We start from the raw sequence: 115,504 nt of genomic DNA, 5'->3' as shown, positions 1-115,504 counted from the left end.
AGATTGGATGACTTAACAAACTTAGACACAGCACTCATAATGTATAAAGCATATCACGATATTCTCCCAGAATGCATGCAGTACCTGTTCAAACAAAGAGAGACCAGATATAATTTAAGGGGCACTGCAATATTTAATAAAATAAAAGCAAGAACAAACACCAAAGGACACTGTACTTCAGTCAAAGGGGTGAATCTGTGGAACAGTCTGGACAAGGAACTAAAAACAGCAAAGTCTCTGAATATATTCAAAAAATCATACAAAACCTGGGTGATTAATAAATATACACAGTGAAGTACTAGACAAACCCAACAAGACATATCATACAAAACTCACAACCAAGCAAAATTTTTTTTTTTTTTTAATGATTTAATTCACTCATTTATCCATTATGTCTGATGGTTTGGCCTCTGTACTTTATCTCGCGTCACCATTTACTGTAAGTACCACTCTTAGCGGCCTCATAAATGGGGAGAAGCACAAGAAGGAAGGAGGAAAATTTGGACGGAAGGGGAGAGGATGGGGAAGGGAGAGGGAAGGGAAGGGGGAAGAGAGAGTAGAACCACGAGGAAGGAAGGGAACAGATGGAAGGGAAGAAGGGAAAAAAATTTTTTTGCAACAAAAACGACAGGAAGAAAATGTTAATTAACAAAAATGTTTCCTTTTGCTGTGCTCTATTTAGATTGTCGGCTTGTTGTCTTAGCTCGACTTAGTTAGGTTCTATTTAATTTTCATACAGCGGTGAGGTAGTGGTGGGCAAAATAAGCTTCGGCTTCAGCCCTAAACCTTTTCGGCCAAATGATATGTGTATACATGTGTATGTGCGTTTAAGTGTATGTATGTATGTGCACATAAATATGTCTGTGTATGTCTATGTATGTAAGTGTATATGTATATGTATGCATACATAACTTATGACATGTATGCTTTATGGCCGAAATAAGATTAAAAAATAAATTAAAAAAAAAAAAAAAAAAAAAGAAAAGAGAACGTAACTGATATGTAATGGTAACTGAATGCAGGAGAAAAGCTCAGTGTAAATCTCCCAGTAGTCTAAAGCTATAGCTTTTATGACCAAAAGAGCAATTTTAGTGACTTTCTGTCCAGTCAAGTTGTTCTGGAACCATAAAGCACATTTAACCATTAAAATGAGGCGAATACAGTTCAGGAAGTTTCATACTTGGTTTTGATGAACCAACAAAAACGATATCTTATGTAGCATTCATTAATTTTTAGCTACAGATCAGAATAGTCAACATTTCATTACGTCAAACCTATTTTCGGACCTGATTTTAACAGTTTTGCTCTTTTGAAGCTTTTCTGTTGACAGTTTTGAAATTTTAGCTGTTTTAGCCATTTTACCTCTTTTTAAACAGTGTTGTATACTTTTTTCAGGCATATTTCTTTTCCTACACCCACATGTCTATATATTTCAGGTTTTTTAAGCTGTTCTATCATTTTTTCCCCCATTTCTTGGGGTTTTGCTATTTTTCCCAATTTTACTTGTACCTTTTTATGAATCTCTTTTGGACAAAGAGTGACAAATCACATAATATTATAAAAACAAGTTAAATATTTATTCATGTATCATGTCGTGCAGGCTTCATGGAACCGGTACAGAGGGAATAAAGAGCCACGTGTGGCTCCAGAGCTCCAGAGTTGAACAGCCCTGCTATAGCAGCTTCTTTGGAAAATGGTCCAGGATGGCCTGAACCACATGAGGTTCCCACACGATCAGGTAAAATGTTTGTTTTGGTTGAAATATGCACACTTTTGTTAAAAAATAAGAAAAAAAAGTTCTGCTACATCACTTATTTTCTCTTTGTCTGTCTCCTTGTGTGTTTATGGTGTTTTCTTCATTTTGAATAAGGCGATTTCACAGTTTCAGCCAGAGTCTATACCGAGATGGCTTTGCCTGCTTGATTTTGTGTATTTGTGCTGGAAACCGTCATTTAGATCTGGCAACCCCGGCAGTGTTGGTTCATAAAAATCCTGCTCCTGTTTCAGAGATGATAATCTCTCTAATCTCTTTCAGGAGAGCCTCTTCTTTTGGATCCTGGGTGGAATGCATGTGGCATAAATTCATTCATGAAACAAAATAATGAAAAATGATCCATTAATTGAGACACTGAATATACTTATTTGGCAGATTGCAGCAATTTCTTGATGAGGGAAGGAAAACTCAGACACAGTTGTAATGGCTGGTCTCCCTCTGAGGGGCCTTGCTGCAGAGACGCCTCTGAGTTTTTTCCTGCCCTCCAACCAGTTGATCCAGGTGGAGGACTGTCGGCTTGGCCCCCATCTTCCATTTCAGCCATTCCGCCTCCTCTTCTGCATCCCAGGACTGTTGGCGCAGCTCATCACTCTGCTCACCGCTCTCTTGCTGATAAGATAGGAAAAGAATTCCAAGACAAGAATTTTTGGACTCCATCTATCTGTAGTTTACAAATATAAAAACAAAACAAAAGAAGAAGACAAACCTGATCTCCTCTTCCAGCTGTTCTTCCAGATGTTGATATTTTTCCGGCCACTCGGCCTCTTTGTGGTACATCTGCATCTTTAATGCCTTCAGCTCCTCTCACACTGCCAGGGACTTCCTGCTGTCTTTCATTGGTCTTCAGCTCCTCCAGAGTTGCCTTCAAGGAGCCGATTTCCAAGGTCACTCTGGTCACCACTGTCTCCTGGCTTCAGCGGAGGGCCTGGTTCTCTGTTCCCTGCTCTCCCCTCTGGAATCGGTCACACCAGCGGCTGTTGCTGTCACCAGCATCTGTCAGCAACGTTCTTCGTCTGGGTGGCTTTCCGTTGACTGTCGGCAGACTGAGCCTCCAGGTCTCTGGACTCGGTCTTCTTGAGGTGGAGGATATAAGCTGTAGCGGAGCCAGAGTGGGGGCAAGGGGGCGGTCGCGCCAGCACCCACAAGGTCATAGGGCCCCGTTTCATGTGATGTGTTCACATTTACTTGTAAATAAATTATTATAATAAAATGTGCAGTGTGTGCCAGAAGGTATACCATGTGATTGTGGGCTCCAATTTGCCAATTCTTATATTATGACTGTCCATGAATGCATCAGAGCTGTAAGCCAGCTGATTGGCTGTGCGGAATTAACAAGTTTTTTTCTTTTCTACTTGATCTGAACTCTTTGGAGGGAAGTCAAACAGTATGCTAAACACTATGCTAGCCGCTAGCGGTACTACCCAAAACGTAACATCGGAGCCACTGGTGAGTCAGTGAAACCTTCAAAAATATTATCTTTATCAGAATGCTGTGGTCTTAAACACCTGCCTGTTTGAATGTGCCTTGTGTTGCTCTCAACTATAAGAGACCGCCGAGTCTATTTTTTTTTTCTAATATACGTGAATTCCAAAAGATATAGATAGCTGTGTCTATATCTATCTGAACAGATTGTGTAATTTTAGACCAGCTGTGTTCATTTTATATTTAAGCTGTATCAAAGATGGTACAGATTTAGCCAGTGAGTTTTTATCTGAGCTTTCAGCACCATGGACAGCGGACGCTCTGAGATTGACACCTGTCAGGCTGCATTTGTGTGTGTGTGTGTGTGTGTGTGTGTGTGTGTGTGTGTATTTGTTCTTCAGAACAAGTTTGTGAACTGGTTTGTGACTTTATTCTGCTTTCTGAGGCATATAGGTTTGCTTGGCTCAATAAAAGTGAGCATTAGTGTGTTGTTTGATGGTAGCATGAGGGATTGTTTGAATGGTAAAATTACTATCATAAGGGCCCATCGAGAATGCTCCGCCCCCTCTGTACTGAGACCCACGTTCCGCCTCTGGATATAAGGATATAAGGGTAAAAAATGTCAGGTTTTCTCCCAAGACAGTGCACAGTTCCACAGTCATTGTTAGTGACCAAGGACAAATAGAACCACGAAACGCCTCGAAGATGTCCAAAACATGAAGTCAGTCGTGGCGAAGCTGAACTGCTGAAGCTCAAACTGAGCTCGAGGATTATAAAGGAAGGTCATCTAAATGATTTTGGCATCAGTGTTGCTCCACAAACTACTGATTTGCATGGATTTTTATGGTATTATCAAACCTAAAATAACAGTGAGATGAAGCTTCTGTTAGGACTCTGAGATGATCAGCCCACTGATCAGAGGCAGGCCGATGGAGGAACATGATCTGACGCTGTGCTGCCACCTAGTGGACTAAATAAAGCACCTCAGTATGAATGTTTCTGTCCTGACAGAAGAATCTGGAGCATCCGAGAACACGCTGCTCAGAAAGCCTGAGCCTGAAGCTCGAGCCACTGCTCCACCCAGTGCTGAGTGCAGCAGCGCCCTCTGCTGGAAACCTGGACACCTACATGTCTGTTTAAAAATAAGTGCAATAAAAACTCAAAATGTTTCAATTCGATTCAGTGAGTTTACCCAAACTTAAGTTTAGAGGTATTAATATAAACATTATTGTGTTATTGTGGTTTTCCTGTTCACATCGGCTGCATGTGACAGACCTGAGAGAGTTTAGTCTAACTGTCATTGTCTGAGTCCTGTTGGTAACTAAATAATCACTGTATCTACCAGCTGATGAGATATGATTAAGTGACAGTGTTATTAATGTGTTATAACTGCTAGGAACATTTCACACTCCATTAATAGATACCTCCTGATCGGACCAATCACAGATTCATTCACCTGATCATCTCCAGAAACAATAGGTTTTAGACAGTTTGCATCACAGTTATGGCAAGTTGACCATCTGTGACTATCAAACTAGAAATTGTGAATATTCACTGCAATAGAATTAAAGTTCAGGAAGAGATTTAAAATGTTAACAGGAGGTGGTATTGCATGGGTTTAGAGCAGAAGTCTGTATTATTTCCAACCAAAAGAGCTTCTTTTGAAACTTTATATAATTCATCCTGTAGCCATGAAACGTGTTTTAGTTTTCAAGGTGAAGAAGACACAGGTTGCATCTATGGAGATTTTATTAATATCACAGCTATTTGAGCTGATTCTCAGTCAGCTGGACGCAGCTTTCATCTGAGTTTTATTAATCCAGAATAGTCTCCCCCCAGGAGCTGGGCGTCTTTAACGCTGACATTAGACGAGGCATCCTGCAGGTGTGTACAGCGAAGTGTCAGAGCAGGAAGTGGTTTCTGAGAGTCTGACAAGCTGCTGGCAGCAGGAAGTGCAGACTGAGCTCTTACAGGAAACTGATCTTAACAGTCAACAGTCCACACACCCACAGGTAGCTGCCGACAAGAGTCTAACGCTGCAATAACAGCTGCGTTGTTCTCGTCCCGTCTCTGCATTAATACATTGGATGTACAGGAAACGTGATGCTTTCATTCAGTCCTCCCTGAACACTTCAAATGAGAAACAGACGAGCAGTTTAACCCGTGAAGCCACGTTTCTCCCCACGAGACTGAGGATCTCACACCCATCTGAAGCACTGTTTGATTTGGATTTATTATTCATTCTTCCATATTAGATGAATGGACTTTCTTTTTAAAATCAATGTAGATATATAATTTATAGTTTTTGTAACCCATAAACAAAGATTAGATTAGCTATAGAAACAGTTTCTGAAACTTCAGCTTTTCCAAAAAATCTTGAAAAATGTAAATAAATACAGATGTTCATTTCCAGGACTATAAACTAAGACTGCATATAACAGTGATAACAATCTGACAAAAAGACATTAGCATTATGAGCTCAAGTAGCATTGGAAGCCATGCGTTGGGACATCGCCAAGCGAAGTGAACGACGTGGGAATGTTTCCAGAGCTGGAGCTTCTACAGACAGTCAGGAAGATGAACCCTGGGAAGCTGAATCCTATTTTAACGATCACATCCACCCTCAGCCGCCACTGGTGCCAACAGCCATACATGAGCTGAACGGGAGCAGTGTGACGGTTTGAGCAGCTCAGGGGACAATAATGTGACCTGCACGGAGAAAATCTGCTCTCACGGATCTAAAGATGAACTAATAAACAATAATACACACATATATAAAGGAGCTGTGTGTGGATGTGACGTTGCACTCACAGATTTGAGCAGAGATTTACTCAGAGCAGAACATTTTTTTGACTGAAACAGCAATATCATGCAGAGAAGGACAGCGTGGCATCCTGTGCTTTAAGGCTACACAATAATTTTCTGAAACAATTTCATAAATTCAGACTAAGTTTTTGTAGTATTGGTTCACATTTGCGCTACAGAGAGTCCCTGTCTAAGATCCTCTCTGATCATGTGCATGACACAAGTTGCCTCAAATCAATCTGACTGGCTCCACCACTGTTAAGAAAGTACAGTCAGTAATAAATGCACAGTTTTATACACGTCATCTGAATGTGCTGCAGGTGAGGCAGTAATTTAAATCAAGTCGAACACAGTATATGCAAAAGCAGAACAGGAAGAGAGACGCAAGGGAAGTGTTGGGTGAAAACATCAAGAGCAGACGAAAGAAGAAGAGATGTGTGTGTGTGTGTGTGTGTGTGTGTGTGTGTGTGTGTGTGTAGGTGAACTCCGTGTTGTTTCGTTGTGAGAGGAGAGGAGAGACGTGCTGCAGAAACCACAGACTGACGAGCTCCTCGTGTTTCTGCAAGACAGGAAGCGAGAGAAGCAACCAGACAGCAGCAGAGAAGACACGAGCGTCCCGCTGCTGCCGATCGGGGACGGAGCAGGACACGCTTTCTGCACCCGCACCTGATGCAACCGCGACAGGACCAGGAACCCAGAGGAACCTGAAATGGGCACCGAGGAGAAAGATTCAGAGGCCGCCGGTCTGGCTCCGGCGAAGGAGCAGGGATCCTCAGAGAGGGACGGCGAGTCTCCTGTGGAGCCTCCTCAGGGTCAAACCCCCGAGAGCGCCGACCCCATCGACACCTACAAGTGGCACACCGGCTCCAAGGGCGCCCTCAACGAGCTGAGAGAGGACGCCGGAGCCGCCGCGTCCTCCACGTCCACCCTGGAGAAGATCCAGAAGGCCTCTGGGAACAAATGGAGCAAGATGCAAACCTGGCGCAAAGCGCTGAGCGAGGAGGGCAATGGGAAAGGAGGAGGAGGAGGAGGAGGAGGAGGAGGAGGAGGAGGAGAAGGAGCCAAGCCTGAGAAGAGCTCTGGAGGAACCAGAAAGAACCCGTTCAGGAGAGCCCTGTCCGAACCCCCGGGGTCGCTCTTCTCAGCCCGGACGACGAGCTCCAGCTCGGCCCTGGCTGCCCCCGCTGCAGAGGCCTCGGGGGCCTCCCCCAGCGAGCCCTCGCCCAGAGGAGGAGGCGGAGGAGCGCTCTTCAAAAAGTACCTGAGGACGGTGTCCCAGAAGCTGAAGAGGCCCCGGCTGCAGAGTCGAGGAAGTGCGTCAGCGTTATTACCAGGTAAAGAGTGTCAGTGAATCTTAGATCCTCTACTGATCCAGAATCCAGAACGGTTCCCAGGGTCCAGGAACTCCTTCTACTCATAGAACCACATCAGAGTCTCTCCGTCCTCATGGCTCACAGCATTTCTCTAGTCCAGGTCTGAAAGGTGGAGCTGAGGGAGTTTGGAGTCAGTTACCTGGATCAGCTCTGCACCTGCCAGGAAATCTCTTACAGGTTTAGTCCAGAAAATGACTTGTGTGGGACGAAACCAGATCCCTGTGAGGCTTTACACCTGACACAGTCAGTGGGGAAACTGGCAGGAGAAACGTCTGCAGAGGGTAAAGAGTAGCCATCACTTTAACAGTGAAAGAATCAAGCTACTAATAATGGTTAAAGAGTAAACTAATGGCCAGTTGTCAAGTAGAGGTTCAAATAGAGTTCACAGGTTCAAATCCCACAGCCGGCATGTCCCTGACCGTGGCCCTTGACCCCCATCAGCTCCCTGGTTTACCGGGGACGACCTCCGTAGATTGGCTTTACCTCTGCATGACATTAATAGAGCACGGTAAATTAGTCAGTCATTTAGGTAAAAAAGCACCAGTAATGGTTAAAGGTGCATTAAGGTTTTTGCACGTTTTATGCGAAACAGCTCCCCCTGCAGGCCTTGGGCGTAATGCAGCTTAGTGAAAAACTCGTCCCTGTGGCTAGTGTGCATTGAAGAGAGGAGCTCCTTCCTCGCTCGTTTAGTAGCACTCAAGTAAAAAGTAAGTGTCTTCTCCCTGGTGGAGTCTGTGTGGAGCTGTGGCAGTGCTGGAAGCCAGTCTGTTCTTACTTTCTGGAAGATCCTGCTCAGTTGTTGCTCACTAAGCATCTGGCGGAGTAATGGCGGACAAAATGAAACCTAACCAGCCGGAGCGTGCATTACGTCATTCCTTTCAAATTCTCCCCAAAAAAATGCTGGTGCGGAACCGGCACTGTGACTTTCAAGTGACAATTTAGCGCTGTTAGAGGTACTTGTAATGAATATGTCAGGGCACATTGTACACATCATTAAAAATGTGTAACATATTTATGGTGGAAAATAAGTATTTTTAAGGTTGTAAAACTCCTTAATGCACCTTTAAACAGTATCAATAAAGCTCTGGTAATAATAAAATAATATCAAAGTACCAGTAAAAAATAAAAGAGCAGAAAAAGTTCTAAGGTATGAATGAAGTAATAGCAAAAATCTTTCAAAAAGATGGAATTAAAAATAACAATGATAAGAAGAAATAAGAGAAGCGGTGTTTGCGCCTTGCCTCTAATGAGTTGGTGTGGGATGTTGGTGGAGCCTGAATCAGATCCGTCGACACTCAGAGTCAGTTTTTACGCTGGAGGCCCAGACCGTGGAGGTTCAGCCTGATCCATGTGTCTCAGTGACGCTGTGGTCCGGCTTTCTCTGCCGAGTTTGCATGTTCTCTCTGTGCATGTGTGAGTTCTTCTCCAGCCTCCTGCCATACATGAATTTGAGTGTGTGTGAGCAGTACTGAGGATGGCCGGTAGTTTGAACAAGACTTTCAGATCGTTGGTCTTTAGTTCTTAAACTGAGCCTTAAAACAATTTCTCATCTGATCTCATCTGTCTTTCTATTCTCAGCTGTATTTACCAGAAGTCAAACTCTTTCACCTAAGTGCAAACATTCATGGAGAAGTAATGATTATATGGAGAGTGAAATGTTCACACACACATTCTGAGAGGCTTCAGAAGCAGGACTGGTGTTTTATAGAAAGACAGAGAGACAAGGATCAGCAGCTGGACCAACATCATCAATGGGAGTGACCCAACACTGACAGATAAACATCATCGGGCCTGAAATTCAAACAAACGCCGGCGAGCGTGTGCCTGCAATTATGTCAGAGTATCCACAGATCATAAACACAGCGGGGGCCGTCAGTGTTTACCTTGTGGAGTGGATTCACAGATTATTCTGTTTGCACTGAGCTTACAGCTCCGTCACTTCTCTAAATGTGTGTGTGTGTGTGTGTGTGTGTGTGTGTTCGTGTGTGTGTGTGTGTGTGTGTGTGTGTGTGTGTGTGTGTGTGTGTGTGTGTGTGTGTGTGTGTGTTTGTGTGTGTAGTTTCAGCAGACGATGTGGAGCCGACGGCGGCCGGTATCACCGAGCTGCCCCGGCTGCAGTGGGCCCCCCCCCAGGAGGTCCCGCTCTGGGACATCAGCCACTGTGTGCTGGAGGACGGACACATCCTCATCTCTCCAGAGGAGGAGGTACACACACACACACACACACACACACACACACACACACACACACACACACACACACACACAGACAGACACACACACACACACACACACACAGAATCAAAACATACTTCTCATCATTTTCAGCATCTGTATGTGTGTGTGTGTGTGCGTGTGCGTGTGGGTGTGTGTGTGTGTTCCTCAGCCAACTATGTGGACCAGAAACCGTGTCAGCAGCTGCTTGTCCAACCTCAGTATGCAAAACCTCGCCGAACTTGAAACAGGTCGGCACACACACACACACACACACACACACACACACACACACACACACACACTCACAATTAAACGGTGCAGTGGTGAGCACCCAGGAGGTTCTGTGTTGGGGTGCAGGGTCTGCATGTTCTCCCTGTGCATGCATTTGTTTTCTGCAGACACTCTGGCTTCCTGCCGTGGTGTAAACACATGAGGATGTGGTTTGTAATCTGTAAAGTGGGATTGTCCTCGAAGCCGGGGGCGGTGACGGTTCACACACAGCCCGGTCTGATCTGATAGATCTGATAGATCCAATACCATGAAACGTCACTGATCGAACACAACCCGAGTAGATCGGCTGTAGAGGGGCCCTTTCACCCGTTAGAGATGAATATAAAGCGCTCTGAACTCCCCTGGATTAGGGTTAGGGTTAGCTGCATTGCTTTTCTAACAAATACCAACACCTCAAACCTTTTCCTTCACACGACATACAGAAAACATCCGTTTCTACAGACACTCTCCTGAAAACCTGAGCCTTCCTTTGATCCGGTATTTCTCGGCAGAAGAAGGATTTTGTCGCATTTCTGAGGCTTTGATGAAGCAGTGATCTAACGACGTCTGTCTCACTGGTCTCTCAGCTGATCACATCGTCTGCTGTACTCGTCTCAGTGTTCCATCCAGGACGCATTAGAAACAGCAGCTACGTCAGTAGAACATTTGTAGTGAAACGTGTGTTGTTTCCACTCTTTGCGAGGGCGCCAGGCGGACCCGACTGAGCCCTTGAGCGGCCTGGATGGGGCTGACGGGCCGTATGTTTGTCGCCCCGCAGTAACAGAGGAAATGGCTGGATGTTTATTTGTGAGAATGACTGTCAAATTGCTTCCTCTCTGTTTCTTGTTTTTTTGGAGGGAAGATAACATCAGACTTGGCCACACAGACACACACACACACACACACACACACACACACACACACACACACACACACACACACACATAGAGAGTGAGAGGGAGAGAGAGAGAGAGAGAGAGAGGACACAGAGTACTCTTACTTCTAATGAAGTCAGACATTTGGAGAAGCAGCTGTGAGGAAGCTTCTGGGTTTGGGTCAGTTTGGTGGTGATCAGAGGAGGAGATGTCAGAGTGAAGCGTGCAGCAGCTCTCTGGATAAATGATGGGATTCAGACGCTGGATTGTTTGTGGCGGGGCCCTGGGTAAGCAAACCGCTTCCGTCTGTCCAGTCGTGATCAACAGCTCTCCATCATGACACGATACAACGATCCAGAACATCGAATGGGGTTTTCAAAGGTTGGAGTCAGTGAAGTTCGATGAGCACTTCCTGTGTGGACTAACCTGAAGATGTTTGGTAATCCGGTTCATGTTTCGAGAGCTCAAACTTCAGAAGAAGTTTAGAAATAACTGGTGTTGAAACAATGACAAGACTTATGTTGGTTTCAGGTTTTGGCAGGTTGAAGCAGGAAATGTGACACGAGACTGATTTTAGAAAGCCGTCCTTAATGAAGCATGTTCAGGAAGTCACAGATGATCAGGGTTACAGTGACTGGTCACAGTATGGAAAAGGAGTGGAATTATTTCACTATTGGGAAAGTCCTGTTTGTACCAGATTCGTGTCCCCCGTTAGGATGTCCTCATAATAATAATCTGAATTCAGATTGTTGTGTTGCTGTGACACGTCAGCGCCTGGCTGCTGTAGATGCATGTTAGTGCTAGATGCTAATGCTACATGTTAAAGGTATAATGGACGATGTTTTAGCCAATGAATGGCGTGATGCGAGCGTCAACTATTGGTCCGCCGACATGTCCATCACGCTGAAGAAATGCTTGCGTCACGCCGTCAAGCTCGCTCGTAGGAGCAGCAGAGCAGGTAGGACGGTCTGGCGCGTGCGCGTTTTCAAAAAGCGAGTAACAAAACGTTTGGCTTCAACTTTTTCGAGAAAATCGTCCATTAGGCTATACCTTTCATGCTAACGTTAGTGCTAATGTGTCAGACAGAAGGAAATGCTGAGAGACGACTGACCGGCCCCGTTTACGCAATATTTTCAAGAGAAAAACCAAAAATTAATGAGTCATTCTTGGCTAATGCTAAAGCTAACAAACAGCTCTACACAGGAAAGGCTGAGTGAACTGTTGTCATGCAAAACAAAACTAATGAGTCACTTAAATGTTAGTGTGTTTCCACTAGAGGTCATTTTTGACATTTTGCGTCAGAAATAGAAAAGATAACAGGACAGACACTGTTAACATGGAAATTCTGAGAGTTTCAAATGGGAAATACAGACATGGTTAGCATGTGTTGACTTGAATCTTGGCCCTCAGAGTGCAGCCCCGACCCGGTGGGCCTGTCCAGCGGTTCCCGGCCCAAGATCCAGGACGGCGGCGTGAGGGTGAGCGCGGCACGCAGCTCAGATAATCTTCATTTCCTGCTGATGTAAACACATAATTACCCTCGTGCATCATTCTTCACCCTCAGGGAATGATCAAGAGACGTCTGGAGAACAAGGCCAAGCGGGGGAGCAACTCCCAGCCCAGCCTGATGGGACTGAGCAAAGGAAGCAGGTCGAGTCCCCGTTCCGTCTTCTGCAGCCGGAAACTGAAACGTTCATGAATCAGAAGCTCCTCCGTCACCACGTTTATCACGCACTCATCTGTCTGCCTCCACTGACCTTCATTCCTCGTCTCTCCAGTGAAAACTGTCCTTCTGTCTCCTGATGATTTTCCTCTTCTGATCGTCAGACTGCACGGTTCCCGGGAGTCGGTGTCGATCCCGGTCAGCGCCGTGGGGAGTCTAGACCTGAACGCAGACACCAGCACCGTCATCCGGCCCGTCCACAGCTCCATCCTCGGGGAGAAGTACTGCTTCGAGGTAGACCTCAGCTGGCGCTGTGAGGGGTGACCCCCACCTCCACTTTTACACTCTTAAATCTGCCTTTAAAACCCACCTGTAGCTCTGTGACAGCGAGCAGAAATTGGCTAAATGGTTGAAAATGCAAAGACAGACTATGATGATAGAGTGAAGAAAACTCTTGGTTGTCTGACACGATGAAGGTTGGGACCCTTTGTCATGTTTTGTAACTTTTATGAGTCAATGTGATGAACGAGGAATCTGAAAGGCCACTTATTGAGTGAAAATGCAAAACCTTCATTGTGCTTTGGGTAAGGACGGAACTTTCTGAAAAAGCCCCAGCAGCGGCAAAGGCTCCTGCAGATGCATCCAGCTGTTTCCTTCCTCTCACTGCTGTTTGTTTCGAAAGGTGATCAACTCGGAGAACTCCCAGTGCTTCGGCTGCACCTCGGCCGCAGAGCGGGACCGATGGATCGAGGACCTACGACGAGCCGCACAGCCCAACAAGGTGAGGCCCCCCCTTAAACTCTCCAAACCAGGAACTGCTCTCAGACTGGGAACCTTCTGATGCGTCTCCGTCCACAGGACAACATCGAGCGCACGGAGAACTCTCTGAGTCTGTGGGTCAACGAAGCCAAGGATCTGCCCCCCAAACGCCGCTACTACTGCGAGGTGCACCTGGACGGGACGCTGTTCGCCCGGACCAGCAGCCGGGCCGTGGGCAAGCCGGCCAGCCGCTCCAGCATGGACGGCTCGGCGGGCTCCTCGGGAGGCCCGGGCGCCGGCGGGGGCCTGGTCGGAGGGTGCCAACTCTTCTGGGGGGAACTTTTCGAGCTTGACAACCTGCCCAGCATCTCCCAGATCAGCCTGCACCTCTTCCGCGAGGAAGACAACAAGAAGAAGAGACACTCTCGAGACGAGTCCATCCTGCACCCGCTGGGCAGCGTGGCCATGCCGCTGTCTGACATCCGGGGCAGGACCTACCAGGAGAAGTGGTATCCCATCACCCCCTACAAGGCGGCGGGCTCGTCCGGGACCAAGGAGCTGCTGGGCTCCCAGGCCTCGCTCCGGATCAAGGCCCGCTTCCAGAACCTGCAGGTGCTGCCCATGGAGAAGTACAAGGAGTTTGCAGAGTACGTGACGGTGGACTACGTGGAGATGTGCCGGAACCTGGAGCCGCTGCTGAGCGTGAAGGAGAAGGAGGAGCTGGCGGGAGCTCTGGTCCACGTCCTGCAGAGCATCGGCAAGGCCAAGGTAGGACGACCAGCCGAGCACAGCCTGAATCCCACTGTCTTCATCAGTGTAATCACACATTTTATTCATTTAGATGTTTTTTAATCTTTTCATGTTTGAGCATTGTTTGATTCAGTTTTTTAAATTTATTCCACAATTTAATTATTTTTGACATTAAAGGTGAGATCCAGATATTCAACATTATGATTAGAGGCACACGAGCTGGCAGATTATCTCAGATTATTTTGCAGACTGAGTTTAGAAGGAGCACTTAAAAATACAACTATTGTCTTCCCGAGTCAGATTAACCATTTTGGTATTTTTGTAATATTTGTTGAAGTCGACATCACTTAAAATGGACGTTAATTAGGAGCAGAGACGCGTTTGATGATGATTTATCATCACAGGCTAATATGGATTTTAGTCACAGTTTAGTTTGAAAAGATGTTTTTTTAATCTCGCAGACAGTTTCAAACAGATGTGATCGATTCTGTTTGAAAACATTAAATTCAACAGACATCATCACAATCAATTTTCAAGATAATTTCCAGTCAAATAAGCCTTTTTGGGGAAAGTACTGGATTTTATAGAAAATAAGTCACATCTGAGTTTAAGCCAATCTGGTAAAAAGTTTCAATTAGAGGAGTAAAAACAGATGAGTTGAATCTTTTCTTCTTTTTTCTTCATGTTCAGATGTCGCTGCATCGTCAGTAAACTCAATCAGTCAAATCCAGCAGTGATTGAGATTTTTCTAAGGCATTGATGCAACTTTATATTGTCATATAGAGACATCTAGTGGTCTAATGGTATGGACTAATATATGAACTGGTTCTTGTCATAAATGGTCCAGAAAAAATACCTTAGACTTTACATGGTCATTCACAGCTTTTCTGTCAAAATGTTACAGAGTAAGTCAGTTTTTTGCACCATGAGGTGATTAGAATGAGACAGCAGCAGACATCCAGTGAGAATTTTCACTTATTCACAGACGTAGAAAGTCTTATTTGTGAAATCTCATGTCATTTTGGTCAGTTTTACTCATACTTCAAGTGATGAAATTCTCACTCTTGGAGTAATTTGAGGACTTCTGTCAAACCTCATTCACTGAGGTTCTGATGTGTTGATCAGACGGGTGTTTTGTGAACATTTCAGGAATTCCTCATCGATCTGGGCGGTGCAGAGGTGGAGCGTCTGGGAGAGAAGGAGGCGCTGATCTTCAGAGAGAACACGCTGGCCACCAAAGCCATCGATGAGTACATGAAGCTGGTGGGACAGAAGTACCTCATCAACACGCTCGGTACGACACTCTGCCGGCGGCGGCGGCTCTGCAGCGGGCGAAGAAGCGGTGTTGGCATTCAGCTTCTCTGTGGCCTGCAGGAGACTTCATCACCCGCCTCTACGCCTCCGGGGAGAACTGCGAGGTCGACCCCCGGAAATGCCACGCCTCCGAGCTGTCGAGCAACCAGAGGCACCTGAGGGAGACCTGCGAGGAGGTGGTGCAGAAGATCGTCCAGGCGGAGGGGTGAGGACCGACAGCGCCCGGTGGTGCCGGCTGGTTCAGGTGTAGTCTCTGAGCTGCCCGCATTCACGGTGTTTCTCGCTTTCAGACCTTTTCCCGAGGAGCTGAACAAGATCTTCTCCAGCTGGGTGGAGCTGTGTGAGGACCAGGGCAGGGCGGAGATCGGCCAGCGGCTCATCTCCGCTTCGCTCTTCCTTCGGTTCCTGTGCCCCGCCGTCCTCAGTCCGTCCCTGTTCGGCCTGACGCAGCCGTACCCCGAACCCGCCACCCTGCGGACCCTCACCCTGACGGCCAAGGTCATCCAGAACCTGGCCAACTTCACCCTGTGAGTGGCTTCTTCACTTTGACTGGTCAGAGCTTTTGGAGGAGCTGCAGTGTTGAGATGTGGCGTTTGTGCCTCAGGTTCGGGGAGAAGGAGGAGTACATGCTGTTCATGAACGACTTCCTGGAGCAGCACTGGGAGGGGATGAGGGGCTTCCTGAAAAGAGTGTCCAGCCAGGACACCGAGGCCACCATGACCTCCTTCGACGGCTACGTGGATCTGCCTCTGCGCCTGGCTGTGCTGCACGGCCTGCTGGTGGATATCATCCACCCCAAGGATCAGGTAGGATGGACACCAACATGCCCCAACCACATACTCGGTCAAAGCTGGCTAAAATCCACTTGGATTAGTCATTCTCACTCCGTGAATCAAACTGAAAATCAATAAGTTTCTCTATAATTTCCAAAATGTGATCAAAACCATGAGCTAAATGTATTACACGTTAACATGAAGTCTGTTTCCTCTCCAGGAGACGATCGACCGGCTGTACCCTCTGCCTTCCATCCTGAACCAGATTACCGAGTCTCTGGGCCCAGACGCCCCCCGGATTACCATCAGCAGGTCGGTGGGAGGCACCAATACGGCTAACTGTGAGCTCAACGTGGCTTCATGTTAGTGAGAATTCTCTCTCCTGCAGCGAAATGGGACAAAACAAGCCTGCGTACGTTCTTCCTAAAGACCTGGGAAAGTACAGCCCACACCAGTCTCCGCTCCAGCAGCTTCCTGTCGACTCCAAAGGCCTTCGAGACGGGTACGACTGGCATGTTGGGCACTTATGAATTTATTTGTTGAGTCCAGTAAAGCAAGACTCAACAACTTTAGCTCCTGGCTTTTCAAAGAACCTTGTAACTTGACACCAGCCTCTCATCTGTTGTTTCTTTTGGATCACACAAGCAGCTTCACTTCAGGAGGAAGTGCAGAGCAGCTGTCACACAGTTGAATTCAGGAGATGTGCAATATTTACAAAGAATTCTTGTCAGCAGTGTTAGAACAGGCTGCTTACAGGAGCAAAAGACAGATTTCAAAAGAGGAAGCCAAACCTTTGTTTCCTTTCAGTGCTCTGCACTGACTAACACTGCAGATGTAGCTACCAATTAGTAACTGTGAGTTTGTACTTACTTTAAAAAGCAGTGGTTACTACGGAAGGTGAAGAGTTACCAGGGGAACAAGATGAAATGCAGAACTGTGGGACTGATTCCGTCATGATCGGTGTGCCGTTAGACCCAGAAGCAGGGAGGCCGGACCAGGGCGAGCGTTTGAACAGGTTTATTGAGTGAGATCAGAGAGGGCTGCTGCCTGGCAGCAGCGTGGCAGGTTTGCTCAGTCTTGAGCCGACCCCAGTCCCCAGGTGAATGCCATCAGTAATCAGCTGGACCCAGGAAGACTGGGACTGCCCACTGCCTGCCTGAACAGAATCCTGACAGATTCACTCGTCACATTACGCTAAAATTACATCAGTAAGAGGGAGGAAGATGCTCTATAATGTGGATGTTAGGAGGAAGATTCTCTATAATCTGGATATGCTGTCTTCTCAAAGAAACATATTTATTAATTAATGATATTGAGAAGCAGCAATAAAACAGCTGAGCTAATCTACCATGCAGACAGATTTTTCAAAGTAATTCTAATCTCTATTTGAGGACTCTGATTTCTGCTAAAGCCAACCACACCCACGGCTTTCATGTTGCTGTTAGAACGATTTAGTGTCACTGTGTGTTTATGAACAGGGAAGTGCGGCATCGGAGGAGCCTGAGGGACAGGAAGCCGGTGAAGAGGACCCAGAGCGCTCCACACAGGCACCCCGGACACCCCAAGCACACCCTGAAGAGGCAGACCAGCTCCGAAGCTCTGCCCACGTCCGAGCAGGAGGCGGACCCCAACCAGCCGCTCATCTCCTCACCCAACACCGTGAGTGCAAACAGGAAGCAGGAAGCACACGGCTTTACCTTTTCATGTTGCTGCTCACTGGTGAAGATGGTTTAAACAGTGCAAGATGCATGTTTATGACTTAATGCAGTCAAGAAAAGAAGATATTTTGTGAAAGCTGCTGCAGTCCAAATGTCACAGTCATGTCATTAAAACCTCATTCCACCGATCACATCTGGCTTTTTCTCTTGTCCAGAGAGCCAGTGTCAAACCGCCGCCTGCACCGGTGCCCTGGATTAAAGTGATCCACAACAGGGACTCCAGCGAGATGAAGCCTGAGAACGAACCGTTCAGCCTGCTGGACCAAGTGAGTCCCGCCCCCTAACCCTCCACGCCAACCTCACGCCGTCCCACTGACTTCCTGCCCCGCCGTCCACCCACAGCACGCCCAGGAGCTGTCGGAGCTCCGCCTGGGCATCGAACAGGTGACCGAGCGCGAGCTGGACATGGCCAAACGCCTGGAGGACTTCATCATCCAGAGCCAGGACCAGAATGCATCACTGCAGGCCGAGGTGCACGAGCTGAGGAGCCTGCTGGCCGTGCGAGAGGAGCAACTCGCCAGCGCCACCTTCAGGTCGGCTCACAGTCTCCGCTGGCGGGTCGCTGTGGTTCTGACCTGTTAGGATCCATTTAAGATGAAGTGTTTCCCCGTGTGGCAGGCTGGGTGTGATCGAGGAGGAGCGGGAGGAGGACGAGAGGAAGCTGGGCGTCGCCATCGCTGCCGCCGAGAGGATGAACGTGCTGGTGAGAAAAAAACAAAACAAAAACTAATTTTGTGCATAAAATTCACACACATGCATTCAAATGAAACAATTAAGACGTGAAGTTAAAACGCCTTAAATGAAATATTAGGAATGAGAACTGGATTGGCTTGATTGGACGTGAGGTCTTTGGTGTGTCTGTTGGTCTGGAGCTGCTGTGCTCCTCTGGCTCCGCCTCCGGCGGCGGCGGCGGCTGACCCGTGCTGTGCTGATCTGACAGGAGGAGCAGTTCGCCGGCCTGCTGAAGGATCTCCACCAGCTGAGCGACGGCGGCGGCGCCGGCCAGAACAACGTGCAGCATCCCGACAAGCTGCAAGTCAACAGCAACTGAGCGCCCATCGCCGCCGCCGCCGCCCGTTCGGCCCCGTTCACTCATTCCCAGGAGGAAACGGAAAACGCCAGTTTCCATGACAACGGTGCCTCTGAAAACACAAGTTTTTGAAAATGGCTTCCAAGGTGGAACTTTGTGAAAACGCTCCGTTACAATTTTTTACTGTTTATTTGCCGTTTCGGTGGAAACGGACGTCGTTTCTAAAACGTTGGTGTAAATGAGACTCCAGTCGCAGCGTTTTGTATAAATGCACATACAGAGCCTTCATGTCACAGTCACAGCCTCCTGTTTCCAAATGGGTGAACGATGTGGCTGAAGGTCACTCCAGGTGTTTTTAAATTTCAGACAAATAAAATCTGCTGTGGTTCACTCGTCTTCATTTCATGCTTTGCTTTGGATGTTCTGTCCATGAATCGCTGTGGGAAAGTTTCAGGCTCTGAGTTCTTCACACATGGAAATCTCAATGATGAACGCTGCATAAAGCCAAGGCCCATGAGCCATTAATAAATAAATAAATATTACTGACTGGCCTGTTTCTTAAAGGGAGCCCCTTCGCTTTGTGATTCTTTGTGTTTATTCATATAGTTATTCATACAGGAAGATTGCTTCTGGTTTCAATGTTCATCCAGTGACGTTCACGGCGTCTGAGGAGAGTCTAGAAACACTTCTGGACCCAGACGCCACGCAAAATATTCAGCTGATTTTTAAGAGCACAAAGGATGAAAATGACTCATCTGCAGCCTGTAGAAGACGTGGGAGGAAGAAAAACTAAAGGAGGGGATTAAGATACACTCAGAAAAAAGGAACACTTATGTTTTGGAACTTTTAAATGTTTGGATCGTTTGTCTTTCTGTCAGAGAACAGGATCCAGTTATTCTGCAGCTATGGAAGCTGTGATTTCATTTTCAAATGGTGTGTGTGTGTGTGTGTGTGTGTGTGTGTGCAGTGTGTGTGTGTGGTGGGAAACTGATTTTCATTCACTTCAGTTTCTGCTCAGTAAGAACATTACCTCTTGATAAAAATCAGTCTCTGTCACTCATTTTAAAGGCTTTTTCTGAGTCTTTCCCAGTTGTCTTATAATCAATCATTTCTCTAAATTTTGAGTTCTGTAAACAAGTCAATGACATGTGTTTTTTTTTTCACTGTGAACGGTCAAATTTTTGAGTTTTCACTGACAGTTGTTTGTTCTGCTTGGGAGACACCATGGAGCAACCGAGGACGAATAACATGAAAACTACAGACTCTGTAGCGGAGCCAGAGTGGGGGCAAGGGGGCGGCCGCCCCAGGGCCCACAGGGTCATAGGGCACAGCTTCATGTGATGTGTTCACCTTAACTCGTAAATAAATTATTATAATAAAACGTGCAGTGTGTGCCAGAAGGTATACCATGTGATTGTGGGCTCCAATTTGCCAATTCTTACATTACGACTGTCCATGAATGCATCAGAGCTGTAAGCCAGCGCTGATTGGCTGTGCGGCATGAACCAGTTTTTTCTTTTGCACTTGATCTGAACTCTTTGGAGGGAAGTTAAACCGTACGCTAAACACTATGCTAGCCGCTAGCGGTTGTTGTATAATGCGTTAACATTCTAATCATTATGCTCTGATCACTCATTAATCCACCATATTAATCACATTCTAAATCATTATGCTGAGATTCACTTGTTTATATACAGTTTTAATCACATTCTAATGAATATGTACTGATTCAACTGTTCACTATATTTTTACCTCATATATACGTATTCTGTGATTGTTTCATGATTTTGAGGCCTTCAGTACAACAGGCTGTGACTGAAAGCTCATTCTGTGAGCATTCTGACGGTCCCAGGCCGGTTTCAAGGTCAGGAGCAGGGAGGAGATCTACTCCCTGTTCTCTCCCCACATGAGAAAAAAAAGCTTCTGAGTCTCATGAAACAATTGCTGTCTGTATTGGTCTCCGGGAAAAACAACCTGTGATGTCAGAGTTTTATCAAAATGTAACCACCAACCAGCTCAGTCATGCAAACAGAAGGTTTAACTTCCCGAGCAGAGGAGAGCTCAACGCCATTTCTGCTTGAGATTCTGATGCTGTTACATCTTCATAGCTGAGGCCCGGGGCGCCCTGTATTTATCTATTGCTAGCATTCAGGTTCTCTCCCTGTCTGATCAACCTCCCACTGAATTAAAAGAACTTGTGCAGAGACTTGGAACTTTTGAGCATTCTTGATTACTCTTTTCTTCAGTTTTTTGCTCCAGTCTCAACACGGTACTACCCAAAACCTAACATCGGAGCCACTGGTGAGTCAGTGAAACCTTCAAAAATACTGTCTTTATCAGAATGCTGTGGTCTATCTCTTCATCCCAATGATAAGTCGTATACATTTTATTCTAAAGTCCATTAAAATCATCTTCTAGAATAGATTATTTTTTTATTTCTGAATATGCCCTTCAGAAGGTGCTTTCTTGCTCCATTGGAAACATTTTTATTAGTGATCACGCCCCAGTGTTTTTGGTCATGTCCAGCGGAGTACAACACCCTAAGATACAGTGGCGATTTCCAAATCATCTTATTAAAAACCCAGATTTCAGACTATACCTAACAGAACAGTTTAAGTACTTTATAGCAGAGAACAACACTCCTGATGTTTCTCCAAATCTTTTGTGGGAAACTGCTAAAGCAGTTATCCGTGGATTTACAATTTCTTTCTCCGCCAGTCTTAAGAGAAAGCAGAGAGCTGAGCAGCAGATTCTCGAGCAGCAATTAAATAGACTACAGAGGGACTTTAATGATCACCCTTCACCAGATTTGAGACAACAAATCGATGCTACCGCAACAGCTTTGGACACTCTTCTGTCAAAGGAGGCTCAGAAGTCCCTTCTTTTTGCCAAACATAAGATGTATGAATTTGGGAATAAACCAAGTAAGTATTTAGCAAATTTAGTGAAGGCTAAACACAATTGTCAGGCTATTCCTGTTATAAAAGACACATCTGGTAAAAGAGTGTCAAATAATAAAGATATTAATAACTCATTTATGGAATTTTACAAAAATGTATACAATTCAGAGTTAGACAATCACTCCAACTCCTTGGCACATGATTTCCTCTTAAGTATCAACCTTCCCCAAGCTTCAGATGCGCAGAGAGAATTCTTGAATTACACGTGAGGAAGTTAAAGAGGCCATCAGTACTTTAAAGAATAACAAGGCCCTTGGGCCTGATGGCCTCACCCCAGAATTTTATAAAGCTTTTGGTGATTTGCTGATTGACCCTCTGCTTAATATGCTGTCATACTCTTTTAATTCAGGAGCCCTTCCCCACACTATGATGGATGCAAATATCTCGTTAATTCTTAAGAAGGGAAAGCCTGCGGATGACTGTGCCTCATATAGGCCTATTTCTTTGCTGGATGTGGACCGAAAACTGCTGGCTAAAATACTGGCTAGGAGACTTGAAGGTATCCTTCCTGATATTATTTCAGTAAACCAGACTGGTTTTATATTAGGTCGTAATAGTAATAATAATATGAGGAGGCTGTTAAATCTTACACAGCATTGTTCAGGGTCAAAGGCCAAATCTCTTTTGGTCTCTTTGGATGCAGAGAAGGCCTTCGACAGGACTGAATGGCCTTACCTATGGGAGGTCCTTCATAAATTTAACTTGGGTGATAGTTTTATTAAGTGGATATCTCTGCTATATGCTGATCCACATGCATCAGTTATCACAAATGGGTTGAAGTCCCCTGCTTTCAAGGTGGAGCGGGGGTGCCGACAGGGATGTCCTGCCTCGCCACTGCTTTTCGCTCTTGCGGTTGAACCTTTATCAGAGGCCATTAGGAGTGACTTGTTCGTGTCAGGCACAGAGGTGGGTTCGATACACCATAAAATTTCCTTGTACTGTGATGATGTTTTATTATTTCTGAGTAATCCCAAAATATCTGTAGCCAGGGCAATGGAAATAATCAGTGACTTCAGTCAGTTCTCAGGTTAGGTTCCAGTTGCTCCGCCCCTTTTCGCTGGTCCCCATCTGGATTTGTTTATTTAGGTATAAAAATTACTCCATCAATTCATGATCTGTATAAAGCAAACTTCGTTCCCCTGATTCGTAGAGTTAAAGAAGACCTTGCTCGATGGACAGCCTTGCCTCTGTCCCTTTTGGGAAGAGTGAATCTTTTCAAGATGAGCATACTCCCACATCTGTTGTACCCGTTCCAAATGATCCCTGTTCTTTTAACTCTCTATTCTTAACAGCTCTCTTTCATCTTTTCTTTGGAAGAATAAGAGAGCAACATTAAAGCTTACAGTCTTGCAGCGCCTCCTGGAGGAGGGAGGTCTTGGAGTACCAGATATTAAGCGTTACCAAATTGCTTGTTTGTGCAGTTATTTTTGGCACTGGTTTAAAGATGACCCGGGCTCCACCTGGCTAGCCTTGGAGGCCCTTCCAGTGGCCCCTCTTCCTCTTCGTAATATTCTGTATATTTCTAAGAAATGGGTTAGTCTTAACATTAAGAAAAATTCTATCTTAAAGAATGCCCTTAAAACTTGGAGGTTGGCAAGGAAATTTGAAAATCAAGAGGGTTTCCTTTCTCTCCTTACTCATCCACTCAAATCCTGATTTCCCTCCTGGCTTTGAGCACCACTTCCTTACCCTTTGGGCCAGTAGTGGTATTAAAACTATAGGTGATCTTATAATGAATAATATCATGATGTCTTTTGACCAACTTAGAGAGAAATATAAAGTTCAACAGAATCAATTTTTTAGATATTTGCAAGTACGCAGTTTTGTTTCCTCTGCTATGAAATTACACACTAATGGTTCTCCCTCTCAACAATGGAGGCTATACTTCAACACTTTAATCCCAAGAAATGTATTACTAGATTTTACAGGGCCCTGTTAATCCTGAGCACCCTGTACACTGCACATGTGAAGTCCCTCTGGGAAGCTGACTTTGGTGTTACAATATGTGAGGATGAGAGGGATGGGGTCTGGCAGAGCTCCTCAGGTTGCCTATCTACTAACAAAGCCAAGGAACTACAATTCAAAGTTGTACATCGGCTTCAAATTACACCAGTGAGATGTAATAGATTTAATCCTTTGTTATCAAAATATTGTCATAAATGTAAAATTAATGAAGGTTCATATTTTCATTGTATTTTTGACTGTCCCCATGTGTCTAATTTCTGGAATAATGTCTCTAAGGAAATGGATGTCATTTTTAAGAAGAAGTTATCGCTTAAACCCATTTCTTGTATTCTGGGTGTTCAACTCACTGTGACAAACCTCAATCCCACCTCATTGAAATTACTTCAGGTGTTGCTGTTCAGTGCCAGGAGGTGTATTCTCCTCCACTGGATATTGGACACTGTCCCACGTGTCTCATTTTGGATCAGGAGCACTATGGAACTAGTACCTCTTGAAGGGATAAGCTTTTGGGTTAAAGACAATCCACTCAAATTCTTCAACATTTGGAATTCGTTTTTGGACTACATTGGTGAAGACGGGTCCCAGGCGCTATGAAAGGGTCTGTACGGACTATCATGGACTGGACTATCTGGACACATTCATTTTTAGTTTGCCACTGCCTGCCTGATATCTTTGTTTTGCTGTGATATTTTTTGATGCATGCCTTCTGCATTTGTGTTTTGATGTTTGTGGGGGAAGTGTTCTGGGTTGTGATATTTGTGCTGTGTGTTTGTGATTTAAAAATGTTAATAAAAATATAAAAAAAAAAAAAATAAAAAAAAAAATGCTGTGGTCTTAAACACCTGGTCCGAAACTGTGGAATGATTTACCTCTGCACATAAAGCAATCAGATTCTCTTCCTGTTTTTAAGTCCCGTCTTAAGACTCACTTATTTTCTTTGGCTTTTAACTAGTGTGACACTGTCTTTTACTGAAAGGTTGTCAGTGTTGTCTTATTAATATTTTCATGTCTATTTCTATTGTTTTTATTTTGTGTCTGTACAGCACTTTGGTCAACACTGTTGTTTTTAGTAGTGCTTTATAAATAAACTAGACTGGACTGGACTGGACTGGACCTGCCTATTTGAATGTGCCTTGTGTTGCTCTCAACTATAAGAGACCACCGAGTCTATTTTTCTTTCTAATATACGTGAATTCCAAAAGATATAGATAGCTGTGTCTATGTCTATCTGAATAGATTGTGTAATTTTAGACCAGCTGTGTTCATTTTATATTTAATCTGTATCAAAGATGGTACAAATTTAGCCAGTGAGTTTTTATCTGAGTTTTCAGCACCATGGACAGCGGATGCTCTGAGATTGACAGCTGTCAGGCTGCATTTGTGTGTGTGTGCATGCGTATGTGTATTTGTTCTTCAGAACAAGTTTGTGAACTGGTTTGTGACTTTGTTCTGCTTTCTGAGGCATATAGGTTTGCTTGGCTCAATAAAAGTGAGCATTAGTGTGTTGTTTGACGGTAGGATGATGAATTGTTTGAATGGTAAAATTACTATCATAAGGGCCCATCGAGAATGCTCCGCCCCCTCTCTACTGAAACCCACGCTCTGCCTCTGATTCAGATCATGTAATAATTGATTATTAGTTAATGAAATGAGCTGGCAGCTCTTAATGAGTTGCGCAGTGTTTGTTTTGGCTTGTGATTCATATGTTCAGAATAATTAAAAAACCTGAGCATGCTCCCCTCAGCATCGGCAGCTGCACAGTGTCAGAGTGGAGAACATCAGGTTCCTCAGAGAGCAGATCGGGGACCTGAGCTGGGATGAGAAGACCTCAGCGATCATCCGACGGTCCCAGCAGAGGCTGACCTTCCCTGGAGGCTGAAACAGCCTCTCTCCCCTGCAGCATCCTCAGGAGGACCATAGATAGAGGAGTGGTCCTGACAGACTGCATCTCCACATGGTGCTCCGGCTGCAGGATGACAGAAAAACCCTGCAGACAAGAGGCGGCGGGGCTGAGAGGCTCCAGAACCGAAATGCGAACCGAACCGAAGTTCTACACACCAGACTGTTCAACAGCTTCATTCCTCAAGCTGTCACAGTGCTCTGGATAGGATCTGCACATGCACAAATCCACATCTTGATCCATTTTTTAGTGCTTTCTTTTAATTTTTAGTCTCTAATTAGTTCATTATTTGGTGCAAATACCAGGTTCCATTCTTTAAGTTGTTTAAACAGTTGGTTTAGTTTCAGGTTTAATGTTTCAGGTGTTTTTATTTCAGTGATCTCACTTATTTGTGGGTTATTTTCAGAAGGTTTCACTAGTTAGGCAGGTCAGTGACTGAACTGAACAGAACTGTTAAACTATTCATTTATCATCACCTGCAGCATAACTTCTTGACAAACTGTAGATCAATCCTACAACCGGAGCAGTGCGTGCGTGGGTGTTTGCGTGCGCGCGGAGGGAGGAGTCAGTGGTAGACTTTGACAGACTGGTGCGGGGCAGGTGGAGCAGCCACGCTGAAGCGTAAAAACCTCCGTCGCCTGCTGAAAACAGCTTTCAAAGGAGAGTTTCTGGAGGATTTGCAGGTACTGTGTCCGTCTGCTGTAGTTTTTATTGAGTGAAAACGTGATTTGTATTAAATATTCACTGTTGGCACCGAGCAATGCTGCGCGTCGGCTGTGCGTCATGACGCGCAACTTTTAATTCCTCTTTATAACCAATTTATTCTCGCTTTCAATGACGGATTTCATCATTCCGAAATAAAATGTGCAGGAATAAAAGCAAACCGTCGATTTAAAGTAGGTTTTGTTCCTGTTTTGAACAGCATGCTCTGTTCCCTTTCGGTTTCGGTTAAGTTTCGTTTCTGCGCTCCAGGTCGGGGTTGATCATGGCCTCCGCGGACGCGCCCGAGATGTCTCTGCTGAGTCTGGAGGACGAGCTGAGCTGCAGCATCTGCCTGAGCCTCTTCGACTGTCCGGTCACCATCCCCTGCGGACACAACTTCTGCCAGGACTGCCTGCTGTCCACCTGGAAGGACTCCTACAGCTGCCCGCAGTGCCGCACCGTGTTCGCCACCAGGCCGGAGCTGAAGAAGAACACGGTCCTCAGCACGGTGGTGGAGACCCTCAGGGCCAGGAGCGGCTGGAGCGAAGCCGAGGCTCAGGCCAAACCCCAGAAGAAGGTGGAGATGATCCGCTGCGACATGTGCATGGAGGCGGAGGCGTCGCAGACCTGCCTCACCTGCATGGCCTCCTACTGCGAGGAGCACCTGCGGCCCCACCGGGACAACCCGGTGTTCCGCCTCCACCAGCTGAGCCGGCCGGTCGGGGACCTGCTGGAGCGCATCTGCCCGGACCACAACAAGCTGATGGAGCTGTTCTGCAGCCAGCATGACCGCTCCATCTGCAGCCTCTGCCTCCAGCAGGACCACAAGGGATGCTCCTTCACCTCCCAGGAGGAGCAGAGGAGCCTGAAGGAGGTCGGTACAGAGGGACGCCCAGGTCACTAAAGCTGGATGTTCTCCACGATCAGGCTGTGAGGGTAGTTTGTTCATGTGATAATGTTCCCATGAAGCCAATCAGAGGTCAACCAGCAGTCTGTGGTTGCTCGGGGCATAAAACTCAGAAATCGTCTCCTTCCTCGTCTACTGACGTCTGATTCCTCTTTTACCACCATGAAGATACATGCTACTGCTGGTTCCAGTGCTTAGCTGGTTCCAATCTGACACCTCCAAAGAACCATTCAATTTTCCATCAAAAGGAACCAAGTGAGAATCAGAGGAAGACATCACTGAATCCATGATATAAAGCCCTAAAAGACCCTAAACAGTCCACATCCCATGTGGCTCGCTGATGAAAGTCTTATGGTTTGAGACCCAACTGTGTCAACAAAACTATATATTTAATATAAAATCTATTTAGTTCATCTTAAAGACACAGTTTATTCATTCTTTTTTCCACCTATGTACACAGCTGTTTACGCACCAATGCTCCTTAGTCTTTCTTTATCATGAGCTGAGGAGCTGGTGGAGGCTCCTGGCGTTCTGCTGCAGCCAGGTTCCTCCACATGCTGGGTCCCAGAGGCAGAAATGTCTTTGTTTGAGTTTCTTGTTGAATATTGTTAAAAGTGTTGCTCTTTTTTTTTTTCAGTCCAATCTGAAAGACAAGCTGAAGTTTCTGGATGGGAAGATTTCAAAGACTGAGGGCGTGCTGCTCCAGATGAAGGACATGCAGAACACACTGAAGGTAGCCCCCAGCAGGAAGGCTGGGTGCAGTTCCCCTCCACCCACCTTCCCACTGACGCTCTCCTGTGAATCTGTCAGGACTCGGCCGCCAGCAGGAAGAAGATCCTGTCCTCCAACTACCAGCAGATGCGGGATCTGCTGGTCCAGGAGGAGCGCGACGCCCTGAGCGCGGTGGACCGGGAGGTGGAGACCGGCCTGAGCAAGATCAAGATTCTGTCAAAGAAGTTCATGGAGAACGTCGACAGCATGCACAAAGCCAGAGACGACATCCAGAGCCTGCTGGCCCAGTCCCAAACCATGAACTTCCTCAAGGTGAGGATCCTGTGCAGTTCAAAGGTCATCTGGTGATCTGCTGCAGCTTTCATCCAACAGTGTCAGCAGTACACAGTCAGAAACCCAAAAACACAGGAAGTGAAGCCCGAGAGCACGCCACTCTCCAAAATAAAAGAGGAGGTGAAACGGGGGATCAGACGCAGGGCCAGGACCAGGACCAATACGATGATTATATGAACACTAAATACTGAATTTCAGATTTTACCGTCTGCTGTGCGTCCCCCAGCTGCTGCATGTGTCTTTTCTCCGTCTCTCTGCAGACTTCCTTTAAGATCCCTCAGGCTGCAGGCTTCGACCCGTACGCCCCTCGAATCAACCTGGACTCCAAGAAAGTGATTTTGTCGCAGAGCTTTGCTCCGGCGCTGAAGGAGCATCTGACGGAGCTCCTCAAGCAGCCGCTGGAGGCCCGACTCCCCATCATCAGCCCGGGTGAGCCCTCACTCTGCGGCCTTCTGGGAAATGAGCAGAGCTGTGGATTCTTAAAACGATGACAGATTAGCAGCTGTGTAAATGAAGGAGGGTCTTCAGCCCTGAGGTCAACACCTCAGGGTCCTTTGGCTTTTTGTCGAAGCCGAGGGACTTTGCATCAGTCTTCCTGTGAAACACTGGATTGTGCCAACCGGGATAAACGTGTGTGAAAAGGCTGCTTGTGTTCTCCTGTCGTGTCTTTCAGAGCCGCAGTATCAGTCGAAGCAGCAGAAAGCCGACTGGAGCAAAAGCCCGGCTTCTCAGACCACGTGTGGTCAGAAGAAGAAGGTTTCCTCAAGTAAGAACTGAGATTTTTGAATTTATTTTTTTAATTAACTACAAAAACACCAGTTTTGTGTTTTGAAGCAGTCCGTTATTGTAACTTTTGTCTACAGTGTTGTAGGTCCAACTAGTGGACCAACATGCTAACTACATCATTTTCAGTGTTTTCTGCCAACATGTGTTTATGGACGTAGTTTTCCAAATGTTGCTGTGAAAATGTTCAGAACCAAAAATGATGAGTTTTCACTTGAAACGTTGTGGAAATAGTCTAAACGCTGCAGCTTCAACCCAGTTTGTGATCCAATAGCAGAGCTTGTGTCACTTGAGATGTTTATTTGCTGAATAGGCTGATAAAGCAGATGACATGGTGTAATGTGGATTAAAGGTCACTGACAGATCAGGTCAACGGGGAAAACTTCCTCTTGCACCATGCATGATAGAGAAGGATGTGACGTTTTTCTTCTTAGAGCCGCTGTTTGGTTGTTTTGTTGTTTGAATAATTTTTCTTGAATCTAAAAGCTTTGAAGCCCCGTTTATGTGGCAACATTTTCAAGTAAAAATGGAAAACTTCCTTAGTGCTTGATGTGACAGTCGAACTAAACCACCAACACTGACTGACTTTCTGTTCGGTCTGAACAGAAAGTCTGGCCGCCTGTGTTTCTGTCTGGTGAAGCTTCTGTTTGTCCTCAGAACAATCCAGCAAGCTGGAGACGGAGGGGGATTCTGGGATGGGAGCGCGGCGCAGCTCCATGGACAACCTGCTGGAGTTCAGTTTGAAGGATAAAACCACCCGTCAGAATGCTGCAGCTGAGGCCAGAGGCAAACCAGGTACTGAGTTCAAGTCTCCCTCCTCAGCTGTGGTGCTGAAGGACTGGCAACTTCCTGCGATCAAAGCACTGAAACTAATGACTTCATGTGAATTTAGCTGTCTGCTCTTCAGTGTATTTTGAAGTATCTTCTCTTCAGTAGTGAGAGGATGCAGGTAGATTCTCTGACTTATCAAACACTGACGACGAAATAACTTGATGGCTTGTCTTTTATCTGTCACTGAGTGTATTGAAACTGTGTCCCAGCTGATTCTTCTGTCCTTCTCCAGCAGATGAGGCCGAGGTTCCCGTCTGCTTCAGTTCTGGTGAGAAGCGAAGCGAGCTTCTGAAATGTGAGTGCCGCGGCCGTCCCTCTCGTTCTCCACCTGTTTGAGTGTCTGGTTGTGAGTTCGATTCCGTGTCCCGCAGACGGCACGGTGCTAACCTTTGACCCCAAGACGGCCCACAGACGCATCGTGCTGAGCGAGGGCTTCACCGTGGCCAGCGTGTCGGACGAGCACACCAACTACCCCGACAGCCCCCGCCGCTTCACCGTCTGCTCGCAGGTGCTCGCCGCCAAGGCCTTCTCCCAGGGCCGCCACTACTGGGAGGTCCGCCTCAGCGGCAACAACTTCGTGGGCATCGGCCTGGCGTACGGCAGCATCGACCGCAAGGGCCCCGCCAGCCGGCTGGGCCGCAACGCCCAGTCCTGGTGCGTGGAGTGGTTCAACGTCAAGCTGTCGGCCTGGCACAACAGCAGCGAGACGGTGCTGTTCAACCCGGGGCCCAAGCGCGTGGGCGTGCTGCTGGACTGCGAGGGCGGCACGGCCACCTTCTACAACGTGACCGACCGGGCCTACCCCTTCCACGTCTTCACCTTCCCCTTCGCCGAGGCCGTGCACCCGGCCTTCTGGATCTTCTCCAGCGGCTCGTCGGTGTCTCTGTGCAAGCTGCAGGCCTGAGCGGCGGTGTCTCCGGCCCGGTAGCGACCTGAGCGGCGGTGTCTCCGGCCCGGAGCGGCGGCGCCACGTCCACCGGACCGTGTCTTAAAAACTGGGCTTTTCGAAAATGTGGGACATGATTCTTCCACACTTTGAAAAGCTCTGTTTGTCAAGGAGTAAAATAATTTTTTGAATAATTTCAACAGGCCCAGCATTAGAAAATCCCTCAGTGCCAGAAGGGATTGATTTCCCTCCAATCCTGCTTGAAGTGACTTTCTTGTGCTCGTTACTTCTGATTTCTCTACAGTTTAAGGGAACGAAACAGGATTTCATCCAGATCCTACCTCTGGTCAACAGTTTATAGACTATTGACCCCAGAGGAAATTCAGGTTGTCTGCTGCGTACAGATAGAATAACAGACACAAAAATGTTCATTGACATCAGCAATCATCATTTGAATTTCATTAAACTGTGTTTAGATTACACACAAGTACAGAAAAACCACATATGAGTGAATATATTGTGGTGAAAGAAGGAGGAAACTGTATGCAAGGCGTGATTTCAGCCTGTGTGAAACGTTTCATTGGTGGAGTTTTGTGAAAAGAGCAAAGCTCAGCCGGTCTTCATGTTATGTCCGTCCTCGATGGCGCTTCCTATAGGTCGTAAAGTGCTTTTCCACGGGGACTCGGGCCTCACGGCTTGGTTCTGGGCGGCGTCCCGAGCTGCTGTTGTCTGTGTTGTGGAGTGCGGCGGCTCCGACTGTTTGAAAACAGACGTGTGTTTTCGGTGTGCGAGCTGCACGGCGAGTGGCGGCGATGCTCATATGCGTCTCGGTCACCGGAGAAACAGACCAGTGTGGTGGTTCGTTCTCCTGATGGGAGATCAGCAGGTTCAATTCATTGTTAATCAGCTGATCAGATGAGAGTGTGTGAAGGAAAAGGGTGGATTTTGATCTTTACTGGATACTTAAGTGGATCAGAACCATCAGAACCAGTTTGAATTATCAACAGTGTGTGTGTGTGTGTGTGTGTGTCTGGGTGTGCTTCCTCACAGTCAGACCAGAAGTGATCATTTGTTCATGTTTTCATGTGGAGGAAGCAGCTGTAAACTGTCTTCATGTTGGACTGAGAGAAACGTCTCAATATCCTGATGAGCCGAAGCTCTTCGGTTTCACCGGGGATCTGTTCCGGTTCTGTTTTTGTCAGTTTCTAACTCAGCGGCGTGTTTGTGAGCTGTGCATTGTGGGACAGCAGCCGGCGCCCTGAGGGAAAACCTTCAGAGGCCCAGGAAGAACATGCAGTCTGCACAATGGGAGAGCTGCAGCGAGGCGACGCCGCGTCTTTTCATGGAAGTGAAATCCTGTTTGAAGGGCTCCGGCGGGGAGCAACAGGAAGTCAGAATCCTCAGCTCTTATTTTGGTAAGACTTGATACGGGAAAGTCTACAAACGAGTGAGGAGAGTCGGAGTCGACTTGCAGCCTTCGATCCTCGGCTGGGTTTTATTTAGGGATCCTGCTCATGTGCACGATGTGTTTGGGTTTCGGACGCCGTCGAGTAACTCGGGGTTAAATTATTTGTGTGACACAAAGTTTACCCCAAACCGAGAGGTGGATTAGTTCAGAGGCTCATTCCCTCTCTGTGGTTCAGCAGCGTTTGTGACTTTAAAGGATTTATTGGGAATATTTTCAGCTTTTCTTTTACCTCCAAACTGCACCACAGCCTCTCCTCTCCTGTGTGTGTCTGGAACTGAAGATGGCCTGACGTGCACGAGAGTTCCAGGTGAAAAGCCTCAATCTGACACGCTTTAAGGACGAACACTGCACTTGTAGTTTTACACCAGCCTCATCGCCGGTCTCCACTGAGCTCTTCAGGCGACTCGGCCCTCATGTTCGGGCTGCTCGGGTGGTGTGGGAAGCGGGCGGGGGGTGTCCTCACTAACCACTTCTCCACCATGCCACCCACTGATCCCACTGAGGGAACACCGTCTGGAAACATTTCCTCTTTAAAGTCACAAACCGACGCCACAGAGTGGGAGAACCTTTGAAGCAGGCTGTTTGGTGGAATAGAGTTTTAGTACAGAAGGGATTCTCTTCAGAAGGTCCAGTGACTCCGGCGCCGTGCAGAAAGTGACGCCCTTCAGCTTCAGCTGTCTCAGTTCTCTCTGGAAGAGAGAGAGTTCCTCCAAACGACTTCCCTGTATTTCCAGTTACATTCCTGTAAATCTGCACCTGAGCTTTAAAGTCTTCATGGTTTGGGGACTTTTCTTTATTTGATTCCAGATCTAAAACTTAATGTGAGTGATTTTCATAATCCAGATTACTGCTTCTGTGTTCTGCTTCAGCTCATTTTACTGAACCGTTAATACTTTGAAAATGTTGTGTATGCCAGACATGTTGTCAGGCCTTCCTTTCTTTGACAGTGTCTATAAAATCAGTAGTTAGCGCCGTTCTTCTGATTTGTTTTTCCTGACTTTTGGACATTCCAGAATGCATTTCCTGATCAGAGTGTGAATCTGTGATGCTGTTAGTGAGGCGGTTGAGCTGTTTGTGAAGCTTCATATGAGCTTATCTTACAATGTTTAGTGTTTGAGTGTATATAACCCCTCTCTGTAACCAATAAAAGCTTTTCTGTCTCTCACAAGTCTCTCTTATTTGTTATAATTGAAAGATGATTTTGGTTTGATTTTGGATGTCGTAGTTGACAGACTTCAGAAATAAATTAACTTAATGTTACATTTGCTGAGTAAGAACTCTGACAGGGGTTTTGAACCTGCAGCTCTGAAGCCTGGCTCTGGCTCTTCAGCTCCTCTCCTCCAACAAACTTCAATTCATTTGCACACCGGCCTGGTGAGAGTGTGTCCTGACAGCTGGAGGTGATGAGTGGCTCGTTCCCCGGCTTCCTGCAGCTCTTCATCATGAACCGTTGATTCCAGGGGCCTTACCTATAAAGCTTGCGGCGCACAAAACGAGCCCCAAACCTTGCGGTGCCGCCCCTCTGCGCCAAAGCAGGTACCTATATACATTTTGCGAAGGGAAAAAATGCGCGTGACTTTGCGGTCCTCACCGCCAACAAAATAGGTGCCGTACGGGACCGCACAATTCAGAAAAACTACGTGGAGACGACTAAGCAGAAGGAAACGGAATTGAAAAGCCTTTATTTGTCTCGCACGGGGAAACTGCAGGGCTGCAGCCCTCCAGGACAGGATGGACCACCTCACTCGAGGGAGGAGAACATCCCTGATGGCTTAGATGACTGAAACTCCACGAAAAGTAACAGTAAAATAGTCAAACTATAATGAAGAAACATTTTCTTAAAAGGAAAAGAAAAAAATGGCAGTATATTTAAAACTGTTGTAACAATAAGAGACAGCGGCTGTGAACTAAATAAATATAAAGAGCAAATTACTAAAACAGTCAAAACAATTCCTAAAGCAGGAAACTCATGTCAAAAAGCCAAGACAAATCTTGCAACAGAATTCATTTTTTTAATTTTTTAATTAACTCTCCAAACCGTAGCCGTGACACCTGATGAGTGAAACCTGTTTATTCTTCATTCCAGAAATTTAACATGCTTTGATGAAAAGAGAAAGAAATGCTTTAATGTTGGTTCTGACTACATTTCACTACTTGAGTGAGTTGAACTTAGTGTTCAATGCCTCTTTCCTGTAAGGCCCCTCCCCCTAAAGAGAGGACCTCTTAGGCCACGCCCATTTCATATGAGGCCCCTCCCCCTCTGACGAGGACTCCTGGGGTCACGCCCCTTCGTGTGAGGCCCCGCCCACAGTGTGCAGACGCTGTACAGTCAGTCTCAAAGTGTTCCTTGTAAAGGTTTGACTTGACCGCTGCTTCTCCAGTCTGTTCCTGGATATTGATTTGTAGCCCTGATCACGGCCTCGGCAGCAGGTTGGTGTGAGTCATGTCAGAGAGTTTGTTTTAGCATTAAAACAGCTGCGAACTGCGTCTGGACAGCAGATCAGATCAGTTTCGTTTCTGCGGAAGAGTCCTGCTGTGTTTGTACAGGCAGAGTGAAAAAGCTGTGTTTAATCAATCAATCAATCAATCAAATTTTATTTCTAAAGCGCCTTCCAACTGCCAAACGGAGCACAAGGCGCTTAACAGAGTAAAACAGAATAAATAAGTAAAAACACTTTAAGACACAAAGTACTAAAAGGGGCTAAACATCAAACGCTAAATGAAAAAGGTGCGTTTTCAGATGACATTTAAAAACATTAAGTGCAGTGATAGACTTTAAATCCAGAGGAAGAGAGTTCCAGAGCTTCGGGCCAAGAACAGCAAAAGAGCGGTCACCAAACTTTCTATATCTCGCCCTGGGGACAACCAAGGAGGTGTGGCTTGACGAGCGTAGAGTCCTGGCAGGTTGATAAATTTGCAACAGCTCTGAGATGTAAGGGGGGGCATACCCATTAGTAGCCATAAACACAAACACCAGAATCTTGTACTGGACTCGGAACCGCACCGGAAGCCAGTGGAGAGCCTGAAGGACCGGAGTAATGTGAGAGTATTTTGAGGAGTTGGAGATGAGACGAGCTGCTGCGTTCTGAACCAACTGAAGTTTATGGAGGAGTGAGAGATTCAGTCCAGCGTAAAGGGCGTTACAATAGTCAAGTCTTGAGCTGATGAGAGCATGAGCGGCCTTCTCTAAATCTGCCCGAGACAAGAATGGCTTAACTCTGCTCAGAAGCCTTAGTTGGAAAAAGCCCGCCCTCACAACAGAACTGATTTGCTTTTCAAAGTTAAGTTCATTGTCAAAAATCACACCCAGATTCCTCACAGCAGAAGCAAATTGTGGGGTGGATGAACCAAAATCTGGGGAACTGTGGGTTGGGTCAGAACTGAAGTGGATATATAAGTGGATATATTTAAACCTAGAGAGCTCTTAACTTTAACACTTTAGCACACAGTTTCTTTTTCATGTTTATTGATATTTGAACTGTATTCTATTTATTCTGTGTTCTTTGTGTGTGGAGCCACTCTACAAACAATTTAATGGAGTATTTCTATTGTGTTCATTGGAGTTTAAAGGTGCATTAAGGAGTTTTAGAACCTTAAAAATACTTATTTTCCACCATAAATATGTTCCACATTTTTAATAATGTGTACAATGTGCCCTGACATATTCATTACAAGTACCTCTAACAGCACTAAATTGTCACTTGAAAGTCACAGTGCCGGTCCGGCACCAGCATTTTTTTTGGGAGAATTTTAAAGGAATGACGCAATGCGCGCTCCCACTGACCTGATTTCCTTAAGTTTCGTTTTGTCCGCCATTACTCCGCCAGATGCTTAGTGAGCAACAACTGAGCAGGATCTTCCAGAAAGTCAGAACAGACTGGCTTCTAGCACTGCCACAGCTCCACACAGACTCCACCAGGTAGAAGAAACTTAAATCTTACTTGAGCGCTACTAAACGAGCGAGGAAGGAGTTCCTCTTTTCTGTGCACGCGAGCCACAGGGACGAGTTTTTCACTAAGCTGCATTACGCCCAAGGCCTGCAGGGGGCGCTGTTTCACATAAAACGTGCAAACTCCTTAATGCACCTTTAAGATAAATGTTAACTACACAGAAAAATAAAAACTTATTTCAACCCAAACAGAGTATATTAAATTCTGTAAAGTCGAGATTGTTATGATCATTATAATAGTCATAATATTGCTTTAAAATCTACAAAACAAAATAAATTTTCTCAAGCCATTTTATAAGAATATTGTATAGCATTATAATCATTTATCTAATTATGTTACATAAATAAATCCATATGATATGTTTTTTTTATATTTGTAGTTTTTAAAAGTTATGCATGATATTTATTCATAAGATTTGCATTTTTTGATATGATTTTGTCATGAAACATTTTTTTTAATTTATTTCTGATGTTGAAGCCTGTCAGATGTTAGTTTTTTGTGTTCTCTGAGTCAGACTCACTCTAGTGCTTAAAAGCAGTACACAGATCGTCTGTTTCTCCAAACTTCTCACCTTCCTCCTGGGAAGTTCCCACTGTGACACATTCTGTGTTTTTGGGAGAATATCAGACTTTGATTATAGCAGATAATTTCATATTGTTCAAACTAGGCCTGTCACAGTCCCATCCATCCATCCATCCATCCATCCATCCATCTTCCACCGCTTATCCGGGACCGGGTTGCGGGGGCAGCAGTCTAAGCTGAGATGCCCAGACTTCCTGTCCCCAGACTCTTCCTCCAGCTCTTCTGGGAGCGTGTCCTGGGTCTTCCCCGGGGTCTCCTCCCGGTGGGACATGCCCGGAACTCCTCCCCAGGGAGGCGTCCAGGAGGTTCCATCCTAAACAGATGCCCGAGCCTCCTCAGCTGGCCCCTCTCGATGTGGAGGAGTAGCGGCTCTACTCCGAGCTCCTCCCTGGTGACTGAGCTTCTCCCCCTGACTCTAAGGGAGCACTCTACCCTACAGAGGAAGCTTATTTCAGCTGCTTGTATCCGGGATCTTGTCCTTTCGGTCATGACCCAGAGTTTATGACCATAGGTGAGGGTGGGAGTGAAGATTTACCGGTAAATCAAGAGCTTCGCCTTTCAGCTCAGCTCCTTCTTCACCACAATGGACCGATACGACTGCATCACTGCAGCCGCTGCACCGATCAACTCCCCCCCTAGGCCAGGGTCTTTCCACTGACCTGGAGAGGGCAGACCACTTTCTTCCGTTCAAAGACCATGGCCTCAGATTTGGAGGTGCTGATCCTCATCCCTGTCGCTTCACACTCGGCTGTGAACCGCCCCAGTGCATGCCGCAGGTCCAGGTTCGATGGAGCCAACAGGACAACATCATCTGCAAAAAGCAGAGACGAAATCCTGTAGCTACCAAACCGGACCCCCTCCGGCCCCTGGCTGCACCTAGAAATTCTGTCTATAAAGATTATAAACAGAACCGGTGACAAAGGACAGCCCTGCCGGAGTCCAACATGCACCGGGAACAGGTCCGACTTACTGCCGGCAATGTGGACCAGACTCCTACTCCGGTCATACAGAGACCGGACGGCCCTGAACAAAGGGCCCCGGACTCCGTACTCCCGAAGGCCCCCCCCCCCCCACCAGATACCACGAGGGACGTGGTCGAACGCCTTCTCCAAATCCACAGAACACGTAAACTTGGGTGAACTCCCATGAACCCTCGAGCACCCTATGGAGGGTGTAGAGCTGGTCCAGTGTTCCACGACCAGGACGACAATCTCATTGTACCCTTGTGTTGCACTGATTGATTTAATTTGCTGAAATCACAACATCCTGGATGGATGAAAGCTTTACATTAAGGGCTTGAAAAGCAACGTGACAGAATTTTAAACATGTAATTCAAAATACAATGAATGATTAAGAAAAATCAACCTTCTGTCAGCTCCAGTATTAACATCATTGATTGATTGAACATCAGTATTGTTGCACTTCCATGCGCTCCAGGTCGGGGTTGATCATGGCCTCCGCGGACGCGCCCGAGATGTCTCTGCTGAGTCTGGAGGACGAGCTGAGCTGCAGCATCTGTTTGGGCGTCTTCGACTGTCCGGTCACCATCCCCTGCGGACACAACTTCTGCCAGGACTGCCTGCTGTCCACCTGGAAGGACTCCTACAGCTGCCCGCAGTGCCGCACCGTGTTCGCCACCAGGCCGGAGCTGAAGAAGAACACGGTCCTCAGCACGGTGGCGGAGACCCTCAGGGCCAGGAGCGAAGCCGTCACGGCCGACGCGCAGATCAAACTCCAGAAGAAGGTGGAGACGATCCGCTGCGACACGTGCATGGAGGCGGAGGCGTCGCACACCTGCCTCACCTGCATGGCCTCCTACTGCGAGGAGCACCTGCGGCCCCACCGGGACAACCCGGTGTTCCGCCTCCACCAGCTGAGCCGGCCGGTCGGGGACCTGGCGGAGCGCATCTGCTCGGACCACCACAAGCTGATGGAGCTGTTCTGCAGCCAGCACGACCGCTCCATCTGCAGCCTCTGCCTCCAGCAGGACCACAAGGGATGCTCCTTCACCTCCCAGGAGCAGCAGAGGAGCCTGAAGGAGGTCGGTACAGAGGGACCCCCAGGTCACTAATGCTGGATGTTCTCCACAGGCTGCGAGGGTAGTTCCCTGCCTATCATTCTGCTTCTCTTATTTGAGGTTTTTCCAATCTGCCATTCCCCTCTCTGGGTTTTCCTTCTACCAGAGACAGCTTTGACCCTGATGTTCCACATTATACTGTTGAGGAAAGATGTTTTCTTGAAAGAAGACCTCGTCTTCTTCAACACTTTGCTGCCTGTTCAACACACTGGTCCATCTGTGTCCGTTCTGCCTCGCCTCTCTGATCCGGATTCGTCTTTACAGTCTGATTTCAGAGGCAAGTTGACTTCACTGAACGAAAAGATTCTGAAGACCAACACCGTGCTGAATCAAATGAGTGGCGCACAGAGCCAACTCAAGGTAACGTCCACACATGTCATTAAAAACATCCAGAGTTCCTTTTAAAGATGTATCTCTACTCGTTTTTAATCTTCAGGAAGCTGCAAATGAGAAAAAGAAAGCCCTGGCTGCCGTCTATCAGCAGATTCAGGACATGTTGTCTCAGGATGAGCGTGAGGCCCAACGCGAGGTGGACCGTGAGCTGGAGACTGGCGAGAAGAAACTTCAGGAGGTCATGACGATGTTATCGAAAAACTGTGAGAAGATGGCAAAAGCCAGAGAGACAATCACCGGTCTGCTGGGTCTGTCCCAAAACATGAGCTTTCTGCAGGTGGGCCAAACTTTGAAGAGGAAACACACATTAGAGCCATATTAAAGCACATCCCATCAGAAAACTCTTCCTTTGGTCTTTACAGGCTTCGTTTGAACTGCCTAAAGCGGCGAAAACTGAACCTCACGTGCCTCGAATCAACCTGGACTCTGGAAAGGTGAAGGCCTCGCAGGCGTTTGCTTCCGCCCTGAAGGAGAACCTGACGGAGATCCTGAAACAGCCTTTTGAGGCCAGATCAGCGCTGCTGAAACCAGGTAAACTCCTGTATGACAGGTTTCATCCTGACTTGGATGCAAAGCGCCAAAGAGAAAGGTGATATCAAAACATGTTTCGGTCTCTTTGCAATCTTTTGTTCCCAATTTCTACCTGCGAGAGGTTCTTCACACAATCCAAAACCAATTGTTTGAGGCTGATAGGTGACTTTACATCTCCTGACAGAGTGTGTCTGTGTGTGTGACTGCTGACGTGTTCTGGGTGTAACCTGCCTTCACACAGTCAGCATTACGTAACGTCATGTGGTTCAGGACTGGTCTGACGGCTTCATTCTGGTTTTCTTTAGTGTCTCGTATGGAGCTGCTTTTGTTAACGGTTCAGGACTTCGGTCCTGTGGTTCACGGTTCGATTCTCCATCTCATCTGGTCCATGCGTTTAAGTGTTCAATGGACAAGACTTCAAACCTTCCAGCATTTGGCGTTATGCATGAATGGATGAATGTGACGAACAGTGTGAAGCAGCTTGAGTTGCAGTAAAGATAAATTCCACAACTCAATCTGTGACAGAACACAATGTAAGTGAATAAGGAATTCAAAATAAATCAACATATCTACCTTTCACAGGTGAAAAGGCATCAAATCTTTCTGGATCGCCTAAAACCAAAAGTACCCCACCGAAGTCAAAACCTGGTAACTATGTGAATCTGCTGGTTGGTACGATGATTAGGTGGATAAATCACGATGTTTTGATCAGTCAGCTTCAGCTGAGAAGTGTCGCGTGGTGGGTGATTCTTTACAATGTCATAAAACTCCTGCAGCTGCTCAGTCGCTCCTCATTTCTCCTCGTGCGTCGCAGAAGCAGTAAAGACGCCGCAGAGAAACCGGGCAAGGTCCAAAAGTCCAGGTCGTCCCCTCATTCAGCCACACCTGCAGCCACACGCATCTTTTGGTCAACCCCCGGTTGTGTTCATGGGGCCGTACTTTAAAGGACCGCTGCCAGGTGATTATTGTAAAAACACACTCTGGAGGCTGTCACACTCACAGTCGTCTCTCACACCCGTACTGTCCATCCACTGAGCAGTCTGTTGTGGAAACAGAATGAAAGTTGGTCGCTGAGGCCTCCTCAGGTTATCAAAAGCCTGCCAAACGTTTTCAGGTGAAAGACCACAGCCACCAGCAGTGTTCACCGCTGTGGAGCCTGGAGCACCGCAGGAATATGGTAGGAGATCGGCAGATGGTTCGTTACAGGCGTCGTGAGTGTGTGTGTAGTTGACGGTGAGTTGCATTGTTTCTCACCCTTCAGGGATGCCATGGAATCCGTTTCAAATTAAGGTTCCCCCGCCGCCGGGCCAGAGGATTAAACCTCCAAGTAGGAAGTCTGAATCTTGTTCTCAACTCAGAAATAACACACAGTTTAGGAAATGCACCATTTCCAGGTTTACTGGTTTCTCTTTGTCACATTTCTGTGCGCTGCCATGCTTCATATTTTGGGCATCAACCAAGTGTGTTGATGTTGAGTATTTGACACACTCCTGTTGCAGAGCTGCTGTCTCTCACTGTTACTGAGTCCACTGAATCCTGAACTGACTCCATAACATGAGAGGTGCATGTAGCGCTAGCATTAACTGTGTAGCTGCGATTAGCATTAGCATGCATGGGAGAAAGTTAGATTGTTTCTAGGAGCAGCTGGTAGTTTGTATTTTTTTTCTCTTGATGAATTCGAAATATTTTCCATATTTCAGAGCCGACCGGTGAGGACAAGACGTCTGGTGGAAGAAACAGATTTCGAACTTCTGCAGCTGAACCCAGAAAGAAAGCAGGTGCACATCTGATTCAGTGACAAATGTTACTGGAAGCAGAGCCCAACCAGCTTCAGCCCAGCTTCAGCCTCCGTCCTCCTCCAGCCTCCGTCCTCCTCCTCCCGGCTTCAGCCTCCGTCCTCCTCCTCCCAGCTTCAGCCTCCGTCCTCCTCCTCCCGGCTTCAGCCTCCGTCCTCCTACTCCCGGCTTCAGCCTCCGTCCTCCTCCTCCTGGCTTCAGCGTCCGTCCTCCTCCTCTCGGCTTCAGCCTCCGTCCTCCTCCTCCTGGCTTCAGCGTCCGTCCTCCTCCTCTCGGCTTCAGCCTCCGTCCTCCTCCTCCCGGCTTCAGCCTCCGTCCTCCTCCTCTCGGCTTCAGCCTCCGTCCTCCTCCTCCCGGCTTCAGCCTCCGTCCTCCTCCTCTCGGCTTCAGCCTCCGTCCTCCTCCTCCTGGCTTCAGCGTCCGTCCTCCTCCTCTCGGCTTCAGCCTCCGTCCTCCTCCTCTCGGCTTCAGCCTCCGTCCTCCTCCTCCTGGCTTCAGCTTCAGCCTCCGTCCTCCTCCTCCCGGCTTCAGCCTCCGTCCTCCTCCTCCCGGCTTCAGCCTCCGTCCTCCTCCCGGCTTCAGCAGGTCACTCTTGTTGTCTTGTGTTGCAGAAACTGCGGACGCCCCTTCAGATTTCAGTTCTGCTGAGAAGAGAAGCGAGCTCCTGAAGCGTGAGTGTCTGTTCGCTCGGTGTGACTGGCGGTTTTGGTTCGTCCTCCGGACTGGATGTTGTTTGTCCCGTCTCCTCCAGATGGCGTCATGCTGACTTTTGATCCAGACACGGCTCACCAGCGCGTGATGCTGACCGACGCCTTCACCCGAGCCTCCCTGTTCAAGGAGCAGGCCCGCTACCCCGACCGCCCCCAGCGCTTCGACGTCTGCACCCAGGTCCTCGCCACGGAGAGCTTCTCCCAGGGCCGCCACTACTGGGAGCTGCAGCTCAGCAGCCTCAGCTTCGTGGGCATCGGCCTGGCGTACGGCAGCATCGACCGCAAGGGCCCCGCCAGCCGGCTGGGGCGCAACGCCCAGTCCTGGTGCGTGGAGTGGTTCAACGACCGGACGTCGGCCTGGCACAACGGCAGCGAGACCCTGCTGGCCAGCGTGACCCCGAAGCGGGTGGGCGTGCTGCTGGACTGCCAGGAGGGCACGGCCACGTTCTTCAGGGTGGCGGACCGGGCGTATCCCTTCCACACCTTCGTGTTTCCCTTCACTGAACCCGTCTATCCGGCCTTCTGGATCTTCTCCAGCGACTCCGTCATTTCCATTTGCAAACCGCAGAGTGAGCGAACTGAGCGCCATCCCGGCAGACCGCTGCTTCTTTAGAACTCCAAAACCTCCTGGCTTTCTGGTAAAGAGGGGAATATTCATGTGTGGTGAAGCGGGGCAGTAACCAGACTCTGGGTTCTCTGGTGTTGCAGGTTGCTGGTTTATTCCTGTGGTCAGGCGCTCATGAGCCTGATGGTTTGTCACTTTATGATTGACTTTATGGTCAGCAGCAGACGACGGGCGTCATGCGTTTGGTTTTTTTAAATGCAGAAGGTGCAGTAACTTCCTGCACGGTGCAGGAGGTAAGATTTAAGTCAATGGCGTGAGATTGAAGAGTTTACTGCGTCGCAGCGTCCCGAGACAGCCAACCAGCTGCTGGGCTTTCATCTGCTGAAGCTTCGTGTTGAGAAATTCATGCAATCATAATCAAGCTGAACCTGTAGCCGAACAGGCTGAAGATTGGAATGAAAAAAAAACTGATAACTGGGAGGAATCAGATAATTGAAAAGATTCAAGGAATAACTAGATCAACTATTTGTTCTCTTTTCTCCTATGTTCATTAATTGATGGGAGACTTAAACTTCCTGCTTCTTTCAAAACATCACTCCTGCTTGTTTTTGTTTTTTTTCGTCTTTGCAGGAAGAAAAAAATGCATCAGATTAAACCTTGAGAACGCTAAAGAAACTTCTGCTTGTTCAGAATACGATCAGGAAGCGGAGATAATCTGATGAAGTTTAATGGAGTCGATCAGAATCAATCCACTGTGCTGTTCACCTGGACTGACCAGAAACAGAGTTGGGTTTAGGGTTTACATGAACAACAGTCTAATCTGATTACAGACCATGTACAGTGGATACAGAAAGTCTACACACCCCTGTTGAAATGCCAGGTTTTCGCGATTTAAAAACTGTTTTTTAAAAAAGATTTAAACAGTTTTTTATTTTCTATTTTTCCCTTTTAAAAGTTTTGTTTTTTTCCCAATTGCCTTGTGGAAAAAGGTGGAAAAAGTTGTGAAATTATTTGTCTTGCTATCTTTTTTTTTTTTTTACATCATGAAAACCTGGCATTTCAACAGGGGGAGGTAGACTTTTTATATCCACTGTAACATCGCATGAAATATCTATATTTCTATTTCTATGGAATTTGGGCTCAAGCCATCTTTAAAAGTTGGAACTTCGTGTAGCTGATGAGTGACTGTGGTGATAAATGATGGCCAAATCAACAATACATCCGAATCAATTCAAGGTCTCCAAATCACACAAAAACACATGGTTATATATGAAAATATTTATGGGAACGTCCTCAAATTCAGAAGATCCACTCTTTACATTCATCTCCATCAAAGTCTGATTTTATCATCAGTCGACCATCGTTTTGTAAACAATGTTTAACATGATTGTTATCAATAAAAGCTTGTTTTCTCCCACATGCGCTTTCTTTGTCATTTCGGTTTCCATTTCTCACCGGGTGCTTCCTCGGGCCACGTCTTTTCCCAGCATGAAGACAGAAGCAGTGAAAGGATGAAGTAAGCTTGTGCGGACGACATGCGTTCAACCGGCGCGGGAAGATGAAGCTTCTGAAGAAAAACACCAGCACGTTTCTAACACCCTGTACAGACATGAGCATCGTCCAACGCACAGGAATCCAACACCAAAGCATTCTGACACGAGGAGAAAGGTGAAGACTTTAAACACACTTTGAATAAACGATGTGGGCTCAGTTCACTCTCCAGGAAACACTGCGGGGAAGTGTGTGAGCCTCCAAAGAGCTGAAGTAAACCCTCGGATCTGAACCGGCCCTCACTGTGGAGAAAACACACTTTCTAATGATCCCAGTGACTCACACTCCTGAAGTGTGTTTAGGTTTTCAGCCAAATGCTGTTTAATGTGACAGATTTTAAAGATCAGGGTTCAGCCTGCAGCTGAAGACTGTCGTAACATCTAAACCCCAACTGGAACTAATGTCTCCTGCATGAATGAAAACTGTCCTCTAATCCGAGTTCCTGAAGGCATCACAGGTCAGCTGGACTGGAACCGAGGCCGCCGCCTTGTGGTGGCTGTGGGTAAAACAGCGAGGACCCGGTTCAGCGTAATCTCATCAGGTGTCAGTGTAGGAGCTACAGCAGTGCAACGCAAAATATGTAAACAACAGGAAACAAGTGGGAAAGGGAAGGTTTGGCTTTCAGCAGCGATGTGGATTAAATGAAGAAACAACTTACTATTTAAACTAGTCACTAGTTAAAGTTACTGAAGTATCTGAGTTTGACCTTCAACATCCAGATTAGAGCATCTTCCTCCCTGTAACATCCAGATTATAGAGCAATCAACTACAAATACTGAGTAATCTGTACATTTTTTGGTGAATCTGAAATAACGGACATATATTTTGGGATTGAAGACACTTCTATAATCTGCTATTTTAAAACTGTAACATTTAGTTGGTTTCATTCTGCAGGTTTCTAAACTGGCGGGCTGCTAAAAGGAACACAGGGTTTACTTTTCAGTGGCAGCAGATAATCCAGAAGCTTTCTATTAAAGTGAACACGAAGGAAACGTCCTGCCTGGCTTTCAGACTGGAGAGCTCAGTGGCCTGGAGGCGGTGAACCAGCAGGACGTCCAGTGTTTGACCAAACTGCAGTCCTACCAGGGACGCTCCGGCCCAGGCATCCACTCTGTGCTGCTTGGAGGTTCAGAGGTTGAGTCTGGCATGGCTTCAGGCCAAATGAAAACACGGCAGAATAAATAGAGCGGAGTGGAGGATCTATGGCACGAGCGATCAGTGCAAACCCACAGCAGGACATTCAGCTGCTCCTCACCTGGGAGGGCAGGACCCTGAACGCATCACCTCCCCGCCGAGCCCCGGGGGGAGCAGGTCAGGCCCGGGCGGAGGCCGGCCCCGGCCCCGGCGGCCGCGGGGAGTCGCCGGGGGCGGGGCTCTCCGGCTCCGAGGCGCTGGACTCGTCGTCGGTCTGCTCGGCGCTGTGGTACAGCATCAGCGCCTGCGTCTTGTGAGTGATGGTGACGGTGCAGGGGCCCTGCGCCCACGGCTCCCCGTCCACCTGCATGGGCATGGTGGAGCTCCGCAGCACCAGCTGGACACACACACACACACACACACACACGTCAGAGGAGGACTCTCTTCCAGCACATTCATCTTATCATAAAAAGATAAACTAAACAATCAGTTCTCTGGACCGCCAGAATGTAAATAATATCTCAATGCTGTATTTAACCTTGAACTTCCCCCCTTCACTGCATGCGCGTGTGTGTGTGTGTATGTGTGTGTGCGTGTGTGTGCGTGTATGTGTGTGTGCGTGTATGTGTGTGTACAGCATCAGCAGTAACAATTTCCCCATAACTGAATGTAATGAGGAAACATGAGCTCTGCAGAAGCTGATTAATCGCATTAATCAGATTAAAGCCTCACGTGCTGCTCTGTTCTGAACGGCAGCCTGAAGCACTTTCTCCACACACACTCCATGACGCAAACAGTGTGTGTGTGTCAGTGTGTGTCTCACCCGGACGGTGTGTGCCTGCCCCAGCCGGACCGGGTTGGCCAGCTTCACCTGGATCTGGGCGCAGTGGAAGGAGCCGAACACGCCGACCACCTCCAGCAGGCCGTCGTCCAGCCTGCCGGGGGGGGGGGGGGGGGGGGGGGGTGGGGAAGAGAGAACGGCTGTGAAGGAAACGTCTGCAGCCTCGACTCCAGAGCGAGGAGCAGAGGAAGCAGAGCGGCGGATGCACTGACCGGGTGGGCGGGCAGGGGCTCGTCCCCATCCCCTCCCACAGCCTGCAGCCGCCGCCCCAGTAGCCGATGTTACAGACGATGATGCCCTCCAGGCTGGGCAGCGCCACGCGCTCGCCGTCCAGCTCCAGCTGCAGCGCACACACACACACACACACACACACACACACACACACACACACACACACTGATAAACCCTTCCGTTCCACCCAGACGCAGCGCCGGCCTCCTGCCGTACCTCGATCCTCTTGTCCAGGTCTTTGCACTCCTGCACCAGACAGTCTTTGGTGCCGTACAGGAAGTACACCGCCTGGACAGGAAGACACACACAGCAGCACTTCAGACCACACACACACACACACCCTCTGCGGCTGGTATTTGTGTGTTCTGGCGGACCTTGTTGATGATGCGGCTGGAGAAGAAGGACGGCGTTTTCTCGCGGTGCGTGTGGAAGTTGAGCGCCATCAGCGCGTCGGGGCCCACGGAGAAGTAGTTGTTCATGGAGAGGACCTGCAGGGCGCCACGTTTCGGGTCAGCGACCGCCGGCGTGCCGCCGACACCCCCGGCGAGGCGCCCGGCTCACACTCACCTTGGGCTTTCGGAAGTAGTTGCCTTTGGACGCCACCTGCACCTTCCACCTGGGGCGGAGAGGACGGAGGACAGACGGCCGTCAGAGCCGGCAGAAGGTGCGCTTCTAGCTAGCAGCCGGAAGCCCCGCCCACCTGTCCATCTGGACCACCTCGGCGTCCAGGACGTTGCGGAGGACCTGCTCCACGGGGATCTCGCCGGCGTACCCCGCCCCCCAGCCCAGGGTGTTGGACAGGTCGTTCCCGGTGCCCAGGGGCAGGATGGTGACTCTGGGGAGGAACTGGTCCTGGCCCTGACGGGGGAGGGACACGGGTCTTCAACAGGTCGGCTCGGGGACGTGGGGACATGTGGGGGGGGGGGGGGGGGGGGGGGGGGCTCACCTTCAGCCTCATGGTGTCAATGGCGTCCAGCACCCAGCCCACCGTGCCGTCCCCCCCACAGACCAGGACCCGGACGCTGCCGGGGGGCAGCAGGGTGCAGAGCTGCAGGGCTTTGGAGGGGGACAGCTGGGACAGGTCGAAGACCTGGGGGGGGGAGGGGGGGGGGAGAGGATCATGTGGAGGAGGAGGGACTTGAGTCCACTGCTGCTGGATGACGTCCGTCTCGTCTTCTATCCCAGCCTGTTCTGACAGAACTACTAAATCCAGCCTCCTAAAAAGACACTAGAGCGCACGAGGGTCCGTCTGTGACCTCTGACCTGAGGAGAGGGAACCACACACTGACCTGCACCGGGTTCAGGAGGGTCCGGAACTCCCCCAGCAGAGCCTCCCCCATGTTGTTACCGCTCCGAGTGTTGGCCAAGACCAGCAGGGGCGTCCAGCCGCGGCCGCAGGTGGAGCCCAGCTGCAGGGGACAGGGACACGAGACCTTTATTCTGAAAGGTCTCAGGAAGCCGCAGCAGGAGGGCCGAGGGTCAAGGGTCGCGGGCCCGTACCTTGCTGTACTCGTCGGGGTTGCGGCGCCGCAGCTTGTTGACCCGGTAGAGGTAGTGAGGGGGGATGATGAGGCTGTGGAACTCGCCCAGGTCGCACACCTCGCCGTCCGCCAGGCTGTCCATGCAGTCGTCGTGCACAGTCCTCTGGCACCACACACACCTGCAGAGACACACACACACACACAGATCGATTCCCAGGAGCTCCGGATCAGAACACACACCTCAGCGTTCCTGCTTCAGTTCAGAGTGAGGATGGTTCTGGCTCTCTTCAGGATGTCTGGTGGATTCAGAGAGGGACGCTCCGACAGCTAATTAAAGCTCATGAGCAACAAATGAAGTGATTATCCTGTATTATATATATATTTTTTTTCCTGTAAGAAATGTAAGATCTGCATGATTTTGACCAGAAATGATGCAGACCTTGTATTTTCATTATACAGATTTCTGTTTGGTTTTCTCAGTGAGTTTACTATGCATGAGCAAAGGTGAAGTAAAAATAAGCACAAGCTGCAGGTAATGTGTCTGATTCGCTCTGCGGTGGGAGAACGTGACGGACGGTCCATTCCGGCAGACTGACGTGAAAGGTCGCATTATGACATGAAAACCTGGCAGGATTAAACACGCTGGCTGTACTCAGCCTGGGCGGGCAGGCCGGGGGAACGCTTCATCCAGCAGATTAAAGACCGCGGGATGGGAGATTATTCACTTCAGATTCATGTTACAGGAGCTTGGATGGTGGTTTGTTTTTAATTCCCTGTTTTTCTCTTTCAGCAGATGTTACAGCTGCTTCCATCCATCCGTCGCTCTGCAGAGATTTTTTGATTGAAATCTACTTTTTAGAAACATGATGAGTAATTTCCCTGGCTTCCATTTCTATCATTCATCCTCATTACTGTCGTGCGCAGTTGAGCGATGATGGGTAAATAATGGATCCTTCATCAGTGCTTTAGGATAAAGTTCATGTTAGAAACAAGACAATTTAAGGCTGAGCTCAGTGTTTCCATCCTGGAACCCGCCAGCTGACATCCCCGCAGCTACCTGAGGTCGCACAGTTTGGGCTGAGTCCCGCACTGCTGCGCGCACACCGCGCAGTAGCTGGCCAGCGGCACGTTGCCCCGCACCCAGCGGTGCTGCGGGGCGCCGCGGGGCCCGCACGGGGCCAGGATCTCCTTGCAGGGCAGGCCGCGGTCGGCCCGGCGCAGGCACAGCTCGTCGGCGCAGACCCCGCAGCAGTCGCAGAAGGCGCCCCGCAGGATGTGCTGCGCGCACACGCAGCAGTAGGTGGGCTTGTTGAACAGGTCCGTGTAGCTCCAGCCGTGCTTGCTCTGGCGGAAGAAGTCCTTCATGTGCGTCCGGCGCTTGGAGCGCTGCGCGCTGCACCACAGCGTGATGATGACCGGCACCACGACGGCCAGCGACGTCCAGAACAGCAGCGTCCACTCCTCCCGCGAGCCGCGGCCGTCCCGCGCCCCGCCGCCCTCCCCGCACATCCTGCGGGACGCGCGGCAGCGGAAATCAGACCCGGGCACCGGACGGGGAGCGGCTCTGCGGGGGAGGCACGGCGCGTGTCGCCGCGGTACTCATGCTGTCACTCGCCGAGCTCAGTGTTGACGGACGGAGACGTCAAAGCCCGCGCTGGGACGGAGCCGTTCACGGCCGAGCCGACGGGAAGCCTCCTCAAAGATGATCAGCGCGGCGAGATGGTTCGCTCTGCACCGGAAACGAGTCGTGCGCCCTTCCGGGAAAAGGCGAAACGCACCGGAAACGATTCCTCCGTCACAGGCTGACCGAGATATCCCAGCAGAGAGACTCGGAAATGTTGTTGATTTATTAAAACTGGGTTTAGAGCAGTGGTTCTCAAGTAGTCTGGCTTCACTAGCCGACAACGATCCATGCTGAATAGTTAAAGGATGCAACCAGAGGCGGAGCGTGGGTCTCAGTACAGAGGGGGCGGAGCATTCAAACAATCCCTCATCCTACCGTCAAACAGCACACTAATGCTCACTTTTATTGAGCCAAGCAAACCTATATGCCTCAGAAAGCAGAATAAAGTCACAAACCAGTTCACAAACTTGTTCTGAAGAACAAATACACATATGCACGCACGCACACACACATACACACAAATGCAGCCTGACAGTTATCAATCTCAGAGCGTCCGCTGTCCATGGTGCTGAAAGCTCACTGGCTAAATCTGTACCATTTTTGATAACAGCTTAAATATAAAATGAACACAGCTGGTCTAAAATTACACAATCTATTCAGATAGATATAAACACAGCTATCTATATCTTTTGGAATTCACGTATATTAGAAAAAAAATAGACTCTTATAGTTGAGAGCAACACAAGACACATTCAAATAGGCAGGTGTTTAAGACCACAGCATTCTGATCAAGATAATATTTTTGAAGGTTTCACTGACTCACCAGTGGCTCAGATGTTAGGTTTTGGGTAGTACCGCTAGCAGCTAGCATAGTGTTTAGCATACTGTTTAACTTCCCTCCAAAGAGTTCAGATCAAGTGCAAAAGAAAAAAACTTGTACATACTGCACAGCCAATCAGCTGGCTTACAGCTCTGATGCATTCATAGACAGTCATAATGTAAGAATTGGCAAATTGGAGCCCATAATCATATGGTATACCTTCTGGCACACACTGCACATTTTATTATAATAATATATTTCCGATTAAATGTGAACACATCACATGAAATGGGGCTATGACCCTGTGGGCCCTGGGGCGGCCGCCCCCTTGCCCCCACTCTGGCTCCGCTACAGGATGCAACACAAAACAATATTTTATGAACAGAAAATGTAATATTCTCATTTTTATGCACAAATAAGAAATAAAGTAAATATACACGCGGAGGAAAAACTTTTAAACAGTGAACCCGTGATCAAAATAATTTTTAAATAAGATTAATTCTTCTTCAATAACCCGAACACGGAAGTAAACACTTGATTATCTTATCCTTGAATAGTCTTTGATTCCTTCTACAATGCGCATGCACACTGCACCACTCTCTTCTCCAAAAAACAGTAAAATGAAATCATTAAAATTCATTATGCATATTGAAGTACATTCAGAAACATTTAACCACGTTCTCCTTTAAAGACCTCTCCTTCCAGAATACATAAACTCAAATATGAATTAAAGATGACTGCTTTCAAAAATAATAATGAATGATAAAAATTAAACATTAATTATTTAAAAAATAATTAATAATATAAATTGAATTAAATTTATATTTAGTGATTTCATAAAAACAGAAGGCAGAAAGTATCACATTGAGTCATGCTCATATTATATCAATATTATTCAAATTAAAAGGAAACCATAGATATGATTACTACAAAATACAATAATTGTGATGAACAATAGAAGTTAAACAGCTTCAGCCAGGAGAATTACATATGACACAAAAGCACAAACTGAGGATAATAAACTGCTGAAATGATTGTAAAAATTAGATTTAGATCAAACATATGTCTGGCTACTTTAACATTCAGATTTTCAGCACCAATAAAATGCTGTATGAACAAGTGTTTGTGTTTGGTGAGGATTTTCTTCTATGAATTAGAAACGATGTGACATGATACTGTTAAAGGTTATTACAAAGAGACAACAAAGACAAACACGCGGTGAATGCAGAATGACAAAAACAAATATGCATGAAGATATATTATGATAAACTGTCAAAAACAAGACAAGAAACAATGAAAAAACATTGACAAAAGCACGAAGAATAACAAGGATATACAATATGACACATTATGAGTCTAACAAAAGAAAATGACAAAAAATTACAGCAAAGATGGAACAAATATAACAAAAACATACAGTGTAAAAGGAGTAAAAATATGGCTACACAGCAACACAAAATGACAATAAAGAGACAGAAAATGACAGTGAAAAAACAAAATGAACCCACAAAGACACAAAATGAGTAAAAATAAAAACAAGAAGAGTGTAAACAGACAAAGATAAAGAAACATAAAATGATACAAAGAGAGAAGCACAGAGAGTTGATTCACTTTGTTGGACAAACCCCAAAATAATCATCTTCATTCTGACAAGTTCTGACCTGCTGGATGAAAAATGTATGTGAGGAGAGTGAGCTTGAACAAACTCAAAGGAAGCTTCGTGATATAAGCAAAATGTGTTCGGAGTTCAATTTTGAATACAAATCTGACAAAACTGAAATATATAGGTAACCTTATAATAATAATTAACCTTTAATAAAAACCTTCTGGTGTAAAATCTTGTGAAATGTTCTCTGAACTTCTGCTGTAGCTGCTTCACTCTGCATGGTTTTCCTAACAGGCGACTGCCGCTGTGACAGCTGAAACACCAAAAACAAAAACCTGTGACACTGTGAACATTTATTTTTTTCATTTATTTATTTATTTATTTATTTAACATTTCTTAACCCCAACCAGTGTGCTTCTCATGTCTGAACCTTTTTATATTTCCCATATACATTGTGCACAGTTATTTGGTCCGTTTTAAAGACGGAGGCTGAAATGAAATTATTCAGATACATAAATGAGTCTGAATGTCTGATTTTAACCAGAAGACCGCTTCCTTTTTGAATAAAATAAATTAAAAAAAAAAACCACACACACACACACACACACACACACACACAGTCTCGTATTTCTATCCTTGTGGGGACCTTCCATTGACTCCCATTCATGTCTAGCCCCTAACCCTGACCCTTACCCTAACCCTAACCCACACCACAACAAAGCCTAACCCTAAAGAAATGTTTTTGCACTTTTACTTTTTTCAGTAACAACAACATGGTCAAGAAAACACTGTTTCTCCTACTTAGGACCGGAAAAAGGTCCCACAAGGCACGTCGTTTCACGTTTTGCTATCCTTGTGGGGACATTTGGCCCCAACAAGGATAGAAATACGAGAACACACACACACACACACACACACACACACACACACACACACACACACACACACACACACACACACACACACGCATTATTAGAGTGTCTTCTCCGCCCTCTAGTGGACAACTCTCCTAACTGCAGCCAGATTCAACTTGATGGGAACGTCCGCACTTGTTTTGAGCATGAAGACTTTTGTGTTTTTGGTGAAATGTGGAGCATTGATCACAGGTGAGAGCAGCACGAATGCTTCTTCACACCTGTTAACGCGCCTGTACTCAGATTACTTCAGGAGGTGGTCTGGAACCTGCTTTGAGGTGCTGAATGGGTGACGGGCAGCGGCGCAGCTGGAAAACACGTCCTACCCAGTGGAGCTCGTGCTAAGTTCCTTAGGTTTCATTATTCTTTAATTTCAGTCCATAATCTCCATGTTAATTTAAATTGTGTTTACAAAGCAGACGGCGTTGGTCGATATAAACTCCTCCCCGAGCAGCAGCCATCCGCCGCCTCTGGTTGGTTTAATGTCATGTCAGTTATTTCTTCTCCATCGTGATTGGTGGAATCTCTCCTAAAGCCCGCCCCCCGGAGCGAGTTTTCCGGAACTCTGTGCTCTTTTTCTGCTCTTTTATTTCAAACTACCTCCAGAAAATTAAGCACACGCATTTTTACTTTAAAATCACGTAGTGTCAGAGTTTTTTTTTTTATGTTTTTTTCAGTTTCTGAGTAGCGCGGGTTTGGGGGGCGGAGCCACTAAACTCACTGCTCAGCTGAGCAGCGCGAGGCGACAGAGAAGGATGGCTGTAGCGCCTCGACCCCCCGCTGAGATCACATCATTCCAAATGCAAGTTACTGCATATGGTGTGAACACGGCCGAAGTCTGGAGCTCAGGGTTTGATGATGGACGAACAACTGATGGAGATTCACAAAAAAAAAAACAATTCGTTATTTGCGCAAAGTAAGTGGTAAATTGCGCAAATCGTGAAGAAATGCGTCATAGAAGATTAGTATTTTGATTGAAATACGTGTAATAACATCTTATCATAAATTTGATTGCAATTATTTTATCATTATTATTATTATTATTATTATTATTATTATTGTTGTTGTTGTTGTTGTTGTTGTTGTTGTTGTTTCATTTCAATTGATGTTTTTTGCCATCAATCCATCTTTTTTTTTAAATAATTGCACACCTTTATTATTAAACTAAAAACCTCTATTTCTTACAGAGAAAAACAGAAAGAGCCTCTGTAGTAGCCTGATGTGTTAAAGTTTGTGGGTGAGTTGGAGGAGGAGGAAGAAGAGGAGGAGGAGGAGGAGGAGGAGGAGGAGAACCCCCCCTTGTCCACCTCTGGACCCTCCAGGCTCTCAGTCAGAGAGGACTGTGGAGGGAGAAGGTGAGGAAGATGAAGAGGCTGCTGGGCTTTTTGCTGTGTCTGCTCCTGCTGACCGTCCACACAGGTGAGGAACTCTGGGAATGAACCTGAAGCCTCTCCTCATCAGATATCAGGCCATATTTATCTTTGAAAAGACAGGAAGCATCATTTCTGTTCAGAGTTTTTCCAGTGGTCCGAGTGTTGCTGCTGCATGGCATGAAGGAGAACAGATTCCCTCCATCGAGGATCATTTTCTGTGATTTCTCTGTCATATTGTTTTTATTTAGATGGATCTCTTGGTTCCAGTTATTGCGTTCAGGTTCAAGCCGGTTTTGACTTATTTTTCATGCACAAATCACCGAGTTCGTCATCCGAAAAAGCAAAATGCTGAATTTTTCTCGACACATCTGGAGAATGTTCAGGAGTGTTTGTGCCACATAGCTGAGAGGAGGAGGAGGAGGAGGAGGAGGAGGAGGAAGAGGAGCAGCAGCAGAGCGTCCAGCCCTGGAAGTCTGCTGTGAGCGGCTCTCCGGGGAGTCAGCAGGATGAATGCACACTTTGTTACCTTCCTCCAAACAAGCCAGGGACAGCCAGCCACAGAGCCCCCACTCTGTGTGTGTGTGTGTGTGTGTGTGTGTGTGTGTGTGTGTGTGTGTCGGGGAGTAAACAGCCTCATAAGGACCCTCTCTGAACAGATCAGGTCTGACGGTGCTGGGAGGTTAATTCATGCTCTGAACACTGCGTCTCCTCACAGGAGTGTTTATTTCTGATCAGCCAATCAGCAGCAGGCTGCAAAACAGCTGTTATGATCCTGGAAAAACAGAACAAGCGAGACTGAGGCTCCACGCAGGGCACGGTTCTCGTTCCTGAGGCTGACGAGGAGCCAAAATGCAGAAAAACAACCAAGAACAGCAGAAGAAAACGGCAACCGGGGCTGTTCCTGTTTCCTCTGAACGGGTCAACAAAACGCTCTGAGCGGGAATTCAGGATGTTTCAGGTTCAGAGACTGAGAAATGTGTTCATTACACAGTTAGAACAGCCAGGATGTCCTTAATTCCTGTATTTCTATGAATTTATAAGAAAAACAAAGGAGACAAAAGTTGCTCAATAGAACATCAATCTGTGGATGATCTCTGCCTCATCCAGTTGACCTCTGACCTCTGTCTCGTCCTCAGATGACCTCTGACCTCTGTCTCGTCCTCAGATGCTAACCCAGTCATCACGGAGAGCCTGGCGAAGCAGCTGCTGCGCAGTAAGCGTCAGGACCGGCCGGTGAAGCCGGGACACCCGGACGAGCCGCTGAGGGTAAACCCCCCCTCCAAGCAGACCGCCAACAAACACTCACACAGAACAGTCCAGCCTCCACGCACAGGGAGAACATGCACACTCCCAGGAGGCAGGCAGCCGAGGGGCCAAACTGGGGTCAAACTGGGGTCAAACTGGGGTCGTCTCACTGTGGAATCAGATGACCAGACCCTCATCCACAGATAATACATTCTATTTTTACATTTTCTACACCAATCAAATCTGTTTTATTCCATTTTATTCAAATAAGTGACATCCTGTTTTATTCTAAATTATATGTTAAGTAATTAAATTTTTTCTTCTCCCTTTGTCTGTATTCAGTTTACTGTTGTCTTAAATATTCTTCTCTATACTATAATATTATCTATTCTCATTTTTTCTATTTTCTATTCCAACATTGTAATTGCATTCTTTTGGTGTATTTCCTATTTTGAACTCTGTTTTCCGATCAAACCTGATTACTCTGCTGTATTTTGTCTGCTTTACTGAAATATGGGCTAGTCTAATCATTTTGTTTATATTTCCTACTCTCATCTACTCCGTTCCAGTCTAATCGAATTTGATCTAATATTTTCTGTCCTGTTAGATTTCAGTGTTTTCTCTTTCCTTCGGTTCTGTTCTGTCATTCTCTGTCTCGTTCTATGAATAAACCGGTGTGTTGTGTTCTTCCTCACTCGGCCTCAGCAGGTTTCAGTGGCGTTCAGATCTGACTCAGCAGGCTGGTTATGGGACTCTGTGCTTTTCTAGTTCCATTTCTGAAAATGAGGTGTGTGTGTGTGTGTGTGTGTGTGTGTGTGTGTGTGTGTGTGTGTGTGTGTGTGTGTGTGTGTGTGTGTGTGTGTGTGCAGGAGCACATGCTCCACATGCAGGCTCTGGACCAGCGGGCCCAGGAGACCAACCTGGAGTACTGGCTGAACCCTCACTGCCCGCCCCGCTGCGACAGGAACTACGGACACCCGGTCTGAGGAAGACCCAGGTCGCCCAGGATCCCCCCCCCCCCCCACACACACACACACACACACACACACACACACACACACACACACTCACTGCCAGGCCAGGAAGGCCTCAGCCCAGCGGCAGAAAAACCGCCTTGAGGCCGTTTCGTTCTGAGAGCAGCAGTTTCTCTATTAGCGTTCTGTGACACACAACAGGAAAACCTCAGCGAGCGTGGAGCAGCTGCAGGCAGCTGCAGCGCTGCAGCCGGAGCCAAGGCGCTCTGCTCGCTTTCACTTCTCATGGATCGAAGCCAGAAAGTTCAGAAATTCAGTTCAATTCAGGCGATCATTCATACAAACCCGCATTGTTTTAAACTGAATGTGACGCAAACGGAAGAACAGCCGGTCCAATCGGGGTGTGAAAGTTCATTAATTCACGTGTCTGAATGTTAAAGTGGACAGAGACATAAAAGCACAAGTTTGGACAAAAATTCTTCACTTTTAAGCAGATATAAGGAAATAAAAACGTGAAAATTAAGTTTTATCGCTCTTTTTGACACATGATGCCTTTTTTAACACACATTTTCTAAAAAAGAATTTTTTTTTTCTAAAACACTGGTGAGTGAAGCGCCAAACATAAGGTCCGTGGGCAAAAACAGGCCAGCAAGAGGCTTTAATAACCACAAACCACCAAGTAAATGATAACAAATTCAATGAAAACACTGGTTTTTGGACGTTTTATGGAGCTTTTTGGTCATTTCACTGTATTTTGCAGTGGAAGAGTTTACGTTTTTGTCCTGCTTGCTGAATGCTGGATTCATGCCAGACACCTCTAAACAACACACGCAGAAAACCCTCCATACTGCTGCTCACACACTCAGACTGAGGCGAAACACATCAGAGCGGCGATCATAAAGAAGGAACCACATTTTTTTAATTAAAAGAAACACATTTCAGGAATAAGTCATGCAGTTTTTGCACTTTCCGGTCAGCGTGGCGTCTGAACTGGAATGTGTTTGATGCCTCTGCACTATGAAACTCACTTACAACCTAGATTACTGAACAGAACAAATCTCTCCCACAAGACATAAAATCATCTTTAATTCACAGCTATTTGTGTGAACTTTGCTCTAAAAGGGCAATATAGACTAGGATAGCTGAACTAACAGCGGTTTTCAGAAATCAGAAGCTTATACCGGTAATTAAGTCTTGTAATTAAAATAAATGTTTAATTTTGGGGGTATTTTACACCAATTTCAACTTATATTCGACCACACACACATTATTTTCAGTTTATTCAAATTTTCCTGGAATTTACAGAGATAAAGAAAATCGTTGTGTGTCTCCTCCTCAGAGGCAAAACTGGTTGATTTGTTGATTTAACTAATATGGAAAATACAGCATGACCCACATCTTAAATATATGCAGAAGTTTGATTATTTCAGCAGATAAACTCTGACTTCACGAATTACAGCCTGTTGTTGGAATCTCCATTATTTACTCCTGAAGTCCAACTGAGGACTATCCAAAATACCTGAGACGCTTCTGCAGCGTCAAACTGGGATTTTCTTCTATTTCTCCAACAGATTAGTTAACATTTAGATCATATAAATACATCTGAAGACTCACAACGGGTCAGAAGGCCTTCAATCCCTTCATACACATCAAGAAAGACGTCCTGCCTAAAACTCAGGAATGAAACTTGATCGGCTGTAAACAGAGTCAAACTGATTCAGTCCAGTTTCACCATGTGTGCAAACACGGAGCCATTATAACCTTTAATTTAATCTTTCCATTATTCTGGCACTGATATGAAAATGTCAATAGTTTTGCAAAAACTAAACCATCACTAGACTGAAAATGACTCCGGTCTCAACATGAAGCCCATTGAAATGATGTAAAATCCTGTGAAATGTCCTCAGAACTCGCGTCGCTGTTGCATTCTGGGTGTTTTTCCAGCGCCGCCCTGACAGCATGGCTTTGAGGCCGGTCTGACGGTAACCAGGCAGTTCGCTTTAATGTTAGCTTCACCGATGTCTCCGCTCAGATCTCACTGCTGTTTCACTCTTAATAAATTTGACAAAAAATCAATATGAATTTGTACAATTTGCTTGATGGTTTGGCCAGATTGGAGTCTCTTGGGGGCCAATTTTGGCCCCCAGGCCTTATGTTTGGCACCCCTGTCATCCTGTCTCATATAAACTGATGACAGGTTTCAATGTTTATTTGGAAAATACTTTTAAATGCTGTGTGTGTGTCATGACTCTATAAAAGCTGGACTGACAAAGAAGAATTTTTTTCTCAGAACATTTAATTAGTTCATAATTAGTTCAGAAAAGTCTGATAATCTAAACTCAAAGGCAATTTCAATGTTGTATAAAACATTTAAAATAAAGTACAATGTCCAAAATCATTAAAGAGTAATTAACAGACTCTGCAGAATTTTAGCTTTGAGGTCTCAGTGTTCAATATCCAATTAAAAAAAATAAATAAATAGAAAAAAAGCCCAGACGATTGACGTTTGAATGTTTTCTGTTTGCTGGGCCGGATTGGAGGCGCTTGTGGGCCGGTTTTGGTCCGTGGGCCTTATGTTTGAGAACTCGGCCCTACAGTGTTAAAACGCAGCTTGAAATATTTCAGTAACTGCCTAGAAACGGATGTAATCATTTAATTTGTTGGTGAATCAGATATTTTCCTGTCTGCTGTAAATCATGCTCTGAAGCTTTGGCTCTAATTAGATATGAAACATGAATTCACGCTGCATGTCCGACTGTGTTTCATTATATCTGAAGGTTTTTTCTTGGTCTTCCTGCAGAAAATGACCCTGGATGACTCAACGCGGACTCCACGACGGAAACCCCAAAATTAAAAAAAAATATGGAATCTTTTTCTTTTTCTTGTCTTTTTAATGTAACAAACATTTATCCTTTTCCTTCTTCTGTTTTCACTTCATTTATCTACTCAGTAGTGTAGAGATGAGTTTCTCACTGCGTGAAATAAACGAAACATTCATGATAATCTGTTTTTTTTTTCTCGTTTATTTTTTCTAACTATTTGAGGCTGCGCATTCATTCATCCATTCATTCATTATTTAATTTTAGTATTGGCTCCGACACAAAAAAGTGATTGTCCTCATTGTAGAAAACCAGGCTGGGGAGAAAAAACTGGAAATCAGGTCACTAAACATTAAAATGATCCAGATTCATAGAAGATTTTCCTTTTAGTTTTTGGTTTGAATACTAAATAAATAAATAAATGTTGGCGTAATGGTGGCGGCCGGTTCCAGTCGGACCGTCGCCCGGAGCCTCGGGTCCGGAGGAAGCGCGCGCGCCGCCGCCGCTGCGTCAAGGCCTCCGGGAGCGGGAGCGGGAGCGCGAGCGCACACCGGCGCGTCTTTACGCAGAAAATTCCCTTTAAAAGCCCGTTTCAGGGAAAAATACAAACTAAATAACAGAAACCTTTTAATACATTTGTAAAATTCATAAATATAATTTAAGTAACAATGAGTTCATTTGAAGAACCAAGAAGAAAAAAAAAAAAAAAAGACCGAAGCGACGATCTGCGCGTTTCTTTCAGGTTTGGGACTTTTTCAGGAATTCCAGGTTTAATATGATTAAAATCAAACACGAGACAATCAAAGATATTCTGTTAATTATTAATATCTGATGGTTTTACTGTTTGTGGGTCAGATGAGAAGACTGGCGCTGCAGCGGCCTTTCAGGTATACAATTAACGAGGAAAATACTTTAAAAATACTTTATTACATTTAACATGAAATGTTTTACTCATTATACAGAAAACAAAAAAAAAATTGAACAATTCATAAATGTGCTTTTTTTTTTTTCTCTCAATCAACCACAAATGAAGAAGGGTTTGAATTTGGGCCATGAGGAGAAATGACAGCAAGCTGAGAAACTTCAAATGTTTTATTGAAAAGCTCTAAAAAGCAATTTGACACCAACTTCTTCTCTTCTTACATGGAAGCTTCATTAAACGCCAAACAAACTATGTTAACTGGAAAGATGTCATTAAATGCACCTCTGGGAAGGAAAGCGTTGAATAAATTTAGTTTAGAAATGTTAGACATCTGTTTTAATACTTCTGAATTCAAAGTGCTTTAGTTTATTTATTTATCTTTAAATAGGATTCCCATCAGATTGAACAGGACTTGTAAGTCTAATCAGTTCAAATGAGAGAAGCTCTCAATCCAAGACTGGCTTTGCGTCTTCTGGTTCAGTGCCTGAGCTCAGGAGGGATCAGAGGGAAGAAAAATACATTCTCGTTAGTTGGGTTTGCAAAATAGTGAAATTCACAAAGTCTGTACAGAAAGTCGCCGCCTGCCAACCGGCCGGACGCCACACGGACTTCATTTGATTTGGTCAGCACATTAAATAAAAGTCCCACTTTATAGAATATGTACACATTATGGACCTTTCTTTGTACATGACATATAGAAGCCTCTGCAGAGCAGCAGTCCTGGACACCCCCAGACTTTCCCGGACGGCCCCCAGACGGCCCCGGACAGCCCCCAGATGGCCTCTGGACGGCCCCCAGACGGCCCCGGACGGCCCCGGACGGCCCCGGACGGCCCCCAGACGGCCCCGGACAGCCCCCAGATGGCCTCTGGACGGCCCCCAGACGGCCCCGGACGGCCCCCGGACGGTCCCAGCCCATCATCTCTTCTCCCTGAAGAAGCCCTTGGACGTGCTGCTCTCCTTGATGGTGACCGTCAGGAAGTTGCTGGTCACGTCCGTCACCAGAACCTTCTCCACGTTCCCGAGGGACGGTCTCCACGTCACCTCGTCCGGGTCGTCGTCCAGCCGGGTCGGGGACGGTCTGTCCAGGAAGTAAGGCTTCTCCATGAGGGGGAGTCCGGCGGGGCGGCTGGGGCCCGGACCCGGCCCCGGCCCCGGCCCCGGTCTGGAGTGGTGCTTGAAGTGTGCGGGTGCCAGGTATCCGGGGCCGTCCGGAGTCCGGTGGGGGTCGGGGTCTGTCCGGTGTGGCTGCAGGCGGTCCGAGTACAGCTGCTTTGGCAGCACCCGGCCGTGTGTGTGGTGCTGGTGGTGCTGGTGGTGGTGCCTGTAGTTGTCTGGGTGTCTGTGGGAAAACTTCCTCATGTCTTCGGCGCCCTGCAGCTTGGCCAGCTTGTGAGCGCCGTGGCTCGCCGGCTCCTCCGCCCACCTCCTGTGGGCCTCGGAGGAGTCCAGGAAGCGGGCCCTGGGCTTGGGGCCTCTCTTCTTGGGCGAGTGGGGGAGCTCGTCCGGGTCGGCGTGACGGAGCGGGGACTCCCGGGGACTCCAGTCCGGCGTCCGGACGCGGACGCTCTCCCCCCGGTTGACGGTGCTGGGGGGGAAGATGGTGGGGACCACGGCCCTCAGGCCCTCCCTGGCCCGGGGCGTGGCCACGGGCTCCGGCGTCGGGTAGCTGATGTGCATCCCTCGGACCGCGTCGCTCCGGAACTCGTACGACTTGGCTCTGACTTTGGCCTGGGCCTGTTCCAACACAAGAACACCGCCAGGCTCAGCACAGGCACAAACCAGCTCCCTGAAGCTCTGAAGCTTCGCTGAATGAAATCCTGCCTCAGATGGACAGAAGGCCTTCAGACCAGAAACATCAGTCAAGCTGAACAGACAGAAAAAAACTGCAGCAACCTGCAGGAGAAGGATTCTGGTTTTTTTAGACACTTTCAGCCAATCGCCACAGATTTCCTTGTAATTTTGATCCATTTCCAAACATTTCTGATATTTAACATTTAACAGTGTGTTGTTAAATTTCTCAGGGTTTTTAACTGTAATACTGCAGTTTCATTCTTTCGCAGACACATTGGCGCTTTTTAGGTTTGACTTTGTTTAAATTTGATTTGGATTTTTAAAGGTTGGCTTTCATTAAAATCCTTGTAAGAACGGCTGAATTTACTTCAGGAACAATCAAGTTTCATCCACCTGACCGCAAAACAAACATTTATAACATCTCTATCTATTATAAATACCAAAAAGCTCCAGCTTAGTGACCATTAATAATAATAAACTTCATATTTCCTCTTGTTGATGGAAGACATTACTTCTCTGCTAATAAACACATTATAGGGTGGCACAACAAGACAATGAAAGATTTCAACAATTTGCACATTTCAACTCATTTTATGTTTTCATGCAACAAAATAATATTTGTGCCACATTTCAGGATGCCACAGACTAAATGTCATTAGATCCTTAAACATCAGCCTAAAAAGAGTCATTTTTGAAGTGCCTGATCTATAAAGGGTTAATATGTTCCTAGATACTGAATACACATCTGTTATAAAGGAGCATTGTTCTTCTAAAGAGTAATTAACATCATCCAGTGAAACTTGTAAACAAGTGCATGAAGCAGGATTAGGGCGGATTATCTGCGGATTAGACAGATGAGGATGAGGTTTACCTTGAGCAGAAACGTTTTGGGCTTCGGGCCTCTCTTTTTGGGCCCGTACAGCTCTCTTTCACGCTCCCTGAGAACACACACACACACACACACAATACACACTGTGAGCGTGACGGAAGCACCGGGCTCTGTCCGGACATGTCGGACCGGGACCGGGACCGGGACCAGCTCACCTCTGCTCAAAAGCCACGAACAAGCGCTGATCCAAGATGTTCTCCTCCGGCTCCCAGGTGCTGTACCTGCACAAGCCAACACAACCCGAGTCACACACCCTCCGTGTGTGTGTGGTGTGTGTGTGTGTGTGTGTGTGTGTGTGTGTGTGTGTGTAGCCGTCATGTAGCGTTAGCCTGCGAGCTAAAACAAATCTCTCCAGCTTTAACCCCGCCGTGGAGCTAGCCGCGTCGGGGCTGGAGCCCGGCGCGGGGCCGTGCGCGGGCAGCGTGCGGGGGCAGACGCGCGGTGAGCGGGACTTACTTGGGAGACCACCCCTTCCATTTCACGAGGTACTCGAGCCGACCCTGCGAGCCGTCAGAAACAAACAGGTTAGCTCGCTGCGGATCGAAGCGCGGAGCCGCTGCGGAGCGTTCTCCCTGCTCCGGGGGCCAAACACGGCGTGCCGCCGCCCGCGCCTACCTTCCTGATCCGGCGTTTGATGATGGACTCGGCCGCGAACACCCGCTCCCCGACGGCGGACAGCTCCATGTTTACTCCGCTGCTCCTCCCGCTAGCTCGGCGCACGCTAACGCTAGCACAGCCACTCTGAATTCCCGACAGACCATAATACTCCAGCACAGAACGTACGTCAGCACGCAGGGTGTTTTTTTCTACGCCGTTGCTAGGTAACCGCAGTCGGTGGAACCTCTCGAAGGGCGCTGATTGGCCCGCACGTTGCTACGTGCCCGTGGTTGCTAAGTGAGGGGCGGAGTTTGTGTGTGCTGAATTCTTGGGGGGGGGGGGGGGCAATTTAATTAATTAAAAAAAGAATAAAAGGACGCGGTTTCACACGCAGCGCGGTTTCATTGATGTGTCTTTAACATTATGAGGAAACACGGAAATAAGACGGCGGCTTCATCAAAGTGGGCCTTGCGCTACTTTTTTTTCTATTTATCAGCTGACGTAGGCAGCACGGCGCGTGAGGTTATGGTGTTTGTTCACAACAACAAATATAAACAAAACCTGGTGAGTCGACCTTAACGTGACAAGGATCATAATTCTACACATTCTATCCATAAAGGTGAAATAAATTCTTTTTGACCTTTTACTTCAATAAATCATTTAAAAAAATGATGCGATGGCGGGAAATTCCGCAGAAATGTGAATTAAAAATTGTAATAAAATGCTGTTAAAATGCGTCATTTTGCCATAATGTTGAAGATGTAACCTGACAGTGAATTACGGGATTATTCTGGATTTTCATTTACTCTTGAACTATAATAAGCTTCAATGGCCTAAAATTCCGAACCACGGAATTAACTTTTGTCTGATCTCAAAACGACGTTAGGCTGTTTTTTTTAAATGAGTGACAGAGGAAAAGGGTTTATTATATTTATGTAATTCTACATTAAATTAATTGGGAGTTCCAAAAAAAGCGAATTTAAAGACACGTTTTTTTGTTGTTGCTTTTTTTTTTTTTTTTTTTTTGGATTGAAGGAAAATTCTAATCGGGTTTGATTGGTTGAAAAAAGAATAATCTCTTGGAGTAATTATTTCTGCCTGCTCACGTTTGAGGACATTTCTCTCTTTCTTTCTTTCTTTTTTTTTTTTTATTTGTTAAGCCATGTACTCCCGTTTTCCACGATTTGGAAATTTTTTACATTTATTTCAATACTTTCGCGTCAGAGCCTTATCATATAGACTGGTTAAGTCAACATTAAAGAAACAGTTTAAACACTGGAATCTTCAGTGTTTCTCCGCTCAGACCACATTTGAATATATTCACAATTAAAACAATCTCTGCCAGAATTGGTCCCTGACCCACACAAAGATCGAACTGCATTTTTTATTCGCGAATATTGAAAAAGCCGCTGATTTGACTCAAACATGAATGAATTTTAAATCACGTTGTTCTCCAGTTTAGTTAAACGTTGTCAGTTTGGTTTGTGAGGCCAATAGAATAGAATAAAATAAAATAAAATAAAATAAAATAAAATAAAATAAAATAAAATAAAATAAAATAAAAGATAATTCTCCGTGTTAATCAATAAACCCACTGATTATATTTTACATCGCCACACGGAGCATTCAACCCATTCTCTATTTCATGTTTGACATGATCCGTGTCCCAGCAGGCCCCACGCGGAGCCGCAGTGTTACGGATCGTGGTGATATTGTATTTTTCAGATCATTTCCACGATCCGTGCGGAGCAGTCGTGTCTCGTTGACAGTTTTACTGGAGGCTATTTGTGTGCAGGTATGTGACAGCAGGTCCGAGGTGAATTTCACCTCCGCTTCTATTTCTGCGGAACAGCCACATGACGCTGCCTTCCCTCCTAATTTAACGCAAAACTAATGCGCAATCTGCGTTTTTAACGATCAGTTTAGAGAATCTCTGAACGTCCAGTTGAAGCAGAATGTAAAATCAGTTCATGTTCAGACAGCAAAGCGGCCAAACGCAGAAAGAAACCGTATGAACCCCATGTATGTGCTTCAAATTGGAGGAAAGATATTTGTTAAAAATATCAGCTCAGAGCTGAAGCAGAGACATTTTAGGGGACGCTCCGCGTTATTTACCGCTAAGGCAGGTAAATGAAGGCGGAGAAGGAGCTCCGGGGTAGGCAGTGATTTTGCCCACATGTGCCGGCTGACCGCGGTGTTTTTCCAGCTCCCGGCCAAACTCCCGGCGCAGACAGAAAGGGAAGATGGACGCGTCTCAGACTCTGGATGCGATTGGTCTCGGCGCGCCTGCAGTGCAGCAGCGCTGCCGCCGATAAAACACTATTGGTTGGCTTGTATCCGGGCAAGACGCGAGCTCACACCGGGGAATCTTCACGGGAAAACCGCTGGCCACAAAACAAAGAGGCGGACGCAGAAATGTGGACGGAGGGTGAAGGATGAACGCCTGACAGACATAAAATAATTACTGATGCGAGGTTGAGGCGCAGAGGAGGAAGACTGATTATTATAAAATAGATTAAAAAATGTTTTTTTCCCTGAAACAACTCAGCGCACCAAACTCTGCAGACTGGACATTAATGAACATTTGTGTGAGTTTTCACTGTGCGGGGAAGGGAATGGCGGCCAGGCGTCATGGTGTGTCTGCTGAAGGTTTCACTCGCAGATTTTTCATAACAAATTCTGAATCCGTCATGAAGCAATTCCAAACTCACCGTGCAGGAGTGGCGCAGGGCGGAAAGGCCAAGTCAACGGACACGAACCAACAGTTGGACGCATCACACTACCGTAGATACAGCTGCGTCACGCACCGCCGGATGATGTGAAGTTCGGGTACAATTTGGAAAAACCTTGGTGATCCTCAGATTTTAGAATATGTGCTCTGGTTGTAGGAGCCCCATTTTCCTACAACAGCGTAACGTAAAGTAACCTCCATGACCTCCATAACTACAATTTATCTCAGACAAATAGTGGATCTTTGGAGAGATGTTGCGGATTTTCAAAAAATCCAGAGGATTGTTGTCATTTTGGATGGGATTTGTTTTTGGAAGAGAAGAAGAAGAAGCTGTGGCTGCTCCTGCTTCACACCTGTCAGCTGATAAACCCTGAACAATCAGAGGATGGAGGTCAAAGGAAATGAGCGAAGTGCTGTTTGATTGAAGTAAAGATCAGGGGGAAGAAGAACCCTGGTTTTCTGGTTAACCTGTGTGTCAATCTGTGGAAAAACTGCCTTCAGCCCCACTCAAGACTCTTTGGTCGTGAATCTTTGTGCAGGAGAATTAAAATTCAACGCGTTTCCAGAGGAGCATATGGAACATATGTATTTACGCACAGAGTTATCGCCTTTTGAAGATCATTTATAGGCCTAGCTCAGTCACGTATGCTCAAATACACAGCTTGTTCTGACAGCTGCAGAAAAAGGAGCAGACAATCATGAACTGTTTTACACACTCCGTGTTTTATTTGTCCTGTGTTTCAGTTTTTTTTTTTTTTTCGCGCAAAGACGCACAGGAGAGGAAACACTGTCCGGGGTCCTGCGGGGATTTCCTGCTCAAGATTCACTGCAATCCGCCTCTTGTTGCCATTACGCCTGGAGAGCAGCGGCAGCGGCGTGTTGCAGAAAGAGCTGGAGCAGAGAGGGGGCACGGGCAGAGGACAGCCATTTTCTCTGTCGTTGCTCACATCAGCGCGCACGGAAAGCGGCGTCGGGGCGCGCTGCCGCTGCAGCGGAGGAGGAAATGGTCGAGCGCTGCGTCGAAATGCAAAACGATCAGGCAGGAAGAGGCGGGTATTAATCATTTCCCCTCTGAAACCAGCAGACAGAGGCTGAGACGAACCTCCCGTCAGAGATCTGCAGAGAAATCTGCTGCTGTTTCTTCCATAAGACTGCTGGTTTCACCGCACGTGCACGAGCAGCAGAGACGGAGAAACAGAAGCTGCGCGGCTTAAAGTGAAATCAGTTCTCCCAGCATGCAGCGGGATTGATTCGTGAAGCACCTGACACGAGCAGCTGTGCAGGTGGAAATGATGCACTCTGGGTTTTCAAACCTCCTGAAAGACATTTCAGCTCCAGCATCCAGCAGGAAGCTCTGGACCGGGATCAGGAGCAGCGGCGCTTGGCTGCAGGCCCAGAGGACGACAACAAGCCCCACTGTGCTTTCAGAAGACTATTACACCAAGGATAACGACACTATAGTGCTTTTCTGGGTTCATTTGTTTAACCACCACAGATTCCCTCTTCTGCAGATCCCACTTCTCACAGATGTCAGTCAGGAAGCAGGACCAGGCTGCAGAGCTGCTCGCTTCTGCTCTCAGAGCTCAGTGTCTGGAAAACATGTCTCAGTTTTCACCTCAGACTGCTGACATGCTGAGTGAGCTGGGCCTCAGAAACATTCAGATCCTTCTCTTTACCTGCTAATTCGTTCATATCAGCTCTCTTGAAGACATCCGTGCCGTCGGGGAAAAGCACCCGTCCAGTGTCTCTCGCACTCAGTGTTTTTGATCCGATCTGCACTCAGGATTTGTCTCGTCTGAATTTCTGCCCTCTTCCAATCTCTTGTCAGAACACTTAGATGATTTCGGTGCCAGGATTTAGCTGCAAGCAGAACTTTTATTTGCTTTTCATTTCAGATGTTTTTCATGTTTAGAATCGATATAAACTTCCTCCACGAAGCAGCAAACCAGGCCCGACCTGAAGCCTTCACGCTTCAGCGATGCCCGTCTGAAAATACATTCACAAGCTGTAATAATCCTCACAGCAGTGCAGCACGCGCGCGCGCGCGCGCGCACACACACACACACACACACACACACACACACACACACACACACACACACACACACACACACACACACAGCCACAAATAGAGCCGTGCACATATTTAGCCATCCAGGCTCGTTAACGCAGCCGCCCTTTTCCTGCTAAAAGCTTCAGCTCTCTGTTGGGAGTTGAAGTCCCAGATGCTTTTACCAGTATGGAGTTCCCCCTTTTTTTTGGTTTTATGCAAAAGTATGTAAAGAAAGATTTCAAAGCTTTCATTTGCAAATGATTTTATTATTGCAAAACTCACCATATCAGGAAGAGTCCTCATTCTGCACAGTCAACAGAAAACCAAGTGCTGGACATTCTCACAGAACGACTCCTCAGATCACAGCGCCGGAAGGGATTTTAAAAAATATGACATGTACGACACGGGGGTGAAGCACCGAGTATGAAATGTGCTTTTACACATTTTTAATTCCTGCGGTGTTTTACCAGACAAAGCCTTCCCGTCTGACTGAAAACTGTGCTGCACAAAGAGGAGAAACATGAGAAGTTGGAGCACCGAGCGCCCAGCTGGTGCTATAATCTGCTGGATTACGCAGCTCAACTCTCAGATTTGTGGCTGGTATCACGTTTCAGACAAATGTCGTTTTCAGTTTAGTGCACTGGTGCAGAACATAAATTAATAGTCACAGGATTGTAAATCATCTGTTTAAGTGGAAGTGGCTTGTGCTCAGTATTAAATCTCAACACGTATGAGTCAAGAAAAAACATTGAATGTATCCGACAGCAAAAAGAAAATCACAAATATTAATATTCACCGTCTGATTCAACGATCTGGATCAGGTTTATCGACAGAAAGCCGCTTCATTTACACTGGTCTGAAGCAGGACGTCTGTCCAAGCAGCGCAGGTCCCGTCACACACACACACACACACACACACACACACACACACACACACACACACACACACACACACACACACACACACACAGTGTCATTTACCATGATTCAATAGAATTTCTCCGTTGAGGTGAGCAGACGAACAGCTGAGTGTATAAATCAAACGACATCCATAGGAAAAAAAAAGTGACAAATATTTACACAACTAAATGCAATTCCATTAAAGTTCTGTCACCTCGCCCGTCTAATTCTGCAGATCAGAGTTTGAAACGAGCTGAAATCAGACACTGCTTGTGATAAAAATCTCCAGAAATAACCAGCTTATAAGTCAAAATATGCAAACACAGCAATAAAGGACTTTTCTTTAAAATCTGAACTATGCAAAATGAAAAAAACATCAAAAAGTTCATTTGTACATTCAAGCATCCAAAAATACAGATCTGTGTCCTGTCCATGTCTGCAGTGAAGTGGTCGGTGTGGCGCTCTGCCGTCCCTACGCCGTGACGTACTCCTTGAATGTGACGGTGAGGCAGTTGGTGGTGATGTCCGTGATGAGGATGTTCCCCAGGAAGGGCTGGAACGCCGGGAAGCGGTCCTCTTTAGTCTTTTCTTTGTGAGAAACCGGCAGCGGTGAAGCGTCCCTGTCCCCCTCTGCGGGTTTTAGCGTCTCGGCCTGAGCCTGTGTGTCGCTGCGAGTGTGTGTTTCCGGTGCGGCCGCAGGCCTCGACTTGACCATGCTCAAGTCCATGGGCTCGTCCTGGTCTGGGAAGCCGCAGTTCTCCGGCTCCGAGACGCCCTGAGGCCCCGAGACGTCCCGCCGCCCGTTTTGGTCCGCGCTGACACCTTGGACGGGCGAAGACGCGGCGTTGGGAGCGCTGATGCTCCGGCAGCTGAAGAACCTCTTGGCGCCGCCGTGCTCCTCGGCGCCGGGCTCAGAGAGGCGTCTCTTCAGCCCCTCGGACCCGCCCGGGCTCCCCGTTGGGTCCGTCGGGGGCGGGACGGCCCGTTCCAGCGGCGGGGAGAGCAGGGGACACCTGGCTGTCAACAGCAGAGGCTGACGGGTTGGATTCTGCGCCTGACCCTCGACGCCCCCGAGTTTGTCCTTCTCCGTCACAGCGGGCTCGGTTCTGGGGGACTGTTCCGTTTCTCTGGGGCCATCGCCGTTTAATCCACCGCCGGGCGCGCCGGGTTTGTCTTTGAGGCTTTTAGCGAAGCCGTTCATGAGGCCGAGCTTCTTGACGAGCTTCATCTTCTCCAGGTGGCGCTCCGAGTCGCCGTCCGCGCCCGGCGGCAGACTCACGGCCTCGCAGCCGCCGGCTTTGACCTTCGCCGTCTGCATCCCGTTCTCCATGTACTTGCTCATGACAATAACAATCCGGCCGTTCTTGTTTTTGTTCTTGACGATCTTGAGCTTGCCGCTGCTGACGCCGTTGGCCCGGCTCAGCGCGGCGTCCTTGGTTCTGGCGGGCTCCGGCTCCTGGCGCCCGTTCAGGTCGGCCGGGAGCTTCTTCAGCTCCATGGTGATGTCCCTCACTTTGGTCAGGCAGCCCGAGTCCTTGTCCCGGACCCACTTCTGCTGCAGCACGGCGGGCAGGTTGTAGCCCTTCTCCGCCGCCGCCGGGGCCTTGGCGTCCCGCGGTTTGGCGAAGCGGGGCTCGTGCGCCTTGAGCTCCGGCTGGAAGTGGTGGTGCTTCTTGCTGTGGAGCTGGTAGTAGAACTTCTTGCCGTTGGCCTGCTGCTCGGCCTCGCGCTCCCGGCACAGCGGCTGGAACTGGTGGTGCTTCTTGCTGTTCAGGGTGTACTGCGGCGCCTGTGGGCGGAGCATCTGGATGGAGGCGGGCTTGTGGCGGCCGTCCTCGTCTTCCCGGAGGTCGGCCAGAATGCTGGACCTTCTGGCAAACGACGGCACCTGTGGCACAAAGCAGAGGAGTGACTTCTAATGACCACATACAGCAAACCAGGTCTGTAACAAGAACTGTAGCAAGTCTGGATGGTCAGAAATACCCAGAAACAACACTGTAGGCAGAGGGAGAACATGCAAACTATAGACTAAAAAAACCAAACATGCACAGGGAGAACATGGAAACCACAGACAAGAATTCCTCCTGAAAAATCCTTTGTTGTATCCTTGTTTGAATTATTTCAGCCCAAAGCTGCAGACACAAACATTTAACCAAACGCAGTGCAGCAGACTCTGGGTTAAAACTGGGTCCAAGAAGAGAAAGAGCACTGTTATGAGGAAGGAAATGTTTTTCATTAACGTCAAGTCAAGTGACAACTGTGATACTGGAGAAGACTCCTCACTGGAAGGTCTCAAACCGGGGTCTTCTTGCTGTGAGGTGGGAGTGCTGCACACTGCCCCGCCGTGCAGACCCTGAGCACTGCGGTTCTGAACGAGACCCTGATCCGAGGCGTGCTGTGGACTCACCTGAACCAGGACGTGTTTGGGTTTCGGGCCCCTCTTCCGGAATCCCATCAGCTGCTCCTGGCGCTCCCTGTGGGACGGCAGAACCACAGCCAATCAGAGAGCGGCGTCAGAGGTGACACAGGGCAGAGCGCCACGGCGTCGTCCTCAGGCAGTGCTCTGAGTTTTATTTCTCCACTTTCCTCCCTCCTCAGACACTTCTGACCCCCGCTCAGCGAGGACGGCCGCTGCAGCAGGTCAGGCCTTTCTCTGGATTTCTTCAGTAATTCAACTCTGCAGAGGGGAGTGAGGGCAGGTTCCTCCCCCAGCCTCCTCCCTCCTCCCTCCACCCTCCTCCCTCCTCCCTCACGTCTAATTACAATGACGACTCGCTGTATTTTCTCAGCCTGGCGTTCAGACGACTCGGCTCCCCGGAGAGACGCGCAATTAGTTTCAATAAAACCCTCCCCGTTCCAGAGAGGGGGGTAATTGCAAACACAGGCGTGGAGCGACGTGGATGTTTGGCAGGAGCGTGTGACCTGGGGGGGACGGTCGGACAGCGGGACAGGACAGACGCTCCTGCTCCGTCCTCGCACCAGGCCTGTACTTCCAGCCCCAGTCGTTTTCCCAGACCTCCCTCCTCTGCCGCTCGCTCTACTCGCGCTGGAGCCTTGCACTTCTGTTACATCATCAGATATAAGTTTGATGCTTCGCCTGCAGAATGATGCAACATGCAGAAGTTCATGCTGGATTATTGTTCCTGTGATGCTGAGGGCACTGAGGCGACCCAACCGCAAGCCGGAGAAATCAGTAAACACAGATAGATCTTTTTAATCAATCGTGCTCTCTTTCACTGGGCCCCAGATCTCTCCATTTGATTTCATTACTCTAGATATTTTGCACATGTTTAGCTTTTTAATGCTTTAATCTCTGATCGGACGGTCATACATAAAGAAAGACAGATTGTTGGATGAGGAGGGCTGTTAGCATCATCATCATAAGGCGAGAGGCAGAGATGCCGTCACTGCTCTGAGCTGACGAAAAGCTTTAGCATTAGCTTCATCCACAGCTGCTCTTTCCAGTAAACACCAGCTTGGTCACTGTTTCACAAAACTCCTGTTCACTGGATTACTAACGAATTAATAATCCCGAAATAACTCATCAACATGACAGAGGTCCCACTGGTATTAGCCTGAGCTAAAGAGTCGTTATCTTTTCTCTAAGAGCTGTCTGCATTTATATCGGATGAAATCAGAGCATCTTCCTCCTCTAGCATCCAGATTATAGAGCATCTTCCTCCTCTAACATCCAGATTATAGAGCATCTTCCTCCTCTAACATCCAGATTATAGAGCATCTTCCTCCTCTAGCATCCAGATTATAGAGCATCTTCCTCCTCTAACATCCAGATTATAGAGCATCTTCCTCCTCTAACATCCAGATTATAGAGCATCTTCCTCCTCTAGCATCCAGATTATAGAGCGTCTTCCTCCCACTGACAGGTATCAGACTGACCCCCACTGGGCTGGCAGCTCACTTAATGCTAACACTACAATCACACAGCTGTACTCTTTATAAACAAACAGCAGAGGAAAACTGGAATGTAAGTAAGATGAACTAGTTAAGTAATTATAGTTTTTTTCAAAGAAGTAACTAGTAACCCTGATCAGTAAATGTGAGTAGTTTGCACATCATGGATGAAAAACACGTTCATATGTGTTTAGGAAGACGACAAGTATTTGGACAGCAGGCGGCTCTTCACCATAACGCGATGCTGACACTCAAACCAGTATCAGATGACACAACAGAGCCGCTCCGGTTTGTTCTGGTAATCCTGACCTGAGTTTGACCCCGTCCTGACCCTGTGCTGACACCTGCTGTGTAGCTAAACCAAACACAGCATAATCCAGCTGGTGACATCTGAGTTGATTTTACGTAAACCGGGTTTTGTGCCGACAGCTCACGCCTGCTGATGAGACGTCATGCTGATGAGAGACCGACGAGAACTGGAAACGAAGCAATCAGCAAATCTGAACCTGTTCGGTGACATTATGGAGGCGTCGCCCTCTCTGACAGGAACTCACCTGTCCTGGAAGGCATCCAGCAGCCTGGGATCCAAAATGTTCTCCTCTGGTTCCCACGTGTTGTATCTAAACAGAATAAGTGATAAAGAGGGGTTGAGGATTCATGAATGATTTATTCTGGGGTAAAATGTGTTTTTCCAGAAAACAGGCTGATCCAGAGCGTCTTGTTCGGCTCTGGTAGTGAGAAAACACCAAGCTGCAGACTAACGATTACTGGGATTGGCCCTGATTCAATGTTTAACTTGTAAATCGTCCCATTAGTCATAACTGTAGGCGTGCGCATGTATAAACACCGTGCTGGGACACTTGCTCTCCCTGTGGACGCACGTGCAACAATGCTGGGTAACTTTTACGCACGGCGATTAAGAGATAAGAGGAGGAAACCGTGTGAGAGCCTCCACCAAATATGAGTATCTGAGTATTTCCTAAACACAGAGCTGCATCACACGCACGTCAGGTGTGGAAAGCAAACATGTTAAAACCACATCCATCACCGGGACCAGCGCGCACAGCGTCCCCAGGCTGGAGCGCGCAGCCGCCCATATGCGCGTCCACATCTCCCCCTCCCCAAAAAAATGCACACATGCACACGCGCACACTTGAGTTTTTTTTTTTTTTTAATGATGTGCTGTAATGAGTGCTACTGTTGGGGCTCACCTTGGAGACCATCCCCGCCACTTGACCAGATATTCCACCCGCCCCTGCGAACAAACCGGATTATCAGCGGAACGCCACTTTCACTCTGCAGCGCACCAAACATTTCATGTGAAAAACAAACAAACAAAAATAAAAATATATAAAAAAAACATGTAATCCGTCAGGAAGAGAAGGGAAACCCGGAGTGTGTGGAGTCGTCCTCTGAGCTGTGGAGACGAACCTTCCTGCTGCGCTTCTTCTCGATGCTCTCCACCGCGAAGACGTGCTCTCCCGCGGCGGGCAGCTCCATTTTCCACTCGGCACCAGCTTCTCCTCCTCTCGCTTTTGTTACAAGGACACCCTCTGGCCGCTCGGGTTCTTATTCCGCTCCTCTGACGGGCATGTGAAGGACCGAACCTCCCCCGGCCCGCTGCTCCTGCTCGCGCGCCTCTTCGCTCGGTGCCGCTTCAGAGACGCGCTCCGTCTGCGGACGAGCCGGAGCTGCGGCTTAAAAACACTTCATGCAAATAGCTGTTACCGTGACGTGGGAGAAGGGGGTGGGGGGCAGAGGGCGGGGGGAGGCGGGTGCTGCTTTCAAAGGCTGTCGGGAAAAAGCGCCACCGCGACTGGAATGGCGCCGGAGAGACGCGTAACGACGGATTTTACCTGAGAAATGAGGGAATCAAATCAAACATCCGGGTTGATTTGGCTTTTCTGAAGCAGGAATATGTCAAGAAAATCCAAGATGAATTCACACCCTTCTTTGCGGCATGAAAATGTGCTTCAAACTGTGTTTTTTTTCCCACAAAAATGTCTCATTCCAATGAAGGTTATGTGAATTCCACGCACTTCATGTTTAGATATTCAGTAATATGTAAATATGATAACTATCTTTATGTGGAGCAAATCTTGTGAAGTGTCCTCCGTTCAAAAAATGTTTTCTTTGCTGCTTTATTTTGGTTCATGGTGGAAATCTTTATCCAAAGCACAACAGATGCTGATCTGATGCTGATCTGATGCTGGTCTGATGCTGTCCTGCTGCTGGTCTAAATCGGGTTCTGCTGGTACGATGCTGGTCTCTGCTGTTTTACACTGGTCTAGGCTGCTTCAAGGTGGTGGTTGCTGGTTTTTGCTTGTGTGTGGCAGCAGCTTCTGCTGATGCTACGGTGGTTTTGCAGGTCTGCACTGATTTCCCCAGTATTATACTCACAAAAGTGGTCTAAAAAACTAAGCAAACCAAAATATAATATGCTTATCTGCTGCAGGTGTAAACTGCTCTGATGCCAGTGTGACAAAGGTTCCTCTTGGTCTCTGCAAATCTCTGCTGGTTCACGGTGGTCCTATGGCGGTATGAAGCTGGTTCACCACAGAAAACCAGCAACAACTGTGGTCACATCCGAGGTGGCACAGTGTTCTTTTTTCTCTTTAGGAAGGTTAAACCGAGATTATGAAATTTCCCATCTGAACCCGGACCGTGAAGGCAGCACCGCTCCCTCTCGTGCTGCCGGCTGTGAATCCAGATCGAGCTGGAAGAGGGAGCCGTGAATGGACCCGTGGATGGTGTGTAACCGCGACGGCACGAGGACGGCTGAGCGAGGCCTTCCTTCCACCTGCAGCCTGGACTCCAATGGGAAGAGCCTGTTCATCAGCCTCGTGATGTTTAGAAGACGGTTCTCCACGTCAACATCAACGGGTGTTTCTGGAAAGCGCCTTTGGATCCCAAATGGATCCTTCATGAGCGCAAAGACGCGTCGATGGCGCTGCGCATTTCCCCAAAACAGAACACGAAATGGTCTCAATCGATCATCCTCTCCCAATTCGTTAATTTAACATCGATGGAATATTTGTGTAAACTAGGATTTAGAAAGATTTGACACGTTTCTAAACGTCTCCGGCAGGCTGTGTGGACCAAGTTGGTCCTTGGTTCCATCATCGCGCTCAGTCTGTGCAGGCCAGACGAGCTTTCAGGCCACAGCCTTGTGATTGATCCCCCGCCCCCCCCCCCCCCCCCCCCCCCCCCCCCCCCCGGCCCTCCCATCCGGGTAATCCTGGGGGTGAAATGATGGTAATGCGGCGTGAATCACTTCAGTGTCACGCGCTGTCCGTTACAATGAGCGGATTCCTCCATCCTCCATCCTCCCAGAGTCAAGGTCACACACAGACGTGGCATTTCCCCCGCTCCGTGTCTCAGGGACATTTTCTGCTGGATTTTCACGGCTTTAAAAAAAAAAAAACAAAAGCAGCTCGTGGCTGTGAGGCAGCTGATGTAGGTCACCCTCCTCCTCCTCCCGGGGGCTCGGACCCCCGCAGGGCCGATCTGTGACCGGGGAGCCCCGACACCAGCCGGTCCCGGTGGAGGCTGCTGCGCGTGCAGGCCACCGACAGGCTCGGAGATTTAGTTGCACGTATGTGCGGCCATTTGCGGGTCTTCTGACGCGCGCCTGTATTTATTTATTGCTATTTGTTGCTCGTGCACGTGAATTGTCCATCACGTTGGAAAATCGGGAGGAAGAGCGGGAACGCCGCCGCGGCTGCATTGTTCCAGATGCAGGCAGCGAATTAAATTCAGCAGCGAAGGGGTTAAAGAGCAGGGATCCGCAGGCTGGCGCGCGCGGCCTGGTGCGGGAAGCCTCCCGTGTCTTCCCTTTTAAGGCAGCGCGCGTGGTTGAACGGCGGGAAATAATAACGCACGGAATGCGGGGGGCGTGCGTGTTTAGTGCAGTCACGCTCCCGTGAGCGCAGCCGCCGCCCGCGCGCGCGCGCGCGCGCAGCGAGCACGGCTGCTGCGCTATTCCCAAATGAAGGATGAGCCGTTAATTAGAGGCCGTGGCGGGAAATGTTCCCACGCGAGCCTCTGGTGTCACCCGGCCGCCGCTCCGCACCGCGCGCTGATGATGAGGATGATGATGAAGGTCCGATCTGACGCTCACGGCCCATCAGGTGTTACCTGGACAATGGCACATGGGCTTGACGCACGCGGACCGCGGCACGTGTCACTGGAGTGACTGTAATGTGACGCGGCACGTGCGCGTGTCGTTAAAGTCTGAGAAACTTCACCTGAGCTGCACCGCGAAGGAGTTACACAGCAGAATAAATAAACCCGACACGCGCGCAAAGCCGCGCACAGCAGCGGTGTGACGCTCCAGCCGCTCCAGCTGCGCTCATTTCAGGACAACAAAACCAAAGCACATAAAAAAAATCCTCCTTTTATCCCGTTTAAACTCTGCCGCGGGGTGGTTTTCAGGTTTTAGGGACAAGAGGATTTCAGAAATGCGACAAAGTTTCTGCCGAATGTTTGGAAAATGTGCAGGTCTCTGTGACTGACCGTCTTTTTAATGTGAGGACTGGAATTTGTAGCCATAAGAGAGAATCTTAATGATATTAATGGATCTCGCTTTCTTCAAATCCCCAAAACAGAGAATTGGTTGAAAAATAATTTCTGTTCATTGTGTTTCTCTACTTTAATCCACAGGAGCACAAAGATGGAGAGAGAAACAAAACACAGTACAGGGGAGTCTGAGAGTCTGGACCCTCCTTCCTGTGAATAAAAATAATTACTACATAATATCTAATAAAAAAAAACACTTCAGAAAATGGTGAAGCTTTAAACTGACAGGCTGGAATGGAGCCGCTAAAAGCTCCTTTCGAGAATGAATTCTTGTTTCTGTGATTTCTGCTTCATGCTGGTGACTGGGCACACGAGCCTCCACAGGAAATGACAAGAAATGAATTTCAAAGTGATTGACATGTAATTTACATTTAAATCAATTGTTTGCTCACTCTGGAGGTCAGAGTCACAGAGAAACAGGATCTGAGAGAAAAAAGCATCTTCTGCTTCGTCCATGTGGCCGGAAGCAGCCTGAACCCTGAACACATCATAACAGGACAAACACACACACACACACACACACACACACACACACACACACACACACACACACACAGGTCACACACACTCAAAGCAACATCCAGATTCATGTTGGGTTTTTGAAAATTTAAAGATTATTTTAATGCACAAAATGACAAAATTGCATAAATCCAATCATCTTCTCTGTGAAAAACATTAAAATTCTTCAGATTTGAATCAACGCATCATGAAATTTTGCTTTTCTTTAGTTCCAGAGAGGCTGAGGAAGCTCGGGGTGTGTTCTGTTTCCCTGCAGCTCCTCTCTGAAGGATCTGCAGGTGAACCGACCTGCTGGTGGTGGAAAAGCGGCTCAGACCATCAGGTGACATTTCCAGGGAAGGAGACGAGACGCTTCAGCGTCAGGATTTCACTCCTGACAACCTGATTCAAGGGCTTCAGCTCCTCCTGAGACGAGGACAGTGATAACAGAGCAGCAGACTCGTGGAGGGACAGCAGACTCCAGAAAATGACATTCTCCTGGGTTTTAACGTTTTAGCTCTTCATTTTGGCAGAAGCTGATTCCTTAATGTGATCAGCAATAGTTTCAGGATGAATCTGAGCTCTCTGCTTCTTCAGTGGAATTACTGAGACTTGAATTATTGAGCTTCAGTGGTGGAAAATAAGAAAAGTTTTCAGTTTAACAATGACAGAAGAGAAATCTCCTCAAAGGGAATCAATGAATCTAGAAAGACACCTCCTCTCTGTGTCATTATCAGATTTCCTGTCCATGTTTCAGCGACGGTGGACGTCTGTCCAAACCAGAGTAAGCTGGTGAAAGACCAGGAGCGGAGCGAGGGAGACGGCCAGGATTTTATTGACAACCAAACAACAGAAACTGTCGGCGCGGCGCGGTTTCGCTGCTCGTCTTTACAGCAGCTGTTTTACTGCTGTCACAAAGATCAGTTCGGTGAGTCAGCGCGTTGCACAACGTGCAGCTTTCAGCGGCACTTCGGCAGCGGCTCAGCCCAGCAGCACTTCGGCAGCGGCTCAGCCCAGCAGCACCTCGGCAGCGGCTCAGCCCAGCAGCACCTCGGCAGCGGCTCAGCCCAGCAGCACACACACCGGAGGTGAAGGGATGCCGGAGAAAAGGCCGCCAGTCTGGTCTCATCAAGAAACGTCTCCCAGTCTGAAGGGACTGATGCTGCTGAATCTTTGAAGAGGAGGACTGTTTACTCTGTTGTCAGATTTCTGAATCATTGTGAGATTTCTGGGTTTGATCTGAGAAGGTGTGAAGATGTGTGTGTTCAACAGGAGCAGAGATTAGCAAACTGAAACGAAGCGTTTGATAGATATGAAGATATCAACATGTTTTTAAATATATGATGATATATAAAGATGAAATCATGGGTTTGTCTCGACTGGTGCACAGAGAGTTTAAGTTCACAGAGATTATTGTCAGGTTCTGATCAGGATCAGAACCAGGGCCAGAAGCAGCGATTCCGCCGTCCACACAGAGTGCTTTCCAAAAGTTGTGTTTTCCCTCGTTTCCAGTTTTCACCGGAGGTGTTGTCGTGTAAATGGAGCCTTCCAGTCTAAACTCAGAACATCCCTGGAGGAAAACACTCTGACTTTTTTTTTCTGCGCTACTCCCACACTGCAAAGGCATGCACGTCAGGGCAGCACTCCGTGTGCGACTTAAATCCAACATAACAATAACTACACACTGATTAATTTTACTTTTGACTCCAAATGTCAGTTTTTGCCTCAAATCTCAGAGTCAAACTGAATCTTGCGGCCTTCATGAGCAGGGCTCCAGATTAATGCCTGACCAACTATCCCAGACAAGTATCCTGCCAATTCGCACAAGAAAATATGTTACAGCTCCATCTAAAGGCCTGGCAGATGTGATACACCCTTTGTTAGTTGGGAAACCATTTTAAAGAAAAACAGCTTGCTAAAATGTCCAAATTAATGCTTGTTGGTGGCCCACAAAACGGCCCCCGGACCTCTGTGACATTATCCACACAGAGAGGCTGTGGAGTTTATGAAGAGACATTATAAAGAGGAAGGAGTCTGCAAACTGTGACGTTCCATCACTGCAGATGATTCTATCAAGCGACTGAAGCGGCAGCGCTGGGACGATTTCTCTGATTTGTCTTCGTTGGAGTCACAAAAGCCAAATGTGATCTTCACAGCTTCATCTAAAGAAGTTGATTTCCTGTTGCGTGTCGGCGTGTGACGAATGTCTTCAACCCGCCGGGGCGACAGAGTCAATTCTTCTGGATCACCGAGTCCCCGTCTGAGCGTGGATCAGAAGGATCCACCGACGCACAGAGACAACGCCGACAATGAATCCGCCGCATGCAATTAGAGATCCCAGACTCCCTCCTGATATGGAAGTTATTTTTATCTGCATTGTGATGACGTGGAGGCTGATGGGCGTGTGTGTGTGTGTGTGTGTGTGTGTGTGTGTGTGTGTGTGTGTGTGTGTGTGTGTGTGTGTGTGAGCGTGACTCACGGGTGAAATGAGTCCCACTGGAGCCTCGGTCAGGCTCCTTGACGAGGTCTCCGGCTGACGTCAACAGCTCGACCTGCTCTCAGCGTCTCCTGAGTGCTGCCGTCCACAGCCGGAAAGACGTGACTGTGACTCAGACCAACATCCAGACGTGTAATTGATGAAGATGAGCGTCTCCTGGTGTGTGTGTGTGTGTGTGTGTGTGTTAGCACTCCTGTACGTTACCACAGACACTGTGATGCTGGGTTGGATCTTAAATATAAAAATTGAAAGAAATAATCAGTATTGGGAGGGTTACTTAAAAAGTAATTTACCAGAGTTGCTTTTAGATTACTTCACCAGAAAGAATAAAAATAAAGACAAAAACAGATCCAGTGTGTCATCTGTGTATCGACAACTCTTACACACAGCAAACACAGAGGTACTATGATACACGCTGAACTCTGTGTGCAGCCCCAGTTAATGCCAACATCAGGGGAGGTTGATAGTTATTCATGATGTGGTAAGAGTCCAGGGCAGTGGAGTTACAGCGTGGTCAATCAGCTGGTTGTCAAAGGCCCTGTTGACACTTGGCATTAACTTGTCTATTGGGTGTAGTGTGGAGTATACTGTAGACAGGTGAGAGTGGTACCAACTGGCTTGAAATGCACACATATTGCTGCAGTGTGAAGACAGGCATTGTGTCTGGACCCCCAACTGTGTTCCTATGACCTGAGACGCTGTTAAAGGGGACATATTATGCTATTTTTCAGTCACGTCACATAGGTCTCAGAAGCCCAAAAACATAGTACTTAAGTTTGTTCGCCCCAAATTCATCCTTTGTTTGGAGTTTCAGCAGCCTGAAAAGTCACTCTCAGGAGCCCTCCTCACAACAGGCTGTTTCTGAGCCTACTTCCCAGTATGCACTTGAATGCTGTAGTGGAGCCAGAGTGGGGGCGAGGGGGCGGTCGCCCCAGGGCCCACAAGGTCATAGGGCCCCGTTTCATGTGATGTGTTCACATTTACTCGTAAATTAAATTATTATAATAAAATGTGCAGTGTGTGCCAGAAGGTATATCATATGATTGTGGGCTCCAATTTGCCAATTCTTACATTACGACTGTCCATGAATGCATCAGAGCTGTAAGCCAGCGCTGATTGGCTGTGCGGCATGAACCAGTTTTTTCTTTTGCACTTGATCTGAACTCTTTGGAGGGAAGTTAAACAGTATGCTAAACACTATGCTAGCCACTAGCGGTACTACCCAAAACCTAACATTGGAGCCACTGGTGAGTCAGTGAAACCTTCAAAAATATTATCTTTATCAGAATGCTGTGGTCTTAAACACCTGCCTATTTGAATGTGCCTTGTGTTGCTCTCAACTATAAGAGACCGCCGAGTCTATTTTTTTTCAAATATATGTGAATTCCAAAAGATATAGATAGCTGTGTCTATATCTTTCTGAATAGATTGTGTAATTTTAGACCAGCTGTGTTCATTTTATATTCAAGCTGTATCAAAGATGGTACAGATTTAGCCAGTGAGTTTTTAATCTGAGTTTTCAGCACCATGGACAGCGGACGCTCTGAGATTGACACCTGTCAGGGTGCATTTGTGTGTGTGTGTGTGTGTGTGTGCGTGCGTATGAAGGGAAATGCAAAGTCACGTTGGACGACGCGAGATTTGGAAGAGTGAGGAGCCGATTCTTGGCTGAAGAATCTGCTAGTGTGTGTTCTGCTCCGGAGTGACACACACACTAGACGATCAGGAGAGGAAGATCGGGTGCGATCTGTCCTCTGTTGTCTTCTATTGTGTGGTCTCTGAATTGGGGAAGATTGAAAAAATCCTGTAGTGTGTGGCGGCCTCAACACATCCTAACCTCACTTCCTGTGATATCACCTGCTGCTTCACATCCTTCATGAAACTCCTCATCCCAAACACATTACTATGAAGCATGCCATACTTCACAAGTGAAGCGTCATCTGTATAGAAAGTTTCCTTTGTTAAAATACGAGAAACATGCTCAGTTCTGTATGAAATCATTAATAATAAACCTTCCACACATGTTTCATCGCTTCTTCATATCTCCAGATATTCAAACCAAAACACTTTCATTTCGCACCGTCATAAATCCAAACATCAACTTTCTATTAAATATTGTGGCTCAAACTGTGGAATTCTCTGGACAAATCATTTAAAATACTTCAGTCTTTACCCGTCTTCGAGGCAGAGTAGTGTCGTTATCTGTTGTTGAAATGGGAACAAACTGACTCTGAGTTGTGTGGTTTATTTATTTACCCCTTTGTCGGGTTTCTCTGCCTGTTGTTCCTTCATCTTTTCCTCTTTTTTATTCCCATTACAGAAATATAACGACGCTTGTAGAAGGGCTTCTTTCTGCTGTGCTTGGTTTCATCTCGGGATTCTGCAGTTTAGGCCTTATTTTGTGTAAAATAAAATAAAAAAAAGACAAACATTGAATAAAATGTGAGCATTATAAATAACTTGCTTATTGCGGGGTTTGCAGTTAAACGCTGACCACAGCGGTCCGCAGCGGCTGGATCTCTGCAGAATAATGCGAGTTCATGACACCAGCAACTTCTACTTTATCTACTCTGCTTGTGAATTAAAGCTGGTAGCTCACAAATGGAGGACAGGATACACACACTGCAGTGCTGCCCCGTTCATATTCCAGCACATGACACCGGGGGACGCCACAGCAGGGGGGCTCCCAGTGCTTTGGTCTGAGAGGAGCAGCAGAATGAGGAGCCTGGCAGCGAGCGGAGGACCAAGGTTTCATCTGCTGATCCGGTCAGCACACACACGCACACACGCACACGCACGCACACACACACCATGCATGAGCAGGCATTCATGGCACTGGCTGAAGTCCTGAGAAAATAACAGACACGTGAGGAAGGTCGTCGATCCAGTGCCAAGGAAAACACTGAGACAGCATGTCAGGACAGGAGGGCTGAAGCAGGCGGGGCTGTTAGCACAACCTGACACAGCTCCGGAGACAAGACTGAAGCTTGAAAATAGGGCTGAAAAAGTGAAATCGAATCATGATAACCTTTAAATGCTGAAGTTTTTCTCTGGCATAGTGTAGACTATGCAAATAAAAAAGTCCTTTGTTTAAGTTACTTTTGCACCAATAAACTGAACTCCAGTTCCACCAGCAGAGGCAGGAGTCCGCCTTTCAGCAAACACCACAATAATACAAACACAGAAGGTGCAGATGTTCTTTATTTATGATCTAATAATTTAAATAAATTGTCTCTACTGACCAGACTTTCACTAATTATTTCTGCATGTCAACTAAACAACTAAGAAAATACATTAGTTAGACAACTCCTGCAAACAAATTTGCAAAACTCTGTTTTCTTCCCCATCTGCTGCTTCATTTTCGGGGAAAATTCTGCTTTTTTTTTCATCAATTACAGACATGTCTCTCTCACAATTCTCGAAAATACTGGAAAATCTCTTGAACCTTCATAGAAAACGACAAACTGCTGGTTGTCAGTGAAGCTCTGGATCAAACCAGTCAGTATCACTGGCTTTGGCTGAAGCCACTGAAGAAATTACAAATGCAGTTGATTAAAAGAAATATGCAGTGGGGATATTTATTGACTTGAAAACAGCCTCTGACACATAAACCAGGATAGCGTAGTAAAAAAGCTGGAAGAATATGGTAAAAGAGGCATAATGTCGCACTGGATTAAAAGCTTTTTACAGAAGAATCAACAAACTGCTGAGCAGCTTTGGACATTGTGGCGTTCATCAAGGATCTGTGTTGGGCCCTCAATGATTAATTTTGAGTAGAAATGATATTTTCAAGGTGTCAACGGCAACAAAAATGGTTTCATTTGCCAATGACACAAATATTTTCTGTTCAGGGGAAAATTTCAAATCATGAAATGATTAAATTAAACAATGGTTTGATAGAAATAAAACTAAAAAACTAAAATAAAATAAAATACTAAATAAAATAAAACAAACAAGCCAGAAGCAACAAAAGGAAAAGATACTTTCCAAACAAATGGAGTAAGGTGATAATGGTGAAGTGATAATGCTGGCTAGATGATGACGAGTTAATGCCAGCATATCATGTTAAGCTACTTAACAAAAATACTACTGTTGAAGTTACCTTTTACATCTATTGGTTGTTAGTTTGTGGTAGAAATTAACCCAATCCTTCATTTCTGAGCAGAACCTGTGCTCACTGTTGCATTCTACATATTTAAAAAACTTTCAAAGTTCAAAACTTTATTGCCACAGTAGAGAGAGCAGAGTCAGGGAGGAGACGGACCAGAAGAGACAGACCAGAGAGCAGCAGTAAAACCACCATGCAGGGTCTGTACAGGGGAGAGAAAACCGAAGTGACTGAGAAAAAAACTATCAAGGGCATAAAAATGACTCTGAGTTTATTTTTCACAGGTGATTTTCCCTGAAAGCTGCAGCTTTCTGACAGCAGCACGAGCTGTTGACCCCAAACACAAGACATTCATGGCCAAAGCGGCCCTTTTGCTCACCGCTAAAATCATCTATCCATTCTAAAATCCTTCAGTCTCCTGTATGACAAACATTTAGGAAACCAATACAAACTGAAAAAAAAAGTAATTCACACAAATTTGTCCTGCTGTTTTCTTATTGATAAGTCTTTTTGGATCAATGTAGACACACATATGGTGTTTATTATGATAAATTATCTTCACTATTATAATTACCCTTGTTTATAAATGTGAATAATTTGAAGAAACAGGAAGTAAAGGCTTCTAAACTTTGCGTCAGGGGTAGATGTTGGATTATTTAATCTTCGGCTGCTTCCCTCTCCTCTCAGATTTTCATTGTCTTTTGTTCTTGTCATTTTCTTTTTATGCTGAAATGTTCAAAATAACCTTCCAGAAGCTCTTTCCTGCAGATGCTGTGTGCCGGAAGAGCAGCAGAGTTTCAGAAAAGTTGTGTTTTCAGTGACTCTGAGCTCCGCCGTCATGTAAACGGAGCCTAAACCGTAACCAAAGTTTTCAGTTTTCTCTTTAAAACCTTGCCATGTAAACAGAGTCTGGGGTTATAGTCTTCATGTAGGATGTACTTCCTGCTGCAACCTCGATTCCAAACCGTCTCAAACAATCAGGTTTGAGACTCAGCGAGAGGTCAGGTGACTCCAGGATCAATGACTGATCCAGGATCATTCAATCCAGAGCCAGAGGGCTCAGGCATAACTGGTGGCAAAAATAGAACAATCCAGGGTGAGACACAGATTCATCAAACCGGGTGAAACCAGCCCTGGATCAGCGGCACACAGGATTCCTGAAACAGACCCTGGTAATCTATCACAGAATCACAGATTCACCATGACAACCAGAGTGGCATCCTTCTCTCCACCTTGTTTCTTCTTCTTCTTACACACAAGGAAAATCCATTTCAACACTAGAAATTAAATATATCCTCTCATGAATTCATCACATTCACATTAAATCTTTGTGCAACATTAATGAATCAGCAGAACTCTGCTTGCTGTTGTGGGACTGAAATCAGTCCAGATGAAGCTTCTCAGCAAATTCATGAGATTAAATTTAAATGAATTCAACAATATAAAAAGAAAAACCTATGGAATTTTTAAATATTCTTTTTGCTAAGTTTTATATATCTAAGTGCTGCTGACCCCCCCCCCCCCCCCCCCCCCCAAACTTGGCATGCTTCAAATCATGACTTTAAATTGTTTTACAAAAGTTTAAAATCCATTAAAAATACCCAGCTAGAAATCTTTAAGTTCTTACCTCTCAATTTAATCTAAGATAAGCTGCAGTTTTTCTCTGTCTTTTTCATTTCATTTTAAAATCTCTTAAAACATTTGTATAATTTCTTATTTTTTTTCATGTACTTTACATTCATTCATTTCTAAATTACAATAGTTCTTTTGTTTTCTTCATGTCTTATTATTCTATTGTTGAATATCTATATTGAGATTTTTAACAATTTTTATACAAAAACAAACAAACAAAAAAAAAAAACCCCACATATTAAACTAAAGCAAATAATCTCAACTGTCACTCACATAATATTAAAGAAATAAAAAAAAATAAAAAACAGTCATTTCGAATCAGAATCCACCAGCAATACGGGCTCAGTCTTCTTGTACAGTGGTTGATGGCTGACTAAAAAAAGTTAAAAATGGCCCCCACACCCGGTCAAACTTTTTCTCCGAGCCCCTCATCACATATCGTGTTTTTTCCAGTTTAAGACGATGCAATACATCTTTAATCCAGTGTGACACTGTGGGTGGAGCAGCATCTTTCCATTTAAGGAGTATTAAACGGCGTGCTAATAAGGTTGAAAAGGATAAGAGTTTCCTACCTCTAGCAGGAGCCCCAACCTGGCGTCTGCCACACCAAAAAGAACAAAATAGGATTCAGAGACAAACAGATTCCCAATGAACAACAGAGTGCCTCACATATACCTTCCCAGTACTGTTGTATTTTAGAGCAGGACCAAAACATATGTAATAAAGTGGCCTCTGTCGATTTACATCTATCACATGTTGGTCGATCTGGGGGTATATCCGGGACAGCTTTGATCTGGAGAAATGTGTTCGATGAACCACTTTATACTGAATAAAGGGAATGTCTTGCACACATTGAAGATGAATGTACTTTCCTCAAAATATTGGCCCACTCCTGTTCGCTAATACACATCTGAAGATCCTGCTCCCATGACCCCTTTATCCCGGACATGGAGAGGACATCTAGATGAGAAACCATTGAGGAGATAGCTTTCTTTTTAACTGGGTCAAATAACATCACATCATCAACTATGTTAGTAGGAGGTTTGTCTGGGAAGTCTGGAATGGAACTTGAGACAAAGTGCCTCACCGGCAAGAATCTAAAAAAGTGAGAGGGATTTCATTTATATTTGGAAGACAGCTGTTCAAAGGTGGAGAATCTGTTGACTATAAAAAGATCAGTAAAACGTTTTGTCCCATGTCTGAACCACATATGAAATGTGTCCTGCATCGAAGGAAGGAAGGAATTGTTAGACATAATTGGTAAACTCATAGCTTGAAGTTCAAAATGTTTTCGAAATTGTGAGTATATTTTAATTGAACTGTAAACTACTGGATTATCAATCGTAACAGTTTGAAGAGAAGAAGTTGATGTACCTATTATAGCTGACAGAGACCAGGAATTACAAGAAAGTCTCTCCAATTCAACCCAGGCTGGCTCGCTATCTTCTGTATGCTGACGTGCCCAGAAGGCTAGGCAACATAGTTGGTAGCCCAGTAGTAATACTGAACATTTGGGAGCGCTAGACCCCCATCTTGTTTCAGTTTCTGCAGGAGCTCTTTACGGAGTCGTGGCTTTCTGCCATTCCAAATGAAAGATAAGATCATTGAGTCTAGATTTTTAAAATATGCCTTGGAGATAAAAACAGGGAGGCTCTGAAACAAGTACAGGTATTGGGGCAGCACAGACATTTTAACAAATAGAGACGTTCCGATACCATTTTTTGCCTCCTGATACCGATTCCGATACTTTTACTGTGGGTATCGGCCGATACCGAGTACCGATCCGATACCAGTATATTATAAAATAATACCATGCCTCGCCTGCATGACCGTCACATGATTATCACTGTGGTGAGGCCTGGCTCAGGTTAAACTCTCTAAAACATGAATCAATACAGCAAATTCAAGGCATTTGTTTTTAACAGAATAGTATAAAAAACAGCAGTGCAAATACAATTGAACTAAATCAATGTAGGAATAATTATTTTCAATAACTTAAAGTGCAGCCCCAATATTTTTAAATTAAAGGGAATTTAAATAGAACAATATAAAACAGTAGTGCAACGAAAACCTAAATAAATCTAGTTGCAAAGCTAACGGAGCTAATGGAGCTGACCAATAAATAGCTTACTAATTTAAAGGTGCTGTAGGCAGGATTTTGCTAGTCAATGCCAATTTTTCTGTGTTTTCTTTGGATTAAATGTCAGAGTATCCATTGATAATCCTTTAGGAGTGTAGCATAATTGCACTACCGCGAGGGTGCAGCGTTTCCATCTGTCTCTGTTCTGAGCTGAAGAGGAATCTCCACAGCTCCAGGTATCTTTCACCAATCAGAAGAGCCCATGAGGCTCTAACCGTGATTGGTCGAGGGGCGTTCGTCGCACGTTCCTGTGGGAGGGGCTTAACTTGCGTAAGGGCGTAATGTCAGAGAAAACAGGACAGGATTGGCTGTGCTGGGTTTCAAATCGCCATCTTAGACGGGTCAAATCGCCATCTTGCTTAGGTAACCCTAAGCAAGATGGCGGAGATGCGGAATCCTGCCTACAGCACCTTTAATTAATGAGGTGGTATCCGATCGGTGCCTGGACTCCAGTACTCGCCGATATCAATGCCAGCATTTTCGGCAGTATCAGCGCAATTTCCGATACTGGTATCGGAATTGGAACATCTCTATTAACAACATTCACTCTACCAATCAATGATAATGGAATAAGCGACCACTTAGACAGGTCCTTCTGGACCTTCGCTTGTAGTTTATCAAAATTGTTTTTAAAAAGGTCATAAAAGTTCCCTGTTACCGTGACACCGAGATAGAAAAAGCTATGTCTAGCCATCTTAAAGGGTAGTGCAATACTTTGAAGAGCCGAATCAGGCAGGTTCAATGACAAAACCTCGCTCTTGTGCAGGTTTAATTTATAACCTGATATTTCTCCAAATTGTTTGAGGAGTTCTAAAATGAGGGGAATAGTTGTTTCAGCCTTGGATACAAATAGTAAAAGATCATCGGCGTAAAGAGATAATTTACACACTTTACCATACCTTTCAATGCCATGTATTGATTGATTATTTCTTATGGCTATAGCAAGGGGCTCAATAGCTAAGACAAAGAGCAAAGGACTGAGTGGGCACCCCTGCCGAGTCCCGCAATGTAATCTAAACATATGTGAATAATGATTATTTGTTGTCTTATTATTCTAATTAATGAATGTTCATCCTTAAGTAAAACACAATGTTTTTTGTTTTTTTTTTTTGCTGAAAAACTAATCTTACAATATTATATGTTCTGAGAAATGGGTATAAATTCCAATAAGAGCTGTGACTCAGACATGTTTAGTATTTTGCAAGTTCTGTAAAAGTGAGTGTTATCATTTTTCTACATGTTTGATAAATAAATATAAAGAAAAAAAACCCTGGGTGTGTGTGGCCACACCCCTCCGGTTGTTGTGCTAAGCGTGGTTCGGTACTTTGAGTGTTTTTGTGATGAGACTCTCATGTCGTCTGACTGGACGCTAAACTGCAGAAACACGAAGCTCTTTCTCTCCTTCATGGTGGTTTTTCAGCACTGCAGAGAGAGGAAGGCCTCCTGCTGAGAGGACAGTAGCTCTGGAGACGAATCTGACCTGTTGCTCTCAGATAAGGAGCTCTCAGGCCGATAAAGCTTCTCCTGACTGAAACCTCTGTGCAGCTGTTTGAGCAGCGCAGCCCTGAAGAGGAGGAGGCCTCGCTCCCGGCTGCCCTGGCAGCCGGCCGGCCCTGCTGGAGCTGCTGGAGCTGCTGGAGCTGCTGGAAGCCACAGCTACTGTGCAGGCGGAGGAGGCTCTGGCGTGGAGATAACGGCGGGAGTGCACCGTGTGAGGAGGAGGAGGAGGAGGAGGATCGCTCTCCACCCTCAGGACAAAGCTGCATCTGACTGAATCCATCCAAGGTGACAGTGAGCGGAGTGGTGGTGCAGTGGGGGGGTGGGGTGGGGTGGGGGTGGTGCTGATCTGCTGTTTACTGCCTGTGTTTGTGCGCAGGCCTGCTCATGTGGTGTAAATGTTAAGAGCGACCTGCAGCCACGCTGCCGGTGCACCGCGGGGGGTGATTAGGGCCGCGCCATCCATCTCCCCGGCAGGACGAGCCGGGGAGAGGCGCCGGGGTGGGAGGTGGGGGGGGGGATTATGAGCTAACGCTGATTAGCTGGCAGCTTAACGACACGCTGTGTTTTCCATCTCGTCGTCGGCTCCTGACCCGCGGCTGATTGAGGGGAAATGAAACGGATTCTGATTATTCGTGGAGAGGAAAGGGAAAGTGGAGTGGAGCCGCCGAGGCTGCCCGGAACATGAATATTCAATTCAGGCAATTACAACATCGTCTACTCGGGCCACGACAAGTAATGTGACAATTTAATACCATGAAAATAGCATTATGGTTTCACGCTTTGTATTATTCGTCCTTCACTCGCTGCTCCTAAAATGTGTTTTTAAAACATTTGTTCTCACAACAGGCCAGCTTCAGGAGCTTCAGTCTACAGTCACCGCTTCCATGGAAGCAGTCAACGATTTCAAAAAGTTGCCGTGTAAACGTGAAGATATTTTTAAATTAAGATGCAAAATGAAGAGTTTTCACTGGATTCAGTCGTGGAAACGGGAATTTAAATAAATGCATTCATGATCTATTGATCATCTTCAGGGTTCTGCAGGACTCGTGCAGAACGGCCGTCAGGAAACGTGCTGCTTGATTTCCTGGAGCGTGCGGCGCGGCGCTGAATCTCCGAGGCCCGGGTGAGACGAGTGTGACTGAGTGGTGTGTTTAGCAGGATGAATGGCAGCGGCCGCTCGGCGTTTTCTGGCTCATTGCTTCAAAATGACTCTCCCAGTGTCACTGAGAGGGAGGATCTTTATCTCCCCTCTCACCGAGGAGCTGCAGGCCGGCCTCCGCCCCCCGTCCCCCGCCGCCGCCCCGCCTCACCCGCCCGCTGCCAGCCTCTCTCCATCCCTCCCTCCCTTCCTCACCGAGCAGCGAGCCCCACGTCACCGCTTCCCCGGAGCTGAGCTGGCAGAGTGGGGGAGGGGAGAGAGGACGCTCGGAGAGATGGAGAGAGGTGGGGAAGGATGGAGGGCGGAGGGTTGGAGGGAGGGCGGAGGATGGAGGGAGGATGGAGGGATGGAAGGAGGAGGGACGGTTGGTGGGAGGTGGAGGAATTCTGCAGGTTGCCACAGCGAGCCAGTCGATAGCAAACTGAGCCACTTAGCTGCCGCGTGCGCCAACACTTTCTCTGCCCTTCACCTGACTGTGTGTGTGTGTGTGTGTGTGTGTGTGTGTGTGTGTGTGTGTGTGTGTGTGTGTGTGTGTGTGTTTTAGCGCTGTTTACTCGGCTCTGTCTCCCTTAGTTACCGTTGTTATGGCCGTCAAGCTCAGCTTCTAATGTTCCCATGGATTTGAGACTTGTCCTACTTTCAGTCAGGAGAAGACACGTCATTCATTCATTCATTCATTCATTCATTCATTCATTCATTCATTCATTCATTCATTCATATCTTACCCCCATCAGCTGTAACATTAAGACGGCTGGCAGGTGGAGTGAAAGAACGCCAAAGTGGGCGTGTCGGACCGGGGAAATAGACGAGGCTGATGAACAGGTTCAACACACACCGTGTGTGTGTGTGTGTGTGTGTGGGTTCCTGCTGGTTGTGTGGAGCCTTCAGGGTGACCCCGCTGACCTCTGTCCATCACACACAGGTCAGTGAGCGTCACGGCGGAGACGCCTGATGGAGGGAGGCCGTCTGGACTGATGCATGTGTGTCTTAGCTGGAGAACACAAAATGCCAGGATGCATTATGGGAAGAAGGCAATCGATTAGGTGAATAATAATAATAATGCATTGGTTTTATTTAGCGCTTTTCAGGACACTCAAAGACGCTTTACATTGCATTATTCATTCACACCATACTGGGTGGTGGTAAACTACTGCTGTAGCCACAGCTGCCCTGGAAGCAAGGCTGCCAATCTGCACCATCTGCACCATCAGCCACTCCAACCACCACCAACCTCTCACAACTTTCATACTAGGCAAGGTGGGTGAAGTGTCTTGCCCAAGGACACAACAACAGTTTTTTTTTTTACGGGAGCGGGGATCGAACCGCCAACCTTCCGGTTATAAGACGACCCGCTCTACCAACTGAGCTACTGTCGCCCCTAAAGGTGAAGACAATGTTCTGTTTTCTTGATAATATCCTGAAAGACCCTGATGTTTATGTGGGCACCACAAGAGCAGGATTCTAGAAAAAGCTGAACGGAAGCAGAAGGTATCGGCCTGCTCGTACACCGTCAACATGAACGTGTTTTGAGCCAGTTTCTCTAAAGGAAGGTGACGAACTCCTCATGTCTGATCCATGTTTGTGGTGAATGTGGTCAGATCTGTCAGACTTCATCTCAGACAATGCGTGTTGATTTCAGTTCATTAATTTTTCTGCGCTCCTGCTGGGAACAATTCTGAGAAAGTTCCTGTTAATTCCAGACAAGCTGATGAAACCGGGGCAGCATCAGACAACAGAGCAGGCTCGGAAAAGGACGTATGGAGCAGATAAGGGTGTGGCGTTCGGCCCGGTGGAGGGAAAGATCCAGAAGAACGGATAAAAGCAAAATATGCAGCAAAGACTTAGAGCTCGAGCAGAAGTTCAGCAGCAACACAGACTGAGGCCCAGCGTCTCCAGAATGGCTCCGAGCGTCAACAAACAACGATAAAGTTTCTGTTTTTGCTTGAAAACGTTGTGTAAATGAGGCCTGATTGGATGGGGAATGTCTGCACTGTGTTGATATTTGAATATGAGGACTCCAGCATATTTTCTTAAATTACTAGTTTCAGTCTTTTACACAGCCTTAAGATAAAGAACTGGATGTAACCATTTAACCCATCACTGCACTTCACATGTCGTTCTTACAGACAGACAGAAACACACACACACAGGCCTGAGACTGAACTTTCCACAGTTTACAGGAATTGTGTGAGGGAGGTGGAGCTAAAAGCTGCATGATGTTTCGTTCAGCAGTGACTGTGTGGAGTCAGAAAGTCCTGCAGAGGGTGATGAGGGAGGAAAAGCTGAGAGTCTCACTTATTCCCTGAATGGTGCTGAGAAAAACCTGTAATGAGGAAACCTGATGCTGTAACGCCACGAATTCTGGAAGTGTGGCTACTGTGATTACATTAGTGAAGAAAATACAGTGCAAGGCTGACTTGCAAACAACTGTGCAGGAGGTGACAGTAAAGGGATTACACCAAATCCATCCACGAAAACAGCAACATATTGAAAATGAAAATACAGCTCAGAGGAAAAGAAAAGAAAATCAAATAAATATAGTCACAAACACATAAAAACACTAATGTGTGTAAACTTTGATCATGCTGTGGATGGAACTTCAGATAGGATCCAGATTGTAGAGCATCTTCCTCCTTCTAACATCCAGATTATAGAGCATCTTCCTCCTCTAACATCCAGATTATAGAGCATCTTCCTCCTCTAACATCCAGATTATAGAGCATCTTCCTCCCTCTAAATTAACCTGCTGTAAATTAGGATGTGAATCATGAGCAGGGTCGGGGTGGGGTTGAAATTCAGCCCGGGAGCTTCGTTTGGAGACGCGTTTTATGTGGCCGCTGGCCCAGAATAGACCCCACACACCAAACCTCCCGATGACCCCCCCCCCCCCCCCCCCCCCCCCCCCCCCCCCCCGATCATGAGACAAACTCTCTCAACACAATCACACTTAATTGATCCTTTACAGGAAGTTCCTCTGTTTCAACAGGCCACACCCATCAATCTCATCAGTGAACTATTAAAATATCATGAAGCAGTATATGTCTGAGAGGAAAAGTGAGCAGTTAGTGTCATGAGGCAAACTGCTAAAAACACGCCGTCATGCTCTCACACTGAATGCTCGACTGGCCTGAAACACACCAGCGACCGCCAACAGTAAATTACACTGCGCTCATAAACAACCTGATAATTTGGAGAGAGAGCGAGCGTGCACACACACACACACACACACACACACACACACACACACACACACACACACACACACACACCCAGCAGTCCAAGTTTCCATCCATTACCCGCCCACTGGCAGCAGCAGCAGACAGGAAGCAGAGCACATCACGCCGCTCTAAGTTGGATTAATGCTTCGGCTGCCTCTGCCTCCGCTCTCTTCTCCCTCTCTCTGCCTTTCAGTGTTTTCTCTGTCTGCTGTTGGGTGTAATAGGTGTGTAATCATCATATTTCTGAACCTGTGTCTGTACTGGAGAGGGCTAACTTGTCCAATGTCATGCAAATTAGCAGCGGTGGCCGTGCGCAGCGAACAAGGCCATTGATTGGAGCACCTTGCTCTGCCGCTGCACGCCACTTGACGATGTCCTGTGGGGGAGCACATTTGCTTATGGTGATTGAATTTTAATCTTTTTGGAGGGTGCTATTGCAGTGTTTGTGTGGGGGAAGACGGGGGCGGAGGAACAAGACCGCTCTCACAGAGCCACTGGAACGGCTCGACAGCAGTTTATAGATCGGCCAGCCAGTTTGTAATTTTTTTCTGGTTTTCAAGAAATTGATTTTCTGTGATGCCTGTCAACAAATACCACAAAGAGGCAAAACCAATAAAGTATTGATCGGGCTGTCTGTTTATCCGAAGCCTGACGTAGTTTATTCCTCGGTGCCAGGCTGCTCCAGTGTTGCCAAACAACCATTAAAACCACATGAATGAGCCGCAGTGTGCCGCGCTGCCCCTTCATAACAGGTCATTACAGGGCAGGGAGCTGCAACACACACACACACACACACACACACACACACACACACACACACACACACACACACACACACACACACACACACACACACACACACACACTTTCACCCTCTCTTTCACCAGATGAAGCTCAAATTCAAGAGGAAGAAAGCACTGATTCAGAGAGGTGTTTTACTCACACACTGTATGATGAATTTATTAAATTTGATATCTAAAATAAAAATAACCCTGCATTTTAAAAAATGCTTTGAGTGTCATGCTCAAGCACATGAGGACAGACAGGGAATTGAACCTGCAATATTCCAACTGTGAGGTGGCCCAAACCCCATTTTTGTCATTTTAGCATTTTAGTTGATTTAGCTCATTTAAAGTAAGAAATTAAGTAAGAAATTTACTATAAATATGATTACAATCACTCCCATTTTTCACCCGTCAGTGAAGAAAGTACATTATGTGATCTACCATTACTTATTGTACCTTTAACCTTGTTATCAATTTAGTTTTATGTCAATTTTTCAACAGTTTTGGCCATTTTAGAAATTTGTCAATTGCAAGCCATTTTGTGGCTTGGTAGTTTTTGCCCGTATGACCGACAAGAAAAGAACAGCCACAAAAAACATAAAAGCAAAATAAAAATTTTTTGGGACCAAATATGCAAAAGATATGTGGTTATCTAGGGAAGTGGCTGCCATTTGGAGAGTTTGGGTGTTTTTATACAATGTATGATGAGACTATTTCTGACAGAAGTTGTCATACATGAAATAAAAACAATCAGCATTTTTAACTGAGATAACAGAGGAACTGGAGAGGAGGATCCGACCGATAGTCGAACCTCGGATCCAGGAGGAACAATGCGGTTTTCGTCCTGGCCGTGGAACAGTGGACCAGCTCTATACCCTCCATAGGGTGCTCGAGGGTTCGTGGGAGTTTGCCCAACCAGTCCACATGTGTTTTGTGGATTTGGAGAAGGCATTCGACCGTGTCCCTCGTGGTGTCTTGTGGGGGGTGCTCCGGGAATACGGAGTCCGGGGCCCCTTGTTAAGGGCCGTCCGGTCTTTGTATGACCGGAGTAGGAGTCTGGTCCGCATTGCCGGCAGTAAGTCGGACCTGTTCCCGGTGCATGTTGGACTCCGGCAGGGCTGCCCTTTGTCACCGGTTCTGTTCATAATCTTCATGGACAGAATTTCTAGGTGCAGCCAGGGGCCGGAGGGGTTCCGGTTCGGGAACCACAGGATTTCATCTCTGCTTTTTGCAGATGATGTTGTCCTGTTGGCTTCATCGAGCCCGGACCTACAGCATGCACTGGGGCGGTTCGCAGCCGAGTGTGAAGCGGCAGGGATGAGGATTAGCACCTCCAAATCCGAGGCCATGGTCCTCGACCGGAGGAAGGTGGCTTGCCCCCTCCAGGTTGGTGGAGAGACCCTAGCCCAAGTGGAGGAGTTCAAGTATCTTGGGGTCTTGTTCACGAGTGGGGGACGGATGGAGCGTGAGATTGACAGGCGGATCGGTGCAGCGGCTGCAGTGATGCGGTCGTTGTATCGGTCCGTCGTGGTGAAGAAGGAGCTGAGCCGAAAGGCGAAGCTCTCGATTTACCGGTCAATCTACGTTCCCACCCTCACCTATGGTCATGAGCTTTGGGTCATGACCGAAAGGACAAGATCCCGGATACAAGCGGCCGAAATGAGCTTCCTCCGTAGGGTGGCTGGGCGCTCCCTTAGAGATAGGGTGAGGAGCTCAGTCACCAGGGAGGAGCTCGGAGTAGAGCCGCTACTCCTCCACATCGAGAGGAACCAGCTGAGGTGGCTCGGACATCTGTTTAGGATGCCTCCTGGACGCCTCCCTAGGGAGGTGTTCCGGGCATGTCCCACTGGGAGGAGACCCTGGGGAAGACCCAGGACACGCTGGAGAGACTATGTCTCTCGGCTGGCCTGGGAACGCCTCGGGATCCTCCCAGAGGAGCTGGAGGAAGTGTCTGGGGACAGGGAAGTCTGGGCATCCCTGCTGAGACTGCTGCCCCCGCGACCCGGCCCCGGATAAGCGGTAGAAAATGGATGGATGGATGGATGGATAACAGAGGAACAAGATTTATTTGAAATATATTCAATAAAAAAGCTAAGATAATTTCGATCAAAATTAGTTTTTATAAATTATTGTGGTTAGAGTTTCAAACTGTAATATTTATGAACAAATGAATACCTTCACACAGACTAATGTCAGATTGGCGATCTGTCCAGGGTGGAGGCCGTCCTCACCCAGACCAGCTGGGATTGGCTCCAGACCCCCCAAACCTGTGAATAATAAGTCAAGTGTAAATTTAAATTTTTATTTAAAATTCACACATATTTTTGTATAAAAGGTGTTTTGGGGCAGGTCTATCATGGTGTTTAACTTAATAGTTTAATGATTCATTTTTTGTTTTATTCTTTATAATATGTGTACTTCCTAAAATACCTGAATGAATGAAGGTGCTTTGATTCCTTTTTTTTTTTTTTAACCTGTCCTGTCCAGCATAGCAGCAGCAGAATGGGAGTCTGGCTGCTGTTATGTGCTGAAAGATTTGTTCTTCAAAGAGGAGCTTATACCTATCAAGCTCCTCTTGTTAACATGCTTTTTTAATTTATTTGATTTATTTTGAGTACTGATACATTGCTGGACCTGACAGGGGGACACAAAGACAGGTAGTGAGACATAAACATATGACGTTTGGCATCTTACGGACTTTTGTTCGAGACTATAGCTGGTAGTGAACTGCAGGTGTCAAATTACAGAAGCGCATCAGGAGAGACCTAGTCCAGATAGCCATTAGTCTAACAGCCCACAAGACAACAAGGTAACTAAGTCCATAAAAAAGAATATGAAGAGTGATTGACGATCAGCGTAATCAAGAAAATGTGACAGTGATCATGCATACAAGCATCATGCTTTGATTTCCCAACTCTGTCTTCTGTTTATATGTTATTTACATATTCCACATAAATACGGACTTACCCACAAACCAAACAACCAGCAGACAAGAATCAATCAACTAACCAACCAACCAACCAGCCAAACAAGCAACCAACCAACTAAATCAGACGTGCCCGGGGGCCGGTGACCCGCCATGTTTTAGATCTCTCCTCGTTGTAACACAGCTGATTGCAATGATTGGGCTTTTCTACAAGCCTGAGGACGACATCGACATGAGATTGAGGTGAGCTGCAGCAGGGACAGAGCAAAGACATGCAGGGTGCCGGCCCTTTTGGGATTCAGTTTGACACCCCTGAACTAAATCAACCAACCATCCATCTAACCAACCAACCAACCAAATCAAACAACAGACCAGAAAACAATTATATTAACCAACCAACCAATCACCCATCTATCCAACCAAGCAACCAACCAACTAAAACAAACAATACCCCAAGAAACAAGTGAACCAACCAACCAACCGACTCAAACAACAGATCAGCAAACTGAACTAACCAACTGATCAACCAGCCAACCAACTAACCTTCCAAATCAAACAATAGACCTGCAAACAACTAAATCATCCATCCAACCAACCAACCAACCAACCAACCAACCAGCCAAACAACCAATCACCATGAACCCTGTCAGAGTGCTGCAGTGGACTGAACGGCCGTTCTGAGAGGAGCTAAAGCACAGAGCAGAGAGTGGCCTTTCAGCTCCGCCGGGATTAATCACCGTCCTCCAGTCGCCACTCCTCCCTCGTCTCTGGATTCAACTTGACCTTTTCCTTCTCTCGGCTGCCTCCACCCTCAATCCAGGAGCTTTTTGATATGTGGGAACGTTTTCTCTGACCAGGCTTCTTTAGTTACTCAGTGGAGGAGAGGAGAGGAGGAGGAGAGGAGAGGAGGTGAGCAGGAGATAAAATGAGACAAAGAGAAAAAGAGAGCTGAGATGAGCTGAAATACAATTTCTTCAAACAGATTGGTGTCAAGAGATTTGGGAATGAGCTTCAATGAGTCCTCTTCAACATTATTTGATGCTCTCAAAAAGCTCCGCTGTGAATCACTACGATAAATTAAACAAAATCTTGTTCTCCAAACATCACTGAAAGAATTTACTTTCCTCAGAGACTTTCACACCATTAAATTACATTTACAGAGGATGATTTGAATTTTAACAGATACATTAGATTGATCTGAGGCATGATTTTAACTGTTACATGTTACCTGACACATTACATTCTTAACCATTTGAATTCAATTCATTTTAGCAGTTACATTTTAATACAAATTTGTTTTTAACTTATACATTTCATTTGTAAGTATGGAAATATAAAACGGTTATATTATTTCCAGCTCCAGTGCATGCTGAAGTGACACATTACAGTTTTCTCTGATGCATTACATTAGTTACTATTATATTACACCTGTACTGTTACATTTTAGTGATTACATTTCTAGATGTTATGTTGTACGTTCTTAGAACCATTTTATTTTTTGAATGATCCATTTCATTTTTGAACCGTAAATTAGTATTGGTATCATTATCATCACAATTGTAACTATTAAATATCTTCTTTATTAGTTACATTACTGTGGGGACATGAAATTACACTATAATGACAAACTACATTTATAACTGTGAAAATACATTTGAATGATTGGATTTTTATAGCTTCAATACATTTTTTAAGTGATAAATATCGCATCTTAAATGTCACATGACATTTATAAATAATTACAATTTTGTCATTATCTTTACATTTTAAAAGACGTCAATTAATACATTTCTATTTTAACAAATACTAAATATTTATCCATCAGATTACATTAGAATGGATGGGTTACATTTATAACTCTTAAATTACTTTAGAAGGGTTATGTTCTTAACAGTTCAGCTATGTTTTAAAGTGATACACAGTATTTTGATCTGACACATGATGTCTTGAATGTTCTTTACATTTTTACCTGATAAATTACATTGTTACACATTACATTTCAATAGTTACATTTGTAGCCGTGAGCTGATACATTATATTTATCACTGCTGCATCAAATTTGAATTGAAATGTCAGATTTTTAGAGAAGATAAGAATTTGCCCGAAGATTAATTAAGGATTTCTGATTTATTCTATTCTATTCTATTCTATTCTATTCTATTCTATTCTATTCTATCTAATTGTGATCCATCTTTCCTTCTTTGCTGGATTCCTAGAGAACAGAGATAAAGTGTTAGGTCTGTCTAAACGCACATTAGAGTGAGAAACGGGGTGAAAATTAGATTTTAAAATTACACTTGAATTTCACAGTGAGTCAAAGAGAGACGAGCGAAGAAGGAAGACGAGACGCTAATGCTGGAGCGCCAACGCTGAATTAGCAGGAGTGGGACTGAGAGGAATTACATTAGATTCAGAGGCTGGGGGGTGGGGGGGTGATGGGGGTGATGGGGGTGGGGATGGGACTTGTCCAGATATGTGGAAAAGCTTCTGGAAAAGGAGAGGAGGAGGAGGAAGAGGAGGAGGAGCACGAGGAAGATGTGAAAGGAGGAAGGAAGAAATTCAATGAGTTTAAAAAGAAGCTGCTCCGCTTTGAACGAGCCGACCTCTCACCTCTCTGGGTCCTTCTCTCCGACCAGACAGCAAGAGGCTGTAAATAACTCACAGGCACACACACACACACACACACACACACACACACACACACACACACACACACACACACACACACACACACACACACACACACACACACACACACACACCTCGTGTAGATTTACTGTCCCAAGTTGAAGTTTCTCTCGTATTTTTGAACTTGTCCCTGAAACGGTTGTCTGTAAACAGATTTATGTCCATGTAATGTATGTAACCCCCCCCCCCCCACACACACACACACACACACACACCTCTGCTGCATTGTTGTGTGTTAATCATGTTGAACAACAGTGGGTTTGCCTGCAGCACATTCCCCAAAGACCCCGAACAGGTGGCCGTTAACGGGGTCAGGCTCATTTAGACATCAAACGCTTGTTAAGTGTGTGTTTAGTGGGTGTGACAGAGTGTGTGTGTGAGTGGAAAGTGCAGAGTAAATGTGATTAAAGACATCAGAATACTAAAAACCGATGCATTCAGATGCTTGAGTGAGTGAATAAGAGCAAAGTGAGAAACTGGTGGAGGGGGGAGGCTTGACAACATGGGGGGCAGGGCTCGGGACTCGGGCTGGTGGTGTGGGGGGGCATCTGGGGGGTCTGGGTATGGTGGGGGGGTCTGGCACAGAGAGGCAGCAGCACATTTTCACTGGACACACAACACAGAGATATGTACACACGCCTAACGGACACAGATAAACGTGCACATGCCTGTGAGAGCACACACACGGGACTGATCATTGAGATGGCTATAAATTTGGACACACACACACACACACACACACACACACACCCAGGAGTAGAGAAGGTGGCGTGGGACCAGGAGGTCTTGGCTGTGTCTGCTCCACGTGTCTGAGCTGTCCTTGGGTTTCCGGCCTTCTCAGAGAGACTGCAGATTTACAACAGGGATCAGTCTGTGTGTGTGTGTGTGTGTGTATGTGTGTGTGTGTGTGTGTGTGTGTGTGTGAGAGAGAGAGAGAGAGAGAGAGAGAGAGGGACAGAGATAAAGAGAGAAAGGAAAGAGACCATAACAGAAATAAGTACCATAAGAAACGCTAAAGGAAAATCACAAAACAAAGTTTTAAATGCTTAGAAGATCTCTGCCAGTTTTTCACTTCATTTAGATGTGTCTATACACACACACACACACACACACACACACACACACACACACACACACACACACACACCCTTGACTGTTTGAGGAGAACATAGCCATACCTCTGTAGAAGAGGACAAAGGACCAGTATTTTCCAGCACATCGTCATTTAAAAACTGATGACAGATGGTAGATAGTTTTAATTGCAGGATATTGGACGAATGTTTCCTCTGTTTTTCAGTCATATAATTCAGTCATTTAATTAATGCTCCACAGATAAACTCAAAGCTATTAATTGAACAGTGTTTTTCAACCTTTTTTGAGACAGAGTATATTTTTTTCATTGAAAGAATCACCAGGAACTCTGTCGTCTGCATAAAGTAATTTTTATCAAAGTGTCTTGAAAATCAATTAAACAAGCACAATAAAAAAAGACATTTATTATCTTTCACATTTCTACTCACTCAATGAGAGTCCCAATAAACTTAGTGGTTTTTCATAGAAAAGTTGCCTTTTTTTCGCGTGTTCACACAGGGAAACAAAATTCAATTTAAAAAAATAGAATGAATTTCGTATTTAATGCAGCTCTGAATTATCTTCTCTCCTCTTAAGCATTACCTTCTCTAGGTACATCCTTCTGCCAGAGTATTAATCCCTGTGGTTTCAGGAAAAGGGACAAAAAGTCAGTTCCAGCTGCTCTAACAGCCATAGACCACTAGATGGTGCCTTGTAGTTCATCCCTGGATGGAATTCTCAGATTGCGTTTTGAGTCTCTCCCGTAGCTACTTCCTATTTGAATTTTGAGTATTCAAAGTTTTGAAATTTTTTTCGTGTTTTCATGATTGAGGAAGGTATTGTTATTACTGATAATTAGAATTTGCGCTTTTGCATTTTGGAAGTTAAATATTGCTCAGTTTAATTTGTTCCAGTCAGTCCTGTGACTTGTGTGCTAACTGTTAGCATGTCAGGGGATTTTCCCATAGCAGTTAGCATTAAGCTAACAGGAGTTTCTTTTTCATAATGTGTTTTATTTACTGTGTTTTAAGGCGTCATGTCTGTGTGGAAATTTAACCTTTAGATGATTAAGCTGCCAGTCAGGAGTCAGCAGAGACACTCCACAAGACCATTTTCAAATAGAAATGCTTTCAGAATTCATTTAAAAAAAATATTTGTAGGTCTATCAGATGAAATTTGAAAAATCCCCACGATCTCTCACAGCACGCCGGTGTGCCCCGGCTCAGTGGATGAAAATCACTGAGTTAAGTTATGAAGTAAAATGAAAAGAAAAGAAATTACTGAGGTTCCTGATAACAGGACAAACTCCTTTTATACAGTCAAAATTCAGCTAAAACCTGCAGCTACTTTGAGAAAAGACTGTGAGTGTGAATTTAGAGTCAAATGTTAGCTTAGCATGCACAGTGTAAAAAAGTAACAACTACAACCTGAAAGAAATGTTTTCTGCACTATAGAAAGACTTTAAATATCTTCAGAAACAAAGCAAACAAAGCAGTGAAACATCAAACAGCTGATTCAGCTGTTTGATGTGAAGCACAGTGGAGGGAACATCGCGCTTTACTGGCTTCATCGTTAGAAGTCTATTGAAATTAGAAATGTGAAAATTAAAAAGATATTTCATTAAGAAATGTGTATGTGAAGGTCAAAGTTTCTTTATTAAATAAAAACATTGATTTTATGTGTTCAGCACAGTGTTGCAGGCCATGTGTCTGGAACTGAGGCTTGTTTGAAGAGACATTTTCACTTGAAATAACTCACTGTTTTCAGTCAGGAATTTGTTTTTTCAGTGTAGTATATTCATTTAAACAGATTTAAAGCATCAAAAAGTCTCTGCCTTGCATCATGAGGCGGATTCTGCTCATTCCTGACTTTCAAACTACCTTTGGAGAAAATATTCCAGCAGCATGCCTGGTGGCTTTGGACTGAAGCGCGCTCACCTGCGCTGGTATTTGCATGCAGTGGATTTCTCTTTGATATAATGTTATTTCTCACGTTGAAGTCTTTCTACCAATTTGCATACAGTCATTAAAATAGTTTTGCTCCTTTGCATACAAAATTATTAAAATGAGCGTGCATTTGCATAAAAGTGGAAATGTGAGGTGTGGGGCATGCAAGTAAGATGTGTGTTTGGTTTGGAGCGAACGAGTGTGTGTGTGTGTGTGTGTGTGTGTGTGTGTGTGTGTGTGTGTGTGTGTGTGTGTGTGTGTGTGTGTGTGTGTGTGTGCATGCACAGGCAGCAGCATATGTTTGTTAGTATTTTTCCACAAGGGGTTTGCATCTGTATTCTGGTCTCCCTCTCCCTTTCTATCTCTCTCTCTCTCACACACACGCACGCACGCACACATGCGCGCGCACACACATCCACACACACACACACACACACACACACAGAGGCCCGCAGAGGGAGGAATAGTGGGAGACAAGAGAGAGAGGGGAGCAGTGGAGCGTGAATTATGGATTTTGAAGGATTTCCCGTTGCTGCAGGAGGGTGGATGTACTGAGAAACAGAGAGAAGAAGAGAGAGCCAGAGAATGAGTGAAGAAAATGAGAAAGGGAGGCAGGGAAAGAGAGAGAGAGAGAGAGCGAGCGAAAGAGAGAGAGAGAGAGAGAGCAGGGAAGTGGAAATGAAGAAAGAAATCTGCACAGGTTCAACCAAAACACTAAAAATGGTGTCAGTGCAGAAACTGGTGATGTGTGTGTGTGTGTGTGTGTGTGTGTGTGTGTGTGTGTGTGTGTGTGTGTGTGTGTGTGTGTGTGTTCTCAGTGCAGGTGAACGTGAGCGGCGAGGTGAGAGCAGCCATGCGTGACCAGGTTTTTCTCAGTTGTTTTCCTGGACCTGGACTCTCCCTCCCTCGGGCTGCTGTGTGAAACCAAACACAGTCAGGTGGTGAATGCTTAACCATGTGTGGCAGCCGATCAAAACATTTCTCTGGTGGAAGCGCTTTTACACGGGCTGTAAAACTCTGGATATCTGATCACACACACACACACACACACACACACACACACACACACACACACACTGCTGTTTTTATGACTTTCCAGCAGACATGCCTCAAACCAGCTCAGTTTAATCTCAGTTGGTTTGGGTCAGTCATTTTGGAGAAATGCAACTTTAAAAAACATGTTTGTTTTTTTGGCCAAACACAAAGAATCATGAGGATATTTTAGAAAATGTATCCATTCAATTAAATTTCTTTTTTCACCAAGCCAGAACAAATTTAATTTCTAAGGGAATTAAAGTGTAGCTTCAGCAGAAAGTGTTTTTTAACGAGGCCTCCTGACGCAAAACACACTGAACTGAATAAAAACTGAAAAAAACGCTCTTTCACTTTTCTGCATTTCAACCAGATATGCACCAAATGGCTGGACTTTGTGTGGAGCTCAGGACCAGGAGATCAGCAGGACCAGGAGATCAGCAGGACCAGGAGATCAGCAGGACCAGGAGACCAGCAGGACCAGGAGAGCAGCAGGACCAGGAGATCAGCAGGACCAGGACCAGGAGATCACTAGAACACTGATTCAGTCATAACAACAACCTCAGTCCAACACTGTTTCCTCTAAAAGCATGTGATCCAGTGTAGGAGACGTCTTTTTAAAGATAAGTCACTGTCAAACGTTTGTTGTCAATAGAAATAAATTCTACTCTCCTGTGTTGTTCTCAAGTTTTCTATTATCTTCTACTTTCCTACAGATGCATCTCCACAAACCTGAAACACAACACAGAGGCACAGGGCCTGGCAACACACACACACACACACACACACACACACACACACACACACACACACACACACACACACACACACACTGTGAAGCTCCTTCATGTCCTCAGCAGCTGCGTCAGGTACTCCACCATTAAACATTTTTATATGATCCAGCTGCAGGAGAAAAGGAGCAGGATGGAAAATAACAATCAGGACAAGGTGAAGGTGGACGGCAGCAGCAGCAGCAGCAGCAGCAGCAGCAGCAGCAGCAGCGGTCTCACTCAGGAGGAATTTCCTCATATCAGCTGTCACACACTGATCTGGGTCCCAAAACTTTGGCGATGGAGTCTAATATTGTTCCAGATCAGAGATAGCGGCACCTGAGGAACTGAAGCGCTGACGTTAACAAAAGGGAAAGAAGCGAGTTTTAAATTCAGTTTTCATCACTGTATAGTACATCGAGAGTGTGTTCCTGAGGATGTTATTCAGCTCTATTAATTAGAGATTTTCAGCTTTTATTCTGCTGCTAACTTCTTCTTTTGTTGGTCCGTGCGGAATATCTGCAGCCTGGAGGAAGCAGGAAGTGTCAGTCTCCCCAGACGCTCGGGTTCCACTGCTGTTTAACATGAAGGCACTGTCACTGGCTCAGATCTCACAGTAAAACCAGTGCAGTGTTATCTCAGCTACTCAGCTATCTCAGCATGACACACACTGTGTGTTCAACACGTCAGGCTTTAGAATTTTCAGATAACAGTGGAAGATTAGAGTCACTATAATTCATATTGAAAACACGGTGAGTAACACATTTTACTGGATCCTGTAGGTTTTACAGTCAAAGTGGCTTTTTGGATTCATGAGCAATAAAAATCTGTCTAATTGTGATTAAAATGAGAAAATCATCAGTTCACACCTCAATTTTTTGGGGTTTTTATTGTAGTTTTGACTCAAATTACTGTAAATAAGCAACGATTAGGTATAATGTATAGGCTACAGTATGATCAATACAGTTTATATCTCTGCTCATATACAATGTTGTTTCATATGAAGAAATAAAATCTGACTAATATATGACTTCAGGAGCATTGTTCAGTGAGAAATTCCACCACTTTTTTTCCAGACCTAAAAAATCGGGTGCAGTTACCTAATTAGTAAACACTGATTAACAGCGATGATTTATGAATCTGTCAGAAAATCCAGTTCAGAGAATACAAACACAAGTATCCCGTCTGCTCTTCTGGGTTCAGTGAAATGCTGTCTCCTCTGCTTTCTGAAGCTCCTGCACTTAAAACCTTGTGATGCAGAATCATTCATTAGACTCTCAGGCCAGGTTGGACTGTGTGAATATGTTCTCTGCTGGAGCGTCGCTCGAATACGACAATAGAAACTTCACCTTGAAGAGAAAAGAAAAAAAAAAGAACAGAAACGGAATCAGAGGGAATTTATTCCAAAATAAATCCAGCATGGATGACTGTGGACGAACAAATGTGAAAACAGAAAAATGTTTTAACACTTCATCCGGTCACAATACACACAACAAATTAAATACTGTTTCTCCATCCAGAAGAAAGTCCGACTGGTTTCCTTCAGTGTTTCTGATCATGAGTGAATATGGAGAGAATCCTCGGATTCTGTCCTCTCCTGCTGATCTGCTGCTTCACAGACATGAAAATGTTCAAACAACAGTGACGGTCGTTGATGGAGACGTGGAGGACGGTTTCTCAGCCGTGTTGCAGTTTAATGTTGCTGTTTGGAGGCAGGAAGCAGGAAGAGACACACTGCAAAAATATATTCCTCCATTCCCCCGGGCAGCGCCGCGCACCGTGTGTGTGTGTGTGTGTGTGTTTACCAGCAGGTGTGGCGTCATTTCTGCCAGTAGCACATCGGTAATGGCACACACACACACGCACGCCCACACACACACACACACACACACACACACACACACACACACACACATTGGGGTAGACAGACACAAACACACAGTGTTTGTTCTGTTAACAGAGCTGAACGGCGAAGCGTTTGTCATCACTTCCCACAACTGAGCCAGAGTCACAATGTACACACACACACACACACACACACACACACACACACACACACAAACACACACACACACACACAGAGAGCTGTAAACGGATTGATTTTCCTTATCAGGATGTCGACTGATGACCCCACAGTGACGCGGGTCCCCATACACAGTCACACACAAACACACACACACACACACACACACACACACACACACACACACACACACACACACACACACACACACGTTTTCATGCTATTCAGTGACTTTTGCACATTCCAGAACCAGGATCCTCGTCTTGCTCTCCATAAAGCAGCTGAATGGGAGCTTCTTTATTTTCCACTGGAGTTTTTCAGTCATTTCATCTCCTCTGATGAAGAGAGGTTTGAGCCAGAATGTGTTTCTACGCTCACAATACGGAGATCTGAATGAAAGCAGGCTCCTGCAGCGCACAGCGCTCACGGAGCTGAGGTGGAGTTGAGGCGTTGGGGTTTGGTAGCCGGTGGTTTGACGGTAGGTTGAGGCTGGAGCCAGCAGATCCGGCTCAGACCGACCCGAGCAGCGTCACCAGCGGCTGCCTTCAGCCTGGATGAGTGGCCAGCTCCATGAGGCTCTCCAGACAAGAGCGTGTGTGTGTGAGTGTGTGTGTGCAGTGCGGTGTGTGTGTGTGTGTGTGTGTGTGTGTGTGTGTGTAGTGAAGAATAATAATCATAGCCCCTTGGATACACTTCAAACTCAGCCAGACGTGACATCTCTAAACCGCAGGGACAAGTGTGCACGTGTATGTCTGGCTCTGCGTGTGTGTGTGTGTGTGTGTGTGTACACGCTGGGGAAGGTGAGGAGGAGTGTGAGCTGTGTTTTTGCTGTCGGAGTCTGTGGGAGAAACAGACTGTACTCACAGCTGGGGAAAACATCGGACAGGTGTGTGTGCAGGTCAGTGCGTGTGTTTGTGTGTGTGTGTGTGTGTGTGTGTGTGTGTTCCGTGCTCCTGTGCCCTCCTCTCAGTCCTCACTGCTTTGTTTACCTCTGTGGAGCAGCACAGAGCTCGTGTGTGTTGAAATCTACCCCCGCCACCCCCCGGATCTCCACACGTGATAACAGTCTTATCGGAGCCTGAGCCTGGCGTCCAGCCCGGCGTCCAGCCCGGCATCCAGCCCGGCGTCCAGCCCGGCATCCAGCCCGGCGTCCAGCCCGGTGTCCAGCCCGTCCAGCCCGGCGTCCAGCCCGGCGTCCTGCCCGGCGTCTAGCCCGGCGTCCAGCCCGTCCCGCCCGTCCCACCCCGTCCCGCCGCCCGGGACAGACCTGCTGACAGCACGGCGCTGCTCACAGGTGTCAAAGTCAAGCGGCGGTGGGAATCGGGACAGGTGGGCGTGTCTGAGCGAAGCTCAGGAAGTCTGGATGTTCAAACATCAGCGAGAGAAAATCTGTTTTAACCAGATGAGCCGAAACACGACTGACTGACTCTGAGGCGCAGGTCAACAGGTCAACAGGTCACCTGACATCAACTCCAGGCCTCCAGGTGAAAAGAGGCTTTCATGACTTCTTCGCTGTTGGTCAACAAAACGAGGGGCGGAGTCTCTGTTTTCACAAACAGCACCAGCTAGAGGCCAGCCGTGCAAACTGCAGCACTTCAGTGAGACTGTAAACCTTTACTGAAACGAAACAATGCATTAAATTCTCTGCCAGCAAACCAGCCGCAGTATCAGCTCTGTTCTAACTGCATTCATTTCATTTAGTTTGCATGTATGTACAGTTTTTTCTTTCACAACATTTTGATCACAGACACAATAAAGGAAATAAGAATATCATCAATCAATCAATCAATTTATTTTTGTATAGCCCAGTATCACAACAACAGTTGCCTCAGAGGGCTTCAAGATGTTACATTGGTTGGTAAAAATTTCAAAGATTGATAATGACTTTGATAATAACAATGAATCACAGTGTAGTGTCTATATGAACAGTCCACAGACAGAACAGAGTGAGACGTTGACATCAGACCAATAAACATGGTGGCATGAACAGTCCACAACAGCTCGTCAATGACTGAACGTCAAGTAATGTTATAATGTTAAAACAATAAAAACAGTGAATAAGCATCATGTTAAAGGTGCATTAAGGGGTTTTACAACCTTAAAAATACTTATTTTCCACCATAAATATGTTACACATTTTTAATGATGTGTACAATGTGCCCTGACATATTCATGACAAGTACCTCTAACAGTGCTAAATTGTCACTTGAAAGTTGCAGTGCCGGTCCGGCACCAGCATTTTTTTGGGGAGAATTTGAAAGGAATGACGTAATGCGCGCTCCGACTGGTTAGGTTTCATTTTGTCCGCCATTACTCCGCCAGACGCTTAGTGAGCAACAACTGAGCAGGAGCTTCCAGAAAGTAAGAACAGACTGGCTTCTAGCACTGCCACAGCTCCACACAGACTCCACCAGGTAAAAGAAACTTAAATCTTACTTGAGTGCTTCTAAACGAGCGAAGACGGAGTCCCCCTCTTCCGTGCACGCGAGCCACAGGGACGAGTTTTTCACTAAGCTGCATTATGCCCAAGGCCTGCAGGGGGCGCTGTTTCGCATAAAACGTGCAAACTCCTTAATGCACCTTTAATATGTCAAATTCACAGTAACGAGACAAAACGAAGCAACCACCGCCTTAGACCCTCACATTCGGCAAGACAAAACTCCAAAAACCCAGTGGGAAAAGAAGAAATCTTGGGGAGAACCACAGTATGGAGGGATCCCACTCCCAGGGACGGACAGCTTTGGCAACAGCTAGCATGAGACAATAAGAAGTAAAGCCTAGGACTATGTTGAGTACAGTCCGTTGGACGGTCCAGCACAAGAACCACAGATCCCAGAAGTAGAACCGAAGCCAGTCCGCCGGCAGCACCGACAGGAGTGTCCTCCCAGTCCGGACGGAGCTTGTTCGTAGGCCCTCGTGATAATGGAGTCAGCAACTGAAACTGGAGAAGACTCCCCCTCGAAGGGGGGGACAGCAGGTGAAAAGCAATGAACGGACTAAAGGGAAAACACAGATTGAACCAAATAACATTCAGACATTAGACGGTAGTGGGAAGAACCAGAGGACAGGGCTCAGTGCACCGTACTTCCCACAGCATTCCAGCTCCTAGGGCAGCTTTTAATAATGATGGTTTAGAATCCCTAGCTGACCTGATCATAGGCTGCATCGAAGAGAAACGTCTTGAGCCTAACCTTAAATGTGGAGACTGTGTCTGCCTCTTTGACACCACTTGGAAGCTGGTTCCATAAAAACGGTGCCTGATAGCTAAAGGCTCTTCCGCCTAATGAATAACAATGATGGAAAATGAGTTTGTTTACAAAGGCAACAAATAGATAAGAGAGGTTTTCCCTCAGAAAAATGAAGTCATTGGCTCCCAAAGTGCAGATAAGGGGCCTAATATATGACTTGAGATAATGTTCAGAGAAGAAGAAGAAAAGAAGCTAAAGTGTTCTTCTTCTCTTTCATGACGCTGTGGAGCTTCACAGCATGACAGACAAATCCAACACGAAGGACACATCTGGACACATCTGGCTGAAGGACGGTCGTCCTGTTCACAAACAAACACGCAACAGCCACACGCAGCGGGAAATCACACACACACACACACACACACGCTGGCCTGCTTTGTGTGTTTGAATGGAGCTGATTGGACTCCACTGTTCTCTTCATCAGTTCTCCCTCTTTTCTCCCTCTTCTGCTCCATTGTTGTGTGATGATGACTCAGAGGAGCCGTGAGTCACTGCAGCACACACACACACACACACACACACACACACACACACACACTTTAACATCCTTTTACTGGAAGCAGGTTCCTCTTTTCAGATGGAGAAATATTTGTGTTTTCCTTCCCTTGTTCCCTTCGCTCCCCCAGACTCTCTCTGAGGTGCTGTGTGTGTGTGTGTGTGTGTGTGTGTGTGTGTGTGTGTGTGTGTGTATGTGTGTGAGTATACGTGTGTAGATACATGTGTGTGAGTGTGTTTGTAGTTAATTAAAGTTAGGAAGAGAGCTTTGGAGGAGAGAGCAGGCTGCTGAAGGCTGCTGTATAAAGTAAACAGGCAGACACACAGTCACATGCAGACAGCACATGGACACACACACACACACACACACACACACACACACACACACACACACACACACTTTGACTGCTTGTAAGCACTTTGCGGTGTGATTACCAGCAGCGGTTGAGCTCAGATCAGCCACTGAAGTGTAAAAACGTGCGTTTTCCTGTATTTCATGGCACTAATTTGATTCCAGAACATCACAGGCAGAAAACACGGCTCCTCAGCCCCTCGTCTGGATTTTCCCCGGCCGGCGTTTCACTATTTCACCGTCCAACGTGAGCAGTTCGTGTGCAGAGGCGTGAAGCTTGCACACACTGAGCAGCGAAACCTTTGTAGAAAAATGTGTTGTTGTTTTGAGCGGAGTTTTCAGAAGCCTTCCTCTTCCTCTTCCTCACCTGTCCTCCAGAATGGAACCTTCCTCCTGCTCTTCTCTCTGTGTCTGCTTTAAGTCTCTCTTTATGATAATGTTTGATTTCCAGTCTGTAAACACAGCAGTGAGGGTTCGAATGGGATTTATTTTAATGTAACATCCAGCATGGGGCAGAGTTTTTGTCTTTTCACTGTCTTGATGATTAAATCTCGTTGCTTAAATACATTATTACTGTGTTTTTCTTATTATGAACCTTTTTCAGGAGGAAAACTCGAACCGTGTCTTCTTTTCTGGTGTATTTCTGTCAGAGTGTCAGAGTTACAGCGCCGCCTGAAGGCCTGGCAGATGAACTACATTGTTTTGAGTCGTGATGTCCTGTGGATGCAGACACACTTCAGCCTGAATTTATTCCTATTCCAGCCAAATGTAGGCTCAGAGTTCAACCAGAAACATGGAGACATGGAGACACACACACACACACACACACACACACACACACACACACACACACACACACAGAGCCAACACAGCAGTGTCTTATCAGTCTTATCAGAGTGAAATCAAGGAGGTGTGTGTGTGTGTGTGTGTGTGTGTGTGTGTGTGTGTGTGTGTTAGTTTGAAGCCATAAACAGACAAGCAGTAGGACAGGATAACACAGCTGATAAGACACATACACACACACCCACACACACACACACTCTGCCAGGCTGATGTCGATTTATGAGCGTATTAGAGACATTACCCGAACACGTGTCACAGCGCCGCTTTACTAAGGAGGCGGAGAGTCACGTTCGACTGCCCTTAAACACACACACACACACACACACACACACACACACACACACACACACACACACACACACACACACACAGAAAATGCAAAACAGGGGAAATGGTGTTTTTATTCAGATTGATTGCAGCCCGGCGGTGAAGCTGCCAAATGCACGCCTGGTTATTTTTCCATATCTTCAGTATATTTCCAGCAGTGTGTGACAGATTTAACCCTTTACCGGCCACGAGGCCACAGCTGCTCACTTCCCCATCTCCAGAAAATGACGAGCGTCTCTGCAGAGCAGACAGATCGCTGTCTGGTTGAGTTTAAGGCTTTATAAAATGATTATTTCTGCTTTAAAATGTTCATTTTGGTGGAAACGCCGACGTGTTTGGTTCTGTTGGTTCAGTTGATTGAAAATCTGATCAAGGCTGAGAGAACACATTGATTCACAGTCAGTGTGAAGGTTTATTGAAAAGAAGAGCTGATGGAAAAGAGTTCACCATCATATGTCAACTAGATTTTAAAACTCTGAACAAAAATCCATCTTCATGTCAAAAATCATTAAAAATATATATTTTTAGTAAGCTTCGTACAGACTTTATTATAGAGAAATGAACTGTAACTACATATAATTGTATCACAACTTTGACTTGAGTGAAATAAAACCTTTGAAACACCATTTTTACTTTCCAGTATTTCAGTCAGGAGCTTATGAAGCATGAAACTGAGGTTGAGTCAAACAAAACGTTGGCATCATGCATTCATTAATCAATCAGCCAATATCATGCTTTGATTGACACCTTGTGTCGATATTAGTGGTGGAACACATGCACTGCACTGTGCACATTAAAATAGTGCACGTGACAGTATTTATAATGTCAAACCTAAACCTAATGCAGCCGGTCGGTCTGGAATTTTCACCGTTTTCATAGAAGGTTTCATTCAAATGGACTTCATGTGAAAACTGGAGTCATTTTATATTTAATTGCTCAGTTTTTGTTTAAAATACCAACATTTCCATAACATTCAAGTTTAAACTGAAAGGTTATTATGACCCTGTTTTACCACTCGAGTAGAAATGACCTTGTTTACTGTGTTTACCTGAAAACCTCCGTAATCACAAGACACGATTGAAGTTTAACGGGATTTCAAAAGAAAGTCTCATTCAAGAGCCGACCGGCGGCGGGGAGACGGTTCGCCCTCATTAGCATCGGCGCTAATTCATCCACAAGGCTCATTTTCAGTCTGGAGGCAAAACCAGATAAACACATGGAAGACAGGAGTTCCTGCCAGGAAACATGGAAGAGACGCAAACAAAGGAAAAACGCAAGAATTAAGAAAAAAAAATACTAGAATATCAAGAAGAGAACACAAAGAGAGACTCTTCAAATCAAGAGGAAATGGAAATAAAAAGAAGATTTACTTGCTAGGTTTCGGTTTGATCCGATCGCAAATATTTCACAGCGTGAGTGTCTGTGTGTGTGTGTGTGTGTGTCTGTGTGTGTGAGTGTGTGTGTGTGTGTGTGTGTGTGTGTGTGAGTGTGTTGGCAGGTAGATCAGACAAGATGACCGTCTGCTATAGTTTAATATTTTACCTTTATTTTAGTTTGACTGAACAGTCTCAACGTGATATTTCAGTCACGTGTGTGTGTGTGTGTGTGTGTGTGTGTGTGTGTGTGTGTGTGTGTGTGTGTGTATGGACACATGCAAAGACGCACTTGAAGCTACATTTTAACTGAATAATAAAAAATGAAAGTGCAGCAGAATTAAATGTTTATTGTGAATTTGTTCTGCTTTGACTTACTTCAGTGAAAATCTTTCAAAAAAAATCTATTAAAAACCATTTGAGATAGTATTTCTTCCTATTTCAAACATGTCATCTGGAATTCTGCTTCTGACTTTTCACTCTTTCTGAGCAGCTTTTATGTATTTAGGAGCTGCAACAGAAACAATCCGCTTGAAAAGTGACAAAAAACTTGAAATATAAAGCTGCTAAAATTCTCTAGAGTCGTGCAACACATGGACACAGCACACGCAGTGGACACGTGCACGCACATACACGTGCACACACACACACACACACACACACACACACACACACACACACACACACACACAGCGTGCAGGCCAGCGACCACCCTGCTCGCTGATAATGAGGGTGTGGAGAGCCGCCTCGGGCCGTCCCTGCAGCCTTGAGCAGAGAGGAGCGGTGGGGGTGGGGGTGGGGGGGGGGGGGGGGTGGGGGGGGGTGGGGGGTGGAGGAGGGCGGGGGTGTAGAGGTCTGGCCCTGGCTCTCTCAGTGCGTGGGGATGCATCGCTGGAATCATTTAATTCAAACCGTAAACGTGACAGGGTTAATGAGTGGCAAAGAGAGCCTGGGGACCCAGAGGGTGGGGGCTGTGTGTGTGTGTGTGTGTGTGCGTGTGTGTGTGTTAATATTTTGCTTGTCATACGGACGATGTGAAGGCGATGGGCCGAGGCCCGCCCGCCGCTGCTC

At 46.4% G+C, this 115,504-nt stretch overlaps 7 protein-coding genes across 12 annotated transcripts; 4 read left to right on the top strand and 3 right to left on the bottom strand.

Moving 5' to 3' along the window:
• The first annotated feature begins 6,502 nt into the window (after window positions 1-6,502).
• Window positions 6,503-19,285, top strand: rasal3 (RAS protein activator like 3). Of its 2 annotated transcripts, XM_030093855.1 has the most exons (19): window positions 6,503-7,335; window positions 9,434-9,579; window positions 9,761-9,839; window positions 12,147-12,214; window positions 12,301-12,386; window positions 12,564-12,693; window positions 13,082-13,180; window positions 13,258-13,926; window positions 15,058-15,202; window positions 15,283-15,427; window positions 15,513-15,749; window positions 15,827-16,028; window positions 16,216-16,307; window positions 16,384-16,497; window positions 17,474-17,654; window positions 17,869-17,979; window positions 18,056-18,246; window positions 18,332-18,416; window positions 18,654-19,285. In XM_030093855.1, the coding sequence occupies exons 1-19, from the start codon at window positions 6,711-6,713 to the stop codon at window positions 18,762-18,764; spliced, it is 3,516 nt and encodes a 1,171-aa protein (XP_029949715.1). In that variant the 5' UTR covers window positions 6,503-6,710; the 3' UTR covers window positions 18,765-19,285. The 2 variants fall into 2 exon arrangements, with proteins under 2 accessions (XP_029949715.1, XP_029949717.1); XM_030093857.1 differs by lacking the exons at window positions 6,503-7,335; window positions 9,434-9,579; window positions 9,761-9,839 and adding an exon at window positions 10,853-11,023.
• Window positions 19,286-26,139: 6,854 nt separating this feature from the next.
• On the top strand, window positions 26,140-33,367 carry LOC115390139 (E3 ubiquitin/ISG15 ligase TRIM25-like). 3 transcript variants are annotated; one of them, XM_030093863.1, is made up of 10 exons: window positions 26,140-26,251; window positions 26,541-27,144; window positions 27,815-27,910; window positions 27,988-28,221; window positions 28,503-28,671; window positions 28,916-29,008; window positions 29,683-29,820; window positions 30,089-30,151; window positions 30,228-30,755; window positions 30,788-33,367. In XM_030093863.1, exons 2-10 carry the CDS (start codon window positions 26,554-26,556, stop codon window positions 30,790-30,792), a joined length of 1,917 nt encoding a protein of 638 aa, XP_029949723.1. In that variant the 5' UTR covers window positions 26,140-26,251; window positions 26,541-26,553; the 3' UTR covers window positions 30,793-33,367. The 3 variants fall into 3 exon arrangements, with proteins under 3 accessions (XP_029949723.1, XP_029949724.1, XP_029949722.1); XM_030093864.1 differs by having other exon boundaries at window positions 30,092-30,151; window positions 30,228-33,367; XM_030093862.1 differs by having other exon boundaries at window positions 30,228-33,367.
• A 1,151-nt stretch (window positions 33,368-34,518) lies between these two features.
• Window positions 34,519-44,231, top strand: LOC115390138 (E3 ubiquitin/ISG15 ligase TRIM25-like). 2 transcript variants are annotated; one of them, XM_030093861.1, is made up of 12 exons: window positions 34,519-34,640; window positions 38,180-38,783; window positions 39,084-39,179; window positions 39,256-39,489; window positions 39,575-39,743; window positions 40,326-40,391; window positions 40,558-40,701; window positions 40,858-40,920; window positions 41,005-41,070; window positions 41,444-41,521; window positions 42,151-42,210; window positions 42,291-44,231. In XM_030093861.1, exons 2-12 carry the CDS (start codon window positions 38,193-38,195, stop codon window positions 42,860-42,862), a joined length of 2,139 nt encoding a protein of 712 aa, XP_029949721.1. In that variant the 5' UTR covers window positions 34,519-34,640; window positions 38,180-38,192; the 3' UTR covers window positions 42,863-44,231. The 2 variants fall into 2 exon arrangements, with proteins under 2 accessions (XP_029949721.1, XP_029949720.1); XM_030093860.1 differs by having other exon boundaries at window positions 40,326-40,415.
• dgke (diacylglycerol kinase, epsilon) lies at window positions 44,078-49,892 on the bottom strand. Its single transcript, XM_030093865.1, has 11 exons — window positions 49,110-49,892; window positions 48,072-48,231; window positions 47,861-47,980; window positions 47,518-47,661; window positions 47,272-47,429; window positions 47,139-47,187; window positions 46,946-47,059; window positions 46,788-46,859; window positions 46,553-46,680; window positions 46,323-46,434; window positions 44,078-45,896 (listed from the first exon to the last, which is right to left on the bottom strand). The coding sequence occupies exons 1-11, from the start codon at window positions 49,559-49,561 to the stop codon at window positions 45,678-45,680; spliced, it is 1,728 nt and encodes a 575-aa protein (XP_029949725.1). The 5' UTR covers window positions 49,562-49,892; the 3' UTR covers window positions 44,078-45,677.
• A 2,801-nt stretch (window positions 49,893-52,693) lies between these two features.
• Window positions 52,694-63,803, bottom strand: cbx8b (chromobox homolog 8b). 2 transcript variants are annotated; one of them, XM_030093868.1, is made up of 6 exons: window positions 63,647-63,803; window positions 63,488-63,531; window positions 63,187-63,252; window positions 63,014-63,080; window positions 61,266-62,085; window positions 52,694-52,726 (listed from the first exon to the last, which is right to left on the bottom strand). In XM_030093868.1, exons 1-5 carry the CDS (start codon window positions 63,713-63,715, stop codon window positions 61,267-61,269), a joined length of 1,065 nt encoding a protein of 354 aa, XP_029949728.1. In that variant the 5' UTR covers window positions 63,716-63,803; the 3' UTR covers window positions 52,694-52,726; window position 61,266. The 2 variants fall into 2 exon arrangements, with proteins under 2 accessions (XP_029949728.1, XP_029949727.1); XM_030093867.1 differs by lacking the exon at window positions 52,694-52,726 and having other exon boundaries at window positions 60,506-62,085.
• On the top strand, window positions 54,308-56,631 carry c6h17orf67 (chromosome 6 C17orf67 homolog). Its single transcript, XM_030093873.1, has 3 exons — window positions 54,308-54,435; window positions 55,555-55,655; window positions 56,504-56,631. The coding sequence occupies exons 1-3, from the start codon at window positions 54,381-54,383 to the stop codon at window positions 56,618-56,620; spliced, it is 273 nt and encodes a 90-aa protein (XP_029949733.1). The 5' UTR covers window positions 54,308-54,380; the 3' UTR covers window positions 56,621-56,631.
• A 4,867-nt stretch (window positions 63,804-68,670) lies between the features above and the next one.
• LOC115390982 (E3 SUMO-protein ligase CBX4) lies at window positions 68,671-74,914 on the bottom strand. Its single transcript, XM_030095053.1, has 5 exons — window positions 74,656-74,914; window positions 74,436-74,479; window positions 73,779-73,844; window positions 71,720-71,786; window positions 68,671-71,200 (listed from the first exon to the last, which is right to left on the bottom strand). Exons 1-5 carry the CDS (start codon window positions 74,722-74,724, stop codon window positions 69,785-69,787), a joined length of 1,662 nt encoding a protein of 553 aa, XP_029950913.1. The 5' UTR covers window positions 74,725-74,914; the 3' UTR covers window positions 68,671-69,784.
• Between the last annotated feature and the right edge of the window lie 40,590 nt (window positions 74,915-115,504).

This window comes from Salarias fasciatus, chromosome 6 (assembly GCF_902148845.1).
Source record: "Salarias fasciatus chromosome 6, fSalaFa1.1, whole genome shotgun sequence".
NCBI classification, from domain to species: domain Eukaryota; kingdom Metazoa; phylum Chordata; class Actinopteri; order Blenniiformes; family Blenniidae; genus Salarias; species Salarias fasciatus.
This window is presented reverse-complemented; position numbering and strand designations above follow the sequence as displayed.

Excerpts from the sequence above, each read along its gene's own strand:
- rasal3 (XM_030093855.1), top strand. The coding sequence starts at position 6,711 with ATGGGCACCGAGGAGAAAGATTCAGAGGCCGCCGGTCTGGCTCCGGCG. Across the intron at positions 9,840-12,146 it reads CCTCGCCGAACTTGAAACAG|AGTGCAGCCCCGACCCGGTG; the intron begins GTCGGCACACAC and ends CTTGGCCCTCAG. Across the intron at positions 13,181-13,257 it reads GAGCCGCACAGCCCAACAAG|GACAACATCGAGCGCACGGA; the intron begins GTGAGGCCCCCC and ends CTCCGTCCACAG.
- cbx8b (XM_030093868.1), bottom strand. The coding sequence starts at position 63,715 with ATGGAGCTGTCCGCCGTCGGGGAGCGGGTGTTCGCGGCCGAGTCCATC. Across the intron at positions 63,081-63,186 it reads TTCGTGGCTTTTGAGCAGAG|GGAGCGTGAAAGAGAGCTGT; the intron begins GTGAGCTGGTCC and ends GTGTGTTCTCAG. Across the intron at positions 62,086-63,013 it reads CCAAAACGTTTCTGCTCAAG|GCCCAGGCCAAAGTCAGAGC; the intron begins GTAAACCTCATC and ends GTGTTGGAACAG.
- LOC115390982 (XM_030095053.1), bottom strand. The coding sequence starts at position 74,724 with ATGGAGCTGCCCGCCGCGGGAGAGCACGTCTTCGCGGTGGAGAGCATC. Across the intron at positions 74,480-74,655 it reads AGAAGAAGCGCAGCAGGAAG|GGGCGGGTGGAATATCTGGT; the intron begins GTTCGTCTCCAC and ends GTTTGTTCGCAG. Across the intron at positions 71,787-73,778 it reads CTGGATGCCTTCCAGGACAG|GGAGCGCCAGGAGCAGCTGA; the intron begins GTGAGTTCCTGT and ends GCCGTCCCACAG.
- c6h17orf67 (XM_030093873.1), top strand. The coding sequence starts at position 54,381 with ATGAAGAGGCTGCTGGGCTTTTTGCTGTGTCTGCTCCTGCTGACCGTC. Across the intron at positions 54,436-55,554 it reads CCTGCTGACCGTCCACACAG|ATGCTAACCCAGTCATCACG; the intron begins GTGAGGAACTCT and ends TCTCGTCCTCAG. Across the intron at positions 55,656-56,503 it reads ACCCGGACGAGCCGCTGAGG|GAGCACATGCTCCACATGCA; the intron begins GTAAACCCCCCC and ends GTGTGTGTGCAG.
- LOC115390139 (XM_030093863.1), top strand. The coding sequence starts at position 26,554 with ATGGCCTCCGCGGACGCGCCCGAGATGTCTCTGCTGAGTCTGGAGGAC. Across the intron at positions 29,821-30,088 it reads TGAGGCCAGAGGCAAACCAG|CAGATGAGGCCGAGGTTCCC; the intron begins GTACTGAGTTCA and ends GTCCTTCTCCAG. Across the intron at positions 30,152-30,227 it reads GCGAAGCGAGCTTCTGAAAT|ACGGCACGGTGCTAACCTTT; the intron begins GTGAGTGCCGCG and ends CGTGTCCCGCAG.
- LOC115390138 (XM_030093860.1), top strand. The coding sequence starts at position 38,193 with ATGGCCTCCGCGGACGCGCCCGAGATGTCTCTGCTGAGTCTGGAGGAC. Across the intron at positions 40,416-40,557 it reads CTATGTGAATCTGCTGGTTG|AAGCAGTAAAGACGCCGCAG; the intron begins GTACGATGATTA and ends CGTGCGTCGCAG. Across the intron at positions 41,522-42,150 it reads TGAACCCAGAAAGAAAGCAG|AAACTGCGGACGCCCCTTCA; the intron begins GTGCACATCTGA and ends CTTGTGTTGCAG.
- dgke (XM_030093865.1), bottom strand. The coding sequence starts at position 49,561 with ATGTGCGGGGAGGGCGGCGGGGCGCGGGACGGCCGCGGCTCGCGGGAG. Across the intron at positions 48,232-49,109 it reads CCCAAACTGTGCGACCTCAG|GTGTGTGTGGTGCCAGAGGA; the intron begins GTAGCTGCGGGG and ends GTGTCTCTGCAG. Across the intron at positions 47,188-47,271 it reads GAGGTGGTCCAGATGGACAG|GTGGAAGGTGCAGGTGGCGT; the intron begins GTGGGCGGGGCT and ends TCTCCGCCCCAG.